The 142859-nt window shown below is 46.9% G+C and overlaps 3 protein-coding genes across 4 annotated transcripts; 1 reads left to right on the top strand and 2 right to left on the bottom strand.

The window, feature by feature from the left end:
- Positions 1-5614: 5614 nt before the first annotated feature.
- On the bottom strand, positions 5615-8696 carry ZNF697 (zinc finger protein 697). Its single transcript, XM_047084736.1, has 2 exons — positions 8420-8696; positions 5615-7039 (listed from the first exon to the last, which is right to left on the bottom strand). Exons 1-2 carry the CDS (start codon positions 8661-8663, stop codon positions 5628-5630), a joined length of 1656 nt encoding a protein of 551 aa, XP_046940692.1. The 5' UTR covers positions 8664-8696; the 3' UTR covers positions 5615-5627.
- Positions 8697-78777: 70081 nt separating this feature from the next.
- On the top strand, positions 78778-111527 carry PHGDH (phosphoglycerate dehydrogenase). Its single transcript, XM_047083803.1, has 12 exons — positions 78778-79030; positions 86075-86226; positions 87955-88020; positions 93421-93475; positions 93574-93672; positions 101628-101760; positions 102259-102407; positions 103821-103973; positions 107790-107922; positions 108878-109008; positions 110073-110310; positions 111224-111527. The coding sequence occupies exons 1-12, from the start codon at positions 78893-78895 to the stop codon at positions 111376-111378; spliced, it is 1602 nt and encodes a 533-aa protein (XP_046939759.1). The 5' UTR covers positions 78778-78892; the 3' UTR covers positions 111379-111527.
- Positions 111528-117514: 5987 nt separating this feature from the next.
- On the bottom strand, positions 117515-134022 carry HMGCS2 (3-hydroxy-3-methylglutaryl-CoA synthase 2). 2 transcript variants are annotated; one of them, XM_047085776.1, is made up of 9 exons: positions 133919-134022; positions 129161-129615; positions 125563-125688; positions 124811-124975; positions 123207-123372; positions 121211-121381; positions 119805-119911; positions 119086-119211; positions 117515-117621 (listed from the first exon to the last, which is right to left on the bottom strand). In XM_047085776.1, the coding sequence occupies exons 1-9, from the start codon at positions 134020-134022 to the stop codon at positions 117515-117517; spliced, it is 1527 nt and encodes a 508-aa protein (XP_046941732.1). The 2 variants fall into 2 exon arrangements, with proteins under 2 accessions (XP_046941732.1, XP_046941733.1); XM_047085777.1 differs by lacking the exon at positions 125563-125688.
- Between the last annotated feature and the right edge of the window lie 8837 nt (positions 134023-142859).

The following is a 142859-nucleotide window of genomic DNA, read 5'->3' as shown; positions in this document are numbered from 1 at the left end:
GCCCTCGTGGGTCAGGGAAGGCATCTCAGGGGAGCATCTTCTGTGAATAAATGACTACCCTCGTTTCCAGCAACTGGTGAAGTCTGGAACCGTTCAGCCCTTTCGCTGGGCATGACACCCCTTCAAATATCTGCACGGGAAGGCCAGCTGGAGCCCTGCCAATAAACGGATACACTTCTTAAATCTTTCCTAAGCACAGGGAAGCTTGGTACATGAAACACCTTGCAACCCAGTTCTTTGGTTTCCAGAGCTGAGCATCTGCAGCTGCTGCAATGCAGGTGGATACAGACAAGTCTGTGAACAGTCGCCTGGACCCCAGTGGGGCGGTTGGAAATTGAAAACCGCTGGAGTGTGCTTCGTATGAGCAGAGCTGACCTTGAAAGCACAGGCGGCCAGCAGGGGACTGTAATCTGCAGACACTTGAGGCTCCAACCAGGAAAAAGAAGAGCCCAGCACTAGTCTGTTCAAGCTGGAGACCCGATGGGTGAGCTCCTCCCCTTTCTCTCCAGGAGCAAAATTCAGAAAACCGCTGGATTGCCAAGGGCAGCTCAGAAAAGGAGTAATGAATGGAATTTTGCTTTGTTAAGTGAGCTGAGGCGGAATGAAGGTCAGAAAGAAGGGAAGGCAGGCAGTCTATGACAGGCAAAGACAAAGGAAGGCCAGCAGCTGCCTGTGATGCCTATCTGGCACTACCTGATGAAGGGTGAATGTGGGCACTCCCCTGGCCCTTACTTATTATCTATTTGGGGAAGGTGCGTGTGAAAGGCAGGCCTAGCAGGAATGACAGGCAGCAAAGCCAGCAGCATCTGACAATGCCCTATGCCTCTATACCCCTTGGCAGAGGAGAGATGGGAGGCTTACCAGTTTTACTTACTGTAACCGCCAAGAAAGAAAGGAGATGCCTAAATGGTCCTACAGATTGCTCAATCCTGGATGCACATTAAAGTTGCCTAGGGAGCCTTTATAAAATTACAGGTCCTTGGACTTCACTCCAGACCAATCAATCAATCAATCAATCTCTGGACCAGTTTTTTTGGTTTTTTTTTGTTTTTTTTTTCGGGGGGGGGGGCGGGAAGGAGGTTGTTTGTTTTTAAAGCTCTCCAGGTAATTCTACTGTGTAGTTAAGGTTAAATTCAGAAAATCCTGATCTTAAACTAATTAAGCCTAAAGAATTCCAAATTGACCAGATAACATTTTCTCCACCTGGACCTCGGACTGAGCCCTGCTCTAACAGCAAGTTCAGGCTGAACATCCTTTCGTGGCATAGCCCAGAAGGCCAGGTTCACTGCTATGTCCCCACAGAGCACCAGACAAATACTTCAAATACTCGTTCCTAGGAACCAGGAGCTAGACTGGTTGCTTCAAGCCAGTACAGTCAGGCCTAGGGAGGAATGTTGCAATCTCAGAAGGGAGAGCCCCCTCCACAACTAGGACCCGGCGTTCACTGGACCTGCCAGGCAAAGAAGGACCGGCAGACACACAAGGAGGTAGTTGTGATCATTACAAGAAAATAAGGTATTTTTCATGCTTCCTCTTTTCTAGTTCTTGTGAATCCTTTTCTTACAAACAGCTGTCTCATTGTTTCCATGAGGTTGGGCAGAAACCAGCTAAAAAAGATTTTAAGTAGGAGTCCAGTCTAGCTGATAAGTTCCATTCTGAATTATCAGTAGCCATTAAGTTACATTTCTGAGAGCTGAGGGAAAGAAAATACTTTCTTAGGTGATTCAGGAATATATTCTTTTAATAGATTAGAGGTGAGACCTAAGGCTGCCTCCCCTCCCCACCCCGACTTTCCCCTGCCCGCTGCCTAAATGCCCCAGATTGGTTCATACAAGGAATGAACACACAAATCTTTGGATATCGATACCAGTGGCATTGCATTAACATCCTCCCAACACCCCAAAGTCCCATTAGTACAGAAGTGCCCCGCTGAATTATTGGTTAAAATGGGCAGAGTATTTAGACAGCAGCCAGTTCCAGGATGATCTAGGATCCACCTGAACATTCTAATAACACAGGAGTCAGCAAAGTTTGTTTGTAAAGATCCAGAGAGTAAATATTTTAGGACTGTGGGCAACGCAGCCTCTGTGACAAAGACTCAACCTTGCTGTTGTAGAGCAAAAGCAGCCACAGACAATCTGTAATCAAGGTTGTATGGATATGACTGTCACCCAAAAATTTTTACTTGCAAAAAGAGGCAGCCTAGGTTTGGTAGTTTGCTGACCCCTGTTCTACCAACATAGCTTCCATATACTGATCTGAGTGACATTCAATGGATGACAAAGAAGAAAAGAATGACATGGGGAAAGACTGATATGGATTTAATGACAAATACTCCATATTGGTGGCTGAACACCAGAATGCTGTCCAAGGAACCATCATTAAATAAAACAACCTGAAAATAAGGCAGTTCTCACATATACAAGCACACACACAAAAACTGTTATTTTCAGGATCATTAAATTATTCACTATTTTAACAAACAGCTGTAAAATAACATTACAGTGAAGGAAAATGTGCACAAACTTCAGAAACACAGTTCAGATTGTCTATGAACACAAGTTCTTAATCTGTACTTTTCACATATGTACAAGGCTCTTGATCCTGAAGAGACCACACGGCTCAAGGGGTTAACTTTTCATCTTCTCTTTCCAACTCAGAACTCAAGATTTCGTCAAGCCATTTAACCTATTTAAACTGCTCCTGGCTTCGCCAAGTAAAGAGCAGCCTGTACTTGACCAAACTCCCCAGGAAACAAATGATACACTTGCCTCCGCATCACTAATGAGTTGATGGAAGGAATCTTCAAAGTAACACTTTTAAGGGTGAACCACAGTTAACAAGCGCTGGCTGAAGAAAAACAATTCTCAAACTAAATACGAGAAACAATCTCCTGACTGCATTTCGAGTCACCTAATGCAGCTCTGTTCCCTGAAGAATTGTAAGAGTGGAATCACATTTTAAATGCACCATGAGAGTGGGGGTGTTGGTGGCTGGACTGTTTTCTTCTGCTAAGGGATTTGCTCACAAAAGGGATACAGAAGGAGTAGCTGACTCTCTTATCCATGGTACCCAAGAGAGGTGGATGAAATCCAAAGATTTCCACTGCCACTAAGTTATTTTATATTAGCTTCAGTCTCCTTTCCCTGTTGACCTCTTTCTTGAAAGCCATCCATACATAACCTAGCTAATATAGATGACTGTGTAGTGGCAGCAAAACACCAAATAACCCATAAGGTGGAGGATCAATCCCCGAATAATCAAAAGTTAGATGAGATTTCATAGGCACGAACTTGAGAGAACTTAAAACGTCTGGAAGAGGTAGATGTACATGAAAAAAAAAAAACCAAAACAAAAACCACACACACAAAGGAATAAGATTACCTACAAATTGGCTATATTCTTTTCAGAGGAGTCCTACACACTTAGTATTCAGAGTAAAGAGTCAGAATAAATAATGCACATTTACTTTGCTCATAGTGCTGTCGAGTACTAAAAGAAAATAAAGAATTAGTGTCTTCCAAAATTATCTATCTTTTGAAAATCTGTATTATTTGCATTTGTAAGTGACAATAAACTGATTAAGAGGGCAAGATCGACAGGCATTACATTAAGCCCAGAAGTCTCAAGACTTTTTTAAGAAAGTGTTTTCATAAGGACAGAAACATGCTTTCCTACAGTCCCCAAAGAGGTTCTTGGCTAAAACACAACTGATCAAGTATAAAATACCAGCATCCACAGAAACTTTGCTAAAACCATAAAAACAATCTTGCAATTTTTCTTCTTCTCCTTCAAGTGTGTCCAACAGCTTGTGAAGATGCTTCCATGAAAGGTACAGGACAACTCACGATCACTGGTGAGGAAAACAACACTGCTTTCCACAACTCTAACTTCTAGAGGCTAAACCAGGGGTGGGATTTTCAGCACAGGTAACCGAAATCTGTTGAACAGTCATCTAACTACAGCCCTACTAGAAATACAACAAACCTAAGACACCCTAATTGCGTGACAAAGACCAGCTTTGTCAACAAGGACATCTTTGGCCCTTCTAGACTAGCCTTAAGTTTTCCATAAAGCAGAAGAATTTTCAGTGTCTTTATTACATAAATCATGACAGGTTGTCTTCTAGCAGCTAGGCTGGAGAGCACAAAAGGTCAGGCCGTACCTATCCCCACGGTCATCAGCCTCTCTTCAGAACAGCCTGCTGTACTCTTGTCCCCAGGCCTTCCCTACGATCATAATACTGATCTACCTCACAAAGATGTGAGAAACAACTAACAATCATTAAAAAGCATAAAGCACTTTACAAATATAAAAGTGCTGTTTTGGCATTCATATAACAACCAGAAAACATTCATTGCTTGTGCTATTTGGCAATGTTGCATTTACACCTCTCCCTGCTTGTGCCCTCCTGGTGTAAAGCCTTAAGCTTTCTACTGTGCCTCCCTGTGTAACAAAAAGAAATTTCTACTCAGACCAAAAGCCCATATCAAAATGGATAGAGGTGGCTGTTCTATTCCCTCCTCCATTACTACCAAGGTGGGAGGGGTGCACTGGATACAGAGTGAAGGCAAATGAGACAAGCCTTGCACCCCAACATGTGACCATTTGCTTTCCCGGATTTCTCACGTAAGGCTAGCAGAACTCTGAGCTGGTTGACTTCTGTAGCAGGTCACTGGTCTGAAACAAGCATCATGTTGACCTGGGAAAGGGAAAGTCACACACAGCCAGGACTGTTTCATTTTCCTGCACTTAGAATCTCACAAGTGAGACCTCAAATACCCGGCTCGGCACACACCGGACTTCCACATGGACCACCTTGACCTAGCATGGAGCTAGACTATTTTAAAGGAAGTAATAAAGAGCCAGGGGCAGGACCAAGCTTACCCAGGTCATCTTAAAACCAGTTACGAACGCATTTCTAAACCTCAGTGTTGCGTTTGAAAACAGAGTGTGTAGCTTTCCTGCCCAGTTTCCCCTGGATGCCTCAAAATAGCAGCTAACTGTGGCTCAGAGAAAAGAAGGGAAGAATATATAAAATATCCTCCCCCATAGGATCGACAAGGTTTCGTCTACTTTTCATGGGACTACAGCTGATGGGGGGACAGGGTTCCAACACTGACTTAACGCCCGGTGAGACCAGGATAGAATTATTCATACCTTCCTTTTATTTTATCCCATAATCCTCACTCTAACCACGCCCTCTCCCGATTTTCACAGGCCATCACCACCCTACCTACCCTATTGCCTGCCATCCTGTTCACTCCCCCACCCCGCCCCCCCTTCTTCAAGGTCCTCAAAGCGCCTGCTCCCCCCACCCCGCCCCCGTGCTCTTCACCCCCTACTGCGTGCACCTGAAGAAGTCTTCCCGCTCAAGCACATCTCCCCCAAGCGTGCCCTCCTGGGGGAGGAGGCAGGCAAAATATAACACCCCCAAACAACGCTTAGTCAATCCTCCCCTTCAAGACCCCCTAACACCAAAAGACTCCCCCCGTCACTCTCCGATTGCCCCTCCCGCCCCTTCCCATTTCTTTCTACATGGCCTATCCCCAGAACATCTATTCCCCTGCATGCTCCCCCCACCCCACCCCACCCCACCCCCAGGGCAGCCTCCCTGCGGCCCAGCCCTAACACAGGTGCAGCTTCTGGTGTTGCGCGAGGTGCGTTTTGTAGCGGAAGCCCTTGCCGCAGCCCGCACACTTGTGCGGCTTGTTGCCGGTGTGGATGCGGCGGTGGCGGATCAGGTGCGAGCTCTGGATGAAGCTCTTGCCGCACTCGATGCACGTGTAGGGCTTCTCGCCCGTGTGCGTGCGCTGGTGCTGCGTGAGCGTCGAGAAGTCGCTGAATCGCTTCTCGCACTGGCCGCAGCGGAAGGGCTTCTCGCCCGTGTGCACGCGCAGGTGGTTCACCAGGTGCGAGTTGCGCCCGAAGCCCTTGCCGCACTCGCGGCAGACGTAGGGCCGCTCGCCCGAGTGCGTGCGCTTGTGCGTGAAGAGGTGCGAGCTGACGCTGAAGGTCTCGCCGCATTCGGAGCACATGTAGGGCTTCTCGCCCGTGTGCACGCGCTGGTGCTTCACCAGGTCCGAGCGCCAGCTGAAGCGCTTGCCGCACTCGCCGCAGCCGTGCGGCTTCTCGCCCGTGTGGATGCGCTGGTGGTTGGCCAGGTGCGAGCGGCGCACGAAGCCCTTGCCGCACTCGCCGCAGGCGAAGGGCCGCAGCGCCGCCGCCCCCGCGCCGTTGGCCGCCGCGTGCGCGCGCCGGTGGCTCAGCAGGTGCGAGCTGAGGCTGAAGGCCTCGCCGCACTCGGGGCAGGGGTAGGGCTTCTCGCCCGTGTGCAGGCGCCGGTGCTTGAGCAGGTCGGCGCGCCAGCTGAAGCTCTTGCCGCAGTCGGCGCACAGGTTGGGCCGCTCGCCCGTGTGCAGGCGCAGGTGATTGGTCAGGTAGGTGTTGCGGCTGAAGCCCTTGCCGCACTCCCCGCAGCGGAAGGGCTTCTCGCGCGGGGGCCGGGCCAGCGCGGGCCCCGCCCCAAAGCCCCCCGCCACGCCCACGCCCACCATCCCCACTACCGCGCCGCACTCGCCCGCGAAGCCGAAGGGCTCCAGGCTGGCAGCGGCGGCGGCCTCGGCCAGGCGGTGGATGCGCTGGTGCTGCAGGAAGGCGGCGCCGGGGCTGAAGCTCTCCCCGCAGTCGGGGCAGATGGTGGGCGCGTCCATGATGCTGGCCATCAGGCTGTCGAGCTCCCCGAGGTCCATGGCCATGGGATGGTGGAGCCGGCGGAAGCGGCGGTGGGCAGGCTTGTCGCTCCGGTGCCGACTCCCCAGGGAGAGGTGCCGCCGCCAGGGAAGCATGGGAGGGGGCGGCTGCTCCTCTTCGTCTAGCGGGTTCTCCCCAGCGCTCTCCTCCTCCTCCTCTTCCCGGGGGCTGCGGGAAATGCTGTCCGACTCAGACAGTCCCGGGAACATCGCCATCTCAGCTACACCAGATGGGTAATCTTCTTCCTCGCGGAGAGCAGCCCCTTCTTCCTCACTCAGCAGCCCCTCTGCAACAGAAAAGGTGGCAGTGGGGGGTGACCATACTTGGCGCTCAAAGGTAAACCTAGAGGAGACCAGCCTCTTAGAGTATGGGCCACGGAGTAATCCCCTTCCCCAGGTACTCTCAAGCCTGTCTCTCCAGGGCCCCCACGATTCCAGGCTCTTTCCCACCTGGTACCTCCTGGGGAAGGCCTACCTGAGAGTGGGCTCTGAAACCTGGGAAAGGCTCACTCACCTGTTCCCTTGGGGGGCCAGTTCTTCCAGCAGCTGCCTCTGGGCCCAGGCCCCACCCACGGTACACATCTGAAGGCCTGACAGTCGGCTTGAAATGGTCAAGTCTGAGCAGGTGGGGCTCTGTGGGATCTAGGGACAGACTGGCTCACTCTAGCAGCCCCCAATGCGTTTCCAGGCCCTGGCCTCCAAAGACAAGACCAGTCCAGCCAACCACAAGAAAAGACCACCTGTCCTAACCAGGTAATGGGCTGATTTTTATAATTTGTTGGGGTGGAACAACAACCAACCCCAACTTAAGGGCTTTACTATGTAGGCCAGGCAGGGAGAGTGAGCGCAGGGCCTAGAGCTTAGAGACTGACTCAAAACGCACACCTGTCCGTCTCTGGTGGCCATCTCTAAGCAGAGGGCACTCCGGAAGCTTACTAGGATATGAAAAGACCACGTGCTTGTGCACACTGCAGGGGAGGGCAGTAGGAAGTCCAGGATGTGTCACAGGGGAAGGAATGTAACTCCACAGTCTTGGCCATAAGGTATTTGAGTTCACTTCTGTCCCCCAGGCACGCACAGGGCAGTATGAAGCAACGAATGCCCAAAGGTGGAACCAAGGAGGTGGATGGAGGGCCAGCACTTACTCTTTCCAGGTCAGGAGTAGCAAGGGACTTAGCAGAGGCCTTGAGCCCTCTGGGCATTATCCACATGCACCTGGGTAGTCACTTACCACTGAGTTTACTTATCTGCAAACAAAGATGATGACTGTAACTGTAAACACCTGGATGCTTTGTTTGCTCAGTGCTGTGCTAAGTTTTTATGCACAACTCATCTGAACTCTCCCAACACCCTGATGAGGTAGGTTCTGATCCGAGCTGTGTTCCCTCTTGTGTGGTTCCAGGTGTTCATTTATAGCAGTGTTCTGCATACTGTAAAGTGCCGCGTCAGTGAGTTACCCTCTTCACCCGTGTTAACCAGTTACATCCCACTTCAGGCTGGACTCAAGAAGAGGCTGTTCCTCAGGCTTTCAGTGGCACCGAATCTGTTTAATGGTGTCCACTAAAGGACTCTCCCGCAACGAATGCCACCCCTGGTTCTAACTCTAGAAGAGCTAGAAGTGATGGTGAGTGGGACAACTTCCAAGGAAATGCCAGCTTCGTCCTCACCTGGGCAGATGTCAGACACCAGTTCCCTCTCCTCTGGGTCCCTTCCAAGAGCTGCGTCCTGTGGGTTGGAGCCCATCTTTGGCTCTGGGTGGTCTTGTCTCTTGAGTGCATCCTGTGGATTAGAGCCCATTCCCGTTTCTTCTGGGTCCCGTTCCCTGTCTTCAGAGTTCTCAAAATCAGAGCCCATCCCCTCGTCTTCTGAGTCCTGGGCTTCACACACACCCTGTTTATCTTCTTGTTCCATCCGGGAAGAACAGGACAAGGGACGGGACCAGGGACCCCTGTTCCAGACAAAACACAGATAAAGGTCACGTCAGTCTGGCCTCCTGCCCTCACCGTATCTGGGTTGGATTTCCATGAAAATCAGTGGCACAGTCCAAGAAAACGTGTAGAGTTCCATGCCCCAGATGGCAAATCTCTGCTCCACCTCTCATTTTAAGACGCACAGAACTGAGTGCAAAGGAGGCTGGTCTGGGTGGTGTAGGAACAGTGGCACTCTGAGGCTAACATGCCGACTCCCGCTGGATACAGGTTAATCTGCTTCCATATCTGAAGTGGATTATTCTATCAACATGGCTTTTTAGCCTTCATGGTGGCTGCACCCAGTTTTCAGCTGAGAAAACATAAAGCTCAAAAAGAAGGCCCTGTTAGCCTTAGACTAACTTCTAAGCAGGAAAACCTCATTAAACCAATGAGGACCTACCGCTCTCCTAAGAGCAGTGAGTCAAGATAATTCAAGCTGCAGCAGGTCAGCTAGGGGTGGAGGCAGATGCAGGGACCCTCTATATTAGAAGCCATCTCTATAGCCTCATTACATCTTTTGCCTTATATAATATACTTTAATTGTAGAAAGCCCTTAACAGGAACATGACCCTCACATAGTTGGTAACCCCTCTACAGAACAGGCCAACATGTGAACTGCAGGAAGAAAATGACATCGGATTCCTAAACCTTTTGTTAGACATCAGGTTTAAAGGCCCCTTGCCAAGACTGAGCAGTTGAGCCAAAACTAATGGGCTCCTGCCATCCATCACTCCTACAGCTCAGCTCAAGGCAGCAAAGATCTTGAACTGAGACTCTGAAGTGTCCAGCTCTTTCCATGCCTCAGCAGCATCTGAACTAGCAAGATGCTCTTTCCTTGGCTGGGAGCTTTTCCTGCCTCTATTGAGAGGACTTCCCCAAGGCAACCCTGGTTCTGTAGGCTCTTGCCAGCCTTACTCCAAGGCCCAAGGCAAGTCAGTTCACCTGTCTTAGTGTCTTAGTGTCCTCATCAGTGCAAGGAGGACAATGCTACTTAGCCTTTCTCCCAGGGAGGATGTCCAAAGGAAACATTAACAAAAGTGCTTTGGAAAACACTGTAGAGAGGAATTGATAACTCTTGAGTTTTTTACAAATTGATCCTCATGGGAATATACCTGTCATTTCTATTTTTAGTATGAAATACACAGATTATTTCTCTTGAAGTCCTGATGCCGTTTCCAGCATACCTCAGACACAGGGGCACCACCATAATTTTGGCAGATTTGCTGCCCTAAGTAGCAAATTCTATCCTTTCTCAAAGGTGAGGATATACTCCCTAGATTAGAGTGAAAACTCACGCCTGTCCCTTAAACATCATAAGAAAATGGCTTTGTCTGAGGATGTTCAGTCAGCAGTGTCCAGGAATGTTGCTGAGCTCCTTTAGAATATATACAGTTCAAAATGCAGGTTCTGGGACGCCTGGGTGGCTCAGTTGAGCATCTGACTCTTGATTTCAGCCCCCAGGGTTATGGGATCGAGCCCCACATCAGGCTCCCTGCTGAGCTGAAGCTTAGCATTTCACCTCTAAGCCCTTTTAAAAAGGACACAAGACCTTCTGAGTACCTCAGAGCAAACACAGAATGAGAGTACTTTCTGATTTGCGATTTCTCAGGAACCAAGAGATAATTCATACCAGAGATACTAAGCAAAGAAACATAGTTTGTATAGATTTAAGCGGGAGAAAGGAAAAGAGGCAGAGGCTGAGTTCCCCAGATGGGGCTGAAATATAGAAGTTCACAGCTGCCACACTCAGAATGAAGAAAGTTCTGAGCTCCCGAAGGGAACATGCCCAGATCCTCATTTGCACCAGGACAGGGAAGATTAGGTATGCTCTAAAAAGGGTGGGAAGCTCCTGGCACCTAGGGCGACACCACTCATGGTGCAACATCTACTCAGATTTATTTGCAAGTGCATGAATGTTAGAGCAGACCTGGAAATCTGCATGGATTCAGTTCCATTCATGCCCTCACATCATGGGGTCCCAGGCAGCCATCAAATAACAGAGAAGGCTATTTAGAAGTAAGGAAAAGCAGTCATGATATATTGGTAGGTGAAAACTAGCTGCTCTTTAAAAAAAAAACTCATTTTTTATTAGTATATGCATACTAGTATATGTATATCTACACACACATATACAGGTTCAGAGGGGAAAACCAGAACATTATTTATTGAGCTGCTAATCAGCGATCTCTTGGCCACTTGTAAGGGTTGTGCATCATTTAATCTTAACCCAATGATGAAGGGTATGATCTTCAACTCCGGAGACAAAGATACAGACACAGAAACTGTGACTAGCTCAAGGTCATATAAGTCATCAGGGGCACCACAGAGATTTGAGCCCCTCAGTAGAGAATTCCAGGGCCCATCTTCTTAGCCAGAAGCCTAGTGTGTCACTTGGGGTCACTCTTCCTTTTTGTGAACATCTGTATTTTCTACAATAAAGATACATTTTTTTTTATCAGCAAAAAAGCCAACTTTGTCTCTAATGTGACAAAATACATTAAAGGAAAGACTACAATTATTTTAAAAACCACAAAAAGACAAGGACAGAAGTTGTGTCTGTCTCCATCTAGAGAGGACTTCATCTTTAGACCCGTTATCTAAACACTGCGGTATAACTGAAGTGTCCGTCAATAGTGCTGTAAGCACTTTTTGTTCCAACTCCTTTCCCATTCATTCTCAAAATAAAAGCTAGCAACGTGTTTTCTTGGGCAAGGCCAAGGGGTGGATAACGAATGGGTAGCAGGGCCCCGTGACAGATGTGCGGCTAGACTGCCCGAGGTTCAAATCCTCTCCTCTCTGTCCACTACTCTGCTAGTGCAAGTTACTTAACCTTGCTCATCCTCAGATTCTGCACCCGTAAGAACAAGCATGGTACCGCCTGGCCTGTTAGATTTGTGCCTTATATCCTATAAGATTTGTAAAAGCCGTAGGCATAGAGATGTAATAAATGGTATAGTCTTACAAGCAGAGCTTCCTTTGGCCTGGCAACTAAAGGCTCTATTAATGAACAGCCCACCCTATGGACACGACCACCAGGGAGGGGCTAGTTGCTTGGGGGAGCAGGGGTGAGGGAAGAAGATTCAGTTCCATATTGGTTTGGGGATGTTAAGAAGGGATCCTGTATTCAGAGTGTATAAGCAAGCTGAATGAGGTGCATGGCTCAGTAAACCCTGACTTCCACTGTGTGTAAGGGACAGCCTCCTCCCAGGCAGAAGAGTTAGAAGTTTAAGGGTAGGGTGGGGTGGGGGGAACCAAACAGGCAATGGTGGGAGCAGTCAGGCAGACAAGATTAATTCTGCATCTATTTCTAATCATTGCACTAGCAGCAATGGGGAAGAGCCCAGGTTTTTGGCCAGCACAGCCACTGTGCTGTGTGACTTTAAGTATCTGCCCCCTCTGGAGCCAGGCTGGGTCTGAATGTACCTGAGTCCTCTTCTGGCTTGCCATACGGTACACGGGAGAGTTAATCCAACAAGGCACCCCTGTCAGCTTCGTTAGACATTTTCAGCTGCAGCCTGTTTCCTCACCTAGCACAGCAAGTGGTTAACTCCCCAAATGCCCACCCCCTCCCCCCACACCTTTCTCTTGGGTGCAGATCACTTCAGGATGGAATCAGTCAACTTGGCCAAGGCTGCTCAAATCCTAGCTTTTAGAACTTGCAATATTTTCATGTCCTCTACTCCTACCCCAGACCTCCCCACTCAAAAAAGGGTAATGTTCGTTATCCTATAAAATCACTACGAAAATGCTCACGTGCCTTCCACACAAACTCGACCCCATTTCAAAGACTGATCACATCAATTTGAGGATAATGCTACAGAGTAGAAGTAAATGGGATAAAGGATGTTGGGAAGGAAGGAAAGGAGGGAAAGGAGGGAAAGAGCTGGGGGAAGAGGAGGTGAGGCCAGTAGCACATACAGAAATTAGAATTTACCCGGAGTTTACTGGCACATTTTCCCAGAGGCCCCCTCTGGGGCTCTATGCAAACCTAGCCCTCTCCAAAAGCAAGAGGCCCACCACTTCATAGAGTTGAGGGAACTTCCCGGGAGCAGGGGGTGGGGGCACAGACAAGCACACCCCTCTCCCTCACCTTCCTGAAAGATCAAGCACTGGCTGTCTTTCTCCAGGGCATCTGGCACGGATGGCACAGGGTCATGCCACCGCTGGCCAGGGCAGGTGGGGTGGAGCGGAGCGAGGTGCTCCCAGGCACCTGTGGTGAGACGTCTCCTGATGGGCGATGCAGCTCATTTGACTCCAATAATCCCATGATCCCGTGAGGCAGACATGGAGGGTCACCCACCCTGTTCTATGCGTCAAGAATGCCGAGGCTCAGTAGATGAGCTCCAGGTGACGCAGCTCCTAGGTGGAGTAAGGACTCGGACTGGCCCCCTGCCTTGGGGGGACCCCAACGGGGGGGTGGGGAGGAGTGCTGGCAGGTGCTGAGCCCTGAGCCCCAGGAACCTGGGGGAGTGCGCGCGGCCCCCCAGGGGCCCTGGGCAGGCGTAGGGGGCTGGCCTGCGCACAGACCTCCCCCTCCCAGGTCCAGCGGGTGGGGGAGTCATGTGCCACGGCCATTGCCAGGTGGCCAGGAGCCAGGGCAGCGGGGCTGTCATGTCAGGGGAAGGAAGCGGCTGGGCGGAGGGCCAGGAGCGGCTCCCACTCCGCCTCCTCCAGGCTGCAGCGCCTTTCCTGTCCCCCAGTCCTCTAGAGGGTGCCTTCCTTACCTCCCTGCGGGCTGGCCGGCCTCCCCACCTCCCCCGCGGCGGTCCGAGGCCTCCAGCCTTCACTTCCCACGCCCCCTGCACACCACTCGCTCCCTGGGGAGGGTTTCCATAGCAGAGGCAGGGCCAAGACACCCCGACAGGGGGAGAATACTGGAAAAACAATCTGAAGTCTGCGGTCCAAAAGGCTGAACTCATGACCATAACTGGGGCCTAACCAGGGATTCCAGGGGGTTAATCATTTGTCAGTCCTCAGCACCAACTGAGTAAACAGTCAACTAGCACCAGCCTCTCAGGGGATATGGCCAGCAGGGTCCTGCCGCCTTGCGGGAGAGCCTGCGGTCAGCAAGAAGGCAAGGGCAAAGAAACCCACCCCACCACATTTGCACAGATGCCTCCGGTGATCCGGGACAAGGTGTCCATATCCAAAGGGTGCAGCTGACTTCCCCAGTCACACACCCAGACTGCCCAACCCAAAACGCCAACCCTCCTGAGTGGCAGGCTGCCACATGAGGTGAACATTCATTTCCCACAGAAAGCCAGAAGATGACTGCAGCTAAGTACCAAGTACTGTCCAGACAGGAGAAGCTAAAATAATACGGTTTCCTCCTTGTGGTTACTGCTTTTTTTTTTTTTTTTTTCTTTTTTAACCTGGAGGGGGAAGCCCGGGTTGAAAAAAAGAGAAAGGCTTAAACCAAGGCCACAGAGAAATCAATTCACAACCCCAGTGGTCAGAGCTAGTCTGAGACGCCTTCCAATCTCTTTAGTCAAGAATAGCATGAATGTCCTTGGGGTCAGGCATTTCCTGTCTGTTGGTTGTGCTGGGGCCCCTCAGTTTGGCCAGAGGGGCCTCAGCTTGTCACAGCTGTCAAGCCTTCACCAACACCCTACTCCTGCTGCAAAAAATAAGGATGACTGCAACTCAGAGACAGATTCTAAGCGCCCTCAAAATTAGACCATCCGCCATCAGACGAGAAGTCGCAAAAGCTAGATTCTCAGGCAGGCATTTACTCGTCCATGGTTTACGTTTAACCGATTCGAATGTCCTACCTGATGCACAGAGTATCCCCTCTGTTCATATTTTTCCTCCACTCTGCTTGGCATTGTACCACGACCACTACCTGGTACACAGCCTCAGCCTCTTTTCTTATCTTGCACTTGGTAAGTCCTCAGAACTGTCTTCAGATACCTCGTCAACAGCTGGCTCAAATGCTCCACACCTGTATTTCATGGAATCCTAGAGCTGGAAACCCCTTAGCTCAAACTCCTTTACAGACAGGAAAGTGAGGCTCAGAAAGGGAAACAGACGAGGTCAAAAATCGAAAGTTTGCTAGAAGGGTTATGGCCAGGAGAATCTCAATTTTTTCTGATGGCCTCTCCAATGACCTTCCCATCTCTTTAATAGAAAACACCACTTCATATACAGCCAGCCAGATAAACCCAGGGCATATACTTACTTGTCCTCCCCCCACTCCACCACCCCCACCACACCATTTGTCAGCATTCTCCAGAGAAACAAAACCAACAGGATGTGTATATAGAAAGAGAGTTACTATAAGGGATTGACCCATTTTGGAGACTAGTAAGTCCAAAATCTACAGGGTGGGTCAGCACACTGGAGATCCAGAAAAGATGATGCTACAGTTCCAGTCCAAAGGCACATCTGCTGGAGAAGTCCTCCTTACTCAGGGAAATCTGTTCAGGCCTTCAGCTGATTGGATGAGGCCCATCCATATTATGGAGGGCAATCTGCTTTACTCAAAATCTACCCATTTAAAGGTATAAGCCTTCAGGTTTGTTTGTGTTTTTTTTAATGTTTATTTTATTTTTGAGAGAGAGGTAGAGAGAGTGAGCAGGGGAGGGGCATAGAGAGAATGAGGCACAGAATCTGCAGCAGGTTCCAGACTCTGAGCTGTCAGCACAGAGCCCGACATGGGGCTTGAACTCACAAACTGTGAGATCATGACCTGAGCCGAAATCAGATGCCTAACTAACTGAGCCACCCAGGTGCTTGAAATCTACCAATTTAAATGTTAATCTCATCCCAAAATTCTGTCACAGAAACACTCAGAATGTTAGATCAAGTATCTGTGTACCTATTGGTTCAGCCAAGTTGATGCATAAAATTAATCGTAACACACGACAGCTTTAAAAAAAAAAAGTCCACAATAATCCCATTGTAAGTCAAAATTCACCCATTAAAAACATGTTCTTTTTTATAAAAAATCATTCCTATATTCCTATATGCAGATAGTTGAACAGGGTCTCTGGGTGTAGGCACCATACAGGACAGCAGGGAAGAATCAAAATTAATCTTAACCGAAAAGCTACACAGACACACACATATGTTTACAGGCACACACTCCCACTGCAGAGAGAGACGCAATTTAATAATCTGTTTCGCTGAAGGATGAGGGAGAAAGCAGACTTAGAAGGCACGGTGGGCAAATGTGGGCTGCGGAAATTGTTAACAAACAGCTTTGTTCTGGAGAGCTGATGCTGGAATCCTGGTTAAGGTTACCAGATGGGGCCAGGTGACTCCAGGAAGTCTCCCCCCCCCCCCCCCCGCAGATGATTCTGTGATCCTATTTCCACTGGAATGAACAGTCCTCAAGAGAATGCAGACAGCGAGAGAGGAACACTGGGACCAAGGGGTTTGATGTATACATTCAATCACCCCGGTTTCCCACTTACAGATTCAACAGGAAAAACTGCTCTCCCCATTCTCTGCCCAAAATAACTGTTCGGCGTTGCCGATGAAGACGGGCTGGCATGTTCCAGCCCCATTCGTTTCAGCAGTGGGCAAGTGACACCACTGCATACAATTTGCCAAGGTGTCTTCCAACAGAGAAAGCAAGAAGAAAAATGTAGAGACACCTCCTGATGCTTCAATTTTCCTGCCTAATTAAACTGCAAACTCTAGAGCTGCACGGTCTTCAGCACAGAGTGAGATGTTACATAGGCTGAAAAACATGTTTTTAAAAATCACATACTGGGGCGCCTGAGAGGCTCAGTCAGTTAAGCATCCGACTTCGGCTCAGGTCACGATCTCGCGGTCCGTGAGTTCGAGTCCCGCGTCAGGCTCTGTGCTGACTGCTCAGAGCCTGGAGCCTGTTTCACATCCTGTATCTCCCTCTCTCTCTGACCCTCCCCCATTCATGCTCTGTCTCTCTCTGTCTCAAAAATAAATAAACATTAAAAAAATTAAAAAAAAAATCACATACTTGCATGACTCCTATTTCCTTAAAAATAACATTATCAGGGGCGCCTGGGTGGCTCAGTTGGTTGGGCATCCGACTTTGGCTCAGGTCATGATCTCGCGGTTCGTGAGTTCCAGCCCCGCATCAGACTCTGTGCTGACAGCTCGAAGCCTGGAGCCTGCTTGGGATTCTGTGTCTCCCTCTCTCTCTGCCCCTCCCCCACTTGCGCTCTGTTCTCTTTCTCTCAAAAACAAATAAACATTAAAAAAATAAGAATAACATTATCAGCAAAGCCCAGATCATAGGAACTATGGGAGACATATGATCCAGTTTCTTTACCAACAATGACAAAAATAGCAAGAATGATACACAGGAAGGAAACCTCCAAGTCAAAAGACTTGAGATGTCTCAACCAACACCAGTGTTCAGACCTTACTTGAATCCCAAGTCAACTAAGGTACAGAAACAAATTATAACACAACTGGGAACTCATGAATGCTGATTAGATATTTGATAGTAAGAAACTTACTCGTTTTTTTTTTTTTTTTAAGGTGCTGGTATTGGGAATAAATTTACAAAGAGCTCTTACAGCTTTAATATATTCATAATGGAGTATTTACAGGTGAAATGGTATGTCTGGAATTTGCTTCACTTGAAATGAAATGTCCAGGACACAGGGGAGTGGGCAGAGACGCAGAAAAAATAAGACGCCCTTTCGGTGATCACAGCTGACTGCTGAAGCAGAGCGGTATATGTGGTTTTATCACACCGCTCTGCTTACTTTGTGTCTGCCAGGAAAGCTACTAATAAAAAGTTGTAAAATGGAAAACATACGTTTTGTTTCTGAAATTTAAGGCTGATTATATTCATTCAAACGCTGAACCGACTGTAATAAAAAAATCAGTGACTTCCACAAACGGATTAGCCTGCTTTTACGAAGTATGCCAAATCAGGACTGATTACGATGCTCAATATTGAATAGAGCCCCCGAGAATTGGGGAGAGAGGCAGTAGGGGAGAGACGAAAGGAACTTAACTTTGATGCTTTGGGCTTTTTTTTTTCTTCTTATGATAGAATAGCTGTTCTATACAAAATAGCATCAGAAAACTGTTTCCACTTTCATCACCTTTTATATTTCCAAGGAACTCAAAAAACAATCTTGCCGTAGCTGGTGCTTATTGTTAGTCCAGCCACTTTACAGCCAAGACCAAGGGGAGACAAACCTGACAGGGGACACGGTCCTGACAACTCGGCCAGAGGAATGCTTCATCCCCGGAAAAGCCAAAATGACAAAATGACACGAGCATCCAACAGACTGAGTACATTGGTAACTGGTCGTCCCCAGAACGATCTTCTGAGGGGATGAAAAAGGTCAGGGTGCGTGTCGGTGAAAAGGAAGCTAATACACTCGTGACGTATGAAAATGTGATCTCCAGGAGATGAACTCTGGCAGGGACAGAATTACTTTACTAGCCCAAGCTGAGAACTGTTACATTTAGAGAGTGTCCTTCTCGGAGAAATGCCATGCAAATTTACTCACACCGTATCACAAAGAGAGCAGCTAGATGGTATTACGTTCCCACTTCAGGCTGGAAACCAAAAGCTCACAGACATTGTCCGTTTTAGCGAAGGGGACACAGAACTGGTCACAGGACACAGCTGTCATCCAGGAAGTGGTGCATTTGTCTCAACAAGGAGACTGTAGCATCCAAGCTCATTCACGGCTTCAACACCACAGTCCCCAAGCCAGTCGTGAGGCTCAGGGTTTCCTAATGTCCCCTTTACCTTCGGCCCCTAGCATTTCCTGCAGAGAACAGCATCCTATACAAGCTTGGAAGCAGAATAATGGTATTTTTCTTGGGCGTGGGTTCTTAGCCTGAGAGCCTTCGGAGTCCATGACCTCCCTGCAGTCTTATGTGAATGTGTCTGTAGAAACTTTCTTCTGCTGAGAAGGCCCATGGCTTTCCCTTGGACTCTGAAAGAATTTATGGCAAACAAAACCAAACCCTGTTATAAACCACTACTACGGAGGACCCATGATACATTGCCTATCACAGTGTTTCAGAAGTCCACAGTGGTCTGGGGGAAGAGGTGTAAGAGCCCACTGCACCCCCACACGCCACGGGATGTTTTGGTGGGTTGGTGGAGAAGAGAAGGTGCTGACAGCAGATCCCAAATCAGGCGGCAGCACAGACACAAACGTCAGCTGATGACAGAGCAGAACGAGGCACCCGGCAAGAGGGGAATCTGCTGGTCTCGTCCAGCACCATTTTACAGAAGCATAAGCCTTGGGACTCAGAAAGGTTAAGTGAATTACCCATGAGTGTACCAGTTAAGGGCAGACACGAGCTTCAATCACTGACATCGCAACTTTTGTTCTAATCCCCCTTCTACTCTACCCCACGCAGCCGACAGTGCTTGGCTGAAACACTCACGCTGATGATCTGGGCCTCCCTGGATCTCACTTAGCTTGCCTGCTTCTCACTTCCTAATCACTTGTGTTACCCGGCAGGTGCACTAAGAGGGACTTAAGTTGCTCCTCAAGACTCCAACACACTGCCTCTCTGGGATGTAGCTAATTTATACAAGTTTGACCCTGGGTTTATAGCTCCCATCAACTGCTTACTTGGGCAGTGAGTCAAAGCACATTAATCAAGCCATTACCTACCCAGGACGCAAAATGCTTTGTTAGCTAATCCTCCTTTTCTCCAAGGAAAAAGAACTAAAAATCTGGCCAAAGTCGCCAACTCATTCCTAACAAATCTTCAAAGTGCTCCAGAGTCATCCTGCCTGCAGATAATAACTTGGAAATACCCAGGTGAAAAAAAAGGATTCTAGGAGGAACACAAAACTCCGCAGTATAAGGAATCCTGGCTCACACTTCATGGCGAGTAAAAAAGTGTTCCAGGCACGCTCATCCGACATGACCCATCACCACCAATACGGTTTCTCAGATTCACCCACCTTCCTCTTACATCTTCTTGCTCCTGCTGTAATAGCTTGGCATGCTCTGTGTGGGAGGCGATGCAGAAACAGACCAACCACAAGCTAAATTTTGCCGAAGAGACAATATCCACAGATGACGAGCCAGTAGCACGATTTTTTTTGGCTGAAAATGTCTTTAAAGGATCCCTCCTTTTACTGATGAGGAAAATGAGGACTAGGGAAAATAAGTGGCTTGTTTGAATTCACAAAGGTGGGGAGCTGGTGGTAGAAATGGGACCGCCCTCCAGGTTATGGGATTCCTTTCAAGCTCCATGTGCCCTGCAGTGCACTCCCCAGCCGGCTCAGTCGTATTTGCGGGGTGACTGCTCTGGCTTTACCGACACAGCACATCACGGATGCTACCTTCCTCCTATTTTTCCTGTTCTCTTCCAGACTCCTGCTAATTGCTTCTTTTCTATTTTGATTTTAATTATTTTTCCCTTAGACAGTGTTCTTCAAACTTATCTTCGTGCGATGCTTAAAAAGGGTCTCTGATTTAACTGTTTTTCTTAGAGAAAACAGACATCTTGTTGGCTAGGAAAGAAAGCAATCATTTGAGTTAGCTTTGGGTTAATGGAGTGTTATGGTAAACAATTAATAATTCCAAGTCCTTGGTACAGCATCTGAAAGAAAAGTCATCATGAGAGAGAGAGAGAGAGAGAGAGAGAGAGAGAGCAGGAGAGGGGCAGAGAGAGGGAGATGCAGAATCCAAAGCAGGCTCCAAGCTCTGAGCTGTCAGCACAGAGCCTGACTCAGGGCTCGAACTCACGGACCGCGAGATCATGACCTGAGCCGAAGTCGGACGCTCAACTGACTGAGCCACCCAGGCACCCGTCACTCCATTCTAACAAGAATTTTAAAAGATATTTTTCTACCAAATTATGAAACTCTAAGAAGGGGCACTTTTTCTTCACATTACTGTTTTTTAAATGCCCCAAACCAACGATCAAACTATATTACATTCCCTTCTGCAGTGCCTCCTGGGAAAAGGAGGGGTCCGTGCCAGTAAGACCTGATAAAGTACTTCATCACCACACACATCAGTTCCCCAGGGAACCACAGGCTTCCCAGGTGTGAGCCATCCCAGCAGATAGTATTAATGGCTAACATTTAGAGAGTCAGGCTCACATCAGTACCAGCTATAATTTCTGAGCTTCCAAATCCAGTGGTCTCTTCTCCTATGATCTTGCCATTGTGCAAATTAATAAAAGGAAACCTCACTAAAGTGGAGTCTGGATGGTAGAAGGAGAGGCTAAGAGAAATGGCCTTTACTACTCAAGTCAATTAAAGCAAGAACCTCCAATCACAGACCCCAATAGGAAAAGATGTACATGACATCTCCTGCAAGAAATCAACTACCCTGCAACTCAGCCAATGGGGAGGTCAGCAGCCCAGACTTGGGCTTGTCTCCACTGGATTTGCATTAAAAACAACCTCTTTCCACTTCCTCCTTCTTCTCCATAAAATAATGTTCCTCTCCTTTGCTTGCTGGACACGCCTATGCTTTTGCCAAAGCTTGCATGTCTCAAGTTACAGTTCTGTTTTTCCCAAATAAACCCATTTTACTGGTAAAGTAACTGACCTTTATGTTTAAGGTTAACACCATCAACACCGCAAAGTGCTTGTATATGTAACAGGGATTCAGTAAATGACTGCAGAAATCCTGCTGAGACACGTCCCGTGGAAATTCTCTCCTTCCCGAGTTTCATATTACACTGTCCCAGTCCTCCTGAGCACTTACCACCTTGGCTTCTCTTTACTTTTTTAATTTTTTTAAGTTTATTTATTTTGAGAGAGAGAGCAGGGGAGGGGCAGAGAAAGGGAGAGAAGGATCGCAAGCAGGCTCTGGCTGTCAGTACAGAGCCCAACCCTGGACTCTATCTCACCAACCATAAGATCAAGCAGGACCTGAGCTGAGGTCAAGAGTCGGGCGCTTAACCGACTGAGCCACCCAGGTGCCCCACCTTGTCTCCTCTTCTGAACTCCTCAAACAAGTCAGCCTTCAAGGTTCTTGTCTACACTTTCTTCTCTCTCATCTCTCAATCATCTAGCCCCTTTCCCTAATTTTAGAGAAACACCTCTGCCCAGAGACCTCAGTATTTGAACCTCTTACCCCAACCCCTGATGTGCACTCCAGGTCCACGTTTCTAATGATGCACCAAGCATCACACCAAGGAGCATTAATACCACTGCCCTGAACATCACACGGGACACAGGACAGGAGGCATCAACAGACCTGGTTTCTAACTGCGGTTTGCCTCTTACATAGTGTATCCCCCAGGACAGTTACTTACCTCCTTGAGACAGAGTTTCCTCATCTTTGCAATGAGAAAAACAAGTGACCTTGAAAGGCTGTTGTGAAGACTAAATGAGTTTCCACCAAAAAACAGTAGCTCTTCTCCCAAATCTTTGTTACAAATCAGTTCCTCACAGTACCCATTTCTGTCCATGCCTCTCTGTTCTTACTCATCAGGCTCAAAACCCTGGAGTCTGACCCTTCCTCACCCCTTTCAATCAAATCAGTTTCGGAGCCCTTCCTTTTATTTCTTTCCTCTTTTTTTTCTGTGGCCGAGATCACTGCAATAGACACTCTTACCAGTTACACGCACCTACATACCACCTGCTGGATTGATCTTAAAACATAGTTACCACTCCATTTGGAGCTCAGAACCCTGACAGACTCTGCCATAGTCTTCAGAGAAGCATAAACTCCAAGTCTTCAACAATGTAGCCTAAGATTCTCTTACCCCTCCCTGACCTCTAATCGGCTAACCCCAGGCAAAACCCTGATGCTTTAAGCCTCCCAGAAGGCACCCTGTGTTTTTCCTCTGTTGCCATGCTATTCCTCAAGAAACAGCACGATGCATTTCCTGGTAGGAAGTAATAAAAGCTCAGATGCTGTAGCCACGCCACCTGTATGAATCCAGCCTCTAGCTCTAGAACCTTAAACAAGTTGCTCTATCTCTTGGAGCCTTGGCTTCATCATCTACAAAATGGGTACAACAAGTATATGTACCCTATAGGATTATTGTTAAATGCTCAGAGAGAATTACTATTGTTTCACTTTGTATGACTCTTTAAGGTACTTTTCCTTATCTTATTCTGTCTCCTGTTAGTTTTTAAAATACTGTAGGTTTTAAAACTACAATAATTTGTATCGTATTCGTTTTCTCTCCCTCCCTACCAGCTCCCAACTGCCAGCTCCTACAGGGAACACATTGATTTACTCACTTTGGTTGTCCACGTCCCCCCCCCCCAATAATGAGCCCTCAAATTATTTCTTAAAGTGCATAAAATTAGGTGTCCTTATTTCTCTCCCTCAGTCCCAAAAGGAAGGACTAACAAGACCAGGAAATCTAGTGATGTGGCCAAGATCACATCAGGTAAGGCAGAGCCATGGAAACTACCTAGCTCTCCGAACAGGATCCAATAACCTGTCAGCACCAAGAGCCAAGCCTGCTTAATTATCCTGCTAAATAAGTAGACATGATAGAAAGTGGCGATTAGCTTCAGAAGTTAGACAGAATGTTCTAGAAAAAGAACCCTCATCCCTTGGCCAAATGCCAGCACCCCTGTTTGCATCCGATTGTCCTGTTGGAGTCCTCCCCTCCGCTCTAAGTTTTTAACACTCAGTTCAGCTCTGCAAAGGACAGAGGTGGCACACAGCTGTGTCTGTGTTCATGGTGGGAAATGCTACTAGACTCTTGCCAATGTGACGGGACAGCTGCTTCTCTGCTCACCCCTGGAGGAAAAGCAGGACCAGAATGAACAGAAGTTAAATGATGAATGAAAAAGACTAACGATCATCCGTTAGAAGTTGCTTGGTTGGGGAGGGGGTCAGCGGGGAGGCTCATCAGGAAACACAATCAAATACGGGGGAAAACGTCTATTTAACATTGTAAGTGTCTGTTCAGACCAAAGCTTCTTCTGTGGCCGTTTTCAGGGGGTTTGTGTTTTTTCATTTTCTACTACAGTCTTGTTATCTCTCTCACCTACATACAATCATCAGCCTAGAAACCCCTTTTCCTCAAGAGTCCAGAATTAAGCTATGGACAAACAGAGGCTCTTCAAGAAGTGTGTAAAAAGGTCCATGCTCTACAGGAAGTAGGTGACCAGAAATATTTACCAAACTACCAGTTCGATCAATACATAAAAGTACCTAGTTGGGAGCAGGGAAGAAATAAAGGGAGTTCTTATAGCAACTGCTTCTGAGCTAGTCCAGGCTGAGGTCACAGTCTAGTAAAATTCAATTGACATTCACCTTATTTAAAAAAAAAAAAAAAAAAAAAAGTGAGGGAACATTTCTGCAGGTTTATTTTGCATGAGATTTCTCACTTCTGGGGTAAGCTGGGTTTGCATTAAAATAGATATGGCACACGTACACTCACCAAAAGGAGAAAAACAAGAAAAGTTCATGTATATAAAAATATATCAAGAGAATGAGAAGGCAAGCCACAGACTGGGAGCAAATATTTGCAAAAGACACATCACATATAGGCCTGTTATCCAAAACATACAAAGAACCCTTAAAACTTAACAACAAGAAAATGAACTACTTGATTTAAAAATGGGCAAAAGGGGCACCTGGGTGGCTCAGTCCATTAAGTGTCCAACTTCAGCTCAGGTCATGATCTTGCGATTCCTGAGTTCGAGCCTCGCATTGGGGTTGGCGCTGACAATACAGAGCCTGCTTGGGATTTTCTCTCTCTCTCTCTCTCTCTCTCTCTCTCTCTCTCTCTGTTCCTCCCCCATTTGAGCTTTCTCTCTCCAAATAAATAAATAAAAACTTTTAAAAATTCTTTTAAAAAATTTAAAATAAATAAAATAAAAATGGGCAACAGTTCTAAACAGACACCTCACCAAAGATCTATAGATGGCAAATAAGCCTATGAACAGGTGTTCAACATGATATGTCACCAGGGATCTACAGTTTAAAACAACAACACACTACTACACATTTATTAGAATGGCAAAAAATTCAGAACACTGACAACATCAAATGATGGTGATGATGCAGAGGAACAAGAACTCTCTCTTAGCACTGATAAGAACGCGAAATGGTACAGCCACTTGGGAAGAGAGATGGGCAGCTTTTTATAAAACTGAGCCTTTCATACCACACAGTCCAACATTCTCACTCCTTGGTGTTTATGCAAATGAGTTGAAAACTTAACATCCACACATAAAACCCTGCATATGGAGGTTTACAGCAGCTTTAATCATAATCACCAAAACTTGGAAACAACCAAGGTATCCTTCAACAGATGGATAAACTGTGGCACGTCCAGAAAACAGAATATTATTCAGAGCTAATAAGAAATGAGCTATCAAGTCATGAAAAGCCGTGGGGGGAACTAAGTGCCCATTACTAAGTGAAAGAAGTCAATCTGAAAAGGCTACATACTCTATAACATTCTTGAAAAAGCGAACTATGGAGACGGTGAAAAGACCAGTGTTTGCCGGGAGTTAGAGGGGAGAAAGGGATGAACAGGCAGACACGGGGGACGTTCTAGGGCAGTGAAACTATTCAGCATGATGTTAAAATGGTGGATACGTGTCATTATACATTTGCCAAAACTCCTGGAATGTACAACACCAAGAGCAAATGCTAACGTGTACTGTGGACTTTGGGTGATAATGATGTGTCAATACAGGTTCGTGGATTTTTAACAAACATACTGCTCTGGTATGTGATGCTGATAATAGGGAGGCTGTGCATATGTAGGGGCTGGAGGCCACTCTGGAACTCTCTACCTTGTGCCCAACCTTGCTGTGAACATAAAACCGCTCTAAAAAATAAAGGCCATCTTGTGAAAAACAATCTATATTTCCTCTGCTTATATAACATTTAAGCATGGACACTTTGCTACATCACACAGTAGGAAATTGGCAATGCCATCATATTAGGAAAGAATCAAAATGAAATACTTTAAAAGATAACACATTCATTCACTCAACAAATCATCACTGAACACTTACCATGTACATCACAGAACCATTGTACTGGGTTCTGCTTTGTGGAGGTTACGTTCTAATGAAATAATCACTGCTTTCAAAACCACCTACTACTACCAGAAATTATTGTCAACACCTGCCTGAGAGATTATTTTAAAAAGAGAAAAAAGGGGCGCCTGGGTAGCTCAGTCAGTTAAACGCCCAACTGTTGACTTGAGCTGAGGTCATGATCTCATGGTACGTGAGTTCGAGCCCCGCATCAGGCTCTGCACTGACAGTGTGGAGCCTGCTTGGGATTCTCTGGCTCCCTCTTTCTCTGCTTGCTCTCTCTCTCTCAAAATAAATTTAAAAAAATAAAAAAGACTAGAAAAAAGAGTGATTCTTTGAAATACACAAAGGTTCCTAGGTGTTGGGCGGGGTGGGGGCAGGCGGGAGGGCGGGGGGGGGGGGTGGTCAACAACTGGAAATGGGTTATTCCAATAGTGCTTTGCCTTAGTGTTTCAAGCACCAAAGATATGCTAACCACATGAATGTGCACAGCACTGAGATAAAAGTGACACATTTCTGATTAATAAAAACCAGAAAGAATGGCTCCTGTTTTCTAACTCATGGTAAGATTCTAATAAAGTTCTCAGGAGACAATATATACCTAAAATGCCTCTCTGAAACAGGTAGGATCTTTCCCCCTAACTACACGTAGTTTAGCAACTTACAGCACGTACAGGATGCATACTTTACCCTTTGCAGGAAGGGAAACTTGAAGACTTACATGTGGCCCAGCCACACACCTCGCTGGAAAACTTGCTGGCCTACAGATGCGCAGTGAATGACTGCGGAACGAAGGCAGGCATCCCAAGAACTATACTAGTTGCCTTAAAATGATTCATATGCTTAAAAACACCCCACAGCACACTGTGTTTATACCCAGCCTTCCAAAGTGCTGCACAGCCTTGAGGTCAGGGAAAAAGGAGGCACAGTGGGTCTCGGGGATGAATGCGATCTTGTGGTGAGTAAAAGCCTTTTCCACCCGAAGAGGAGAGGCCGCTGATCTTTTTTACCATCCCCATCAATACAGGACGCAATAAAGTCCAAATCCATACCCCACACAAGTGATGCTGCTCTCAGAGGTAAAAACAAACAAACGCTCTTCCTTCCTCACCCCAGCCTTACCTTCCCCGGCCCAAACATATCTGTAGGAGCAGGGAAACTTCTGATTTTCTCAGATGTGCAATAAAAAGGCCCTTCCTATAAGATTACAGGAGAAGGTGGGCATGACATCAAGGGGGGAGGTACTGAAGCAATGGCCCCGCCCATGCTACCCCATTATCCATAAAACACCATAATCATTTATCAGTGATGTCAGTCAAGCTCATGAAACTCAGCAATACAGGGGTCGGCTCTGGCATATTTCCAGGTGTTTATTTCTTGCGGCAGTCATGTGAAAGGGATGAAAATTAACCAAGAACATGATCCCAGTGACCTCTCTTCCAAACTGTCAACATGCAAATAATGTTTCATGCCTGCATTTTTGCATTTTCAGTCATTACCAATTTATGGTCCACTCAGCTCAGTTCCTGAAGGGCCACCCCACGCTGGGTTGTGTTCTGGACACATGGTTCCTGCCATGCGCAGGGAATACGCAAATATTCCCTCCACTATGGGGCTTATTCAGGTTTGCTTTCATTAGGAAGACGCTGACCTTCAGGTATTTCAGACAATGCAGAAAATTAGAGGAGAGGCTGAGTGTAACCTGGAGTGTCAAGAAAGGCTGCTTGGAAGGGGTAAGACTTGGCCCGGAGGGAGGAATAGAAAGAATTCAGATAGGCTGGGAGAGAGGGGAAAAGGATTCGAGGCACCGTTCTGTGCTACAGAGTCTTATTAGGGATTCTGAACCTGAGCTTTCCAGCTGATGGCCCTGGGAGTTTAAGGGCATAAGAATAATGAATTTATGAAAAACCAGTACCTCTCAGAATGAGATCCACTAGCATGAACTTAAAACCCAGTGTTGCTGGCAGGAAATTTGGGAAGTGAAGGAAGAAAGAAGAGAGATCTGGCAGTTTTCTCCCAGAGTGAGGAAAGATCCACCCTTTCTGACCAGGGTTGGGAGTCAGAGAGCCAAATTCCAGTCTACCTCCAGATCGGAATCTGGGACTTGAAGCAAGTTACTTTAACTTCCCTCTGAGCTCCCATTTCCTCCGTTTTTGAATGGAAATCATAATAGGTAAGTCATCAGACGGAGGCAATGCATGGAAATTATCTAGTGCGATAGTTGCTACACAGGTGTTCAATAACTGTAACTGTTGCTGTGATCAAGGGAAAAACAAGCATGAAAAGCTGTCCAGTTAGAGCTAAGTGAGGGGCGACAAAATTGCAGTGTCTTGGAGGAAAATCTGAGAGCCTGATCTGCCTTGTAACTTGTATATACTACGTTTTAATCCTGGCAGACAGCTTGGGCTGTAAAAACCAAAGCAACATGGGGCGCCTGGGTGGCTCAGTGGGTTAAGCGTCCGACTTCGGTTCAGGTCATGATCTCGCGGTTTGTGGGTTCAAACCCTGTGTCAGGTTCTGTGCTGACAGCTCAGAGCCTGGAGCCTGCTTCAGTTTCTGTGTCTCCCTCTTCCTCTGCTCCTCCCCCACTCACACTCTGTCTCTCTCTCTCTCTCAAAAATAAATAAACATTAAAAAGTTAGAAAAAAAAAAAATCAAAGCAACATGACAGACGTCAGTGGCTTCACTCCAAACAGCAGGAGAGCCTCTGCGGTGCTGCTTTCTAGAAAGCACATCTCACCCTCACAAAACTGAGAGGGAACAGTTACCTCCTTCCATCCAGGAGCCAGCCAAAAAGTCACTGATTATTCACCTGGGATTAATCCATTCTGCACCCTATCTGTAAGAGTCTGAAAACGTAGGCTGGCAAAGAACCTACTCAACAAACTTCTAATGAATGTCTTTGTACTAGACTTGGTGATAGATCCTTCTAGGGCCTCTTAATCCAGGAGCAAAAGGAAAAGTTCCAGACTGTTATGCACCAGATGCTTTAGGTTCACAATTGCAATGAATCCTCACAGGTCTATGAGAAAGGCTTCATCCCCTTTTTTTGTAGAAAAGAGATAAATTAAGACATATGCATTCTTGGGACCCCTGGGTGGCTCAGCCAGTTAAGCGACTGGCTCTTGATTTCAGCTCAGGTCATAATCTCCTGGTTCTGAGATCGAGTCCCAAACTGGACTCTGCAGAGCCTGCTTCAGATGCTCTGTCTCCCTCTTTCTGTTTCTCCCCCTCCCCCACTTTCTCCCTCTCTCTTTCTCTCAAATACATAGATGTTTAAAACAAAGACATATGCATTCTTTCACTCACTCCTCATTTACTCATGCTTTTCAAATAAACACCTGTTTTGCACTGCTAGGTAAAGCACAGGGTAGAGTGACCACTGCCCTCAAGGGGGTTACAGTTTGATGGGGAGAAATATGAACATCCAGCTATCACAAGACAGACCAGAGGTGTGAGTCATCCAAAAGATACAAAGTACCACGGGGATGAGATGAATTCTGGCTGGGAAGTCTGGGAAGACTTCCAGAAGGGTGCTCCATCCGTTGGGCTAGGATTTGCAGAAAATAATCAGAGGCAGTGCCGGGATGCCTAACAAGCATGGAGTTTAATCCGGTGGAGACACACTGGTGGAAGGATATCTGTGGCATCTGGGAACCGGCACTGTTTGCTGCAAGAATGGGTAGGTAATTTGGGGTGCTCTGGATCCAGTGGAGGATCAAGGTGAGCGGGCACAGCACTGTGAAGGGTTTTGAATGCCAAACTAAGGACATACCTTTATTGCTCACATTACCACTACATAGTATGTGGTGCTAAGAAACCTGATAAGGGGGGTTTTAAAAAAAAAAAGGCACAAAAGAAGGAAAAGAAGCAGCATCTTAGATACAAAGAAAAGCCCACAAAGGCGCCAGGGTGGCTCAGTCGGTTAAGCCTCGGACTCTTAGCTCAGGTCTTGATCTCAGAGTTGTGAGTTCAAGCCCGGCACTGGGCTCCACACTGGGTGTGAAGCCTATGTTTGGAAAAAAAAAAAAAAAAAAAAAGCCCACATAACACTGGCATAGCTTCAGGCTCCAGACCTCTTAAATGGCACTGCAGTTTTGTGAGGGTTTTTTCCCCACTCTACATGAGCTGGGAGTATCTTTGTCTTAATTTATCATCTTTATACTCAACTTTTACCCTTCCTCCTTCCCTTAAATGGATGCTAGAAATTAGGCAAACATGTAGATTTTGAGGAAATCCAAAGCTTTCTGGGGGGAGGGAGAGGAAATGTGGTGCAACTTTATCAGCCTTAGTCACACAGCCTCCAGTGAGGTCAGCCTTCCCACCCCACTGCAGCTGCATCAGCCGCTTTGCCTCAGTCTGATTTGTCTCCATTCCCCTCCTCAATCCCAGTGGTTTTTGAAGGCCATCAACGTTTTACTTTGTGCGTAAGGCAAAGGGTGGCCTGGCTTCCCATTTATGACTTTGGTTCACTCTGGCGCCACCTTATTCTGCTGGGGGCCCAGCTGAACTTCTGACATCAAATTCTCCGCCAACAACAGCCTCTACCGCCAACACACACATACATGTGCACATGCACACATACACACACACACTGCCAAAATGTTCCAACTCGAAATCGTCTTCCAAACGAACATACCTTTCCGCTTTATCCGCCATCCCCGTGCCCTCAGCCTGGACAACTGGGTTTTTCCCAGCTCCATTCTTCCCTTCAGACGGTTCACCTCTCCTACAGACACCAGCGTGAAGAGTCTGTTCCCCCTACAAACCCTCTATAAACAGTGCTGTGCTCTGTGCCTCGACACATCTTTCTCACCAGGAGCCTTGGCTGCTCCTGTCTCACCACCAAGTGGCATTTTTACAGGTTCATTTGGCTCTTAAAATACATTCCACGTTAACTAATATCCATATGTTGGTTTGTTAAGAGAGGAGGGAACCATTTGGATACAGAATTTACAAAAAAAAAAAAAAAAAAAGACGGGAAGGGGGGAAAAGGAGAAACCGAGGTCCCTTAGGCAAGTGAGCTCCGATACAGCAGTAGCACTTGGGCCGCGTTTCAAAGTTGCCCACCTCATCCATCACTATGGATGGATGACTATTAACTTGCTCCCCGAAGACTATTAACTTGCTAGCCACCATTCAACCGCCTTCACCACACCCGCAGTCCCCCGGGGACGAGGATAACGCCAGAGGGGATGCAGCGTACCCGCGTCACCCCACAGGTAAAGGACGCATAGGCCCGCTGTAAAGGCAGGGAGGCACACACGACCAAATTGAATCCAACCCGGGGCTCTTGTAGTAAGGGGTGGGTGATTCATTACTGGGGGGGAGGGGGACAGTTAGGAAAAAGGAAAATCGTGGAAAGTCCCAGAGGAAGTGGTAACCCGATTCTGGAAGCCTGGCCGTAATGTGCACTGGCCGTTAGGTACACCCAGCGCCCCCTCCACCTCCTACTCGCCCTGTCCTCCCAACACGCGCCTCACCCCATGCCTCCACTCACACCATTATCCTCGGGTGAGCGCGTCAGCTTCGCCCCGCTACCCGCCCACGGGCACACATGGACATCGGGGGTTGGGAAGCCCACCCGAGCTAAACGGCGACCCTCCGGGGCGGCGAGCTGCTGCCCATCTCCCCACCCACTCATCCTTATTGTGCCATCTGCCCAGTCTGATGGCAGCCCAAGCCGCTGATGCGAGAGGGAAGAGGAGGAACGCGTTTCGCAAGGACCCAAGTTGACCCGCTGCCCCTCCTTGGAGTGCCCCACCCCCACCCCTCCGTCCTCGAGTGGGGCTGGGGGCGCAGACAGACAAGGGGAGGGAAGCACACTCGGTCCCTGTCCGCAGCTGCACACAAAGCCCTTCACCTTCTCCTTGCCTTCCAAGCTCCTCCCCGGGCTTCGTTTTTCCGAGGGTCTCGGATGCCCCCTTCGGTGGTCGGCGGGACGGTCCCACCAGCTCTCGCAGCGCTGCCTCCTCCCTCGCGTCTCGGCCGCCTCCTCCCCGCCCCTCGCCACAGATCCCGGAGCTAGCTCAGCTTGGGCTCGGGGGCGGGGGGGGGGGTGGGGAACAGAGCCTCCCCCCACCCCGCCACGCGCGCGGGGCCTCTGCGCCCCGGGGGAGCGGACAGCGGTCCGGTGCGGGCGGCACAACTTCGCCCAGCCGCTCCGCCACCCGCTCACCGGCGCACAGCCCATCCCCGCGGCGACCGGCTCGGGTCCCGGTCAGCCCCATCCCCAGGCGGCCGTGAGCCCAGCCGCGGCCACGCTCCTACCTGCGCGGCGAGGAGCGAGGGCAGCGCGCGCCCCGTCCGGAGCCCCGCGCGCGGCGCGTCTGCCCTTGTGCTGCGGCAGCGGCGGCCGCAGGCTTGGCTGGCAGACTGGCCGCCCGCCCGGCTGACTCCTCACTGGGGCTTCCTGTAGGGCTGGACAAAGGACATTTCCTGGGAGGAGCAGGGGAATGTTCCCAGCATGCCTCGATTTGTAGTTCCCGGGGACTTCCTGCCACCACGGCGGCGGGCGCCCTGGAGGCTACCCCGGCCGGAGGGGGACCCCGCACGCGAGCGCCGGCGCTCGCTCCTTCCAGCGGCGCTCCGGGACAGGGAGCGGCGGGGCTGTCGCTCCCTGAGCCCCGCCCCGCCCTGCGCCCCGCGCCCCGCCCCGCCCGACCCCGCGGGGCGCCCGTCCGCGCGCCCGGGTCCGCGCTCGCCGCCAAGCCTGCGGTCCCCTAAGCGGTGGTCCGCCGCCTAGCCGTCGCGGTACACGCGGGAGCGCTCTGCGGCGGGAGCGGCCTTTTCTTCGGAGACGAGGAAGTTTCGGGTGGGTTCACTGCGGGTTGACTTGTGTTTGCAACAGATTTTCTTTTTCCCTTTCCTTGTGTCTTTTAAACCACTGGAATCCTGCTGGGAGCGGATTAAAAGAACTTGACTGCTCACCAGGAATGCAGGTTCCTTAAAATCTTGGCGCTTCATCCCTCGGACCGTGAGAGCTGATTGTTTCCAGATCCTGACCCGGTGACTTTGCTCCCTCCGACGTTGGCGTTGTCCCGGGCATCTTTTCAAGAAAAGTAATTAAGTTAAGCGATTGAAAACAAATTATGTGAATTAGCCCCAAGACAAGTAAAAACCCCGTGTGTTGCTGGAATTTCTACTCGTTCACCTTTAGGAGTCAGTATCCTGGGTCCTACAAACAGACGCAGTGCCCACTATGGCCGTCTGTGGAGGGGGCTTCGGGACGGAGAACTCCACTTGCAGCCTATTCAGAGTCTACAACATCCTCCATAAAGTCCTGTCCAGTTCTGGAACTGTATATCCGGGACCTCGTGGGAAAAATCAAGGAAGGGCCACTTGGAGACTAAATGATGAAAAGTTGTGTTCTCTCTTCAGGGGAGTGAGAAGCATGGGATGAACCGAGCTAGGAAAGGAAGAGTTCTAGCATGCTCTGAAGTGTGTTTGAAAGGTAATCAGAAGGTCATAATCACCCTGTGTATCCGCTTGGCCTTTCACATTTCAAATGCACACGAATTACAACAACTGCACCGGGGTCTCCGTGTACTTTTAAGAAAAGTGCATTCGCTTTTCTTTTCTGCTGTCGTTCTCTTTCTCTCGGAACACTTGACCACAGGGATAAGATGGGCTGAATCCATTTCAGGTGTAGAAATTGTGACAAGTGTGCAGATAGGATCACCTACCTCCCCAAGGTTCCTGCTGCATTCACTGCAATCCTCGCATTTGCCAGACCCTACAAATTACAGCTTCCTAAAGGTTTGCAATCTGGTAACATCCCCCTGAAATTGCCCCCTCCACTACCACCAAGGGGAAAAACAGATAATTGATCATCATTTGGCAAATCCAGCGACCCCTCATAGTGTTCAACTTGAAAAGATGAAACTTCCCTGTGGCATTTAACGTTGCTGCTACGCCCTCGGTGAAGCTATTTTCTGCCTTCCTTCTAATATAGCACACTCTCCTCATTCTCCTCCTACATTTCTAAGTTAGCTCAAGATCCCTAAAATTTCGCTCCTCTCCATCCCATATCAAACCTGCCCTTCTCTTTTGTTGCCAACCCAGGTTAATTAGTTGCTTCAAAAGAGATCTGTGTAATGCTCCCTGCACCATACCTACAATAGACGTATGTTAACATTCAGCCGTAAGATATTGACTAACTGCAAACTCTGTCTTAACTCTCGGGAAGTTCATACTCCAGTTGACATCACACAGACAATTACCATCTAGTATTCTAGTGCTATGACAAAGCCGTAACACCGAGGTTTTGTTCTCAGAGAGTGGTGCTCTTTCCATAAACTCTCTTGTTCCAGCAAGATCAGGAGTGGGACAGCAGTGGCCAGAGGAGGGAACAAGAGAGGCCAGGAAATGCAAATAGTACCTAGGGACTCTCAGTGTGTGAAATCTGGTTATAAAGAAGTGGTAGCTGGGAAGGGAGAAGGGTCTAAGGGGAAGGCAGTTTCTGTTTGTGGGCTTTGTTTAGTTTTTAAGATGAGAGCTCCTTGGGGATGTTTAAATGCTGATGGGAAAGGACTAGGAGAGAAGGCAGAGGGTGAAGACAGGAGGGAGAAAGGATAAGAGATCAGGCATTCAACAAATACTTGCTGAATTAACTAATTCCTGTTACATATCATTGCTGAAGATGTTGAGATGGAAATTAATAAATTGCACATTCCCAGCTAAGATCAGCAAAGTCTGAGACCAGGCAGAAATGACATTCCTTTCTCCCTCGTCATGCATCCTCCCCCGCCCTTCTAGTCCTCTGGGGAGGTAATAGGGAGTGAGGGGAGGGAAACCAGGGCTCCCCACTGCTACAGGCTGGATGTCAAGTTTTCCGACTCCACAACGGGTTCCAAAGGCATGCAGCAACTTCAGAAAAGTCTAAACTTTTAAGTGTGTGGATTTAATTTTTTAATTAAGCAAATATTTTACCCTTGCCTTCCCCCACCCTTCACTTTAAGATAGAATAGTTAACTATTCTCAGCCTCACCTTTCAAAGGGGGAATTGAACCAGGAGACATTTGCCTACACGTTTTAAGCTTTCAAGTATAAGGTGGACATCTGTTGTTTTCTTACCCTCACAAGCATCCATTCCCTATCCACCCCCCGCCTTCTTTTTTTTTTTTTTTTTTTTGGTAACAGCACCTTTGGGGAAATAATCCCCTTTTCATCTTAATCCTTATGGTTTAGAGAAGGGCAGAGCCCATCTCCTCCTGCACTCCAGTGATGGGTACATAATCAACACCTACCAGCTAATCTGCTCCATTGCTGTATAGAGGATAAGCTACTAGAGGATGCAGAGCTGAGAAAGAGGGAGGGGTGGTGTTCGAGAGAGACAGAGACAGAGACAGAGACAGAGAGAACGCATGCACAAGCAAATCCTTGTGATACTGTTTGATCATGCCTGAAGCCAAGATAACCCTAGATTTTCTTTTTGTTAGATGAGCCAAAACATTCCCTTTTGGGCTTAAGCTATTTTGAGTGAAGTTCTATCTCTTGCAGCCAAGAGAGGTCTATACCATTGAGTGCGGAGTGTTGCAGTGCAGATCGTTAAATGTGCACCTGGCTAAATTGAGGAAGGGTGAGACGTGAAAGGACCCTCGGTACCAGACTGGGGAATTGGAAATCCTTGTGATACGGTAGCCAAAACGCTGAATGCAAAGGTCTCCAGCCCTCAGCATTTCAAGGGTGGGCTTGTAGAGGTCTTGATTGACAAATGACAGCATTTTAGAATGTTTGCAGTGTTTATAAATATTCTGAAGAACCAGATATGCTAGTGTTGAAACTGGCCTCAGTGGAAGCAGGGAGGAAGAAATGAGAGCCTGGGTAAAGACGTTCTTTCTGACTCTAGCCGGCAAACCCAAATGGTCAAGAGTCAGCTATATCGAGCCATGCCAGGTTGGAAACATGAAATTCTCTGCCCTTTCCAGGGTAACAGCAAAGGCAGGAGGGCAAAAAACTCAGATCATGGTAAAAAGACTGTACAGGGTCCGCATCAAACTCTTCCTGCTGTTCCCTCCCTGCCTGAGGAAGAAAAGGCTTAACCTCATTTTAAGTAGGGTGACTGTATAATTTATCATCCAAAATGGGACAGTTTGGAATGTGGTGAGGGGTGCTATTAATAATTACAGCTGAATGACAGCTCTAAAGCAGGTCACCCCCATTAAAAGAGCTCACCGCTAGGATACGGCCTTGTATCGAGAGGCCAACCTGTCAGTCGTCTTCAATCCCAGTTAATTGTTTCCAATCGCCCCTAGGCAAAGGTCAAGTTGGCCTGGAAAGTGAATCAACCCTAAGGTGTTTCCTTAAAAGACAGACAGCTCCAGGCCAGGGTTCAGAGTGTAGATGAGCTCCACACTGCTGAGGGACACCAGCAAGTCGGCGGCCAAAGCGGTTCAGTCCTGAGAAGGGAAACCGTCCTCAGTTGCCATCACAGTTGTGGTCATGGATGAAAATCATGAGAATCTTTCTGGGAGAGTTAAAGTGGCGATAGCTACGTTGTTTCAAGAACTCCATTCCTTTCCTGGCAGGTAATCCTTGCTACTTCTAATTAGCAGAATTGAATGCATCCTGTAGGACAATCTCCCTGCTTACTATTTTCCCCTTGCCTTTGTTTTCCGGTAGAAGTTAGCCTGTTTTTCCTTCTGCCACTTTACAGCGACTGTGTGGGGAATCATCAAATTTGTAGTTTCACCATGAGCTATGAGAAAGAATAGAAATCACTTAAAGGTCAGGGACCAGGAGCCAGACCTAAAGTCAAGTTCTCTCCCTCTGGAGTGTGGGCGAGTACATTTTCATGCGTGTGCATAACAATTACATGCTATTAGGTGGGGACATTTTAAAAATCATGTGTATGGAAGAAGAGAAGCCAAGGCATGGCTATTATTTTTTGATGGCTCAGCTTGCATTTCCACTTATAACAATGCCCTCATTTGACTTCTGAGAAGCTCTCCCTCCCTCAACTTTAGTCTTGCCTGGAAGAGCCTTTCACCTTCCCCACCTCTACCTCTTTGTCTTGCGGCTCCCGGTGGGGGTGGGGGGGTGGGTAGGTCTGTAACCCAGCGGGCCCAGCAGTGCTCCCACATCTCATAGACCAGTGATGGGTTCAGGATGGGCAACTGAGCCTGAAGCTAAGGTAGAAGAAGCCCTCTTTCTCCATTGGAGCCGCTAATTGAAAAGACCACATAAATCTGAAACTGTTGGAGGCTGGAAGCTATAGCCTGAATGTGGCATCAAAACAGAGAAAAGAGCGGAGTGGAGGGAAAGACAGAGAAAGTAAAAGAAGTTTATCTGAATTCTTAAATCCAGCCATTCCTAACCTATCCCACTTGTCAGTCATATGAACGATTAAATAGCCCCAACCATCCCTGTGTTTGTTTATTTATCTAATTGAATTGGACGTCTACCTCTTCAACAGACATAGTTGTAACTAAACGCGGAGATTTTGCATGCTTTACAGTGTGGATGCTGGTGTTTTTCAAGAAAGAGGGAGGTGAGCAGCAGACAAGAATGTACTCACCTGGACAGCACGTCAGTGATGTGTGTTCTTTTTCTCAGGAGGTGCCTGTAGTTGCCCCAGCCGCCTCTCTGATCCCATCATCCAGGCTGGTTAGGACTGAGTGTGGGAAACTAACCACCTCCTAGGGTTGAAATGACCCGGAACGTTAAGGATCCATCAATGCCTGACTTGGGCAAGATCAGCCATGTTCTCATCTTTGTATTGGTACTTTTGCTGAAAAATCAATTAACTGAAAAAAAAAGATTTTCAACTCTTACACTTCTTGTGGGACCTGGTTTATTTACTAATAGGTCACATGCAGCTTAGTTTTTTGTTCTTAGATTTTTGTTTTGTTTGCGGGTGGCCTTTTGCTGCTTCTTGTCAAGTTTAAAAACTTGTATTCCCTCATCGGGGCTGATCTCCCTTCTCTTCTCGGAACCAGCTTTCCACCTTCAGTCCCAATCTCTTTGTGGATGGATACTTCCCACACTAAACCTAACTGCCACCTCCTTGTGGAGACCTTCTCAGAGCCTTCCATCTACAGTGGACTCCGCTTCTTTCTCTCAGTCCTTTGTTTTCCTTCATGTTTGAACGACTTTAATAAACATTGTTCTGTGTTTTGTTTCTCTCCTACAGCTAGAGTGGAAACTCTGTGAGTACAGAGTCTGTGTCTGTCTGATTCACAGTTTTGTCCCAAGAGACTAGCACAGCACTCAGCTTTTACAGCAAGAGCTCAAAAGGTGCTTGGTGAATGCATCCAATAAAGAAATATGTTTTAAGCATCTGTGAGGAGCGTTTAATGTTCACTTGTGGGCAACTTCTCTTAGATACTTTTTCTTTTTTAGTAAACTTTCTATTAAAGTATAATGTGTAAAAATGAATATCTCATTAAAGAGTAAAGTATTCAAGTGTTGAAGACTGTCTTATTTCCTGGAGGAGAATTTGGGGATGGGAAAAGTGAGAGTGTTTAAAGGATTAAGGGAAGTAGAGGGAGGAGAAGGGGGATGCTTTTGTGGGGATTAACTTGGCTGAGGGCTAGCTCTAAAATGGTCTGCCTCCTACAAGCGTTTCCCCTAGCACGAGCACAAGACTTTGTTTCCTTGCTGGGCTCCAAATAGCCTGGAAGCTCTTACCCCTCAAGGGTGGGGAGAGGAGGAAAATAAGTTGTGAGTCACAGGAAAAATTAGGTTAACATAGACCAAGGTATAGATTTCGGTCACTTCTGTACTCCAGAAAAATTAGGGAGGGGGGGAGAGGAGAGGGGGGAAGGGGGTGGGGGGGGCGGGGTCCAGGAGGGTCCCGCAGAGTGACACAGGCCAGAAAATTAATTAGTTGTGGGCCCGGGTCCTGAATGACAGTATGAGCTACATGAAAGAGTGTGGACAGGACACAGCACTGGGGGGATGAGACAGACTGGATAAAAGAGAACATCTGAAAGGGTAGACATTGAAAAGAAAATGGCTCAGTCCTTATAGGTTGAATGAAAATGTGGGGGGGACGGGGGGAGGGGGCGCCTGGGTGGCTCAGTTGGTTAAGCGTCTGACTTCGGCTCAGGTCATGATCTCGCGGTTCGTGAGTTCGAGCCCCGCGACGGGCTCTGTGCTGACAGCTCAGAGCCTGGAGCCTGCTCCGGATTCTATGTCTCCCTCTCTCTCTGACCCTCCCTGCTCATGCTTTGTCTCTCTCTGTCTCAAAAATAAATAAAACATTAAAAAATAATAATAATAATTAAAAAAAAAACAAAGATGTGGGGTTAAACCGCTTTATTTTTTCATGTCTACACTCAACATCAGTGATCACTTCCGTCGCCATCTCATTTTCCTGTAATTTACCACCAGTTACAGCTTTTACAAAAGTGTTAGTAAAACTTTTCCCTGTTCTGAATATGATTGCATTAAACCTTCAGTCCACTTGACAAGTACCCCCCCACCCACACATCACCTTTTCTCTTTGATCCTTGTGGCTTCATTACTAGGTCTAACATCTGTGATCAAGCAAGAGGGTCCCCCAATACGGCTTTAATGAAACAGAAAAGAAAAATCCATTTATTCAACAAATATTGACAGAGCATTACTAGTGCTAGGATACCACAGTAAACAAAACATGGTTCCTACTCTGAAGTTTATGGGCTTGAGCTGACCAAACAGATAATAATATTTAACACTAGAATCAGCAAGCATTATATGACACTGTGTGACAAGCCTTGTTCTTCCATATAGGAATCCGTCAATCATTTAATTATCTGGACAACCCCCATCTCACCCTGCTACTGGGCTTAGAGCCCCAGCAGCACAGCTCCTGTGTCTGTGACTTATCCCATTCACTTTAACAGCCTAATGACAATCTAGCGTGATAAATGACATGATACAGACACACTGCATTAGAGAAATGTTCACCTAATCCAGTTGTAGGGGTCAGGAACCATTTTCTGGAAAAGCTTCAAGCCGAGCTTGACAGGGAGCAGTAGGAGTTAGCCAGGTGACAGAGGAAAGGAGGGATGTGATTCTGGGTCAAAGATATCCTAAGCACAAAGATGCAGAGCCCAGAAAGAACTTGGCACCCATTGCAGAATATCCTGGAAGGCCGAAAGAGGCCAGGATGAGGGAATGAAGGTGGGGGTGGGGAGGAATAAACGTTAAGTCAGCCATTTTTGATTTCAGCATTTAGTGGTAGAAGAAAGCACATAGACAAGGCAATGGTTCCAGAAACTCCTGAGTTTAAATATTATATCCCTTTCAAGACATGATGACTTTTTTTCCAAGCCAAAATTGGAATCATTTTTGGGATTTGTGGATTCATTTAATGTCTTAGAAAAGTATTTCTTTTTTTTTTAATGTTTATTTATTTTTTGAGAGAGACAGAAACAGAGCACGAGCAGGGGAGGGGCAGAGAGAGAGGGAGACAGAGAATCGGAAGCAGGCTCTAGGTTCGGAGCTGTCAGCCCAGAGCCTGACACGGGGATCTCACTAGCCGTGAGATCATGACCTCAGCCAACGTCAGATGCTTAACTGACTGAGCCAGCCAGGCGCCCCAGGAAAGTATTTCTTATTAACTACATGAAGTTACATATTTAACCATTTATCTTTGTTGAAAGAAATAGAATTGCATTAAAATAACTATAAAACAAACCCTACAAATCAGTTACTACTACAATTGAACTGTCATTCTTAAATTCAACATGTATTTATTGACCACCTACTATTATTTCAGGCCTACTATATGACACCAGAGGACACCTCAGTGAAGAAAACGTGTCCATGAGCTTGCACTATGTACATTTCAGCAAATCTTGAGTATCTTAGAAGCCTGAAACCATGGTTTTCCATATTTGTAGAATATACGAAGTCTTTTTGGTCCAAACATCTCATCTCACAGATGAAGAAACTAAAGAGGGTAAGCGATTTGCCCACATTCATACAACTCCCTGCAGTGCGGTACTGGGGATGTGACCTAGACTCACACCCTTCCAGGACATTGCTCTTTCCAATAGTATTCCAGTCACTTATGTATTCTGAACCATGGGTTCAAGAGGAGTGTTAGACAAGCCAAGAAGTACTGTGGGTCTGGATTCTCCTGGAGTATTTCTTGAGCAATCTAGCATTCTCCCCCTCTCACGAGATAACAGCCTAGAAAAAGCCAACATTGTCCAACGTACAAAAATGTTTTCACATTCATTACCTCATCCAAGCTTCAAGTGACCCTATGAGGTAGACGCTATAGATACTATCTCCATGCAGGTGAGGAAACTGAGCTTTGCAGTTTCCATGACATGAGCGTGGTGACAAAATAAGGACCAGGAGAGGAGGGTCAGCTGCCCCAGGCCACAATCCATGGAGCCACTGAAACACCCCAGGAATTCATCAGAGATTCAGTGCCATTTACATCAGATTTCCACCAACACTCTCAACACAAGTGAGGAAATGTAAATTGTTTCTATTCTCACTCAAGAAGTAAGTGTCCTTGGATAAAAATAAAAAAAACACAGACTCCTAGGTCTGTGGATTTAGCTTAGTTGAGATTTTTCTGTGATACATACATGCACGTTTCTTGGTGTAATTGGAGTCTGGTCCCAATCCCAAGAAGACCTGAAGCTGGCAGCCGAATTCTGAAACCAGTGTAAGACAAAGCACAGAGAATAAGAGATCTTTTCAAATATAATTTTTAATCCCTTCATGTTCCCATGGACGCATGTAGTGGGAAATGAAAACTGAAGAGAGAACAGATTGTAGCAATGTGCCGTTTTATGGGTATTGAGGCCAATAAGTAAACAACAGAAAGGACACGTAAAAAATATACTCATTATACAAGAGAAGTGTGAGTACATTGCTGTTAAGGAATTAGAACAACAAGGTATTTAGATTAAATATTAAAAGCCACTTTTCACATACCATGAGTGGTCTTGCTACTCTCCCAGTGATTTAAGAAAAATATTTTCTTAGGAAACATATCTTGAACAAGATTTGCAGCTATCTCCAAGTAAGTTATCTCTGCCTTTGTGAGTGTGAATGACTAATGCTTTCCAGTTACGGGTGCTGGAAAAACTGTCGAACAAAAGATAATTCCAAATAAGTAAAATACTCTGCGATAGCACATAAAATAAATCCCTTTCTTTGATCATAAAGAGAGATTTGATTTTTCTTTTTTTTTTAATTTTTTTTAAAAGTTTATTTTGAGAGAGAGCGAACAAGCGGGGAGGGGCAGAGAGAGACGGAGAGAAAGAGAATCCCAAGTAGACACTGAACTGCCGGTGCAGAGCCTAACGTGGTGCTCGAACTCACGAACCATGAGATAATGACCTGATGATCATGAAATCAAGAGTCGGATGCTTAACCGACTGAGCCACCCAGGAGCCCTGGGATTTGATTTTTCTTAATGGAACTGATCATCACCAGCAGTCCTTATTAAAGAATATGAGTTTGAAGGGAAGCCAAATGATCCCGGGGCCACATCTATCTGCCCTCCAGGCCTCAATTTGTTGACTGAGGCTCAGTTCTTTTACCCTACAGTCTGTTTTTCACTCCAAATTTTTTGCTCCTTCCACTATCCTATTTCCCACCCCGAACGCCTAGAGTCCTGGTAGATTGCACCACAGAACATTCGAACTCTATTTTATTCCGATTTTTTAAGAACGAAGTATAACCAACATAAAATGTTGTATTAGTTTCAGGTGCACAACATGTTGATGCAACAGTTCTGTACATTGCTTGATGCTCACCGTGACAAATGTAGTCACCACCTGTCACCATACGTTATCACAAATTATTGACTATATTCCTTGTGCTGGACTTTTTATCCCCCGCTACCTGTTTATTTTAGAACTCAAAGTTCATACTTCTTAATTCTCTTCACCTTTTTCACCCATCCCCCCACCCACTTCCCCTCTGGCAACAACCAGTTTGTTCTCTGTATTTTAGAGTTTGTTTGGTTTTTTGTTTGTTTCGTGTTTTTTCTTTCTTTTAATGTTTATTTATTTTTGAGAGAGAGAGAGAGAGAGAGAGCGTGAGCAGGGGAGGGGCAGAGAGAGAGGGAGACACAGAATCTGAAGCAGGCTCCAGGCTCTTAGCTGTCAGCACAGGCCTGATGCGGGGCTCGAACTCACGAACTGTGAGATCATGACCTGAGCCAACTCAGATGCTTAACCGACTGAGCCACCCAGATGCCCCCGATTTGTTTCGTTTTTTAGATTCCACATAAAGATGAAATCATATGGTATTTTTCTTTCTCTTACTGACCTCTTTTGCTTAGCATAATCCCCTCTATCTCCATCCGTGTTGCACGTTATTGTAAATGGCAAGACCTCATTCTTGTTATGGCCGAGTAACATTCCATCCGTATGCATACACCACATCTTCTTATCCATTCATCTATTGATGGACTGCATTCTATTTTATACTGTTTACCCTGGTTCATGAGATGTTTTGTGCAAATTGTTGGTTCTGTCTCCCCAACTAGACTCAGAGCTTGGGGGCAGGAATGTTGTCTCACGTTTATCTTCATCTACCTCTCCCACTGAATGCCCTTGCTTCACTGTGCACAGAGTAGGTTCAGAACCTCCTGTAGGGGTGCAACCCCCCCCCCTTTCTCTTCTATCAACTCAGAGGAAGTACTCAGCAGCCACACTGTCATGGCCTGGAGCAGGTGCAGAGTTCAGATTCTCTCAGAGTGGAGCTAAGGCTGAGCCTGCCCCTGGCCTTGTGAGCTCTCCTCCAAACTCCACTAAGCCTCTTCCTGGTCTTGCTTCCCAAAGTAGACGTTCCCTGGTCCTATAGTTAGTAGTCCAGCTGCAGTTAGTTCCTGGGTTCGCTTCCTGATTACCCTCAGCCAGTCTCGTCTGGTCCAGGACTTAATCCACACTCTCTCTCTTACTTTGCCAACTTTGTTTCCCTCTACTACTCCAGGATTCTCGTACAGACTTCTGTTTCTTCTGGCTGCTCCCAGAGGCACTTAATCCATTACCAATGGACTCTTTAATCGTTGCTTTAATCATTAACACTTACAATCATTTATAGAGATTACCCACACCAGCCCATGAAATGGGAATTCTGTCCCAGTATGGCTGTATCTTAGGTGCTTTGATTGTACCCACATACTCTCCTGACTGGAACATGATCTGTAACTCTAAAGATAAAATACTGCACATTTTTTTTTCCCCTGTGAGGTTTTACTCATGGTCATTTGCTTTGGCTGCTGAATATAAACAAACCAGTTTAACAGCTTTAAAAGGTCAGCTGAAAAAGGAACCAGTCAACCTGCGTACCCATTAAAAATAAACAGAGGAGTTATGGAGAGTTATTACATCTTATGTCAAGACTTTTTTTTTTTTTAGAGGGTGAGTGGAATCCAGCAACAGGCGGGAGGTGGACGGTTAATCGGGACTGCGTCCTTAGATACATCTATTGGGATATTTGGGTTGACTCCATGTAAAGATGCTGGAAGATCAGAACAAGGGTTTGTCCCAGGCTGGAGGCTCCAGTTCAAGATCATGTGAAGGGTTTTTGAAGGCATGGAAACCAGGGGAATAACTATTCTAAGAATTCAGACAGCTACATATAGAATGCAGTTTTAACTAGAAGCCAGGGGTAAAATCTCACAGTCACCACAAAACACCAGATGTATCCAAGGACCATATTGAAAAATTGTCTGACTGGGGCACCTGGGTGGCTCAGTCGGTTGAGCATCCGACTTCGACTCAGGTCACGATCTCACCATTCATGGGTTCGAGTCCCATGTCGGGCTCTGCGCTGAGTGTGCGGAGCCTGCTTGGGATTCTCTCCCTCTCCCTCTCCCTCTCTGCCCTTCCCCCACTTGCATGCTCTCTCTCAAAATGCATAAATAAACTTAAAAAAAAAAAAGAAAAGAAAAATTGACCAAGTAGAGAGGGAAAGACACAGGAGCTCTGAAGCCAGAGTTGGTGGATCGGGCTGGATTAAATGCCCATGGTTAATGCCAGTAGCTTCTCCATCTGTATATTGCTTACATCAACTGCATTTTTGCATCCTACAGTACAGTCATTGTTTAAATCTGAAAACTCAGTATGTTCTGGACTGATAAACAGCAGAGGAAGTGTAAGGAAGAAAGGAATAGGTGGGCGGGACTAACCTGCAGCCCCAAGGTACCAACGGAGCAAAAATGAGTGACCGATTCTCTTGGAGGGGGCAGAGGAAGAAACAGATTGTTACCAAAGACAGTCTCCCGCCCAGGAGACCCTGAGGCATTACACTAGCAGACTAGGACACATGACTATTTCTCAACTCTGTCTCCAGTTTGACCTCGCCTCTGCTGTAAATGGTGTTTGGAGAGAAGGGGTGAGGTGACATATATGTTTTTCTGCTTCCGGTGTCTCTGTCAAAAGACAATGCTGTGGGCAGGGTCTTCATCATCTGCTTTCTTGGTAACCCCTCCGATCACGGTGGCTACTTTGTGGTGGTGTTGGATGACCCGGTCAGGAAGGATGGTTAATGCATAGAAGTAGGCTAGGCGGACAGGGGCCAGTCGGTCCTAAATGTTTACATCTGATACCCACCTAGGGACAGAGCTTTGGAGAAATGATGGGTGGTGATTATTAAGAGCTTCCTTGGGGCGCCCAGGTGGCTCAGTTGGTTAAGCGTCCAACTTCGGCTCAGGTCATGATCTCACGATTCGTGGGTTCGAGCCCCGTGTCGGGTTCTATGCTGACAACTCAGAGCCTGGAGCCTGCTTCAGATTCTGTGTCTCCCTCTCTCTCTGCCTCTCCCCTGCTCATGCTCTGTCTCTGTCTCAAAAAAAAAAAAAATGAATAAACATTAAAAAAAAAGGAGCTTCCTGTGTGCCAGAGACGGTGCTAAGAGCTCTAAATGTATCTCCTCATTTACTCCCCCCAACAAACCAATTAGGCGTGACTACTTTTTCTATTGTAAATATGAGGACACTGATGCTCAGAGAGGCTCAGTAATTTGCCCAAGGTCACAGAGCTGGTAAGTAAAAGAGTCAGATCTCAAACCCAGGTCTGACTCCAGATCTCGGGCTGCTAATGACTGTGCCGTCCTAGGAAAGGCACCTGAAGGGAAATCTAATAATGCAGTCCTAGATTTGAAAAATAAGGGAAAGATGCTTATTTCTTTGCACTCTTTCCCCCAGTTTTCTTCATTTGATCACATTTTACATCCTGTTTCCAGATGCCAGTATTGTGCTTTCAGTTGCGTGCTGAGTTGTGGAAGGGTAAGCAGTCTGTTTCCATGGAAGAATGCTCATCCGTCAAATGGACCTGCCATTACACGGTTTTCACGTAGATGACAGTCCACCAGAGTGTGGAGGGGGGAAGGTGAGGGGAGGGGGTATGCACAGTCCTCATGCTCAGGAAGTTTACAAACTCCTGTGAAGATAAAATGTTCATATCTAAAAGATCATCCAAGGCCACCTATGATAAATGCTAGATCAACAGGAAGGAGAACCACTCTCCAGGATGGAGGAGGGAGAGATCACGTCTGGATGGGCGCTCAGGGCAGAATTTCTGGAGGCCGGATCTGAAGAGAGAGGGAGGGTATTTACCTGGGGGCAGTGGCATCAAAAAAACGGGGGCATGGAGTGAGGAAGCGAAAGGTGTGTTTGGGAGCAGGGAAAGCACCAGTTCCGGTCTGGCTCCGCTCAGCAGGGTAGGAACAGGAGTGAGGCGGGAGAGGCAAGCTGAAATTAGATTGTACAGATTCTTGAAAACAATGCAAAGCAGTTTGATCTCATTGTAATACATAAGATTCCCCATGATAAAACACCAAGCCTATGTGGCACTTGATAAACTGGAGGCTGTTGTACACTTAGGGCAGAAAGAGCCAGGGATTTGGAAAGAAAGGTGCCTCTGAGTCAAAGTCTAGCTGTGCCATTCATTAGCAGTATGACTTTGGCTAGTTACTTAATTTTTCTGAGTTTCCATTTATTCATCAGCAAAATGCAAGTAATTCCCGTGGCACGTGATTGTAGTGCAGCAGTCGGCAAACCCTTTCTGTTATGAGCCAGATTGTGAATAGTTTAGACAATCAACGCCATATGGTCACTGCTCTCATACAGTGAAGACACATAGCAATACGTAAACAAATGATTGTGGCCGTGATCCAATAAGATTTTACGTACAAAAACAGTCAGCCAACCAAATTTGACTTGTGGGTCATAGTTTGCTAGCCCCTTATGGAGGATTAAGTGACATAATATCTGTAAAACATCCAGAACAAGATAGACTTTAAAGAACCGTTCCCACATCTGTCAATTACTTTTGCCGCCCGCCAAAGCGTCTTGTACCCCCATTGCCACACTCTGATGTAGTTGATATATATGCATACTATTTTTCATCTTGGTTTTTCTGCAGCTTGTTTTTCTGCAGCGCTGACCATATTTTCCCATAAAAATGGACTTCGAAACTAATAAATTATGTAGGGTATTATTTGCGAAGAGTGTAAAGAAAAGGGATCTTTCTGGTCATAATCACACATATAGCCATGTCCCAACATCTAGGCTGAGGACAGGAAGCAGTACCCTCCCTTTTCTTGCCATGGAGCTGCATAGAGAATATGGAATGAACGGGTGCCCCCTGATGGAGATTTAGAGAACTCAGTGGATTCTGTTTGACTTTTCCAACTGGGATTAACCAGCATGAAAATACCTTGTAAGCAGTCTACTCTTTACAAGTCCCCTCACATATGACCTTATTGATCAGCAACTGTGTTGTGGGATGATTTTGCTCCAGGAAATTGAAACAGAGGTGGTTAGGGATTGGGCTAAGGTCACACTTCATGAGGGGAAACAGTAGAGAGAGAGGTTAGGTGCTCGGGGTAGACACAGAAGAGGCTTAGCAGGGTACATAGTGGGAGATTTGCGCCCCCCCCCCCAACAACAGTTGTACCGATTGCTAACACCATACCAAATTGAACTACATTAAGAAACCATCAGTTCACCTCACTGAAACCTATTTCACTGCAAGAGTTCTAATTGAGCTTGATATGCTATAGGCAGAGCAGTCTTCCGACTGATAAGCCAAACTACACAAAAGAACCTAATGGTTCTTTACCCAAGTTATCAGTTGGAGTCAAGAGACACTCATTTGCAGCTGGCTCATTATCCCCTTCCTTCCTTGACGATAAGTCACTTCCTTAGTTGCTGAGTGAGGTTTGTTCACTATGGGACAAAGTCCCTGCATTGCAGAGTATATATGGTCACTCTCAAGTCCCCAGGTAGTCACCCGGGAAAGAACTAGAAGCATGAGAGGCAAGAAGCAAACAGGACCATGTTAAAGGAAGAGAACTCAGATTTTGTTCCAGACAGTAAAATCTCAATAAATTGCACATGTGATTCATCTTTGAACTTGGAATAATAGGATTTGCAGGGTAAATGAAGAGCAGACTCAAGATTGTGATGGGAAATGTTTAACTTAACAAAACAGGTCTGAAAAAAGAAAAGAAAAAAAAAGATATCTGAAGCAAGTTGAAGTACAAATCCCAAGAGCCTTACTTGTTCCTTAGAGTAGTGGTTCTCAAATTCGGCTCCTACTTTTTCCCATAAACAGGGAGGTTTTTTCAACTGACTTTGAACCAAATGGTGTCATTTCCCCGGAAAAAAATTAAGTTAATGGGAAACTTCTCAATTCTATCCATAATTGTATATCTTTCACTAACACCAAAAATCTAGTTATCAGCACGAAAGTACTCCAGTAGCAAACATTTAATAGAACAGTATTTTATGTTTTTTTGTGGGGAGGGATGGTGTTGTTTTTGTTTTTGGTGAAGAGTACCGTGACTTCAGACTGTTCCTCACCTGGATGTGTTTGATTCTTCAGCTTTGTCTAACGACAATGAGTCTCCTAGTTGAATTCACTTTAGCCAATTCAGCCTCTTGTTTACTTCACTCTGCAGCTGATGAAATGAGAATTTTCTCTGCTTGGTTGATACCCATTGTAAAGATTTGGGCTTTCCACTTGATCCCAGGATTTTTCCAGATGGATCTCCAGGAAGCTCAGGCTCTCCATAACCAACATCCAATTTCCCCTCTTTGATGATGATCTGTGGCTCGGTTTCTGATCATTTGGCTCACTTTCTCTATAAGTCTTGCCTTTATGCACGTGACCTGGTCTGGAAAGCCAGCAAACTCTCCAGCTCCAGATTCCTCAAGAATTGGCGAGACATGTTTCATGCAGGCCAGGAAGAATTGGGTCTGCCAGATTTAGGACAGACTCTTCAATTGACTGTGGGCCCAAGGGTTTTTAATTCTCGGTTTCTCAATTTTCTTGTCAAGGTCTAGCCAGTAGGTTTGCATCTAGAGATAAACAACAGTGTCCTCTAAAGGACTTGTGTGTGCTCTGGGTAGATAAGCTATTTATTTATTTATTTATTTAATTTTATTTTGAGAAATACAGAGACAGTGCGAGTAGGGGAGGGGCAGAGAGAGAAGAAGAAGAGAGAGAGAATCCCAAGCAAGTTCTGCACTGACAGCACGAAGCCCGATGCAGAGCTCGAACCCATGAAGTTGTGAGATCATGACCTGAGCCAAAACTGAGTCAGATGCTTAACTGACTAAGCCATCCAGGCACCAGAAGCAGGATCAACTTCTTAACTGCTGTAGATAATCAGGGGCAAATTAAAACAGATGTCCAGCTGTGTCTAGTGGGGCCCATTCTGGGTCCCAAAAGCCAGGTTTATAGGGTCACCAATCATCCCGGTTTGCTTGGGACTGGGGAGGCTTTGGGGACTTGGGACTTCCAGTGTTAAAACTGGGAAAATCTTGGGCACGTTAGGATGAGTTGGTTACCCTCCTGGTTGGAAGGAAGTAGATCCTTGTCTGTAATTGGGGTTCAGAAACATACAAGCTATCTAGTGAACGAGAGAACCCTCAGGGAGGCAGAATGGTAGGGGCTCTGGCCCATAGAGAGCAAATGACCTCGAATAAAGAAGTGTTTCTAGAAATTTCTAACATGGGTTCTGAGCAATAGCATATGGGACACCCATTCCAGGCATAATGTAGAACAGTTTTCTACCCCTTGTCCCAGTCACCCATCATTGCCAGGGTACCTGTGAGTCCTGAGAGCTGTGGCAGAAATACTAGGGTTGTGTCTCCAAGGGCTCACAGAGGGCAGCTGTGGGGGATCTTCCTCAAGGAACTGAATGCGTGGATGACCTGGCCAGAGAGAAGAGAGCACAGAAGACTGGAAGAGAGAGAACAAGATGTCCAGAGAAGGACAGCAGTGGCAAGACCAGGACCCAGAAGTGATCAAAGTGACAGTGGACAACAGAGGAGAGGGGCAGCAGGGACTCTGACTATATATGGGGTGATGCTCTCGCTTCTGGAAATCTCAGAGGGATAAGCTGTCCATTGAAGTCCATTCCACAGCTCAGAGAATTTTCCCAAACAGAACACATCTGCACAGCCAGAATCCGGATTAGGAAACAAAACGTTATTACCGTCCCAGAAGCCCACCTTGTGCCCCCTCCTGTCACTGCCCCCCTCCTGAGGGTAACCACTGTCCTCACTTCTAACACCATACATTAATTTTGTCTGTTCTTGAATTTTATGTAAATGGAATGCCTATAACTCTTTTGTTTTGCCTTCTTTCTCACTCAATAGTGTGTTTATCGGGTTCATCCGTGTTGTTATGTGGAGGTTGTGGCTTATTTATTGTCATTGCTGTATAGGATTTCGTTACAAATATACTACTGTTTATTTATCCATTCTACTTCTGCCGGGCGTTTGTGTTATTTCCAGTTGAAGGCTCTCTTATGAATAGTGTTGCCACAGTCTTTCTACTACGTGCGTTTTGGTAAATATATGATGCATTCCTGCAGAGTATTCACCTAAGAGTGGCTGCTAGGGCATGGAGGTATGCTCAGCCTTTGAAGATACCGCCCAGTTTTCCAAGGTGGTCATGCAATTGACACGCTCCCAAACGATGTTTGAGACTTCCAATTGCTTTGTATCTTTCACAGCACGGTTTTTGTTTTTGTTTCATTTTGGCCATTCTGGTGGGTGTGAAGTATACATAAAACTGTTAGTTTCATATTCACATCTGGCAGATTCCCTGGACTACACCTCCCCGTTATTAACATTTTTCCTGAGGGGCACCAGGGTGGCTCAGTCAGTTAAGCATCCGACTTTGGCTCGGGTCATGATCTCGAGGTCTGTGAGTTCGAGCCCCGCATCGGGCTCTGTGCTGACAGCTTGGAGCCTCTTCAGATTCTGTGTTTCCCCCCGTCTCTGCCCCTCCCGTGCTCATGCTCTGTGTCTCTTTGTCTCTAAATAATAAATAAATGTTAAAAAAAATTTAAAAAAGAAAATTTTTCTTGAATTTGGCCAAATGGAGTCCTCAATATAAAGATCCAAATGATTCTCTCTTTCTGAGATTCTCTCTTTCTGAGGATGCTGGTAAAAGATTTGGCTTATAGAGAAAGCATTTCCTTGTTTTTGAGGCTTTAGGCTCTTTCACTTTCTGAATGCGATAGCAAAACTAAAAGCGAACAAAACCAAAGGCAGATGTAAGGGTGGCTTTGTTGTAAGATGTGAAGAAGAACTTTTCCTTTCCTTCCTGAACTGGGTTTTAATTTTTATTATTTGAAAAATTTTTAATGTTTATTTATTCTTGAGAGAGAGACAGAGACAGAGAGATAGAGCACAAGCAGGGGAAGGGCAGAGAGGGGGAGACACAGAATCCGAAGCAGCCTCCAGGCTCAGAGTGTCAGCACAGAGCCAGAACCGAACTCATGAACCGCGAGATCATGACCTGAGCCGAAGTTGGACACTTAACTGACTGAGCCATCCAGGCGCCCCTGAACTGGTTTTTTAAGAAGACATCTGCAGTAAGTCTCCATACTAACACTTTTACTAGAGTGCACATCATCTCTTCACATGTTTGGCTACTATGGCGTAACATATGGACCTTTCATTTAGCCGACACATCTCACAACAGAGAAGATTATTTCTGGAGACCTGCAACCATTAGAAGTTGGAGAACCGCAAGGCTTTCCTTGTAATTGATCTTGAAAGGGAAGGCTGTTTTGTCAAAGACCATTTCTCTGGGGACAGCTGTGTTAATTTAAGTGGAAAGCATCTTTTAGGACCAAATTACAGAAAACAAAGCAAATCTGGAGTGGCATGGGGATTTCATGAGTCTCTGCTCTAGAGATAAATATATAAAGTGTGCATGTTTGGCTTTCTCTGTTTGTTACCACCTTTGGCCTAGGGAGTTTGAATTCTGCCAAACTGCTTTTGCCTTTACATTAATTATTGACTTAGCTGTCTCCAAAGTATTAGTGTACTTGGGCTGGTATATTAGAGCATTGACAAGATTGAGAGGAGATGCGGCCTAAAAATAATGTGGTTTTTTTTTTTTAAATAAACCGAAACCATATTTCTGCATTTGTGCAGAATGGGCTTCACTCTTCCAGCTAGTGACAGGGACAGGTGAGAAACTGCAAGCAAAAACAAGTGTTAGTGAGGAGGTGGAGAAAAAGGAACCCTCTTGCACTGCTGGGGGTGCAAACTGGTGCAGCCACTCTGGAAAACAGTGTGGAGGGTCCTCAAAAAGTTAAAAAGAGAATACTCTGCAATCCAGCAATGGCACTACTAGGTATTTACCGAAAAAAACCAAAAACCAAAAAACAAAAACCCTAATTCAAAGGCATATATGGACCCTGATGTTTGTAGCAGCATTATCTACAATAGCCAAATTATGGAAGCAGCCCAAGCATCCTTGGATAGATGAATGGATAAAGAGGGTGTGGTGTGTATATGTATGTATGCGTGTGTGTGTATATACACACACACATATGTATATGTATATATATACATATGTATGCGTATATATACATATATATATACACACACACACGCATTCAAGTGAATATTATTCAGTCATAGAAAGAATGAAATCTTGCCATTTGCAACAACATAGATGGAACTAGAGAGTGTAATGCTAAGCTAAATAAGTCAGGCAGAGAAAAATAAATACCATATGATTTCACTCACATGTAGAATTTAAGAAACGAAATGGGGGCGCCTGGGTGGCTCAGTTGGTTAAGCTTCCAACTTCGGCTCAGGTCATGGTCTCGCAGTTCATGAGTTCAAGCCCCGCATCGGGCTCTGTGCTGACAGCTCAGAGCCTGGAGACTGCTTCGGATCTTGTCTCCCTCTCTCTCTGCCCTTCTCCTGCTCATGCTCTGTGTCTCTCTTTCTGTCACTCAAAAATAAATGAACGTTAAAAAAAAAAGAAAGAAACAAAGTAAAAGAGGAAAGGGGAAAAGAGAGAGAGAGAAAAACCAAGAAGCCGACTAGTAACTATAGAGAAAAAAACATTGATTACCAGAGGGAAGGGGTGGGGGTGGGGGAAATAGGTGATGGGGATTAGATTAAGGAGGGCACTCACAGGGTGATGTATGGAAGTGTTGAATCACTATATTATACACCTGAAACTAATATAATATTGTATGTTAACTATCCTGGAATTAAAATCAGTGAAAAAGAAACCGTAAGCAAAACCCATGACCATGTTAGTGAGGAAGCACATGAAATTGAAATGAAACGAGATGAAATGAAATAATGAAATGAAATGAAATGAAATGAAATGAAATGAAATGGAAAAGAGGTTACCTGAAAAACATTTAAGAATTATGTTGTTACTACGATTTTCCTCACAATCACTTAGGTATCACAAAGTCTGACGGGGAAGGGTGGGTTTGGCTGTGGGGAGCCAACTAGGGACACGGTTACCCAGCGGTTATCTGAGAGATGGCTTCTTCCCAGCTGTTAATGTCCTAGATGGTGTACGACAGACCCCAATCAGACTACACGCCTCTGGAGGGCAGGGACTAGTTATTCCCTCAGAAAAATTCATTAAGCATCTGTCTGATGCTGGGGAGGGGGGGCAAGACGACGTTTCCCCTTGGCTGAGCTTCCTGGTATCACGCGTGGAAACCCTTGGCTAGTCCCGCTCTCAAACTCCTGACAACTCTCCTCCTCCTCTGGAGACACTCTGTATGTTTTGCTGAGACCTCACGATGCCCATCATTTATTCGGGCTAGCGCCTGTCACTTGACTGAGTGTGTTTTTCCTCACAGACCCTTCTCCCAGCACCTGGAGCAGGTCCCCCACCCCTGCTTCCAACTAGTGGTTCTACTGGTGTTCTAGGCCCTTCCAGACTTCCCCATCCAACTTTCCCTGGGCTATGTCGCTTCACTCACAAGTGTGTTCATTCCACAAATGTTTTAAGCTTCCACTTTGTGCCAGATGCTGAAGATGCCAACTGTTTACAGTCATTACATTGCGAAGGGAAACACAGACCTGTGGACAAATACGTATAAGAAAATCTTACAGGGGGCGCCTGGGTGACTCAGTCCGTGGAGCGTCTGACTCTTGGTTTCGGCTTAGGTCATGAACCCAGGGTCGTGGGGTTGAGCCTCATGTTGGGCTCCGCACTGAGCTTGGAGCCTGCTTGAGATTCCCTCTCTTTCCCTCTGCCCCTGCCCCCCACCCCGCTCATGCTCTCGCTCTCTCTCAAATTAAACAAAAAAAAAACAAATAAGTGAAAATGTTATAGATACCTTGAATGGACGTGTGTATGGCATTCAGTGGGGCACCAAGGGCTAGCTGATAAGTACTCCATGAGGTTAGGGGTAGGCAGGTAAGACTTCCAAGGGTAAATGTTAGATGAAGTAGCTTGAATCAGACCTCTGCTCCTCCAACAGCTCTCGACATTCTGTCCTGACCATGTTGCACTGCTGGTCAGAGCTCTGGCAGTGGTGGACAGAAGAGAGGGCAAATACATACTACTAAAAGGTGCATCAGCCTAGTGTCCAAGGGAATACTTGGTCGTGGCGTATGATTATTTTTACATGTTGCTAGTATTTCATTGAGGGTGTTCGTGTCTAGATTCATAAAGGATGTTGGTCCGCAGTTTTTGATGTCTTTGATTTCATCAGGGTAACACCCCATAGAAGGATTTGGAAGCACTCCTACCTCTTCCTTTTCTTTGGAAGAATTGTAAATAATCGGTCTCAATTCCTTCATCAAATGTTTCCCAGAATGACGTGAAAAGCTCAGAACATATTCTTTGAGCCTGAAAGGGACAAACTAATGGTTTGTCAGAAAAAAAAAAAAAATGTTCTTTTTAATAGAAAGAAGACCAGCCCAAATTGAGAGGAAAAGTGTTCGAGTGTTTGGGAGAACTTTTCATTGTCTGACAAGACAGAACACCATAAAAATTTACAGTCCAATCCATTTTATGAATTGTCATATGAAAATCCTCACCCAAAGTACCAATGAATCAAATGTGACACCACCACTAATGGAAAAATCATGATGACAAAGCAGTTTCATATCAAGGAGGCAAGGACAAAGTGCTATTAAAAAGTCTATTCAAATAAATAATAGGTCAAGACAAAAATCATACGAACTCAGTTCATGCTAAAACAGCATTTGATAAAATATCCATTCTTGATAAAGGCTGTACAAAAGTCATTCATAGATGGCATGATAACAAGAGGGATAATGGTAGCGATGTCTCAATTTAGGTCCAAAGATTACAACAAATGTACCGCTTTGGTGTGGGATGTTGATGGGGGCCAGGCTGTGCATGTGTGGGAGCAGGGGCTATATGGGAACTCTTTGTGCTTTCTGCTCAATTTTGCTGTGAATCTAAAACTTCCCTAAAAAAAAATAAAATGTTATTTCAAAAAGGAATGGCTCACAGAAAAATGCTTCTTTAAAAATGATTTAAAAAACATAACTTCAGACCAAAAGCCAACATTGTATTCAAGGTGAATTCCTGAAAGTCATTCCATTGTAATATCTACTATCTCTTGTACTATTACCGTCATTTGAAAGATCCTAGCTAATACATGAAGACAGGACACAAAAATAAATCCCCTTTAGAAAGGAGAACACGGAGAATTACTATTTACAAAGGATAACATCCACTAAAGAACTCAAAGAAATAAACTAAAAAAAAAAAAAAAGAAAAAGGGTAAAATGAGTAAGAACAGAAAGCACAATGGCCAAACGCAAGGCAAATATAATTCAATAGTTTCTTTCGATAACAATACCCATATCAGGTGAGCGCATGTTACTTATGTAGCAGACACTGTGGAAGTGCTTTTCATGCACAATCTGATTTAATCTTTTAAAACCCTGCAGCCATTAATGAATGAAATTCCACAGCAACTTTTATGAGGTAGGTACTATCATTACCTTCATTTTATAGAAGAGGGAGCCTGGACTTAGGAGGCAAATAAACTTGCCCAAGGTCACAAAGCTAGTATGAAGCACAGGTAGAATCAACTAAGTCCCACTCTATTATTATTGCTATTATTGTTATAGTTATTCTTATTATCAAAGAATATAGTAGATCCAGGTATTCTGAAATGGAAAGGTTGACTAAGATGTGTTCTTTAAGTGTTTTTTGTGTGTGTGTGTGTGTTTTTTTTAAGCAAGTTGCAGGAAATCAGTTATCGTGGGAAGCCATTTTGCAATGCGTGGATACAGTTTTGGTTGTCAGAACTGGGTGGCGGTGGTGGGGTTACTACCGGCAGCCAGTGGTTAGAGACCAGGGATGCTGCTAAATGCACTACAAGGCACACAGCAGTCCTCCAAACAAAAAATAGTGCCAAGGGTAAGAAACCCTGTTCTAGAGGAATATGTGCCAAACTCTTAACAGTATCTTTAAGACTTGAATTATATGTAGAGGAATTAGACCCTTTCTAAGTCATTAATTTCTCTTTGCATTTCTTTTAATGAGCTTATTATAATCAGAAAAAAAACCCAACGTTTTGAAAAGCTATAAGTGGTTGGAACAGACACATTAAAAAAAAAAACAACCAATATATTTAATCAAATTAAACAGCAGATGAGCAGATGGGGACCAAGACCAGAGCAGCTATGAGAGGAGAGACTGGGCTTGTTCCTAAAGGACACCGCGGAGCTGGTTAATGAACTCAGGTGACAATCAGCCTTCCTATCCAAAGGTGTTTCCTGCCCCCTGCCGGGGCAGTTCTTTGCTGGTCTCACTGGGAAAGGGCTCCGCCTTCAGATTAGCGTGGGCAGGGCAGGGGCCGGCCGTGTGGGAGCTGGTGCTCCTCCCGGTCCCAACATCACACCCAGAGTCCTGGGGGTTGGGGAACGTTGGAGGCTTGATGGGACATAAGAGTACCGTGAAATGGAAGTCATGGTGCCACGTTCTTCCACAGGGTAAATTTTGCCCCGCCCTCGCCATGCCCGGGGTGGTTTTGTTACACTGGGCTCTCTTGAGCGCCATCTGGTGGACAGATTTCTATTACCAAGTCGGACGTGCTTTGGTGTTCCCCACAAAGATTTCAGTCACGTTAGCTTCTTGTCTGCGTTTTCAGTTCCTTCCGCAGTAGCGCTAAGACTGGTCTTCAATTCCTCAGCACCGTGTGCAATTGACAGAGTGCAGGCAGCCAGAAATTGTTGAAAGAATAAATATTGATCCATGAGGAGCTGGGAGTGGATTTGGAGTCAAGCCTGAAACTGTAATGGAAGAAGCTGAAAAGCAGGAATAAGGGACTCTGGTTGTAAAGGGTGAGTGCAATGCCTGCCACTAAGGGAAAAAACAAAACAAAACAAAACAAAACAAAACAAAACAAACAAACAAAAAAAAACAGCTCCAGGCCAGAGAGCATCTGAGATCCCAGACAGCCTCCTGGGCACACACAGGAATCTGGGAGTCCTGTACTCCGGGCGATTTCTGACAGAGTGGACGCGGGCCCCCACTGTGATGAGAAGCCACGAGGGGCGCAAGTTCTCCCTGTGTGATTTCACTCGCCCCTGCCATTTCAGCTCTGCCCTCACAATTCCCCAGTAACACAACTGTCAGCCTCCAGACAGTGGGCCCCAGGGGAGTGCAGGCACTTCCCCTTCTAGAAGGGACAGCTGCCAATGAGGGGGCCCCAAGGGAACACAGGGCTGGATGCTGCAATGTTTCCAGACTTCTCAAAAGAAAAAGAAATCTTGATTATCATGTGAAATCCCTGAATTTTCCAATATTGGCTCAAGTTACTTTTGAAACACTCAGCGGGCCCAAAACCCAGTGTGTTTTTGGCCAGTAGTTAGTGACCCAGCAACTAGAAGATCTCTCTGCTTCTTTTCACTCTTCTGCCTCTGGCCTCCACCCACATCTATGCATGGCTAGTTTTTAAATGAGGTCAATTGATAATCCTGGCTCAGTGTGAACCTCAAGGTCGGGAGTGCTCTGTCTTTGAAGTTTCAGGACAATGAGCTTCTCTTTAAGGAAAAAAAAAAAAAAACAAGGTGTTTCTCTTTAGGTAAAATATCTTTCAGAGCAACCCAGGCCTGCCCCCTAATTCGACCCCACCCAAACCCAGCTGTCTCCTCTGTTTCTTTCTGCTACAGATCTCTGCAGCATGTTGTGTTTTGTGCATCTGAACTAGATCAAGCCTCTGCATTCTGACCTTTTCCCCTAGGGTGCGGTCTTTGGAACTTTCTGCTTTCATTAACTTAGAAGCCTATGATGCTGTCAAATTAGTCAAGTTAATTTCAATCAAGCACCATGTGCTAAAGCTAGTGAATCACTTTGCCGATTGGTCTTTAAAAAGAGCAGGGTTGCATGTAGACCCCACGACACACACACACACACGCACGTACAATTATATACGTATAATTATATATGTATATTATATTCCATATGCAAGGCTATATTACATAGAATGCACATATATAATTGTCTATGTGTTTCACTCAAACTACATGTTTTCACTTTATTCATGGCTTGAGAGTTCTAGAGAACTCAGTGTGGAAAGAAAAAGTTAATGAAAATGTCTGACCCTTTCACTCAGCATTGCTGGTAGTTGTGGGAAAGTTTCCAGAGTTGTCAGTCACAAGTTCCTATGAGAATCTGACCTAAACAACTTAGCCTTCCCTCAAGAAAACACTCCTAGGCATACTGTCATACTATTTCCCAATGCTTGCTCATAGATGCCTAGGAATACATGGACCCCAGGTTACGAATCCCTGCTATGCGAACGAGGAGTAAGGCCACTGCACAGAGCCTATAGATTTAATTTAATTTGAAGGTAGCCTGTCAACTATAAACTCCCAAAATACATCAATCACACCTTCCAACAGAATTGAACCAAGATTCGAGACACACTTTATACTGTCTTATTAACTCAGGGCCTGTACCATACAAAATTTCCTGTGTCGTTATAGCCTATTAAGGTCATATCTGACCACTAAGCATTCGTACTTCTGACTTTTTGCTTGGGTCCTGTCTCCTCCATTTATCTGTATCTCTCTTCCTTCAGCTGGATTAGGGCTGGGTTAGGGTCAGAACTGGGGGTCTGTTAGCATCGATGAGGGGCTCACCAGAAGGCTAAGACCCCCCAAACTTGACTGTTCTACCATGTTGGGATAGGCTTCAGTAATAGGTACCATGAGGCTGTCCTGGGAGTCGTATCAGGAAAGTAACTGGGGGCGGGGGGGCTGGGGGGGAGGGCAATGCAGCACCTCAAAGAAGCCTGACAGGATATCAAGTGGCATCAGGAAACTAGCCAGGGAACTGAGGGTCAGGCCAGGACTATAATCTCTAGGATTGGGAAAAGTTAGACGGGAACGAGCATTCCAAGCTAGGAGCCAAGACAGGAAATTAGACACAGGGAAATAAAACAGACCCCTAGTCACCAGTGTTATGGTAGAAGTGGCAATTTTGAGAAAGCACATATAGTAAAACCTTGGTTTGTGAGCATAGTTCATTCCAGGAACACGCCTGTAATCCAAAGCACTTGTATATCAAAGCGAATTTCCCCATAAGAAATCATGAAAACTCAGATGATTTTTCTGCAACCCAAAAATATTCATGTAAAAATCATTACAGTACTGTAACATAATACAAACTAATAAAGAAAATGCAAAATATAAAGAAAAAAAAAACTAACCTGCACTTAGCTTTGAAAACCTTCGTGGCTGGTGTGAGGGAGACCAGAGAGAAGAGGGTTATTGTGTAGGGCGACTTTCACTATCACTAATGGAATCACTGCTGTCTATTGGCACAATGGAATCTTTTTCTTTTCGTGCAACTTTAGCAAGGAACCTGTCCAACGACAGTTGCTTTTGCCTCCTTTTGAGGACTTCACGGAAATGTGATATCGCATTGATGATCACCCACAATCCGCAGCGAGCGATAGAGAGAGAGAGAGAGAGAGAGAGAAAACCATTGGCTCAGTTGTGATCACCTGACGCTAAGCATCACCTACGACTCGTATTGCAAGACATCTCTTGTTTATCAAGTTAAAATTTATTAGAAATGTTTACTCATCTTGTGGAACACTCGCAGAACAATCCAAGGTTTTTCTGTACTCCGCAAACAAAAGTGTAAGTTCCCAAGAGGACTAGCAGTAGGTTGACTTGATTCTAAGTCAGTGAGCCTTGGTTCTATAGTACCTTACATTCTTCCTACGTATCAGTCATCTCTGAGTCAGGGATGTAATTGAGTCTGCAAGTGGGAACCAAATGGATCTACTAAGGCGTCTCAGAGATTTTGAGGGGATAGAGAGCCAGGCAAAACCCAAACCATGTCACTGGCATGCCCATCGTTGGTAATATTTATATATATCAGGTAATATATATATATATATATATATCAGGTAATATGCATATATATATCAGGTAATATACATATATATATCAGGATGGGAAGTCAGTACTGAACATATTCTAGACCAGAAAGTCTGTAGTGTGGGGAAGTTTTTTTGTTTTGTTTTATGCATTTGTTTGTTTTCCACAAAGCTAGCAGAAAGATAGTAGTGTTTTGGATGTGAGTATAAACTTTGGAGGTAGACTCCCTGAGTTTAAATCTCAACTCTGCTATGAGGTTAGCTGCAAGACGTGGGCACGTGTTAAAATCTCTATATTCCTCATAGAGAGGTTAATATAATCTCCAATCTGTGATAGAAGATAGTATTAGTACCCACCTCATGGCATTGTTATGAGTAACGAATGAATGATTGCATATAAAAGTGCCGATGACAATGTCTGGCACATAATAAACACTGTATGTATTGAAATATAAATAAAGAAACTGAAAACATTTATGACTCAGGCCACCTCAATATGAATCCTGAATCCCAAATGAAATCTCTTGGACAAGAAGGTACTCAAGAAATGGTCTATAATGGTGACAGTGCTGGGGTGGCATGCGGTAATAGCCACAGGACTCCGGGAACCTATTGAGATTTGTCCCTAATATATTTGGGTCTTGGTTTCTGGAATCTGAAGTGTCTGCCTAAGAATGAAGATGAAGTGTCAATACACCAAAGGGAAGAAGCAATTGGGAAAATTCACAAGGTAATGGAATAAAATATTGTTTGTCTCACACAATACAAACCCAAGGGAATACCCTTTTTAAGGGGGTAAAAAAGAAACGCTTGACTAATCCAAATATTACTTAATCCCAGTTTGCATTTCTCAAGGTCAAGAACCATGTTCAATTCTTGTTTTTATCCCCTGTTCGTGGTAGAGGTCCTGTACTATGTAAGAGTTCAAGATGTGTCTGTTGAATGAAGTATGTAACACGAAGCCGAGGTGTTTGATACTTACTTTGTGTCTAGGATTTAAGAAGTTTGCAAGACTGGGGCCCCTGGTGACTCAGTCGGTTGAACGTCTGACTCTTGATTTCAGCTCAGGTCAGGCTCTTATGGTTGGGATGGAGCCCTGAGTTGGGCTCGGAGCTGTCAGCATGGAGCGTGCTTGAGATTGTCTGTCTCCCTCTCTCTCTGCCCTTCCCCCGCTGGTACACACACACACACACACACACACACACACACACACACACATCATGTGCTCTCAATAAATAAATAAATAAACCTAAAAATTTTTAAAAATAATAAAAAAAAGTTTGGGAGACTGAGCGTTAGTTAACCATGGGTGGAGTAGGGATTGCCTTGGAGGAAGAGGGATAACTTCTAAGAGGAGAGTGGAAGAAGAGAGGAAGAAAGAAAGAATAAGAAAAAGGAAAAAAGAGTCAAGAAGGAAAAAATTCTGATTTATTTTTATTTTTATGTACTTTATTTTATTTTATTTTTTAAAATATATGAAATTTATTGTCAAATCGGTTTCCATACAACACCCAGTGCTCATGAAAAGATTCTGATTTAATGATTCTGTGTTAAACAGCATGTTATTAAACAGAGTAGCACTGGTTCTGTATTCGTCTAGTCAGGGACCTCCAGAGAAACAGAACCAATTGGATATATATGTGTGTGTGTGTGTGTGTGTGTGTGTGTGTGTGTGTGTGTAGAGAGATGTATTATGATGAATTGGCTGATGAGATTGGGGAGACTTACAAGTCCAAAATCAGCAGTGTGGGCAGGTAGACTGGAGACGCAGGACAATCTATGCTAGTTCCAGTGCAAAAGCTAGCAGGAGAGCCCGTGGTGGAGGTAAAATCTACAGGCAGTCTGCTACAGGATTCCCTTTTGCTGGGGGAGACTGGTCTCTTCGTTCAATAGAACAGGCTGATTATATGAGGTTCGCTCACATTCTGGTGGGCAGTCTGAGCAGTCAAGATTCACCAGTTTAATTGTTAACCTCATCCCCAAACACCCTCCAGGGCGACACATCTATTATAAGCTCTTGGTCCCCTTAGAAACCAGAGATAACCTATGGCTCTCATACCCTTATTTTGAAAGAGAAATAACACATTTAATACATTTCTGTTATCCTTTTCTTTTTTAAGAAAGTTTTTAATGTTTATTTATTTACTTATTTATTTTCAATGTTTATTTATTTTTGAGAGAGAGACAGAGTGTGAGCAGGGGAGGGGCAGAGAGAGAGAGAGAGACAGAGAATCCAAGGCAGGCTCCAGGCTCTGAGCTGTCAGCACAGAGCCCGATGCAGGGCTCGAACTCATAAACCCCGAGATCATGACCTGAGCCGAAGTCAGATGTTCAACTGACTGAGCCACGCAGGCGCCCTAAATGTTTATTTATTTTTGAAGAGACACAGAGTGTGAGCAGGGAAGGGGCAGAGAGAGAGAGAGATACAGAGAATCCAAAGCAGGCTCTGGGCTCTGAGTCCGATGGGGGGCTTGAACCCAGAAACTGTGAGATCATGATCTGAGATGAAGTCAGATGCTCAACCCACTGAGCCACCCAGGTGCCCCTCTGCTATTCTGTTCTAACACATACTTCACAAGTGTACCAGTATACTCGTAGTGGAAAAGTTTGGACATCGTTTGGGGTGAGTTCTTGCGTGAAAAGCACCTGCGATCGTGAAAACAAGGAAAGCACCGAAGGAAATAGCACAGCGACAATGTGGAAGGAAGGGGAGACCCTGGATGGCCTCGTGGAGCACAGCACTGACCCATGGACTGCTCAACTGGGGGACCATCACGTATGAGAGAAACTTCATTTGTTGAAGTACTATGTTTTGAGGCCTTTGCTACAGCTTAGCCTTTCCTGATAACATAAACACTGGTACCTGGAGACGGGTGCTGTCATGAAGAGACCTTAAATACGTAGCATCAGCTTAGCAGTGGGGGTACACAGCGAGCGCGGTTGTCCCGGCCCAGAAAGTTGGTAAGCCTCATGGCAGGCAGCCCACTCTCCCTTCTTCTCCCCGCGGGATGCGCTAACCTGTCAGCTGTATGCCACAGTACACATCGCTAACAGCAAATCCTTTTGATACCTAATTGTTTCCATATATCCGTTTTCTCAGGAATATTTGCTTACCTGAGCTGTTTATCTCCGTCATCTAACACAGTGCCAGGCCCAGAAATACAGGTTGGGTGAATAAATAAATACATGCTCAAAGAATGCATGCATGCATGCATGCATGCATGAAAGAATGATGAAGAAATTCTCTGCTGCAGCTTGGACTGCGTAGGATTGGTAAAGCACACGGAATCTCCAGGTGCCTGGACAGCCCTTCATTCCTACTAAGCTATGAGACTTGTGTTAGTGACCAATCAAGGTGAGCCCTGGTCAGCCAGGGCCTCAGAACTGACTGGAAATGCCAGATAATAAATTCTAAGCTTTGCTGACTCACAATGTTGCTGCTGGCCCGGGGAAATCTCCCTTTGTTTGCTGCACAAGATCCCTTTCTGTTAGAAAGGACCATGATTAAACTCCAGGAGAAAGTAATCTTGCTATGAGATGATAAACAGAAAGCAAAAAATTAAAATAAAAAAATTTTTTTGTTAAGTCCCAAATATCCTTTGTACTAGATCTGTTCGTTTTAGAATATACACTGGTCAGGGGCGCCTGGGTGGCTCAGTCGGTTGGGTGAGTTCGAGCCCCACGTTGGGCTCTGTGCTGACAGCTCGGAGCCTGGAGCCTGCTTTGGATTCTGTCTCCTTCTCTCTCTGCCCCTCCCCCACTCATAGTCTCCCTCTCTCTCTCTCTCTCTCTCAAAAATAAACATTTAAAACTTTTTAAAAAAAGAATATATGCTGGCCCGAGATCTTGATGTCTTCTTCTTTCTGTTCTTCTGATGTCTATGCTATGAGAACAGAAGGAATAATTTATTGAGAAATTATAGGAGAGGGGCCCCCCGGGTGGCTCAGTCGGTTGAGTGTCTGACTCTTGATTTCAGCTTAGGTCATGATCCCAAGGTCGTGGGTTTGAGCCCTATGTCGGGCTCCACACTTAGCGTGGAGCCTGCTTTAAGATTGTCTCTCTCTCTCCCTCTGCCCCTCTCCCCTGCTCGTGCTTTCTCTAAAATAAAATAAAATAAAATAAAATAAAATAAAATAAAATAAAATAAAATAAAATAAAATAAAATAAGAAATTATAGGACAAATAACTGGAGGATGGAAATGTGTATCATTGTAGGTTCTATGAAGACAATAGTAACATGAACAGAATAAAAAAAAGGATAAATTATGTATAATCTTACTGTTTCACTATGCTTTAATTTATATGTTCTGTGTCACACTATTCATATGTTTGCTTATTTTTTTTTTACAAAGATGTAACAAAGAACGTACATACTCACAAACACAAACATACACAGACAAATCTTCTGTGTCTACAGGGGAGTCCAACCTGAGGGTGAACATCAGGCCACACTGGGAATAAGATTCCACCCCATTTCATTCAGCAATGGTTCTAATCCTCAACCCCCCTCCTCACTAGTTCTGGAGTTCTCAGGAGGGAATCCTCCCAGCTATCTTGCACCCAGCTCCAATTCTCCTCCAGTTCTCAGCATCTCCCTTGGTAACGTCTCCCGCTGCTGCTGCTGCTGCTGCTGCTGCTGCTGCAGAAAGTTCTGGAACCTCAGGAGAGGGGCTGACTCCTCCCTTTTCATTCTGCCTCCAGCCGCCAAGGAGGGCCGGTTCAATGCATGATTTAGCTTGTTTCTGCTCCATGGACAAACCCACTGCGCTTGTTTTCACACCTACGGTTTTCTGATCATCCCCTTTTCTTTTTGCCAACTCTGCCCGAGCTGAGCTTACCTGAGTCGTGTCTCTTCTCTTTATGATGGAGTTTTACTTAATAGGTTCTCAGTCCCATGTGCATAGGTATATGCCATGTAGGTCCCTTCAGACGGGACTAAATAGGTTTAAAGCCTTGGATGAACATAATTTGGTGTCTGGGCTTCCTGATACAATAACATTGATAAAATCCCGGGTTTTGCCTTTTTTCACTTTAGTATTTTGGGAGTATATCCAGATTACTACATAGTTCTTGAAGTAATTATGTAAGTGGTTATATAATAAGTATTATATAAGATGAATATACCATAATTTATCTAATTGTTCCCATGTTTTGGACATTTGGGTTATTACTGTTTTTTTCTTCAGTTTAAATAAGGTGAATTGTGTTAGAAGTAAGCGATGAATCATGGGAATCTACCCCCAAAACCTAGAGCACACTGTACATACTGTATGTTAGCCAACTTGACAATAAATTATATTAAAAATAAATAAATGAATAAATAAGGTGAATTCAGCAAGAAAATTTAAATGGTCTTGACTGTGTTTTGCTTTGGAGATCTACTAGTTAGGGAAATTCTAGCTTCTGTAACACCCCAAATTTCAGAGGCGTAACACTGCCACCATTTATTTCTCACTCATAGAACCATCCAGTGTGGGATTCTTGGTCAGCAGCGGCGGGTAGGGGAGGGACTGCCTCACTTATTCACTAAAGGACCCGGGTGATGGGCTTTACCATTGTCAGCACATGGCTTCCCAAGCCTGTCTGACCTCAGCTAGCAAATAAGTCGGAAAGAGAGGCTCATGTGAAGGTGTCATAAAATCAAATTCACCCATTTTAATGATACAGTTTGATGAGCTTTTGGTAATTGTGTACCGATGTATAACCACTGTGACAATAAAAGTATAGACATTTCCAACACCCAAAAAAGTTCCTGGTGCCCCTTTATATCTGGTCCCTTCTCCCAACCCTTAGCCCCAGGTGACTTTCTGCCAGTAAAAATAAATTTTGCCTGTTCTTCAATTCCACTTAAATGGAATACAATATGTATTATTTTGTGGCATGCTTCCTTTGTTCAGCACACTCCATGTTGATGATTGTGTTAGCAGATCATTTCTTTCTACTGCTGAGCAGTATTTCATTGTATGGACACACCGTGACTCGCTAATCCATTCGCCAGTTGATGGACATCAGAATGAGTTCCAGTTTTTAGTTATTATGAATAATGTTGCTCTGATTTGCATATATGTCTTTGTGTGTACACATATTTTCACTTCTGTGTAAATACCTCGGGGAGGGATCACTGGGTCATAGGGGAAGGGTATGTTTATAAAATATGGTTATACTGTTTACTAAAATGGTGGCGCCATCTTGTATTCTCAACAGTAAGTCCTGAGATTTCTAGCTGCCCCATGTCCTCACCAATACTTGGAACTGTGAGTGTTTCCAACTTTAGCCATTCTAGCGGGTGTGTAGTAGAATCTTGGTTTTCGTTTGCATGGCCCTAGCAACTACTGGCTGAGCGTCTTTTCATCTGCCTTTTGACTATCTGGATGTTTTATTTTGTGAACTACCAGTTCAAATCTTTTGCCCATTAAAAAAAATTGGGTTGTCTCCTTATTTTTGAGTTGTAGGAATTGTTTATATATTTTGGATATAAGCAAAGAGTGTACTCTTCATTATCCAGTCCTTTCTAATATCTTTAGATAGCTGCTTTTTGCCTTATGTTCAGACTTGATCCTTGTTTTCACAGAGGGGGACGTTCTGTAGCATCTTCCTCTCTCATTACAAGAGGTGGAACCATGAAGGATGTTGGTTTTAAGGGCCAGGACTGGAATGGACGCTCATCGATTCTGCTTGCTTTCTGTTGCTAGACTTCAGTCATGGGACAACACCTAAATCCAATAGGGCTGGAAAATTTTGGTCTGTGTACCTATAGAATTGTGTGCCCTGGAGAACAGGATTGATGATCAGCTAGCAGTATCTGCTGCAGGGGACTGAGGAGGAACATGTAGTAGCAGGAGTTCTAGCCTGGGAGCATGGTAAGATTATTTCTAGATCCCTCCAACAATAAATCATTGCATGATACTTACCGTTTACTAGACACTGGGCTATAATAACAGAGACATTATTGGGCCCTTACCAAGGGCCAGACATGTATAGACTTTATAAATGTTTCTTAATTGTTGAATGGACCTAACTTCCTAAGGTGGGCTGAGGAAGACCGTCTACACCTTTCACTGCTACTGCTGTCTGATGGTATATCTAATGATGCCTCCCAATCTCACCATCCCCAGCGGAAGCAGGGTTTATGAGCGATGAGGCTGCTTGCCAAGCCCTCCTGTTCCCCCTGAGGGAAAGGATCACTGGAGAAACAGAGCATTATTAATATCCCCCCCACACTTCAACAAGCCAGTTTTTCCACTCTCTGGAATTAATTATTTGTAGGCTTCTGTTGACCCTCAGGGGTTTGGGTAATAGTCCGATTTATAGGCTGTCTCTTAGGTCTCTGCTATGCATCGCTATCAAACTCAGGACTGCACCTAACCCTCCATTCTAGAGGATTCACAGACCTGTATCTGATGTTGCAGAGAACTTCCTGCCTCCCTACATGGTTTTGCCAGATTTACTTATAATAGCCCTTTGAGTTTTCAAATGGATTAGAAATGCTGCCTGTTATCATCTCTCTGTCCAGAGGCTCTAGACACAAAATATGTATAATAATAATAACAGGCACCTGGTAGATGCTGCTGCCCACAAACTGCTTCCATTTTAGTCTATCCAGCCCACCCCCTTCACATGAGTCATTTGGATGACAGTGGTAGAGCTCCCTCACTTATTCACAGGCTTCATTTCTCTTTTTCCTCACCCTAGGCTCTTGTCACGAGGTTGCCACATGGAAGTGGTCCAGAGATATTCAGCAGCGGTAGCCAATAAGAGAAGTAAAAGGACCAGACAAGACAAACAGGATCTAAGGCTCCACAGTTGTTCATAACTGAATGCTGTCCACACATCCATACCTAGCACCCCTTTTACGTATTCCAGATAAAACCCCACCGTCTAATCAACTCTCCATCCCTTTACGACTTCCCTATTTCTTTTTGGATAATATGCACCCTCCTTGACTGCAGGGCTATTCCCTACCTGGCCAGTATCCATCCACCTGCCTCATTTCACATCACCACCTCCTCATATCCTACGCTCTGATATTATTGATCGATTTGCAGTTTCCAGAACATGCCATTGTTTCTCACCCACTGGAACTTTTAGGTATCCCATTTCCTCTGTACAAAGTGTGATACAGTTACTGGATTGCTCCTGTAGGCTTTCGATATTCAGCTCAGTGTCCCCGGTGCTGGGACTTCCTCAGCCCGGTGCCGTAACTGTGCCGCAGCTGATCTGGTTTCTACTAGCGCATCTGAGACCACCTTTACCAGAGCACTTTCCACATTGCTCTGTATTAGTGTCGCTGATTTGTGTGACTGCATGAGCCACTCACAGTGAGCTCCAAAAGATGCAGATTCTCTCTTATTTGCATAGCTCGTGGCATATTTTCATTGAACCATAAATACACCGAGGAATAAGTGAATATTTACACAATATGCTTCACTCTTTGGTTTGTTTGACTTGTATTTGAGGTGATTCTTATAACTTTGTACAGATGGGCAAGTCAAGAAGAGACACTGGAGTAAAGGCCAATCAAAAAAAATGGCTATAAGGAAAACACGTTCAATGAAAATGGTTGTAGAATAACAGAAAATGAACAGTCACCTTTGAACATATTTGCCTTTTTTCTTATCAAGTAGGTAGCCTTCAAACACCCCCAGAACAGTAGTGGCTCTTTTTTCTCATCACTGAGCAGTAAAAACAAGTAACAGTTGTTAAGGATGCTTATTTTCAAAACACATTCACTTTATTTTTTCAGGACACGTGCACAGGTGCACAACAACTGTTTTCAGACGCAGACAATGAGCTACAGAGAAGTGATTTATCAAAGATCCGATAGCCACTATATGGCCAACCTGAATGTCTATCAACTTTAATTATTGGATTGCCAGTTATACCTTCTCTGCCTATCTCATGTCCTAAGAGTCTCTGTTTGCCTTCTGGAGAATACAGAAACACAAGTGCTTATGTGTATATATTATACACGGTCTAATAACTTGTTATATAGATGGCTGGAGAAAATTGCTAATGAGGATATAATCATGGACTTGACTCTAGAATTTGCCAGTTAGCTTGTCTGTTTTTCCTCCCTATCAACAGCCTGAGTCCTGTGCCAATCTCTAAATTAAAAACCCCTCTGCGACGTGAAAGGTTTTTCCATAACCTCCTTTTCCAAGTTGATCTCCTTTCTTCTCCAACAAAAGGCATCCACTACAGGCAGACCAATGTCCCCTACTCTCCCTGCCTTCACCTTCACGAATCGCTAATACGCATTGCTGCTTCCACACCTGTGCTGAGAACCCTTTGGAAAGGTTCACTCTTCTTTACTGCCTATCCTATCCTATCCTATCCTATCCTATCCCTTTTTAAAGGCCCAGCCCACCCATTCCATGAAATATTCCAGAAATACTAGCCCACCTCTGAGCAAACCACCAAACATATGGGCCATTCCATTTTCTTGGTACTTAATAATAACGATAATAATAACATAATGCCTTACTAGTTTTCATATCCTCAACATTTCCCATAACTCATAAGGAAGCCCTCAATAAATGCTTGTCAAAGGAAAGACTAGTGTTATGATTTTGTTTAAGTCTTCAAATGGCAGACTCCATTTGAACTATCACTGAGAACTGTTTTAGGACCATCGCAGGTCCTGGGCCCTGAGCCTGGAGTGCCTAATGGATGAAGAGACCTTGCTCCTGATTTCAAAGTAGACCCATGATACCAGTATCCAAATGTGCAGTTTTGATGGTGGAGCTCCACTCTCCGTTCAGATGCCGAGCTTGCCCTGCCCTTCTCTAAATTTAGCCCCCTTTTCCCCCCATGTCAGATTCCTCAAATAGAATACAAACTTCTTTCGGAACAGAGCTTGTATTTCATTTACGCCTGCATTTCTTCAGATTGCCAACCCTGCATAGCACTTTGTAATAGGTGTGTAATCACTTTGAATTTATAACTCATCTCCTCCTCTATATTTGTGTTCTGGAATCTCCTGTGCACTGTGCTAAAGAAGTATGGACCATTGGGCTTGATAGACGTTGAGGAAGCCTGACCTTGGAGCTCGTGTTTGTAGGGGGGGAAATGCTAAGGTGTTAGAGAGTGCTACAGACTGAATGTTTATGGCCTCCTAAAATCCATATATAGAAGCCCCAGTCCCCAAAGTGATGTCATTTGGAGATGAGGCCTTTGAGGGGGATAATTTGATTTTAATGATGTCATGGAGACAGAGCGTTCATGCTTGGATCAGTATGCTTACAAGGGGTTAAGGGGATCAGAGCTCTCTCTCTTTGCCAGGGGAGGACTAGCAAGGAAGTAGCCGTCTGTAAACCAGGAATAGGACTTTCACCAAGAACCCAGCCATACTGACAGCCTGATCTTGGACTTTCACCTTCCAGCACTGTAAGAAATAAATATTGTGTCAGCCACCCAGTCCGGAGTATTTTGCTATAGCAGCCCAGGTTGACTATGGCATTTACAGGAAAGCAGCTCTGTCCTCCCCGGGTCTCTGATTCATTTTGGTAATGACAGGAGACGAAATGGGATGAAGCTTGCTGTCTGGTGCCTACTCAGAGATGCCCATTTTGTCTTCGGTGCCCACGCCTACCTTCATGGCAATCATTAAAGGAGTGACAGTGCCTGGGTGCCCTCCCTACCCGGTCCCTAAGACCCTTGAATGATCAAACCGCACCTTCTCTAGAAATTGGTCACTGTGCTTGCATCTTCAAAGGCGCATCGGAGGACTGCACCTGAAGCCGCAGAAGATTCTTTGATTTAGATGTAGCTTCCATGTTCTTATACTACACTAATGTGGAGAGGCTGAATTCTCTGGTTCTTGCCCCCTCGTCTACACTACTGTCTGCGCTTGCCTCCTTCCGCTCCTCTGCTGGTGCTCCAGGGACGGCATCTCTGCCAGTGATGCAGCCAAAGGTCCCCGAGGCATTAGAGAGATGCTTGGCATGCCCTGCTCTCCAATGGCTCACAATCCAACCCTTGAACTGGTTGGGGATGGACAGCACCTTGTCCTTCATTTCCTGTCTCTTTCATCTCTGCCCTCAGGCGTCTTTTATCAACCAGCCATCCTGGAAATAGATGCTCAAGGAGGAGTATGGAGGAGAAGGGGAGAGAGTCCTCCCACCCCATCCATCCTGTCTCATTTTAGGCTTAACTAAGTAAGGGCTACCCAGGATTTTTGTTTCTTTGTTTGTTTTAGTGTAAATTCCTTGGCTAATAAGAGGCAAGGTAGGGAGGGGTCCATTAATGTTCCTTTTACCCTTCTTGTCTTCTCAAATTTCTTTTCGCTTCGCCGCTGCCTAATCTCTCTGTCTGGATGAAAATTTGTTCTTTTCATTTAGTGTGATTTCCAAGTGTATTAGATTTCTACTGCTGCTTAACAAATCATCACAAAATCGGTGGCTTAAAGGGACGCACATTTATTCTCTTGGAGTTCTGGAGTTCCAAAGACAGAAATCAGTTTCACAGGCCTAAGGTCAAGGTGTCAGCAGGGCTGGTCGCTCCCAGAAGCTCTTAGGGCAGAACCCGGGTCCCTGCCTTTTCCAGTTTCTAGAGGCTACCTGTACTTCTGGCTTGTGGCCCTCCCCCATTTTCAAAGCACATCATTCCAGCCTCTGATTCCTTCCACATGGCCTCTCTCTCCTTTGGCTCCCCCTTGCATCCCTCTGTGAGGACCCTCATGATTAAATCATACCACCCAGACAGTCCAGGATCGTCTCACCACCACAAATTCTGTAGCATATTCACATCTGCAAAGCCTCTTTTGCCACAGAAGCTAGTCCCAGGTTGTGGGCATATGTCTGGAGAGCCATAATTCTGCCTCTCAGACCAAGATTCACATTTCTCAGTAAATACCAATACCTTGGACAATTTCTCAGGCAACATAGAATCCTGATTTCTGCCTGTCCTCAATAGTCACAACACATTCAAGGGGCGCCTTGTAGAGGCTGCTTTTAGGCAACAGGCTTGAGCCATGGAAACTTGAGCAAGGCCAAAAGGCCCATAGCAACCACCCCACTGAGCTGAATACAAATAGGCTCATTAAGCGACCCATTTTGAAATAGCCATAGGCCCTAACTGACCAGTTACAACCAGGCACAGTTCCTAAGATAACCAAAGAAAGGGAACTTCCATAGGTCCCTATACTCCCTCACTCCGCCCTATAACTGTGACTCTTCATCACCACCTGGTCTCTCTTTGCAATCCTGCCCACCCCTCCCTTGCAGTGTATTCAGAAAACTTCTATCTCTTTTGTTCTACCTTGGGTGAACACTGCCTGCACCACCAGCCTCCTACCCCAATTGGGACATCCTACATTTGGTGGCCCCCCATCCAATCAGAGTGCTCCATATACCTGTCCATAGAGCATGCAACTCTTGATCTTGGAGTCATGAGTTTGAGCCCCACGTTGGATGTAGAGTTTACTTTAAAAAAAAAAATAGCTATAACATGAAAGCCTGTCGTATTGTTTCTAAGTTGAGTGTAATGTTTTAGAGAAGGAAGGACTTTTGATTTTATTTTGAAAGATGCAAGGACAGCACAATTGGAAGTTTGACTAGAGAGGTGCCTGTGTGGCTCTGTTGGTTAAGTGTCTGACTCTTGGTTTCCGCTCAGGTCACCATCTCACAGTTTGTGAGTTCAAGCCCCAGGTTGGGCTCCAAGCTGAGAGCGTGGAGCCTGCTTGGGATCCTTTCTCTCTCTCTCTCTCTCTCTCTCTCTCTCTCTCTGCCTCTCCCCTGCTTGTGCTTTCTCTCTCTCTCTCTCAATAACTAAATAAACTTCAAACAGAAGTTTGACTAGAGATTTAAGGAAATGCTGTAACCATAACTTTACAACCTATTGTCATGTAACTTTCGGTAAGTCATTTTACCTCTCTAAATTGTAAAGCTGGGATAAATATGTGTATCAAATCTATCATTTATAAAACACAAATAATAGTGGCACCTATTCCTTAGAATTATTGTGAGGCTTTACTGCATTACACTTAGCTAGCGCTTTTAAAATGATCAATTAATTTTGTATGATTATTATGATAATTTTGCATTTGTTACCATGTCTAATCCGTGGAAATATGGGATTCTAACAAAAGGGGATCCTAGGAGGCCCACGAAGAAGCCTTAAAAGGTGCATGAGTTCCCCAAACTGCACAGTTTTGTAGCTTCTTTCAGATTCTTCTAGAGTTCAGTGACCTAAAGGGGTTTTGGGAGCCTGTAGTTGAAGGTAAGGAGAGGAGAGCCTGAGACCTCAGAGGGAAGCTAGTAGTGATCAGAGTTTCAGAGACTACTAGTAGCCTACCTCACAAGAGACAAGAGTAAAAATTTGCATCCTCCTACTGGGGAGGAAAATTTTTCCTCTATTATTCTAGATTCTTTTGACTGATCTAGTCATCGAATTAACACAAGACAGATTAAGAGGACAAAAACAAATTTAAACACATAAGTACCAAAGCCCCATTAGACTATAAGACCCAAGGTCAAACCAGGCAATAGAAGATTATATGCCATCCTGAGCTAAGGACTAGGATAGAGGCCTGGGCTTCCAAGGGCAAGAGGGTAATTTAAAGTACTATAAGGAGAGCAAATGGCTAGTAATTAGATGTAAGCCTTGCCATGTGGATAGGACTTTCAAATAAAAAGTTGTCTTTGGTAATAGCTCTTTTTCTGGGCCAAGCCTACTTCTTTTAGTTAAGGACTTGGCAATGGGATCTGGTGAAAAACAGATCTCAGTGACCCCTTACCCCATCAGGGTATCTGGAAAATAAAATAGTTATTCAGAAGAATGGCAAAGGAAGGATGTTGCACAATCAGAAGGGATATTTTCTTTTCAATTAAAAAAAAATGTTTATTTAGTTTTGAGAGGGAGCAAGACAGAGCACGAGCAGGGAAGGGGCAGAGAGAGGGGGAGACACAGAATCCAAAGCAGGCTCCAGGATCCGAGCTGTCAGCACAGAGCCCAACGCGGGGCTCGAACCCACCAGCTGTGAGATCATGACCTGAGCCGAAGTCAGACGCTTGACCAACTGAGCCACCCAGGTGCCCCCAGAGGGATATATATATTTTTTTAATGTTTATTTATTTTTGAGACAGAGAGAGACAGAGAATGAATGGGGGAGGGTCAAGAGAGGGAGACACAGAATCTGAAACAGGCTCCAGGCTCTGAGCTGTCAGCACAGAGCCCGACGCGGGGCTTGAACTCACAGACTGCGAGATCATGACCTGAGCGGAAGTCGGACGCCCAACCGACTGAGCCACCCAGGCGCCCCTAGAGGGATATTTTTATACAGACTGTGACAAAATCTGGTGAATTCTCTCTGTACCACATTGAAGTACACCTTGCTACTGGCCACGGCACTCCTGTACATTCAGTCTTCCTCTCTTTCTTCTGGAACAGCACTGGGTAAACACCAACACACAGCTTGGATCATCTTTTTGAACATGCAGACCAACCTTTCTATTAATATATTCTTCAAGCAGAAAAATTATAATACAATTGATCATATTAAGAGGGTCTTCTTTTTCTTTTCAACATTTAGTGGTAGTTGGATGAAACAGTATTCTTCTCTTAATTTGACCTGGTGGCTCCCAAAACTCCTTTTTCAGACACTTACCTTCTTTCAGGATGAGTTACTTTCCCTGGTGGTTAACTTCACCCATTATTCATTGGTTCTTACCAGTTTCACTGTCAGAGATTTGCCTTTTCAAGTCCTGACTGTACCTTACCGAGTGATTCCAGGTGCCAAACAAGAACCCACCTCTCTGCCAGTCATAATCATCATGGTATTCATTGTCATCATCATCATAATGATAATCAAAACAATACCTAAAGAGGAGCTTTTTGGGGGTTCAGTATAGAATGATCATTTTAAAGCCAAGATAATACGTTCCCCGCCTTACACCTTCAATCGTCTCCCATCCTACTTAGAATAAAATCTGAACTCCCTAGCGTGGTGGACTGGTCAGCTGTTGGGGTTGCCAGTCTACCCTCCACTCCTTCTCTTGTCTTAACACCGTGAAGTTTCCTCATACTCTTAGTGTCTATTCCAGATGGGACTAATCCTTTCCTCAGATCTGAAGTGGGTGCTTTCTTCGGGACTGACCAGTCAGCATATTCATTCCCTTGGCCACAGTGTTAGGTTCATGGATGCGTGACCCCAGTTGGCCCAATGAGGATCAGGTATGAAAATATTGCCGCAATTCTTAGAAGATGAATACAACCTTCTGGGGTTACTAAACTTCTTAGAATATACGACTGAATTTTATATTCTCCACTAGCTGGTGACATTCTTGCCACATCTTGCCTTTCTGGAAATGAAACGAATCCAGAGAAAACAGAGACAGGAGGGAGACGGGTTGCCAATGACACTGATTTGAGCCCATTCCTGCCCACGTTTGATCGTTTTGGACACCTTGAGCCAACTGAAATCGAGTTTTTATTATTTGCATCCATAAAAGTCCAGACTGTTCACATGGCCTGAGTGGTCTGTCCCCCGTCAACCTCTCCACCTCACGTTGTGCCATGTTCCCCCTTATTATATGACCGGTGCTGTTTCCTACCCAAGTGACCTTGTTCTTAGTTTCTCTCGAATGTTCCTCCAGATGTTCCCCACTCTCTTCTTCCCCCTTCAGATCTCAGCTGAAGTGCTGCTTTCTCAGAGATTTTCCTGACCATTCACCACAGGCCACACACTCCAACACTAGACTGTGATTCCTCTCAGGGCATGGACCATGTGTGACATGCTCAACATTGTTATCCCAGTGCATGGTCATGTGTCTGGCACACAGTACGGGCTACAGGAATATCCGGGGGCAAATTCCTTAAATGTGCCAGACTTAAATGTGCCCTCTGCCCAGAATTCTCTTTCCTCCATTCTTCGCAAATTAACTTCTTATTTCAGTGTCACTTCGACTATCATCTTCTTGGCAAGGCCTTCCCTGGCTCTAAAGTCTAAAATAGATCCCCTCCCTCCCCCCTACCCCCTCCATCCTCTCTAGCACGTTACTCGGTTTTGTATTCTTCATCATGCTTTCGCAGCCTGAGATTGTCTTGTTCCATTCTTCGTTTATGTGGTTATTTTCTGGCCCCAAACAGAATATAAGCTCCGTGAGACAGGGACCATGTTTGTCTTGTTTGAACCTTCATTCCCAGCACCCTCAGCCATGTCTGGCATGTTATAGGCTCTCAATAAATATGTATTGGCTGCCTGATTGAATGAATGAATAAATGAATGAACGAATGAAAGCCAAGCACTACAGATTGCACTCATTTGAGTGCTTCGCGTTAGTTAATCCTCATGACAACCTTGTGAATAAGCACTGTCCTATGAGCCCCATATTGCGGAGAAGAACTAAGTCTAAGAGAAGTCTAAGAGAAGTCTAAGTCTAAGAGAAGCAATGTCACCTGCCCAAGGTCACGTTATCAGTAATTTCAGAAGCTGGAACTCAAATTCAGATGTGCCTATTTTGCAGATGACAGTTCATCATCTCCTGCTCAAATTGTCTGTTTTTATTACTCATAATGTGACTTTGGCGATCACAGCTGGGCTCCAAGTAGAAAAATAAGATTCCTACCTCTCCCCCTCTACTCTCCCCCTTTAACCTCATCCTCTATAGGCAGAGGTGCCGGACAGCTGTGGCTCCTGCACCCTTAGGTGCATGGGGTTGGTTGGGCTTGCCCTTGGAGGGCTCACCACACGCCAGGAAGCAGGGAGGGCACATTATTTGTGGGCTTCATCTCCAAAAGAGACAGCTAAGCAGAGGCTGGCCTGGGCCGGCACTAGGACCTTTCCCCTAAACTCACTAAGCAGACTGTGACTCTTCTCAAGGGGCTTGGGGGCTCAGGGAGGGGACGGAGTGGGGGGTCTGGAGAGAATTGCAGAACTATTTTCCTAGAAGGCCAAAGTTCCTGGGGCACCTGGGTGGCTCAGTCGGTTGGGTGTCTAACTTCGGCTCAGGTCATGATCTCACGGTCCACGAGGTTGAGCCCGGCTTCTGGCTCTGTGCTGACAGCTCAGAGCCTGGAGCCTCCTTAGGATTCTGTGTCTCCCTCTCTCTCTGACCCTCCCCCGTTCATGCTCTGTCTCTCTCTGTTTCAAAAATAAATAAACATTAGAAAATAAAAAATTAAAAAAATTAAAAAAAAAAAAAGGAAGGCCAGAGTTCCTGCTTTATGGATGGAAGCAATAACATGGGGTCGGGGGAGACTGGTCACTGATCGTAAAAGAAAAATCCTCAACTTGCAGTCGATGTTGGAGGGTGGATGTTGGATGGTGAAGGATGGGAGTGGGGTGGGTGCAGAGAGATATTATCTACATTCTCGGTGTCAGGGCTCCGCTCAGCTAAGGTAATGGTATCACACGGCAGAAAATCACTCCGCACTCCTGCCCTGCTTTGGAGAGCAGTTCAAACTCCTCCTCAGGGCAAAGACCCTCCTGAGCAACCCTGACCCCTCCTTAGTTTGGCCTCCTGCACCCCTAAGCACACACCCTGAGCCTTTGTAAATGTCACTTCTTTTCTACCTGGTTATTTCCTATTCAGCCCTCACGATTAGGCAATTGACTAGGAGCAGCTTGAAGGCAGATAATGTCTTACTTATTTCCTTATCCTCAGGCCTGGCAGAATAGTTGACTTCAGAGAGCAGTAGTGTCAGCTGAAAGGCAACCTGGCTGGAAAGCCTTCCTGGTGCCCCTAGGCTGTGCTGGATGGTTTTCAGGACCAGGGCACACAACAGCTAATGTCTGGACAGGTTAACAGAACTGAATTCTAATTCACCTGGGAGCATGCCTGATGCTGCTTTTGATTCTAGATGGCCTTAAATAATCCAAAACGGATTTTCCCAATATTTCTGTAAAGAGGGGCATGGAATAGTATATTTGTTGTGGGGTTTAAACATAAAGGAGTTAAGAGATGGAAAGTGCCTCCTTGGTCAGCATAGAAGTTAGACCAGACTGACATCTCACATTCTTTTTGTCTTTTTCATAATCAGAGAAGAAGTGGGGGAAGAGGAAAATTGGGAGCTCTAACAAAAATTCTGCCCGCTCTAAATGCATCTTGTCCTTGTTCTCTTTCATACTCGTAATTCTCATTACGTCATCCATCTGTAATTAAGCACTGCTTTGTGAGGTCTCAGAAAGTTTCCTATTGCTTCTCACTTTTTAGCTTTCCGTGCCTGCCTTTGGTACCCTCGGTGTTAGCCCACCACAGGATGTCTTTGCCCCTTCAACATCCAGCGCGGTGCCTTGCACATTTCAATGAATTCTTGTTAAGGAATTATTGAATATGTTCTGAGACAGAAAGAAGTGAACATGAAACATTTCTCTCACTGTGAGAACAAATATTTCTGTTTCAGATACGAATCAGCTAGTCAGCGCAAATTGTGCTTCTATATGCTCACCAGGTGTAGGGAAGGGCTTTGGCTGAGATTGAGAAATTCACCGCGGGAGCATAATAAAGGGGGCGGGGAACTAAAGGCTCAGAGCCTCGAGGAGGAGGCGGAGTCACCCAGAGTTTGAGTATTTTTGTCCAATCAGAAGGAGGCCATATAAGCTGAAGGGGGAGATAAAAGGGGCGCGGGAGCTCGTGAATCCTGCCCAGTTACACCAGCCTGCCAGCAGTAACCGCAGCTCCTAGACTTAGGTGCTCCTGCCCCGCGCGAGCGGCCCGATTCCGAGGCAGACTCCAGCAATGGCCTTTGCAAATCTGCGGAAAGTGCTCATCAGTGACAGCCTGGACCCTTGCTGCCGGAAGATCCTGCAAGATGGAGGGCTGCAGGTGGTGGAGAAGCAGAACCTGAGCAAAGAGGAGCTGATAGCCGAGCTGCAGGTAAGGCGAGCGGGAGAAAGACGGGGGCTCTGTGGCATCCTCTGCCGAGACGGGCCGGGGCCAGCGCGCCCCACCCCCCACTCCCCGTCCCCGGTACCAGTCAGTCCTGGGGCCTTCTGAGATTGGAAACTGGGGGAGGGAGGAGAAGGAGAAGAAACAGCCGCGAGCTGCAGGATGCAAACTTTGCGTTCAGTTTGCAACCGCGTGTTTTGCGCTGGCTCGCTTCCCGCCGGCATTGCAAAGTGCAGGCTGCCCGGACTGGTCCTGCGGGCTGCCCGAAGGATGCCAGCGCGGCTCCCCTGAGCCTTCGCGCGCTGTGGCCCTGGCAGCCCTGCGCCGCCCCCTACCCGGGCGCCGGGGCACTGGGGGAAGGGGCGCCAAAGTAGCTTCGCCGCGGGGAGCCCAGGGACCGGGGATCCTTCCCGGGCCAGGTCCTGGCTCGCCCGGCAAGTACAGCCTTCCTTGGGGGGTGGCCGGGTCGTTGGCGGAGTCCCAGCCAGTCTCGTGGCCGCCGGAGAGGCTGCAGGGAAGGCGGCCCGGCTGGGGCAGCAAACGCCGTACCCGCCTTTCGTCTGATGCAAGACTGCCGCGAGTTTTCCCCGCCCCTCGGCCTCCAGAAAGCTCTCGGAGGGAAGGGGGGCGGGCGGGGGGCGCCAGAGGTCCCCGGGCCGCCCCCGCAGCTGCCGCCACGGCGCCCGGGCTCCAGGCTTTAAAGCCCATGCCCGCCTGCCTTATGGTTGGCCTTATCGCTGGTCACGAATGACCAGCCTGGGTTCGAATCCGATCCCAAACGCCCCCAGGACATTTCTGTTTCTTAGCAAATCTTTCTCAGACATGTATCAGTTTGCCGTGCTGCACAGTTAGCGCAATCTGCTTCAAGTGTTCCTCTGCCTTGGTCCGGTGAGGTTTGGTGACCTCGTGCAACCTTAGGGCACTTACTTTGTGAGCTCTTCACTAGTTCCGCGCCCACCCCCCCGTCCGCGCCCCACTGTATTCTCTCCCACCCCCCAACTCCCACAGCCCCTCAGTGCCGCCTCCTACCAACCTCGCTCAACCCCGGCGCACATCCACCCCCTCCATTTTCTCCTCGGAGGGCCCCTTGAAGCAAACCACAGAGGCGGCAGCAGTTGCTTTCGCTGTGCCGGAACCACATGTCCTGGAAGCTGCCTGTGCTCCCTGTCTGCCCTCGTATCTGTGTGTCCCTCCCCGTCCGCCCCGGCCCTGCACCGCCACGGTGGTGTATCTGGGTATCCAGACCCCGTCCTGTTCTTAGAGAAGTGTCTGCCTGGTCCCTGCCTTAAAGAGGTGTGTGGACTAGTTAGGGAGCCTGGCCATCACTCCTGAGAGTATTGGCCAGATGACACAGTACTTGAGTGCCAAGTGAGACCACCCGGCAACCTAGCTTCTGCCTGTTCTGCTGCTGCAAAAGTGGAGACAAGGGGGCTGATGGGTCTGAATGGGGGTGGAGGACAGGGGCTCAGGACCTGATCCAAGGTAGGGCCGGATGGGAGGCAGGCACCTCAGCTTGTTGCCTTCTCTTTTGTATGGGTGCTGTCAGTGGCCTTGACTCTGCAGTGGCCAGAAGGTAGTGCTGTGGCCTCTAGACCAGCTTCTCACCCTCCCCTCCGCCCGAACACCAGGTTGGGAAGAGTGGCCTCCCCTGGGGCTTTGCAGCTTTCCTGTGGAAATTAGAAATCCTAATTTCTAGGATTTCCAGGGAGGGACAGGGTGCAGGATACAGGCAGAACTGAGCAGAATCCAGGCCTCACCAGTACTGGAGGGGTTCCATGAAGTTGAGAAGTTGGCTGGGTGGGTTGCTGGAGTCTGGAGCTACAACTTGGAAGGACATCTTAAAGGCACTGACAGATCCTGGCAAGAGAGGAGGGGTGTTTTGTCAGCTACTGGCTGGCATCTGTCTTGCTGGGCTGTTGGAGCCCCCCAAGCCTTCGTGACTGTCTTTGTAAAACATTCACTTCAGAACATCAATTAGTCGACCTAGGCAGCCCCCTGGAGGGGCCTCGTATCCACAGTGTCTTTTTTACTCTGGGTGGAGAGGGATCTATGTTAGTGCCTCCTGCCCTCTCCCATTTAAATCTTCTTAACGCGGAGGGAAGCTGGAGCGCATTGCCGGCCCAGGCCTGGCCTCTGTACCCACTCCTCGCTGTTCAGGGCGGGCACAGTTTGCTCTCACTGGCTCCGTGGTCAGAAAGTACAATGACCCCTGAGAATGGTGCTTTTCAGACTCAAAGCAGTTCCCCGCATGCTGTGGGTAGCCGGTAGCTGGTTTTGTGGGTCATGATTAGCATTTTTAAAAAAACAAAGTAAGTAGCAGGGAGCAGGGCAGATAGGCTGAGTATTATGTCATGAAATTTGTTTCAATGCTGTGGGCACTTGTAGTGCCTATGTGGTTAGTGAGCATAAAATCACAACTTAAATAGATGTTTCTTCCTGTAAGTCTTAGTCAAAACAGTTTGGAAAACACTGTCTTGGAATAATAAACTTAGTGATACATAGATTTTTCTTCTGCTGTATTGAATAGCAGTGCCGGTCAGAAACCACTAAACCACATGCTAGTAGTAACGCATTTAACTTACTGAGCACATTTACATCTTTATCTCAGAATTTTAAGAAAGATAAGGGGAAAAACTTCCATGCAAGATTCCATCCTTTGAAAGGCTCCGTTAAAATAGCAAGTTCCTAGCCTTTGCACAGGGATGTAATTTGCAACAGTTAAGGTAGCCATGTACTTAATCAGGATGGCACACATTGTGCTAAACAGCATCTCCCTGCATTCTCTGTAGCTGGGGAACATGACCTGGAGAGTTCCGCTTCCCTCGAGATTTAAGTCAGAGGCACCAGCAATGCTAGCTAGCATCACCCTCAAGGCCAAGCCTGTCCTCTTTGGGAAAGGAAGCAAGTTTGAACTTGAGAAACATGAACAGCTTTCCACTGCTGAGTTAGCATGGTTTTGTCCGGAACAGCTATAAATCCAGCAGAACACTGGCTGTTTTCCAGCTCTAAGGCAGCTGCAGAGAGCATTAGATGGCAGACAGAGTGGGTGCAGCATCGAGAGGTGACAAAATGGACTGCAGGACACCGGAGAAGAAAGTTGTAGTCACAGCAAACTGCATGGAGGACGTGGGTGGATTGACATGGGGCTGCGGTTTGCCTAAGTAGAGGAGCCGGCAGCTTGGACCCAGGTCTTGGAGGGTTGACCTGTAACCCGAGGAGGGGATGGTACCTAGAAGTGCAGGTGTTTTGAGGGGTCACCAGGAAGCTCTCAAGAAATATGTGCTGATTGGGGCGCCTAGGTAGTGCAGTTGGTTAAGCATCCAACTCTGGCTCAGGTCATGATCTCCTCATGGCTTGTGAGTTCGAGCCCTGCATCGAGCTCTGTGCTGACAGCCCATAGCCTGGAGCCTGCTTCTGATTCTGTATCTCCCTCTCTGTCTGCCGTCCCCGGCTCATGCTCTCTCTCTCTCTCTCTCTCTCTCTCTCTCTCTCAAAAATAAATAAACATTAAAAAGAAGAAAGATTTTTAAGAAGCCTTTGTTATTTTTGGTGTTGAGTCTTTGTTCTGCTATACATGGTGCAAAGAGTTTTTCCGCACGTTAACGCATCACTTTCCTTTAACTTTGTTTAGGGGATTTTTTCCATAAGAAATTTACATTTAAAAGATGGTAGAGCCTAAGCCTCTTGATCTTGATCTCTGGGGTCCTGGGGTTTAGAGCTTACTTTAAAAAAAAAAAAAGGAAGGATGAAAGAAAGGAAGAAATTTACATTTGAAAAGTTATCAAATTTGTCAGTGTTTTCTTTTATGGTTTCTGGGATTTGGGCCTTGCTTGTGAAGTTTCCCCATCCTGAGATCATAAAAATATCCCCTTACATTTTCTTCTAATGCTTATCCGCTTTTATTTATTTATTTATTTATTTATTTATTTATTTTTAATGTTTACTTATTTTTGAGTGGGGGGTGGGGAGGGACAGAGAGAGAGGGAGACACAGAATCCAAAGCAGGCTCCAGGCTCTGAACCGTCAGCACAGAGCCCGATGCCAGGCTGGGACTCCTGAACCGTGAGATCATGACTTCAGCTGGAGTCGAACTCTTAACCGACTGAGCCACCTAGGCGCCCCCTAATGCTTATCTTTAAAAAAATTCTTTAATTCTTCTGGATTTTTAAAAATCTATAGTGAGATAGAAATTTATTTATTTTTTCTAAATTTACCTCATACCATTTATCACATAGCTCTTACTATCCCCATCAGTTTGAATACTACCTTTATCATTTTCTCAATTCCCAGACAGACACAGATCTGTTTGTCTATTCCAGGCACACATGGCTCTGTTTGCCAGGTACCCATTTGGTTCTGTTGAGCAATTTGTCAGTTTCTGAACATTTTCGTCCTGGTTCTCTCCTAACTTATCCTTTCTTTCTTTTTTTTTTTTTTAATTTTTTTTTAAAGTTTATTAGTTTATTTTCAAGAGAGAGAGGAAAGAGAGAATCCCAAGCAGGCTCCATACTGTCAGCACAGAGCCCAATCGTGACTCAAACTCACAGACTGTGAGATCATGACCTGAGCGGAAACCAAAGGTTGGACGCTTAATCAACTGAGCCACCTAGGCACCCCTTGACTTATTCTTATGCTCACAGAACTCTTGAATGCTGTTGTATAGGTCTTCTGCCTCCTTATCACAGACAGGAGAAGGAATTTCCAGTGGTGGGTTTTTAAAAAAAATTTTTTTAATGTTTATTTATTTTTGAGAGAGACAAAAGTGTGAGCTGGAGAGGTGCAGAGAGGGAGACACAGAATCTGAATGAAGCAGGCTCCAGGCTCTGAGCTGCCAGCCAGCACAGAGCTCTATGTGGGGCTCGAACTCACGGGACCGCGAGATCATGACCTGAGCTGAAGTCGGACGCTCAACCGACTGAGCCACACAAGCACCCCTACAGTGGTGCATTTTTGATCATGTGACATGTTTGAATTATTTAGGGACGGAAGGTGGTGGTGGGGAGAATGGTGAGGGTAGGTTTCCATGGCCTCTCAAATCACTGAATTCATTTATTCAATGGAGTATTCTAGCTATCAAAATAATAAGGTATTTTAAAAAGTAAGTTATCAGCTATTAAAATAACCTGCTTTAGAGATGTAACATATAGATGAAGAGACCAAATTGCAGGTCAGTCCGAGAACACCTGACTGTAAAACAGATGATACAAAAATAGGAAGAGGGAGTGATGTTAAATCCAGGGCTGTTGGCAAAGGTTTCATGGAAGAGAAGTTCGCTGTACCTGGAAAAGTTGGTAGTGGGTGGCCAGGCATGGGGATCCTTTGCTTTGGAGCCAAGAGCAGTGGACTTGAATGTGGAACAGTCAGCAGTGTCTCCATGTGCCCAGGCATTGGCTCATGTCCAACGAGGCTGCTTTATAGGGAGGAATTTCAAGCACCCTCGAGATTCTCCCTGGCGTTGGCCAGTGTTGGCAGTGAGCCCAGATGGGGTGGTTCCTGTTCGGTTCCTCTAACTTTTCCGTGTGCATGTGCCTTGTACGTTCTGAGGTCACAGCATACATGCGTAATGGTGAGTTTTGGCATGTCTGTCACTGTGAGCTCCTTGAGGGGTGGGACTATGACTTACTCCTCTTGTGTTGACGGAGTCTAGCATAATGCCGGCTACATACCTACCAGGCACCCCATAGGTGGAAGGAAGGCATGAAAAGGGCAGGAAGAGGGGACACGGGCATCCTGAATTTTGTCAGGCTTCTGTTTCTCATCTGTGAAATGCAGTTGGACCAGAGGCTGGTCACGTGTTCCTTGGAGGCTCACATTTTGAGGTTCTGTTTCAGAACTGTGGACGTGAAAGGGCTCTCTGTGGTCAGGCACAGCCCCCCCACCAGGGAGCATGCATGAGGCATAAGCACCTCCCGAGGAATAATTTCACAACTTTTGCTGAGCAGTCATTCCAGTGCTTAGAAGACCCCCGTGCAGAGCCTGGGGAGCCGGATACAGTGGCCTTTCTCTGTCCTCCCAGTGTGTGTGGTGGGCAGGGAAGGGAGAAGGTTCTCATGGCTTCCAGGTGAGAGCTCTGCCGGGGGAAATGGCGGAGCGGCTTACATCAGTGGGGTCAGATCAGACGTGGGGCGTCTGCTCCGTCCCTCTTACTTTACAGGTGAAGACCAGGGGTGGGGGAGGTGACTTAGCACCGTGACCCGCCTTAACTTTGGCAGACCTGGAACTGGAACCCCAGCCTCCCAATCCCCAGCTTCCTGCTTTTGCAACAGCACTTGCCTCCTCAGCAGCCCCGGATAGCCAGTTTGGGGCAGAGCGGGCCCCCGTGCACCTGGCCCATTTCCTGAGGACTCTCACTGAGTGTTTGGGCAACAGTATCCTTATTCAGAGAACATATCACAGGATTCTGGAAGAGCCCAAGAAAGCTTGTCTTGAGGTCTAACTTAGCACAAGTAAAGCGGCTTCAATGCATCCAGAAAGTATGCATATTTTTTAGACTAAAAAGGCCTGTGTTTCTCAACAGCTATAGACTGGTAGAACTGTTCTCCCTCCGTCCTCTTACTTTGCTCTCTATTTTAGGAAATGTCTTTCTTTCAACAGTTTGTCTTTTCCTCACTTTTTAGTCGCTCAGCCAGCCAGCACTTACTGAGTGCCTCGCATGTGCCAGTCATAGGGGCTTACAAAGTAGAACTTGGTCCCACCTCTCCATTCAGCAGCAGTGTCCGACGGAAGAGGTCATGTCTGTTGAGCGGGGCAGTGTCCGATGGAGGTCATGTCCGTTGAGTGGGGCCAGAGAGCCTGCCAGGTGCGATACCTATCCTAGCTCATTTTTTCATGCACTGGAGGAGGCCAGATCTCAAATTCTGAGCTCTTAGGGGAGGGAGCTGGCACTTGACTCCAGGCCTGACTAACGGCGGACCCTTCCTTACTCTGAATATATCCAAAGTCAGCTGGCAGGCAAGAACTCCCACTTTGGGCAAAGAGGTGCTAGGAGGTCTGGAAGACCGACTGTGGACCCAGATGTTTCTTCTGTCTCAGGATTGTGAAGGCCTCATCGTCCGCTCAGCCACCAAGGTGACTGCTGATGTCATCAACGCAGCAGAGAGGCTCCAGGTGGTGGGCAGGGCCGGCACGGGTGTGGACAACGTCGACCTGGAGGCTGCCACCAGGAAGGGCGTTCTGGTCATGAAGTAAGTTGAGGAGCCCGGGAGGGCGTGTGGAGGCTCACCACGAGAGGGGAGGGGAAAACTTCAAGAAGGCCAGGGCAGAGTAGGAGGCTTTCAGGAGGATGGCTGGTCCAGGCTGAGCCCAGATAGGTGGTCCGTGCTCGCAGCATAGCGGTGCCCCAGGTTTTTGACCAGGAGGCTCTCTTTGTAATCGCAAATCACTTCCCAAGCCCACCCCACAGATGTTTGAGCAGCAGCCTGGTTCAGGAAATGGAAGAATGTTAGTGCCTCTGTCTGCGTTCCCTACTCCAGCATTGCCCCTTCCCCTCCACTGCGTCTAGGGTCAGGTTTTCCTGGGCTCTGCTTGGCCGAGCACAGCCTTTGCTTGTTGAGTGACTATATTCTTTCCCTTCCTCACCTCCCATCACCCTTCTGCAGGCAGGAGCCCAGCTGCCCTTTCACACTCCAGGGCCAAGAGGGAAAGGGTCCCGATAGAGCTGTTTTTGCAGAAACTCAGAGCAGAGGTCACGACTGCGTGCCAGGGCTAGGCCACACTTGCCTCTGGCTCCCGTCTGGCACTTAGACGGTGTGGCAATGTTATTCTAGCCCACTTCTTTGTTCTCCAGGCTCTTCCCTTCCCTTGGGACGCTGTGTCCTCAAAATCTTGCCCTCCCTTCCCTCCGATTCCTCCTATAGCGGAGGGGTTAATTGGTCATAGCCCATCCTATGTTCTTGCCCTGGACACAGAGGCAGTGCCCCCAGTCCTGCCCCTCCTCTAGCATCCCAGTCTAGCCTTTTCGCTAGGTGGAAAGACAGGCTCTGAGAATCCTTTTATCTTGACTTTTTTTTTTTTTTTGGTCGGATCTCTTAATTTTTTTCCTCCTTGTAACTTTCATTTCCAGAGATGGAAAGATCCAATAAAGGAAAAAGGAGGCTAAACATGTGTGTTACACTTGATCTTAGCCAGAAGGCCAAGAAGCAGTGAATATGTGTTTTAATAAACTATTCCAAAAACAAAAAACAAAAAACAAACAAAAAAAAACCTCACAAAAAAAAACAAAGAGACTTTGAGAAAAGAAAAATACCTGTGTGAGTTTCAGCTCTATTCTCCTGTCTGTGAAATGGGCAGAGTCAGCATTGCTGTGTGTGTGAAGGTGTGAGGAAGCTTTCTCACTTCAGAACTTGTTGAGAGATAGGAGGAGAAGTCAGTCAGGTGGAGGTAAAAATACTAGCTTTGTGATTGATAGAAGCCAGGCTGGGCAACTTGATGAAGGTGTGTGGCCAGTGGGCTGACCTGAATCTGACGGACTTGCTCACCCATCTCGGGCGCAGCCCCGGTAAGACAGATGACACAGAACAGCGGGAATCTGGGCTTTCTGTAGGCAAGTAGTTCCTGAAAGGAGGGAGAGCAAAGAAAAGGACTGAGTCACATCTATATCTCCCCATCGAGTGAGACACTTCTCTGCCTGCGGAGAAGCGAGTTTGAGTCAAGAGGCCAGCTGTGTTTCTCTAATGGACGTCCCTCTGCATGAAAACATAGAGTCAGGGCAAGGGGGTTGTCTTCTAGCCTTGGGATTAGGGGAGGGGTCCATCGGAGAACCCAGGGGGGAGGCATGGGGCTGGAGGTTGTAAGAGTGGGTGAGGTGAGAGGGCAGGAGAGCCAGCACACCGCACTCAAGGCTTTCCGTCGGGACAGGAGTGGGGATATGGGGTCTGGACCTACTGAAGTCCCCTCTCTCCTTTGCTCTTCAGCACCCCCAATGGGAACAGCCTCAGTGCTGCGGAGCTCACCTGCGGGATGATCATGTGCCTGGCCAGGTAAGTCCCTGACTCCTGAGCGGAGCCAGTCTCTCTGGTGTATCAGTTGTTATGACCTCCCCAAACAAAGTGACCCGGAAACGCTTGGCAACACGCAGACTGCTAACAATGCGTCAAGGCCATTAGTCCTTTACGGAACAGTCCTTCGTCATTTCCTGCTGTCTACACCACCCTCTGGCTTTTCGAACTCTAAGCCTCAAAAATAAGGTTTCTGCTCCCTGGAATATCCTTCCCGATCATCTCTTTTTTTCCCCCAAGTCATTCGATTACTTTATTTTTATCACACTCATTATTAAAAATTCAACTAGGGGCGCTTGGGTGGCTCAGTCAGGTAAGCCTCCAACTTTGGCTCAGGTCATGATCTCATGGTTTGGGGGTTCGAGCCCCGCATCGGGCTATGTGCTGACAGCTCAGAGCCTGGAGCCTGCTTCAGATTCTGTGTCTCCCTCTCTCTCTGCCCCACCCCCACTCACACACACTTTCTCTCTCTCTCTCTCTCTTTCAAAAATAAATAAACATTAAACAAAAAATTTTTTTTTTAATTTAACTTCACATAGATGTAAAATAGAAGAAATGCTCAACATTTTTATTTACTTGGGAACATTTTTGAGTGAACTAATGCCAAAATGTAACAGCCTCCACGCCTCAGGGACTTCTCATACACCACAGGTTCCCAAACTTTGTTGCACGTTGATATCATCTGAGATGATAATACTAATGCCTGGCTTGCACTCCCAAAATTCTGATTTAATTGGCATGGGTGAGACTTGGCATAGGGATTTTTTAAATAAACTTTTTTTTTTTTAAGTTTATTTCTCTATTTTGAGAGAGAGAGAGGTGTAGGGGCAGAGAGAGGGAGAGAGAATCCCAAGCAAGCTCCATGCTGTCATGACCTGAGACTTGATCCCATGACCCGTGTGATCATGACCTGAGCCGAAATCAAGAGTCAGAATGCTTAACCAACTGAACCACCCAGGTGCCCCAATAAACTTTTTATTTGCGGAGTTTTAGATACACAGAAAAGTTGTAAAGATAGTAGAGTTCCCATATACTTCATACTCAGCCCCCCCCCATTATTAATATCTTACATTAGTATGGTGGATTAGTCATAACCAATTTGCCAATATTGAAATATTGATACATCTTTTTTAATGATAAGGCTGAGATTTAAATTTTTTTTAATATTTTTTTAATGTTTTTATTTATTTTTGAGACAGAGAGAGAGCATGAGCAGGGGAGGGGCAGAGAGAGAGGGAGACACAGAATCTGAAGCAGGCTCCAGGCTCTGAGCTGTCAGCACAGAGCCCGACACGGGGCTCGAACTCACGGACTGTGAGATCATGACCTGAGCTAAAGTCGGACGCTTAACCGACTGAGCCACCCAGGCGCCCCTAAAAATTCTTTTCGTGTTTATTTATTTTTGAGGGAGAGCACAGGGGAGAGGCAGAGAGAGAGAGAGAGACAGAATCTGAAACACACTGCAGGCTCCGAGCTGTCAGTACAGGGCCTGACACGGGGCTCGAACTCATGAACCCCGAGATCATGATCTGAGGCAGAGTCAAACGCTTAACTGACTGAGCCACCCAGGTGCCTCTGATACACAATTTTTAACTAGTCTTCTCCATCATCTTTCTCTGGATAACTCTTATTCTCAAGACGAAGCAGGAGTGTCAATTCATCTAGGAAGCTCTCTCTGGATCTCCCAGCTAGGCTGTGTCCCTCACTGATTCCCCTGGCCTTCAGGACTTCACTCTGTCACTGTCCCTACAACTCTTTATTGTAACAGAATGGAGCAAAGCCGCTCTGGGATCCCTGTACCTACCTGTGGATTCTTAACACAGGAGAACTCAAATGGTCACATGTCTTGCTCTTCCAGCAGGAATTCTGGGAGTGCAGGCCTCTTCAGTAGAGGGGACAGCCTAGGAACTCATAGATATGGTGCACATAATGTGTTCAGTAGTAAAATGATGGTATTGAGCACTGCTGTTGAATAGGCATTTCTGTGGCCAGTGGGGAGGGCAAGAAGCCAGTGGACAGGTCAGAAAGTTCACTGGGTCCCTTCTCACACCCTTAGATCCTTAAACCAGGGGGACCTAGGCAGACAGGGCTGTTTACTCCTCTACTCGGGCCTGAGGCTTCTAGGGCTGAGAAATTAACTCTCTCTCCCTCTCAAACCTGTTCTCCCTCCTGGGACAGGGTCTGGAGGAGTGACCTTTGTCCTAACTCTTCCCCTACCGGAGCTCTTAGGTATTCACTGATACTCATGGCCAGTGAAGAGGAAAGACTGGAGAAAAGAGTCTGGATGGGGTCCCTGAGCTGGCCGTCTACAGCTTCCAGAACCTTGGGGCTCGATGTATTTCCCCCTGGATAACTGTAGTAGCCCGATGTCCTGGTTTCCCTCGTGCAGTTAAATTCAGCAGTGTTTTTGTTTTTTGAGTGAGGGACTTCTCTATCAGCTTTCTATCTAATTAATTCTCTTACTCTTCTCTGGAGGTAGAAAGAAAGGCTTGGGAGCCAGGAATAATTTTTCTCCTGTTCCAGGACCCAACTAAAGTAGAAGGATTTCAAGGAAGTGAAATTTCCAACCTCTCATCCAACAACCTCACTCATCAAAGATACGTCAAAACTAAGAAATGAGCACCCTGTGGGATGCCTGGGTGGCTCAGTCGGTTGAGCGTCCAACTTCGGCTCTGGTGATGATCTCCCATTTTGTGAGTTTGAGCCTGGCATTGGGCTCACTGCTGTCAGCACAGAGCCTGCTTCGGATCTTCTGTCCCCCTTTCTCTCTGCCTTTCTGAAATGAAGAAAAAAGGGAAGGGAAGGGAAGGGGGAAAGAAAGAAAAGAAAAGAAGAAAGAAAGAAAGAAAGGGAAGGAAGGAAAGAAAGAAAGGAATGAAAGAAAAAGAAATGAAAGGAAGGAAAGAAAGAAAGGAAAGGAAGGAAAGAAAAGAAAGGAAAGAGAAAGAAAGGGAAGGAAGGAAAGAAAGAAAGAAGGAAAGAAAGAAAAGGAAAGAAAGGAAGGAAGGGAAGAAAGAAAGGAAGGAAAGGAAGGAAGGAAGGAAAGGAAGGAAGGAAGGAAGGAAGGGAAGGAAGGAAGGAAGGAAGGAAGGAAGGAAGGAAGGAAGGAAGGAAGACGGCTAGTCTCTCATACCTTCTTGTGTGTCTGGTCAGACTGCTTTTCCAGCAGGGTAGCGACAGCACAGTGGGAACCGTGGATGTGAGGTTGAGAGCGTTGGGCAGTGTGGGTGGAGAGAGGGCCTGAATGGGCCTCACAGTGGGGGACTTTGAACAGATGGCTGGAGTTCCTGAGGTGCAGGAGAACAGTGACACAGAAAGAGAGGGGAATGCAATCTCTCCCCCGCTTTAGCTTCTCCTTTTGTGAGTCAGGAGGCTACCATTTGGTTCTCGGGAGACCCCTCGCCCCCATCACGGTCCTCCCCAGACTGGTCCTGTGAGGACCCCGAAGTGTTAAAGCCTGAGGAGGACTCGTGGGCGCGTGGAGGGGCTTGGGAGTGTCTTGTGCCCCACGGTGCCACATGCACCTGTCTTAGATGGTACTGTGGGCTCAGGAGGGCAGAGAGGAGGAAATAGCAGGGCTCAGGAGTAGCAGTGAGCCAGACCTGAGAGGAGGTCGTGGGCTCTGTCTCACTAGGTTAGAGCATGTTATCAGGCTAGCTTTGCTGAGAAGCAAGCCCTTCCTCAAGGCAAGTCATTGTCCTTGGGACATTCCTGAAATGAGGACCCACTACTGAGGCCTGATGGGTCTGATCGGAGCTTCTCCCCGTGAAGCCTGTTACTTGAGCTTTGTGAGCTTACCCGTGACGTCACGGGGGCACAGATGCCCCCCTCAACCTGCCCTCAGATGGAAGTGTGTCGGCCATGTGTAGACCACGAAGTGTATTTTTTATAAGAATTCAGTGAGATGGAGATACATGAACAGCATGTTGGAATCTCTCTGTTTACACACTAGTGCTTGTGTGCGTGCGCACATGCACACACACACACACCGCCCTGAGTTTTGTGACTGGCGGGAAAGACTGCATTTAAATACTTTGGAGTTTAACTGTGAGGGCGATGTCCTCCTTGGCTTTGAGTCAATTCAGCTACTTCCAATGGGTGATGCCTGCTCAGGGTGTTTAGTCCCCGCCTTGTCTCTCTCCACGCAGATGTTGTGAGCATTACAGGTGCTAAGATGTGTCTAAGCATTTTTTTTAATTTATTTTTTTATTTTGAGAGAGAGAGAGAGAGCACTCTTGCATGGCAGCGGTGGCGGCGGGGGGGGGGGGAGGGACAGAAAGAGAAGGAGAGAGAGAATCCCAAGCAGGCTCCGTGCTGTTAGCTTGGAGCCTGATGTAGGGCTCGAACCCACAAATCGTGAGATCATGACCTGAGCCAAAACCAAGAGTCAGATGCTTAACCAACTGAGCCACCCAGGTGCCCCTTGTCTATGCATTTCTTATGGAGTGTCTAAAATAGAGAAGGTACTCCTTAAACATTTTTTAAATTTTTATTTATTTTTGAGAGAGAGACAGAGTGTGAGTGGGGAAGGGGCAGAGAGAGAGGGAGACACAGAATCCGAAGCAAGGCTCCAGGCACTGGGTTGTCCTCATAAAGCCTGACGTTGGGCACGAACTCATGAACTGTGAGATCATGACCTGAGCCGAAGTGGGATGTTTAACTGAGCCACCCAGCACCCTGCTCCTTAAACATTTTAAACATTGTTTCCTGTCTCCCTTTTTCACTTCCAGAGAAGCCCGGATGACATAATCTTACCCTCTCACCTCTGACTCTGCCGTAACTTCCTTTGTCCCCTCCAGAAAACAGGTGGAGACTCAGACCTTTGTTTTAACCAATAGGAGGAAATAGGCTGGGTGTTGGGGTAGGAGTTGGTATGCACCGTGGCACCCACCCATCCTAGGGTAGCCTGAGACTGCTGCGGCTTAAGAAACTGTAAGGAAGAATTAAATAACCAGCTATCTGTTGATACAGTAGAAGATGCAGGTGGCAGCCTTTGATGGAAAAACAAAATGAAAATCCTTGAACTTCCTTAATGAACCTGATGTCTTCAGAGTCGCTCAATACCCCATTCGTTATCCCTGGGAACCCTGGAGGATTGGCTCTGACTTCTTACATGCCTAGAGTCACTTGGTGGTTGAGGTGGAATCAGAACCTTGACCCGGAGTCCTGGCTGGAGACAGAAATCCCAGGGCTCCCCTGTCAGGCCTCGCTGGGTGGTTTCCCTCTGCTCCACTCCCTTGACCCCCCTCGGTGTCTCTGTACCTGAGCTCCAGACCCAGACTGAGCCCGGCCCCCAGGGGAATGACTGTCAGAGGCGGCCGGTCAGACCTCAAGCCCTGCCTCCTGCGTGGGCCCCGGCTGAGCCTGTGTCTGTCCTTGCAGGCAGATTCCCCAGGCCACGGCTTCCATGAAGGACGGCAAATGGGAACGGAAGAAGGTGAGCAGCCGGTCTTGCCCCGCCCCGCCTGGCTCGGTGCCTGGGGTCCACTCTGCCACTCACTTTGGCTTCCTTGCCTTTTGCTTGTTTGCTTGCAGTTCATGGGAACAGAGCTAAATGGAAAGATCCTGGGAATTCTTGGCCTGGGCAGGATCGGAAGAGAGGTGGCCACCCGAATGCAGTCCTTTGGGATGAAGGTAAGAGGCTGGCGAACCCCTTGGACGTGGGGCTCTCTGTAGCAGTTTCGGGAAAGGCAGCCTTGCTCGAGAGAAGGTAAAGGTTTTTTCCTAGGAGGCTCTGACCCTCTGGTAGAGCCCTTGACTAAGTAGGCAGTGTAGCCGGGGAGGGGAGGAACATTGGCCTGCCATTCTGGATACCTGACCTCAAAATCTGGGAATAACTTGGTGCAGGCCACTCAGCTCTAGGGGGAGTAATTGCCCTGAGTCCCCTGGAGCAGAGGGGTCTAGTGTCCTGCCCTTTTCCTCCCCTGCCACGAGGGCTCATTGTTTTGCCGTGTCTGTTCCCTGGGATAATTTAGAAAAACAGGAGCAAATTTGGAGCCTTCTAGCAAAGCAGCTGTCCATCCACTGGCTGGCTCCACTCCGTAGTGCAGAAGAGACAGCAACGTGCTTCCGTGTATGCCGTGATACGATGTTAAAGCCTGCGGTGGCTGAGGCACGACATATTTCTCAGAACTCTTCCCTGATCCCCGTCTCCCTCCAGGACCTGCTTTATCCCACTCTGGGAACTCAGTGGTTCCGGCTGAGCGAGGGGCTGTCATTAAGAGCAGTGCCACCCCCTGAGGCCGGTCCGGGAGGCCTCGAAAAGGGGGAGGCCGCTGAGCCACACATAGGAGAGCACCTGCAGGGGCCAGGGACCAGGCAGCTCGGAGTGCTAGCTGACATCTCCTTTTTCACCGGGGCTGTCAGGGGGGATTGTGTGTTCAAACTGCAGCCAGGAAGGCTTTTGTTAAATATAAAGGAAAACAGTTTTGACAAGCAGATCATTTCTAGAAAAATTTTCATAGACCTGCTATGGCATTCTCCCTTTCTCCCCTTCTTCCTCCCTTTCTTGTGTCCTTCCCCCCGCCTCCCCACTTCACAGAGTTAGAAGGAACCTTATAGATTAACCCTTACTTTTATACTGATGTCTGGAGTTTGTATGTATTTGCTAAGACCTCCCGCAAATGGAAGGTAGACAAGAACCCAGGTGGGCGCCGGATCATACCGCATTGAACATCTTCCTCTCCCTCCTGCCCCTCTTCCCCACCACATTTATTTATGCCAGCCAGACATCTTCCCTAAGCCGCGGCACGTTTTTCGAGATCCCTGGCCCAGCAGGATCCACTGGTCATGAGAACAAACCAAAGCCATCCCTTTGGTGCAGGGGCAGCGAGGTGCCATGCACCGAAAGGTGTGCTTTCTCCTCCTCTCTTTTGTGAGGGATTAACGTAAGGGCTCTGCTCTAAAAGCAGGGGTCAGGGCTTCACGTAGGTGCTTCACTTGGGGGTTCTTCTGTCCGGATGTCTCTGGAGGGTCACTGTCGGCTGTCTTGCTTTGGGACATGATCCTTGGAAACCCCTGAAACATCCCTTGGAATGGTCATTCCCCCCACCCCTCCACCCTTGCCAGCAGCCCTGGTCATTTCGGAGTGGCCCAGGTGGCCTTTGTTTATACTCTTGGCTCACTTTGACGGAGCTTCCTAACATATTCCCGAGCCCAGGTGAGTTTTGCCGCAGGGCAGACAGATTACTGACCCGCTTGGTCCAGATCTGCTAGGTTGATGTGAGCGGCTGCAAAGGGCAACATTTTCCAAAGGGCGAGGAGGGAGGATCATTGAACAAATTGTGAAAGGGATGGGTTTATCGGCATCCAGGCAGGAAACAATGATCAGTGTTTACTAGACGCAAATTGTTTTCCATTGGCCTCGTTCTGCCTTTGGAAACCAGCAGTAAACTGATGGATGGTGGGAATCCCCAGATGTCTTGTACCTGGGGGGTTTAAGATTTTATTTTAGTTAGATAATAGGTGAATGCCTTCTCACAAAAACTGACTTTTAGATCCTTATCTCCTTGGGTACAACCCCAATCCTGGTCTCACAGGTAATATCACTTTAGCGCGTGTCACCTTGGACTTTTTTCTGTGCGTTACACGGAATGCATACAGTTCTTTGCCTACAGAGGGATTCTGTGCCCTTTGAGAATAGACTGTTATACATGCTGCCAACATAAAAATGTATGTCTTGTAATAAATACATTTACCATATTTTTAAACTATTGCGTGGAATTCTGTTGTGTAGACAAATAGCCTTTTATTTAGCCACTTCCTCAAGGATAGACATTTAGATGGTTTGGAAATGCGGACGTCAGTAAGACGTTGGTGAGGTCTTTCATGATACCCTTGGGATTAAGATGGAAAACGTGAGCTTGGTGCTAAGGCTTTAGTAACTGGTTGAGCATAGCCCTGTCTCCATCTGGAGGGAGATGGTCCAAGATGGTGAAGGGCTCTCTGCCTTCTCCACCGTTTTCATCAATGGCCTGGATGACAGGAAGCAGGGAGAGGTGGTTAATTCTCAAGGGTGTGGAATGAGATCCTAAAAAACATAAGAAGGCTAGAATGCTAGTTGGGCATCCTAACAGGAAGTCTAGCTAGAATACCTACCAGTGCCCTACACATGGTCCCCCAAAGCAACTGAACATATATTAGATGTAGAGGTGTTGTTAAAAAGCTTTTGTAGCGGGGGAGACCTTTGGTTGACAGAAATACAGTGTACAGTTAAAAGAGGCATGGCTGATAGGAAGGTCATGTGATGTTTGGCAGCATTAAAAGAAGCATGGCTTCCAGAACAAGGAAGGTGACATTTCTCATGTTCTGTACCAGTCAGACTCTGAAGTATTGTGAACCCAAGCTCTGCGAGACTGAAAGTTCTGGAGATGGAAGGTGATGGTGTGAGGTTCCTGTCTATACTTCCTAAGTAAGGGTTGAAGGCACTCGGGTCACTGAGCCCCATCGTGACTTGGGAGGCATCCTGGGAGGCTGCCCAATAGCTAACGGGCAGTCTGTAGAAGAGTATTGCTCTCTAAGCAGTGGATCCACGGAGGACCAAGAGGTACAAGCCCGAGGGAACAGAGCTACAGCCAGAGCTGGCCCCAGATGGAAGGGAGAGAGCCAAGTCTCCCACTACTGCAGATACACCTGTGAGACTGGTTGAGTACTTGGCCGGCACGTGTGGACGAAGTGTATGCATTGGCAGGTGTAGAAGCAGACGGCCTTTAAAACTCTGGTATCTCCAGGCACCCCTTACCCATGGGCTACAAGTTTCTTTATCTGTGGAGTGGTCCTTAGCAGGGAGTTCACTGTGCGGTCGTTGGAAATAGAATAAAACTATTAAGGGCTGTGGTTTGTTACAGTAACTTGGGCAAACACTGTGATTGAAGACAGAGTGGACCAGGAGGCGGAGGAGACTCCGAGGAGCCCTGGTTGGGCGGCTCAGGCAACGCGGCTGAGCATGTGCAGATTATCTTTATCACCCCCTCCCCTCGGGTCTTACCCCGGGCTTTAATCTGTCACCCAGGCTGTTAATCACTAATGAGGCTGTTAATGGGTGACTAACATCCAGCCCCTTCCACAGTATCATGATTTTTTTTTTTTAATTTTTTTTTTTTTTCAACGTTTATTTATTTTTGGGACAGAGAGAGACAGAGCATGAACGGGGGAGGGGCAGAGAGAGAGGGAGACACAGAATCGGAAGCAGGCTCCAGGCTCTGAGCCGTCAGCCCAGAGCCCGACGCGGGGCTCGAACTCACGGACCGCGAGATCGTGACCTGGCTGAAGTCGGACGCTTAACCGACTGCGCCACCCAGGCGCCCCCACAGTATCATGATTTAAGAGTTGACCTCTTCATGTCACAGGAGGGTTGGCAGAGGCCCTTTTGTGCTCAGATGTGGGGGCTGCCCCCCTTTCTTTCCTGTCCTTTCTTTGTCACTATCTGGTCACTCAGGGAAGGGGGGATATGCTGGACCTTAGCTCTGCTAGGGGGCTTCCCAGAAGCACCTGGTTGAGTGTGTGTTGGGGGAGAGCCCTTCTATGCTGTCGTTCCCAACGAGCACAGGCCTGGAAGGAACCTTCCCAGGCCCGCTGAGAGCAGCTGCTGACTGGCTCTGGGCCTCATGGCACAGATGTGTGTTTCGGGATAATTCTGGCAGCCGGTAGCCTGCTGGTGGTCTGGGTCATCTGAGTCAGGCTCCATGGCATTCTTTCTGCCTGAAGATTTTTCCCAACCTCGTGCCGAATCACAGGTTGTACGCTTCGGAGACATTCACGCTGGCGTGTCCCCTAGAATGTGTGATCAGACCCAAGCCCGCCAGGAGCTGAGCCTTGCACTCTCTTACCAAGGTTTTTTCCTGAGGAGCAGACAAGCATCTCTTGACAGTTACTGTGCGGCCAGTGTCGTGATGAATCTGAAGTTGGCCCAGAGGGGTGGACGTTGAACCCAAGGCGCCAGCTCTCACTGATTTCTTTCAGACCCAGCTAATATTTACTGAGGTCTGCCTGGTCAGATACTGTGCTCACGGTGACCCCTCGGGGTCAATATTATCATCCCAGTTTTACAGATAAGGAAACTGAGGCCCAGGAAGGCTGTATGATAATGTTCCAGATAATAGGACTAGTAAATGGTGGAGTCCAGCTGAAACTCCAGGTTTCCTGACTTCCAGTCTGGTGCCCTTTGTTGTGCACCAGCACGGTCTTCGGCCCCGATCTGCACCGGCTGCATGGTGCATGATCCATGCCGTGTCTCTGTGCTCCTCCTTTCTCAGGACAAAGCCTCCCGAGGCAGGCAGCTCCTATCTCAGTCTGGTAACTGCAGTTCCTGCTGCCCTAGAGTACTGATTTTCAAGTTCTTCCCAGAGCCTCAAGTTCCAGAAAGGTGCCTTAGGGACACAGGGAGGGGGACCCTCGGGAGACAGTAGGTGGTAGGGCTCTGGGCCTTCACCTCTTGCAGCCTTGGTCAGTTTTTATATTGGGTTTCTGGTAAGATTCCATTGTCCAAAGGGGAGAGAGTTCTAATCCTAAGGCAAAAGAATTGGCTGTGGGGTAGAAAGGGGGTATGACGGGGAGGCGCCTTTCCTTTGAAGGCCCCCTTGCTCTCTGGCATCCACTGCTAAGCCAGAGGGCCCAGAGTAGGCGTAGGCAGCCTCTCCTGCCTTCTGTGTCACCAGCGGGGAGGTGGCTCTGCATGAAAAGCTAGGCTTCCGCTGCTGCCCAGCAACAGGAGGCTGGTGAGGCCGGGGTTCAGGCGTGGAGCCCCTCTGCGGGTGTCCCTAAGGCTCCCCTAGGAATAGTCATCGGATGGTATGTACCTGGAATTGTTCCAACTTCTGTGCATCAGGACATCTGACCCTTTCCAGGACCCGTCAGGACCCTACTCAGACATTGGTCTCCTGGGCTCAGTGTCACTCTTCCTACTCCGCCCTCCTCCCCTAATGGTCTCCTGATGTGAGAACCCCAACTCCTGGCTGAGTTCAGCTCCTGTCTGCCCTGAGGATCTCGAGTGAAAAATGCAAACGGGTTTTCTCAGCCGAATTCTTCCCTGCAGTTGTCTACAGCTGAACAAGAGAAAGAAAGCTGAGTCAGGGCCCGTTGACCACTGTGGAAGATGCCCATCTCCTCCTTCCCCATCTCCCCCTTTAGCTATAGCCCCCTCCTGTGGGGACACGGAGCCAGGCTCGGCCCGCGGGACCCTTCCTCCCAGCATGCCCCCGCTGCTTCTTGGCTCCTGAGAGCCCAGGAGCCCTAGCGTTGTGTGAACTTGCCTCCATGAGGCTTGGCTTTGTGACCTCTGCTGGTGTTCCCGACCTGTCCCGACTCACATGAACAAAGTACATCTGGATTAGACATGAACAGGGCCATTGTTCCAGACAGCCTCTGAGCCGGCAGACAAAGAGGACTTGTAAGGACATGGGCAGAGATCCTCTCTCCTCCCCCAGACACCTCATTGTCCCCACGAAACGAATAGGTTCTATCTGAAGGGAATGACCATTTGGGCTGGGGTGTCATGACCTTGTGACCTACAGCCTCTCCCCCCAAACCTCCACCTTGGCTTTCCTGGTTCCACGAGGCTGATGATGAAAAACGTGATCTGAAATCTGTACCTTATTCATAACCAACCATTTTCAGTTCCTTCTCTGGAAGGGCTGAATTTTATATAGAAAGCTTCTTTGCTGTGATTTTCTAAGATAACTTTTATGTTTCCCCCAAAGAATTGGTGATCATTGGGGAAACAGTACAAAGCACAGGAAAACATACAGGAGCAAAAAATTCCACCACACAGAGGTGACCACCGTTAAAGTGTTCGAGTATTATGCGTTCTGTTCTGTTTGTTTTTGTTTAATCCTGGGCCATCTCTGAACATTGTAGGGTTCACCTGTAACGTTTCCGGGTTAAGGGAACTTTTTTTTTTCAAGGAATATTGAATTATTGAATGTTGGAGCAGGGGAGGACTTTGAAATCATCCACCTAATTCGTCTACTTAGGACTGAGGACCCAGGTCCAGGCCTCCTGGTTCAGTGTCCGCCCCTTGGCTTCTGCCGGTGTGCCCAGGTCAATTGGCTGTCCTGCCTTCTTGAGGACATTGATGCCTTTGAGGTTTTTATGGCTGCTACACCTCTTTCCCCCAGTCAATGCTGCTGATGTGGACCAAGCTGAAGGAGAGAGTTCCGGGTCGACCTCCTGGGTAGACCCGAAAGAAAGTGGATTAAGTCTTTGCTGTTCAAAGAGGTGTGATGCTTCATGGCTGGTTGCGGGTTCTTCCCAGCTTCTTGTGCTGGCTTGGTAACCTTCAGAGCGTTGCCCTTGCTGAGACATGTGCGACTGGCACCCAACACTGGTCCTGATGCAGGAGAGAAGTGTCTATTTCCTCCACCCCTGTCTTCTCAGGAGGGGCTGTGAGCCTCCCTACCTGATGTAGAAGGATGGGCACTGTGGGCACAGGCCCCAAAATCCAAACACTGGTTCTTGTCCCCACGCCACCATTTGCCCCCTGTGTGACCATGACTAAATCATTTCACCTCGCTGCCTTACTTTCCTCATCTGTAAAATGGGGGAAATCATCGTGCCTAATCCATTGGATATGAGTTGGAAGCACGTGACATAGTAAATGCGAAAGGAGTGTTCGCCATTATGAGAGATGACTACTCCTCCTTTCTTCTTTCTTCTGAGCTTTGTCTTCTCCAACTGTCCTTCCCTCACTGGTATCTGATGGCCTTTGGTAAATATCATGAGGCTGATGGAGTCTGTACCCCCGGAGTTTCCTGCCTGCCCCCTGTCTCCCAGGAGTCGGCCTCCCTTCCTTCTCAGCAGCCTCAGAGAGGTCACTCCGCCTGGGAAATCCCCTCCTCCCTGTCAGCCCAGAACGTTCTTCTGGGTCCCTCCCCATCCACGGTTCCTTTATGTCTCCCTTTCTCCCCTCTTGACATCCTTGTTCCGCACCCCCATCAAACCTGTCTTGTTGAAAGGATCCGTCTCTCATCCTTTAGACCTCTGTGTGATTAGTCACCAAGTCGTGCCTTCCAAGACAAGATGCATTTTAAGAAACTTCAAGAAGGAACCAAACTTTCCTCGCTGATGTGTCTACACCACTCCCCAGTGTCCATTCTTGGTCTCCTTGATCACACTGCCCCCACCCCCTGCTTCCTCACTCTGCTGAAGTTGTCAGTGACCCTGCCTGCGCTCTGACCCCGTGGGTCCTGGGCCACGGCCAGCCTGTCCTCTCTTGCCTGGTTGTACCCCACGAGTGCATCACTGCTCCCCAAGTGGTCGTCCTGCCTCTCCAAGGCTCCCTGCTTGCCATGAGTTTCTGAGCTCCACCTTCCCCCCGCACCCCCCCCAACACTGCTTTTGCATCTGTTGATGGTTAAGGGCCTGGGCCTCCCTTTGCACTCGGGGCCTGCTCCTCCTAATGTGTGAGCCCCACTTTCTCCAGCTCTAAAATAGAATAGTGCCAGCCTTTACTGTATTAGTGTGAGAGGTAAACCGGCGTTTGGAAAGGTTTAGCAATAGTGGCTCACTAAATGGCCACCGTTATTAATAATACCAATACTAAAATTAATAGTGACATCAGCTCCTCTCTCTGTCTCTCTCTCGCTTCTGACCAGACTATAGGGTACGACCCCATCATTTCGCCGGAAGTCTCGGCCTCCTTTGGTGTTGAGCAGCTGCCCCTGGAGGAGATCTGGCCTCTCTGTGATTTTATCACTGTGCACACACCTCTCCTGCCCTCCACCACGGGTACGTGTGTCCCTGCTGATGTGTTGGCCTCAGAAGCCACAGACCGGATCAGGGTGGGCCCTCCGTCTGGCCCTTCTGCAGACGCTGGTGACCAGGTTCCTCGGGCGTGGTGTACGGTGATGCTTTGTTAGCCGGCCCTGCATCACATGGAGCAGGGGTGAGCTAGCTGAAAATGCACGGTATGAACTGGGTCAACATGTCCGACCAGTGATCTCACAGTGTTTTCCTGGGGCCACTGCTGGCCTTTCTGGTTCTGGGGTCTGCTCAATGCACAAATACCTCAGGCAGTACTCGGATGTTTCTAAACTGAGTTAGGCCTAAGTCTGGAACAGAGACTTTTGCCCCAGAGCGTCCGAGAAGGGAGAGGTGAGACCAGAGAAGCTGTCGCCCTGCTGGAAGGAGGCCAGCGGGGAAGGAGCTGGTGGGCAAGGGGGGGCCTGGTACTGGTGCCCAGATGCCAAGCACCGGCGCTGCAGTAAATCTCCTCCCTCCTCGCAGGCTTGCTGAATGACAGCACCTTTGCCCAGTGCAAGAAGGGGGTGCGTGTGGTGAACTGCGCTCGGGGAGGGATCGTGGACGAGGGCGCCCTGCTCCGGGCCCTGCAGTCGGGTCAGTGTGCTGGTGCTGCACTGGACGTGTTTACGGAGGTGAGTGCCTGGCAGAGGACAGGAGCGGTGAGCAGAGGGGCCCCGGGCAGAGAGCCCGGCAGGCACAGAAGCCTTTGGCTTAGGTCTCTAGCACCTGTGGTAAACGGGACAAATCGTGTTGCCACAGATCACGCCCTTGTGATCTGAGGAGCCCTTGCAGAGCTTACTACAGAGACAGCCATGTTGTTTTTTGCAAAACTCAGATGTTAAATAGGACCCAATTCCTGGTCGCAGGCGCCCTCCACTGCTGCCATGTGGATAACTTCTGGGGAGACGGTGCCACAAATGAGTTCTGAGGTTGAGGACTTGGGGCAGAGAGAGGTCACTTGGGGCAGGGTGCAATGTATTGGTGCAGGTCTCGATGAAATGAATCCCATTGCCAAGAAGACGTTCCACCCAGTGTCCGTTGGCTTATCCTCTCTTCAGGGAAGGAAACGAAGCCCGAGAATAATGGCCAGAAGTGTCCCCCTGGTCCCAAGCATGGGCTGCTCTTTCTCTCTCTCCATGGGAGAGCTGGAATGACGGATAGGGCATTTCCACTCAGATGCTGTTGGCCTCTCTCAAAAGCCCTGCCACCAGCATCAGAGATCCGGGAGAAAGAGCAAGGATTTTGGATTAGGCAGCTGGGGGTTGCTGGTTACTTGCGGTGGGGCCTTGGCGGGTCCCCAGCCCTCTCTGAGCCCTGGAGCACTCACTGTGTCTTCCCTGCCCAGGGACACAGTTCCTTGGGTTGGTACTCCTTGTCATCTTAACCAGACGGTAAGCTTCTCGAAGGCAGACTCACGCCTGGCCATCCCCCAGCCCAGCACCTTCCTCTTGCTGTCTTTGGCCTCCTCATGGCACTTGCTAATATGTGGACAGCACTCACAGGCCCAAGCGGCCAGACAAGAGACCTGAGTGATGTTCCCAAAGGCAGTGCGTTGTGCTCAGTGAGCCGAAGGGTGGGAGGGACACTGAAGGGTGGGCAGAGGGGCTCGGGTGGACCGCCGGTTGTGGTGACAGCCAGGATGTGACACCTGTGCAGAGAGCCTACTGTGTGAAGAGCTGACAGTCCGTGCTGCACGGATTCAGGGGAAAAACCAGTAACAGCAACACTGGCTGACAGCCTCCTGAGTTACTGGCACATAATCTGCACAGCAGTGTTACCGGATGGCTGGTATTAGCCCATTTTATAGATGATGAAACCAAGGCTCAGAGAAGTAGGCGGAGATTTACCCGAAGGCGCATAAACGGTGGAGCTGAGATGCAAATCCCATCCATCCTTCTGTCCACTCTGCCGTGGTGGGACATTAATGAGGAAGCCGGGCCTGGAGACCAGTGACCTGGCAAGACTGAAGTAGAAGGCGTCGTCACCCCTGCCCTTCTCTCCGGTTTCCCTGGGCAGCCAACCAAGAGGTGTCTCTTTCTGGGTAGGAGCCACCGAGGGACCGTGCCTTGGTGGACCACGAGAGCGTCATCAGCTGCCCCCACCTGGGTGCCAGCACCAAGGAGGCCCAGAGCCGCTGCGGGGAGGAGATTGCCATCCAGTTTGTGGACATGGTGAAGGGGAAGTCCCTGGCGGGGGTGGTAAGTATGGCCAAGTGGGGCTGGAGCCCAGGGTTCAGGGGGAGGAGCAGGAGCGGGGCATCTGGTTTTGGGGAGTGGTGATAGCTCCTGTGAGCAGTAGTGTGCCGATCTGATTCTGCTCTGGGAGCAGAAGATAAGGAGTCCCCTGAGCCAGGCCTGTGGGTGGGGTGGCAGGAGCCGCCCTGTCCCAGCCTTGGTAGCTACAGCCAGGCCGTGGGGAGCCGGCTCGGCACTGCTATATTGTAGCCTTGCTGCTGAGATTGCTGCTCTTCCCAGGGTCTGGGCTCCGGAGAAACGCTCCTTTGTTCCCCACAAGCCTCAGGAATGAAGGAGTGTGGCCTGGGTGATGCTGGATGGTGCTGGATGCCGTGGGGAGTGGCAGCTGGGGGACCGGCCGGTGGAGAAGCTTGTCAGGGTCCTCTCTCACCTCCGAGGCCTGAGTGCTCCTTGTCCCATGTCCACCTTAGAACCCTGGGCGGGGCGAGTCCCCAGTCCCAGAATGAACCCCCCCAAGCCCCCTCTGTTTCCCCAAATCATGGCCTGGTGTCCCTACTTCCTCTCTTAGCTCATACTCAGCCCTTCCTGGCACATTTTGCCTCCAAGCTTAACTTAACTTACTTCCAGTCCTGTCTCAATCATTCAGTCTTTGGATGTCCCTTAAGCTCCAGTGGGTACCAGAATCTGTCCTAACCCTCTGGGGACACCGATGACTAAGGAAGGCATAGCTCTCTTTCAGGGGGGCTTGCCACCCCTTCACAAAGACTTGCTTGACCTTTCCAGTCCAGTTTCAACCCATTGGCAATGGACCATATTCTCCCTTGTTAAGATCTCATGAGTTTATATCTTTAAGTTCTGAATCACTACTCCAGAAGGGAGCCAAGGTTGGTCCCCCACCTTCCTGGCTGACCCTCAGCCTGGGGATTTTCACAGCCGAGGACGGAACCATAGCAGGAGAGACACAGGATGCTTTGTTCAGCCCGCCAGCCCTGGTTTGATAGCCCAGCTTTCTGGGCCACCCTGCCGTCTACACCCTGAGGGAGTAAGGGAGCCAGCTGCTCCCCTGAAGGACCGACCCCATCCCCCGCCCCCAGGGCCAGCCTGGTGGTCAGCGACCACACTTGGCCAGCCCATCTGTGTGCCTCTCCCCTATGTATTCTGCGTCACTTGGCTCCCCAGAGTGGGGGGCACTTTCTCCCTTTGCACATCTAGTTTCTGAGCAGGTCCCCCCAGGTGATGCGCTGGGACCTGGGCTGAGGCCTGGGCAGTGGCCAGTATCCACCAACTGGGGCTGGGCTTTTCCCTTTGTAGCCCTTTGCCAGGCATGCGTCTGCCCACCTGTCACAGCCCTTGGGAGTTCCCATGGTGTCATTAGGTCATGGTGGCATTCCAGGCCTTTTCATGCTGGGGGCTCCTTACCACCAGCTCCATCAAATGGAACCACAAGCTATTCCCATCTTATATCAGAGGTAAACTCTCTTGGTCAAAGTAAACTTGGGCAAAAATTTTTTTTTAATTATTTTTAATGTTTGTTTATTTTTTTTTTTTTTAATTTTTTTTTTTCAACGTTTATTTATTTTTGGGACAGAGAGAGACAGAGCATGAACGGGGGAGGGGCAGAGAGAGAGGGAGACACAGAACCGGAAACAGGCTCCAGGCTCTGAGCCATCAGCCCAGAGCCTGACGCGGGGCTCGAACTCACGGACCGCGAGATCGTGACCTGGCTGAAGTCGGACGCTTAACCGACTGCGCCACCCAGGCGCCCAATGTTTGTTTATTTTTGAGAGAGACAGAGTGCAAGGCTGGAAGGGACCGAAAGAGAAAAAGACACAGAATCCGAAGCAGGCTCCAGGCTCTGAGCTGTCAGCACAGAGCCCGATGTGGGGCTCAAACCCACAAACTGTGAGATCGTGACCTGAGCCAAAGTCTGAGGCTTAACCAAATGAATCACCCGGGTGCCCCTACACTTGGGAAAATTTAAGTCTCACGCAAAGCGGCTGGCTGTCCTGCGGTAGGCTTTTGGAAAGAAAGACATTTGTGTCACATGGGAAATCTCTCCCCGTGCGTCCACTTCAGTTTCGTTCTGTCCTAACCTTAGACACAGACTAACAGTAGGGTCAGGCGCCTGACTCTTGGAGCCCTCCCGCTTGTTCTGTGACCCTGCAAGGAGCACCCCCGGGTTGGGTTCCGCAGAGGCTGCCCAGAGGACACTTTCCTCCACGTCCTGCAAGCTCAGCCCAGCCCACTGGCGGGTGGCACTTCCACTCTGCTCCTGGCCACTGGGCCTGCCTCGTCCCACCTCCTGGTTCACTGCTGCTCTTTTCTGTGTCCCCTTGGAGAGGAGCAGGGAGACCCCGCCACAGGAGCCCTCAAGCCAGGATGCCGCCCGCGCAGAAGGGTCTGGTGGGAAGCTCTGCCCCCCTGGCTATTTCCAACATCAGCAGCCTGTTTGATTTGGGTCAAACCCCAGGTTTCAAATTAAATCCTTCTTCAATTCTTTGGTTCTCTTTACACGTTGAGTCACCAAAGTGGCCAATGCTTAATTTCAGAGCCAGACCATCTTTTTTCTTTTTTCTTTTCTTTTCTTTTCTTTTCTTTTCTTTTCTTTTCTTTTCTTTTCTTTTCTTCTTTTAAGTTTATTTATTTATTTTGAGAGAGAGTGCACATGCAGGGAAAGGACAGAGAGAGAGGGAGAGAGAGCATCCCAAGCAGGCTCTGTGTTGTCAGCACAAAGCCCTACACAGGGCTCAAACTCACAAACCATGAGATCAGGACCTGAGCTGAAATTAAGAGTCAAATGCTTATCCAACTGAGCCACCCAGGTGCCTCACCCTTTTTTTTGGGTAGAGTTTATTTACAGAGCCAGACCATCTTGAGCCACAAAATGGAATCAAAATTCTGACCCAGGACAAGCTGGCTTTGTTACCAAGTTCCTGGTTGGGGGTCCAGACCTACCCTAGACTTCTACCTTTAAAAAAATTTTTTTTTAACATTTATTTATTTTTGATAGAGAGAGAGAGACAGAGCACAGCAGGGGAGGGGCAGAGAGAGAGGGAGACACAGAATCTGAAGCAGGCTCCAGGCTCTGAGCTGTCAGCACAGAGCCAGGCATGGGGCTCGAACTCATGAACCATGAGATCATGACCTGAGCCGAAGTCAGATGCTTAACCGCCTGAGCCACCCAGGTGCCCCTAGACTTCTACCTTTAGAAGGACACATGGCTTTTGCCCCCTTTAGCTGCCCAGGTTGCCTTGTGCTGGGCCAACGTTTGAAAGGTGATAGGAGCATCAAGAGTATGTGAATTCAACTTCACAAATTGTGATATTTGGTCAAAGTGATTAATGACCATGTACACACTCACTTTTTTAATTGAGGTATAAAGTAAACAGGAAGGCATCCTGGAACGACCTACCACTCTAGGTCCACGTGATCTGTGACTTGCCATACAGCTTACGTCAAAGACCCACCTTCCTACTGTGCCGTCCGGACCCTTCCCCAGCACAGGAAAGACCAGTCTCCCACGGCGGGGGGGTGAGGCTGGCACTGTTCAGGGACGGAGACATTCCTTTATCCCCCTTCTGGAGATTTGGAATGGTCTTAGCCTTTTGTGTGCTTTTCTGGCTCTACAGCAATCCCCAGCAAGTTATTGTCTTGTTGGTGGCTGATGGAAGTTGCCTTCCCTCCCAGCCCCTCAGGCACACGAAGCAAGGATGGGTCTGTGCCTTGTGCTGTCTACGTGGAGCTGTGGTTGGTAGCTGAGGTGGGCAGACGTTTGCCCCTCCTTTTCCTGACCTTAGCTCTGCTCCCCTTTCTGTGCAGGTGAACGCCCAGGCCCTTACCAGTGCCTTCTCTCCGCACACCAAGCCTTGGATTGGTCTGGCAGAAGCTCTGGGGGCACTGATGCGAGCCTGGGCTGGATCCCCCAAAGGGACCGTCCAGGTGGTAACACAGGGTGAGCTGGGGACACTGCAGAGGGAGGGGAAGAGGGTTGTGTGTGCAGCAGTTCAGCGACAGTGAGGGACTGGGAAGCAACTTGACCTGGTCTTGTGACCCCATGTCCCACGTTATGTCCGCATATGGCTCACTTGCTACCCAGTGGGGACAGGGGAGGGGCGCAGAAAAATCACTGGGAAATACATGTGATTTTCACAAGTCACGTTTGTATAGTATTTTTAAGATGTAGGTGTTCTGGGTGCCAGAGAAACCTCCACAAGAGACAGAGTTTCACATGAGAGGCCACAGGATTGGTGGAGGGAGTCCCAGATTAAGCGACAGGACCTTTGATTCTGGGTTTGGCCCTGTCGCTTACCTGCTGTGTGACTTTCCTTTCTCTGAGCCTTGGGTTCTTGAAAAGTGAGAGTTGGGGTGGGCGTGCTAGATGAGGCGGTGGGACAGTTCGGGCTCTGTGACATAGTAAGTTGGGTCCTCGGGCAAGCCGATGGTCCTGGGGAGCAGTTGATCAGCTGGGGAGTGGGCATGAGGACAGTACTTGAGGTCTGCCCTCAGGCTCCAGCCACTTTTGCAGTGGGTCCAGCTTGTGCGGATGTGGTGAGAGATGGGGGAGGAGTCTAGCTCCCCAAACCCTGCCGAGGCTTGCCCCCCACCATGGCCTGCTATGCATCTGCTCACTTGGGGAGAGCTCGGGGGTGGTTAGACCCTGAGCACTGCCAGTAATAGGCAAGGTCAGAGCCAGGGGATCCCCGGAGAAAACAATGCGGGGAACTGGGTGGCAGTTACTGGCTCTCTGCCCTCCAGAGGGAGGCAGAACTGCCCCGGGCAGGGTGGGGGGTCGGGGGGACAGGGCATCGAGGAGGCCAAGACCCAAAGCTAGGCGCCAGTGGTCTCCGGCCCGCGGCTCCTGTGTTGTTCACCAAACAGTGATCTTATGATAACTTCTCCGTCCCCAGGAACCTCCCTGAAGAATGCTGGGAACTGCCTGAGCCCCGCGGTAATTGTTGGCCTCCTCAAAGACACTTCCAATCAGGCGGATGTGAACTTGGTGAACGCCAAGCTGCTGGTGAAAGAGGCTGGCCTCAATGTGTGTGCCCCTCGCCCCCCCTTTCCTTTCCCTCTGGGCCCTGCCCTTCTCTCCCTACCTTTCCAGAATATGCTTATAGCCCCGCTCATTGAGTGGGAGCCCCGAGTGTAGGCCCCGTCGTTGACACTGACCGTCTGTGATAGGCAGCCATCGTTTCTCTGTCCGCCTGCCTCTGAGTGTTGCTGAGTGAACCCAGCCCTCCTGATAGTGCTTTGTGTATAAGTGCCCCATGAGAATGGGAGGCCAGAGCAGCACCCCTATTTTACAGCTGAGGAAGACGAGGGGCCAGGCTGCATCTGGCCGGAGGCTGGGAGGTAGACCAGCAGTCTCTGACTCCTCTTACCATAGCACCGAGTTTCTTTCTTTCTTTTTTTTCTTTTTTTTTTTTTTTTACATTTGTTTATTTTCAAGAGACAGAGTGTGAGTGGGGGAGGGGCAGAGAGAGAGGGAGACACAGAATCCCAAGCAGGCTCCAGGCTCCAAGCTGTCACCACAGAGCCTGATGCGGGGCTCAAACCCACCAACTGTGAGATCATGACATGGGCCGAAGTCGGACGCTTAACCGACTGAGCCACCCAGGCGTCCCCATAGCACCCAGTTTCTTGATTAGCTTGCAAATTCTGGAAGCTTCCTACATGGCCCTCATGCCTCCCCTTTGGTGTCTTCCCCTCTGCTTCCCTTTGTAGAGCACAGCCTGCGTTTCTCAGCCAGCGGGAACTCCCATGGCTCCCCTCTTCTTCTCCTCCTCCACTAGGCCAGGGAGTCTGTGCAGGAAGTGGTGGGCAGGGCAGGCCGCCCCCTTTCTCCTCCTTCCCAAAGGCTCCCAGCCTTTGCCCGTACCTGGCAGATCTCTCCTTGCCCTCCCTTGACGGAGGCCTTTGACTGTCCCAGGAAGCTAATGCTCAGGGACACCTGACTGGGCCGATTGGCCCTCTCCTCCGGCCCTGAATCGCTGAGCGTGTTGACCGGCCTGGAGCGCTACAGATCAGCAGTGAGGTGGACACAGAGGGGGGATGCAATGCAGCCGGCAGGCATAACAGAGCCCCCTTGCCTTCTCCCCGCAGGTGACCACCTCCCACAACCCTGCTGGGCCAGGGGAGCAGTGCTGTGGGGAAAGCCTGTTGACCGTGGCCCTGGCAGGTGCCCCCTACCAGACTGTGGGCTTGGTCCAGGGCACCACGCCAGTGCTGCAGGCGCTCAACGGAGCTGTCTTCAGGCCAGAGGTGCCTCTCCGCAGGGGTCTGCCCCTGCTCATCTTCCGGGCTCAGCCGGCTAATCCTGCGATGCTGCCCACCATGATTGGTGAGGAGGGGTTCGTAGGGCTGGCCTGTGCCCTTGAAGCAGGGGCGAGTGTGTGTGTGGCACGGGACTGGGGTGGGAGGGGCGGTGGTCTCCCCTGGCATTGGGCTCTATGGACCTTTGCCTCCTGTAGCCCCTCTCTGCCCCTCAGGGCATTTCTGGATCTGCAGCACACAGTGGGGGGGGGGGGGTCTGTCTTGCCAGTTCCCAGAACATTTGGGAAGTGGATACAGAGTTCAGAGAGAAAGTGCCTTATCTCAGGTCACAGAACTGTGGGCCGGCGGTAGGACCCCAGAGCCCCTACTGACTGGCCTGCTCACCATATTAAGCACACAGCATGGACGTGCCTGGAGAGCTGGGTCCCAGGCCTCTGGGCCCAGGAACTCTGAGCCTTTGAGTGTGGCTCTCCTGCCTGCGGGCCGGACAGCAACCAAGCCTGTGTAGACATCTGCTCCGGCAGTCGTGAGCATCTTGGACCTGCCCCAGGCCTCTGGCACCGGGACACTGGGAGTTTTGGAGCCGTTCCAGGTTTGGCTGAGTGCATCCACAGACCTCAAAGGGCCTAATTTCACCATCCTTGCCAGCTGACCAGAGGCACTTTCCCCTGCTTTTCTCCTTTGCTGTTGGTCCAGATAAAACCGACAACAAGCAAGTCAGGAGAAGGCTCGAAATCTGTGCCTGGATCTTCCCTTCTCTGCCTTGCCTGATGGTCAGGGTGTTCCTAAAGAGTCTCTGGATAGCGAGGGAAGCTGGGCAGGTGCCCTGGTGAACTGTCCCTTAGCTCTTTGATTCTGAGACTATCACCCCCCATTGCAACTTTGATCACAGGAATCCAGGACTTCCAATCCTGCTCCCTGCCTCTTGCTTCTTCCCCCATGCCCCGTGCCAACCAGGAGTTTGTCTGTCTACTTCCCAGGCCTTCTGGCAGAGGCAGGAGTGCAGCTGCTGTCTTACCAGACCTCGATGGTGTCAAATGGGGAGACCTGGCACGTCATGGGCCTCTCCTCTCTGCTGCCCAGCCTGGACGTGTGGAAGCAACATGTGACTGAGGCTTTCCAGTTCCAGTTCTGAGCCCTAGGGGCTTTTCTGAAGAAAACCTGCCCACCGTGACCAACAAAGAGAGGAGATCCACATCTCTCGGGCCGATACTGCTTACTCTGCAGACCTCAGCTGACCTCTGTAGAGCAGTGAGAACCACCCAATAAAAAGCCTACCCCAGATCGCCAATGCACTGCTGTTATTACCCTGAAGAGCCACCAGAGGGCACCCGCAGGCAGCCGTGGGCAAGGTTCGGCTGCAGGAGGGTAGTGGGTGTGGCGGGAGATTGGCGTGAGCAAAGTGCATGCCTGGGTGTGTGCTCAGAAGAGGGATCCCTCTCTTGTCTGTCTGTCAGGTTATTCAAGCGCATTTTTTGCAGGTAGAAAACTCGGTATTTCAGAATCCTGTGGTATTTCAGATCCCTTCCATCTGGGAGTATACGTGCACGTGAAAAAACAGAATTCCTCAAACGGGCACGTTATGCACGCAGGCTAGGTGATTTGCCTAGGAGGAAGCTTAAAACCCAGACCGTTCCCAAAGAAGTCACCATTCAGTGGGAGGGACAGCACACAGAGGCCACTGGGTGTGCTGAGGTGTGTATGAATTCATGTTGAGTCCAGAAGAGACATGATTTGAGCTGAGGGTGATATCCCTGAGGTGTTCAGAAGGTTTCATAAGGGGAAAAAAGTAAGTTAAGGTATGAGGCATGAGAATACTTGCGATTTCACAAAGCCAGCTCAGAACGGGTTGGACAGTGTATTACTTGACTTTAAAAAAGAAAAAAAAAAAAGATGGTTTTCACGAAACATGACAGAATGGCACTCTCTGACCCTAAGGGCTTTACCTTTTGATGGTTCCTCCCTTTTAGGAGGAGATGACCTATACCTACCTTGGGCCCAATAGCATCTGTTTTTGAGGCTCCCATCTGGACTGAGAAGGCCTGGCCCAGGGCTGCTGGTGGGCATTCGCGGGAGCGACCCCCCACTATGGCCTCTTGAGTGCTGTGATTGAGTGAAAGGCCCAGGGGAACGACCGGGGATGGTGCCTGTGCTGTGTCTGCAGTGCTCCGAGAAAAGGGTGGGCCTTCAAGGAATGTCTAATTCTCCTAAACCTTTGTTTTCTCATCAGGAGGAGGGATGGGTGGCTCAGAACCCCAGTGAGGATTAAAGCGATTAACATGGGGTTTCTGGGAAGTGCACTTGGTAAATACGAGTTTCTTCATCCCTTCCTTTGAGAGTAGACGGCAGGTCTCCCTCAGTCTCTTTCACAGAATCCCATGCACCAACGAGGACTTCCCTTGAGGCCACCGATCCTAGAAAAACAGGCTGAAACTGATCAAGTTCCAAAGTGCGTTGAAATTCGAACTCAACATTCAGTCTCGGTGTTTTTCTTCAAAACTCTCTGGACACACCGTACTTGGTGCTCAAAGGTGGTCAGAACAACTTCTGGGAACTCTAACTACTGGAAGCATCTCTAAGTGGCTTTCTAGCCTTGGTGGCCTGAAAAGGCATGGGACAATTTCCTTGCATCGTCTTGTCCCACGACCATCCACATAACTTCCAGATCCATAAAAGCAAGACTTGCAAACCCAGCTGGCGCCACACAGAGGATGCTGTTTATTCCTCGGTGTCCCTCTGTGGTTTGTGGCGTCTCTGTACACCTCACTTTGGAGAGCAATGTCATTCTGGTGTATCTTGGCCTGGAAGGAGAGGCGTGCCTTCAGCTCTCTCATGGAAGCAGTGGGCCGGCCAGTCTTCACGTCTGTGTTGATGCGTGTGCATCATGTGATGCATTCCTGCTCGAGGCACCTGTAACGTGGCTCGGTGCCCTTACCTGGTGATCCTTTCATCCTCTTTCCTGCTCCAGGTCACCCAGGGCAATTTTTTTTTTTCCTACACAGGGAAATTCTTTACCCGCCAGCCCTCTGTGGACAAATAAACCAATGATAGTAGCAGACTTTAGGGTGAACGTGGGACAGGGCAACTGAAAATCCTTCCCTCCTGTGCTGACCTTCCATAGGTGGGGAGGGCTCTTTTCACAGCCAGCAGGTGTCAGTTTCAAGGAAGTGCTCCCAGAGCCATGAGAGGAAGGCCCAGTGCTCTCAGTGAAGGAGGGGACTTGCATGGGGCCAGGAACCTCTGTGCAGTAGATGCAATGACCAATGACATCCTGGGTGCCCTGGGTTGAACCAGGGCTGATAATTGGCTGGTGTGCCAAGGGCACAGGCAGCATCTATTCAACTGGTCGGCATCCTGATATCCTCATTGTTAAATCTTTTTATGATCACGCCCACATTGTGTTCACATGACTCCTGAGTGGAGGCAGGCACCAGCATCGGGTGATATGGAAGGTTCTGGTTGCTCAGGCCAGCAGAGGCAGTTTCAGCACCAAGACCCCACAGTGAGCTCCGTTTGGATAGAAGGCAAGGAAGGCCCAGAAACTCTGATCTCAAGAACTCCGGTGAGTAGGGTTTTTTCCCCATGCCTACAGACGCCACTCCAGAGACCTTAGGAAAGGCATATGTTGTCCCGCCAGGATTGCCAACTAGACTAAGGGCCCCCAAACAGCTTGCCGAGGGGGAGCAGGCAGCAGGGTTCAGCAAAGGGGGGCTGCTGAGCCGTAGCCCCAGCTGGTGTGACCGGAGGAGTTCAGCACACGCTCGGAGAAGGCTGGGAAGTCAGCGGATGCTGTGTTAGCTGCTCAAATCGGGGTTTATCTCAGATTTTCTGGTGCCTCTTGTGACAGGAACAGCCTTGGGCACACAGTGAAGTGGGCTGGCTCAGCATCTCATTCCCACAGGCCCCGTGCCCCGCTATCCCTAGCACCTCCCCTGCCAGCCGGCCCTGCTCCCCAACAACGGAAACCATCTTCTCTGCCTCATAGCACCCCTTTCTCACCGGAACAGCTGAGGATGCTTTCTAAAAGGCCCTTTGTCCTTCGTCCCCGTCTCGCACCTCTCTCAGCTCAATCCCACCTCTTTGAACCACTGCTATTTTATGAGGACCCTAGAAAAAGGAGTGCCCTAACCCAAGGGGGTACAAACCATCTTGTGATGGAAAAATTCCCTGGTAGCTACCAAAATTCTTTTTTTTTTTTTGGCTGGAGGAGTAAAAAGCATGCTATATTAACCTCTGCCCTGTGTTTATTGCCCCAGATAACATAGGCAAGGCCTGAACAAGGAGCTTTGGTTGCCCTTGAAGTCATTTCTAGCCTGTTCTGCGTGGTGGCATCATTAGATCAGGGAAGGAAGCTGGCGCAGAAGCTATTTCCCCTAAGCCTCTCAGAGAGTGGAACTGGACGGAGAGAGGGAGGGTGTGAGGTGTGTGCTTAGCAGTTTTACAGCTGGAGGGGGGAGCGGTGTGGTGAGGAGACTGGGGGCCGCGGAGCCCAAAGGTCCAGCAGGCTTCTGTGCATGTTGGCTGGTGCAGGTTTTGTGCTGGTTTCTGAGAACTATAAGCGAGTTCCTCCCTCTAACTTTTGCATTGTGTTATATGGGCTTATATAGGGGCACCTGGGGGGCTCAGTCGGTTGAGCATCCAACTTAAGCTCCGGTCATGATCTTGCGGTTCATGGGTTTGCGCCCCATGTCAGGCTCTGTGCTGACAGCTCAGGGCCTGGAGTCGGCTTCGAATTCTGTGTCTCCTTCTCTCTCTGCCCCTCTCCTACTCACACTCTGTCTCTCAAAGATAAATAAATGTAAAAAAATAAATAAATAAAAAAGTTCCCGGTATAAAATTTAGAAATTGACAGAAAAACTTAAGAAAGGAATGAAGCTATAACAGCACAGAAATTTAATAATGATACCAACAGCCACAAAGCTGTGATAAGCAAAGTTATCTGGATGATTTCACAGTTCTGGAGGGCAGCGATTGTGAGCTAGGCCTTCTTTCCAACCCCTCCTCCCCAGAAGACCGCTGCAGTACCATAAGCCCTTGACAATGATTGTGGCAGAGAAAGGCATAAAGAGCGCTAAGGATGGCCCCTCACCCTCCAGGGGCAGTGCTTCTGGGGGCTACTGTGTCGGATCCAATCCATTTCCATCTAAGAGTGGGCTTTTAAAAATATGATCCGTGGGCAGAAATTCTGCTGGTGTAGATTTCTCAGGAACCACTCCATGGATCTGTAGAATTTAAAGAAAGAAAAGAACCACATCAATGCGACTCTCATCCTGGGCATCCCTCCCTTGCTCCTGGTACCTGTTTCTTGTCTGAGGTGAGGCTATGCAGAGGGGCTCTCCTACCTGGTCCTGAGGTCTGGGGAGCTCCGCTGCCCACCCAGACCCGAGCCTAGGTGCCTGAGCTTCCCCTGTGCCCCGTGCCACGGGAGCCAAGGGACACATTCTGCCTGATGCAAGAGCGGGATGGTTGGGGTGCCTGGGTGGTTCAGCTGTGCTGACAGCTCAGAGCCTGGACCCTGCTTCGGATTCTGGGTCTCCCTCTCTTTCTGCCCCTCTCCCACTTGCACTCTGTCTCTGTCTCTCTCTCAAAAATAAATACACGTTAAAAAAAAATAATAATAAAAAAAAGAGCAGGCTGGCAAGGCTGGATGGTGACGAGACGGAGCTCCCCAGAGCACCACACTGACATAAAATCTAACTCAGCTAAAATTTCATTGTGGTAGGTTCCTCGCTTGTACGAGTTATCAGCATGAGAGAGACGACAACAGGAGCCCCAGCTTTCCTCTTCAGAGGCATCATGTTTATGGATCGTGATGGGAAGGGAGCCTAATTCGGAAACTCTCCTTTGAAAGTCCCAAATTTTTCTGTCTCTCTCCTTTTTTTTTTTTAATTAATTAATTAATTTTTTTGAGAGAGAACAAGAGTGAGTGGGGGAGAGGCAGAGAGAGAGGGAGACAGAGAGAATCCCAAGCAGGCTCCACACCATCAATGCAGAGCCTGATGCGGGGCTCGAACTCATGAACCGTGAGATTGTGACCCGAGCCGAGGTCGCACGCTTAGCCGACTGGGCCCCCCAGGCGCCCCCCTCTCTCTCTTTCTGATGCCTGAACTAGCTTGACACATGCAGCTGTCTCCTCTTTGCCATTGACTTGCCCGTAAGAATCAGACTGCAAACAAGCAAGCCAGCAACCAGTGACCCCAAGGCAGTGCCAAAGTCTGTGACCCTGCTCGCTGAGCTCGTGGGTCCACCACACCCTGCTGGCCTGGCCTGGCAGGCCCCTTGTCCACCTCGCCTGGCACTTCACATCCCCACAGGGGAGGCCAGGCTGTGTGAACCGAGGACATCTGCATCCTGTGGTCTTGCTGCTTTATCCGCATATCTCCTTTCCCCGCGGGCTTCCTCTTCTTCCCTTGCTCCACACCTTGTCCTTCGCAAACCTTTTTACCCTTCTTCCTTCATCTACCAAAGGAGGGAAACCATACACGTGCACACACAGGAAGTGTTTGGGGATTGCATTTATTGAGATTTATGGGTCGTTGCAGAAATTGCTTCTCCCTCCTCCATTCTCCATTTTACCAACTTGCAAGATAAACCGAAGGCAGATGTCTGAGTCCATGAGCTATAAGATTCTAAATCAGAATTCTTGATTTTCCTTTTAAAAACACCCAGAGAAGTCTCCCATGCCCCCTTCTCAGGCAGTCCTCTGGCAGGAACCCTTCTGTCCTCCCCCCTCCATCCCCTGCTGAGTTTCCACACCTCACCCCTTCCTCCCCAGGAAGGACTACATGGTGAGGCTCCCGTCCACCCAAGCTTCTGGCTCCAGCAGAATCCCCAGCACCCTGTTTCTTCATGGATCTGCCCCCAACACACCAGCGAGTACCTTTCCTGAAGCCACTCATCTTTGTTACTGGTCTGTCCCCGCTGGAAGAACAAGTCCCACAGGCTCAGGTTCACAGCCTGCTTCCCCTCATAGATGCTAACTTGGTTTCTGCCAAGCTTCTAGGAGACCTTCCCCTGGTGAGCAGATTGGGTAAACCAGTTGCCCCCCCCCTTTTTTTTTGACATTCCCAAGTTTCAAGCACGGCCCTTCCCCAGCTCTAGTCTTTCCAAGGCAAAGAGCCCCAACAGTTTGACGTGGTCCTCGTGGTACAAACTCCCCACCTCTGATCACCTTGGAGCTACGGATCCAGTCTGGCCTGGTGACACTATCGGAACTGCATCTGAAGAGGAAAAGCTCTGTGCCACCAGCCCTGCAGAATCACTCACCACCTTTAGACCGGTCGCCGGGCGTACTTGCGACGATGTAGCTCATCCACTTGCTCCAGGTACCAGGTGCCTGGGAACAGGCTGCTTATGTCACCAGGTGGTGAGAAATTCACTGTGGAGGGAGCAGAAGCAATGCTTAGGGAAGGCTGCATGGGGGTGGGGAAGAGACAATAGTCTGGGGATGCCTTCATGGTGAAGCTGTCCTGGCTGTGCTGCAAGGGTCTGTGAGGCCACCTGTTACCTCCCCCCCCGACAGAGCCCCGGACCAGCCCAAGAACCAGAAGCAGCCATCTTGAATCTAGTATTTGGCTTGCCTATTAGAACTTTTCCTCAAGGAGTATGACCTTTCCCTACAGTAAGCTCACCCTTCCTCTATTGAAGTCCTCATCATGTCCTTTTGTCAATGCTATCTGGCTTGAGGTATGTGTGCCTTTGAGCTTCCTGGCTTCTAACAGACACTTCCTTCCTAGCCCTAAATTCTCTGGATCTGATGCTTTGTAGTATTTCTGTTCTTTGTCTGTCAGCATTCATCTTGGGTCCTGTTTTTATTTTGCTTTTCTTCTTTATTCTAACATGTCCCCTGTTGCAGACATGCAGACTACTAGGTCTAAAGTTTTCCAGAACGTTCCCATTTCTGTGAATTCTGTGTCCTTTTCATATCACACTACAAGCCATGTGTCCCAAGTCTTTGAGAAAATATGTTTTGTTCTGGTACTGTTTTTAAAACCACTGCCTGAGTGGCTAGTCGGTTAAGCATCTGACTTCGGCTCAGGTCATGATCTCATGGCTCATGAGTTCAAGCCCATATTGGGCTCTGTGCTGACAGCTCAGAGCCTGGAGCCTGCCTGGGTCTCCCTCGCTCACTGCCCCTCCCCCGCTCGTGCTCTGACTCTCTCTCTCTCAAAAATAAATAAACATTAAAAAAATTTTTTAAACCACCATCTGGTCTTTTGAGTTGTAACTTTAGCTTTTGTCTTTTTTTCCTTTGTTGCTTTTTTTGGGGGGGGGGGGCAATACTTTTTTTTAATGTTTCTTAGGGAAAGGGGGCAGGTAGGCAGAGATAGTAATATCTGTTGATAGCTTATTTATATACATTAATTCATTTAATCAATTGGCAATCCTGCAAAGCTGGTAATGACTTTAGAATGAGACAACTGAGTAAGATTTCAATAGTTTCCCCAAAGAGAAAGAGCTGATGTTTGTCACAGGTCAGTTTAGATTGGAATATCCAGCTCCAAAGTCTGGGTTCTTTCACCTGTTACACAGATAGCAGTTTTCAAGACCACGCATCTAGTACCCTTGGGACTACACTGTCCTGTATCCTGTTTTGAGTGGGTAGCTACAGTCTATCCTGGGAAGTTACATGCTGCCTCCCCCCTCTTCTCTACTCTGCCAAATGCTTCCCCACTCAATTCTTGCACCCTTAGACATAACAGATTTTCTCCCCATCATATCATAGGCATATTTGCGCTGGCCCGCTGTAGTCCAGACTTCCGATGAATCCCCAGCTCTCTGCCCCTGGCATGGAATCTGAGAACAAAAATCTCTCTCTTTCTCTTCCTGCCCTTTTTCTTACCCTTATGGTAGAATTGTTCTCTTTGGTCCATTATTTCTGTGAACTCCTCGGGAGACATACGCTTCCGGGAGGCGAGGCGTTTTGGCAGGTTTGAGACACTGGACACCAGCTTCTCCAGGGGGGATCCTGGGAGACAATGGCCAGACTGTTAAATCTACTTCACGGTCATTATCACTGCTGCTGACCATGAGTCCGATAGACAGTGAGGTTCTGTGAAAGTTCAGACCCTGAAGGAAAGTGTTGTGTGTGGCAAGAAATGATAAAGGTCAGCAAACATAATGTTAGCAAAACATACAAGCAAACACATTCATCCAGTCAAGGTATGTCCCACATAGTGCTTACGTGTGCACCCCTGATCACATCTGACGTAAAATAATCAGCAAATATTTATTGGATATCTCAGACCCACCAACTTCCCTTTAACCGGTTGTGACAAATGACCATTGATTACTTCTTGCCTCGTCCATTTGCTGGAACGACCTGACTTGTTCCCCCGTTTTCGCCTTTGTTTCTCTTCAGTCTAGTCCAAGTAAGAGCCAGGCAAATGCTTCAACTACATAAGTTAGACAAACTTACTCCATTGCTTAAATCCCTTTAGGGAGTTCCTTGGCTTTTAATCGCAACATCCTTCTGTCAAGATAGGAGCCTCAGTAGGGATGAGGCAGAGCGTGGTTTCTTTTACCAGATGAATCTTACCAGAAGTGCCTGATAGAACTCACCTGGAGAAGCATCCTGGGACACTCGAAATGAAAAAAAACTCGCTGCCAAGCCAGAGCCGTAAGAGAAGGCCCCAATCCTGGAGCCAGCCAAGTCTTGGGCAGAGTGCCTGCAGGGAAAGAAATCAAAACCCCAGAAATGTATTGGCATTATACTCTGCACTTCAAATAAGCCACCAACCTATCGGCCCCATCTAGTCAACCTCTTGCAAGTAGAAATGGGCTCCAGGCTCTCTACGCAAATAGGGACTTTTGGAAGACCCTGGGGATAGGCCCAGAGAGAAGAAAATCTGCCGGGAGGAGAGCAACTAAAATCCAAGCTACCGAAGGCACAATGAGCATAACGGAATTTGGGGGTATGAAAGGGGCTCCTTCTCACCTATGAGGACAAGATGAATTCAGTGAACTCGGAAGTTTGGAGGTCAGACCAATTCAAGGCTTCCATGTTTGCTGGTAATGTTTCACCACGTGTAACTTTTTTATCATCCCCTCATCAGTAATAATTTGATTGAGTTCATATATATATATATATATATATATACACATTTATATATATCCTATGTTATATGCAGGTACTATAGTACAGGTATCGCCTTATAAAACCCACAAAATAGAATAGCAACAGAAATACCAAATAACATCTGAGCAATTGCTGAACACTACTGTTTCAATTCTTAAAAAAAAATCTTTTTTAATGTTTATTTATTTTTGAGAGAGAGAGTACAAGCGGGGGAGGGGCAGAGAGAGAGGGAGACACAAAATCCGAAGCCGGCTCCAGGCTCTGAGCTGTCAGCACAGAGCCCGACATGGGGTTCGAACTCATGGACCATGAGATCATGACCTGAGCCAAAGTCAGAAGCTTAACCGACTCAGCCACCGAGGTGCCCTTAATTCTTCTAGACATTTAACACTCATCAAACCCCAAAAAGGTAGGTATTATTAGTGTACACATTTTATAGATGGGGAAAGTGAGGCACACAGAGGTTAAGTATTTTTCCAAGGTCAAAGCTGATAAGTGGTATTTGAACCTAGGTTGCAGGTTCTACAGCTTGACTCTTAACCACCAGTTAAGTGCTCTCTAACTCAGTGGAGTGCTGTGTACTCTCTTCCTAAGTACAGAGATTTCAAATGGATGGATAAAAACATGCACAAAAGTGCTCCTGTATACTTGCTGCATCCGGGCAGGTCTTGCACATCCCTTGACATCATACAACATCACGTTGGAGACCATTGTTTAATACCGATAGTAAAGCTGCCTATACATATACTTTTGAAACAAGTTTCTTTCATTCTCTCTCCTTCTTTCTTTCCTTCCTTACAAATTTCTGAACTAGAAGAGGAACCAAACTTGGTTGACCCCTCTGACCGTGGGTTGGGAGGGAGATGGTGGGACCAGACATAGTACTCACTGGGACAGAAGGGAGGCCAAGCACCCATACAGCGATGAGGTGTATGTATTCCCGTTGTGCGTGGAGAGGTAAAGGGAGGCCTTGGTTTTCTTGTTGAACATGTCCAGAGAGGCCTTTTGAAGTGCCTTATCCAGGTCCTTGTTGGTGTAGGTGTCTTCCAGCTTTAGCCCCCTGGGAGGCGGCCAGAAAAACAGGCCAGGTGAGACAGCATAAGAGGGGAGGGAAGTAACAGCTTCTGGAAAGAAGACTTTGGGGCACGTGTTTTTATTATAAAATACTAGGAAATACAGACAAGCACAAAGAAAAACGATGTCACTAAGAGTCCTACCATTCAGAGAGAGCACTTAGGTCATACTGTTCTTGCGGAATACATCCTGCTTTCATATAGTTAAGTGGAAAATAAAATCATGCTATGCATTCTACTCATCATGCTTCCCTGGTTAATTTTCCCCATGACATTAAATCGTCTTCCATAACATTATTTTTAAAGGCTGCAGAACGAGTCATGGTACAACATGCCCTACCTTAACTACTCTCCCCACGCCTGTCCCCCAGTGAAAACACTACAACAAAGAGCTACCTATTCCCTTAAACATGTGGATTTACTGAACCAAAAGGTGTGCACCTCTTCAAGGCCTTTGCTTTGTGTTTTCCTATTTCTCCCCAATGTCCTTGTGTCAGTTGACACGTCCATGGTTGCCTGTCTTCCCGGAGCCTTGTCACTTCTGGGTGTTCAAATTTTAAAACAGCTATGTAAGGAAAATGGTAACTCGCTTAGATTTGTTGCCACTGAGTGCACATGTTGAAAAATAGGATTATGTGCATTTCTTCTTTGAGGAAATTTCTGGTCCATATCTTTTTCTCCATTTTCTATCAGGGTGTTTATCTTATTGTTGATGAGGCTTTCATATATTAAAGACAGTAAACTATTACCTTTGGTGTATATTAGAATTTTGTTTTTCATGGGACAGAAACACTACTTCTAAGACATGGATCTAAGACATGGGTCTTAGAAGCAGTGTTTGTGCTAATTTTGATATTTTAGTTAGTGGTGAGGTTAGTAGGGGCAGTAGGTTAGCAGTAGGGGCAAGTGTTGGTAGAATACACAAAAACCTGAAAAAAAAACAGCTACCAAGAATAAAAGGGAATATTTTCTTCCCAGTGGGAACTGTATATTGAAGAGTCTTCTTTTCTAAATGTCTTGGAGTGATGCCTCAATAAATAGTACTCTTCTAAGGGGGTGAACTAGACTATCTCCATTTCATAGGTGGAGGATATTGAGGCAACAAGTGAGACATTAAACCAAAGGCAAGTGAGAATGAGGCCTGACGCTCCTGAAGTTGCCATCCCATACTGTGATTATCTGCTTCTAGGTGTTTCTGTAAGATCCTCAAGGCAGGGACCAGGGAGTCACATTCATTTTGGTGTCCTTAGAGTTTAGTATGATGCCTGATGCATAGCTGATGTTCATAAAATGTTTTTTTGACTTGGGACACCTGGGTGGCTCCGTCGGTTAAGTTTTGGACTTCGGCTAGGGTCATGATCTCACGGTTTGTGGGTTCGAGCCCCGGTTCAGGCTCCATGCTGACAGCTCAGAGCCTGGAGCTGCTTCAGATTCTGTGTCTCTCTCTCTCTCTGCCCCTTGCCCGCTCATGTTCTGTCTCCCTTTCTCTCAAAAATAAATAAACATTAGAAATTTTTTTAAAAAATGTTTCTTGACTAAATGATTTAGCCACACTCCCTTTCCCCTTTTTTTTCTTATTCTCTGAAGCTTCTTATAGCCACTTGATCTCGAGGTGCTGGCAAACGCCCTGTGCTCCCTGAGATAAAAGGAGGAGGGCGCTATGCAGACCATTACCCAATAACTCGTGGACTGTGTGTCATTTGTATTGTGTTGGAGGATTGCCCCTATTCCTCCCATGGCTGCCTAGACGTGCAGAAACCTCCTCCTTCCTCAGCCCTCATGAACCTCTAGGTTCCCCCAAAGAGGACTCACCTGAAGTCCTCCAGCCCCTTATACAGGCTGGTCTTCACGTTGCTGCTGGCTGACAGGAAGTCATTGAACATCAGGCGAGCCAGAGATTTCTGGACCATCTTGCAGAAGGGTGCGTGAAAGATCATAAACTGTAAGTCATCGAGAGTGAAAGGCCGATCGATGCCAGCTGGAAGAGGAAATGTGAAAGCAAGGATGTGCCATGGCAGATGAGCCATTTAGACCTGTGTCCCGCGACCTAAGTGTGCTGAGGGACTCACAGCCTCCAGCAACCCACATGGGTTTGTTCATTCACTTAATGAGCATTCTGATAAGCACTTACTTATAAAGAAAGAAGTGAGAGAAACAAATATTTTCTTCCTCTCTACTGTTGCCAACCTTTCTGACAGATAATTCCTCCAAATCAAACTACTGTTGCATTACTTTCTCTATTTTTCAGAGGAGGAAACAGAGTCTCTAAAATATGAAGCTAGGGCATGTGTCCAAGATTACCCATCTTGAAAATGGCTGACTTTGGATTTAGGTTCTGATGTCTCTGACTCTACACCCCAGACTGTCTCTCTCACTCCGAGGAGGAGGCCAATGTGCCCTCTGCCCTTAGGAGTGTTTATAATTTAGTGCTGAGAGTCAAAGCAGCATCAATCAAATTTCGTAGGAGGTTAAGGAGCAAAATTAGAATGCCAAAAGGATTCCGAGCTGGTGAGAGTAATTAGCCAAGAGCGATTTTATAGTGGACGGGAGGTAGAGAGGTCCAGGTGGACTGCTTAACCCGTGGGGTCAGTGGCAGCTGGCATTCCTCTCAGCATGGTGGAAAGGGTCAAGAAGTGGCTCCTTAGGCCACCCCTAGAGCATCCGTGCTCTGACACTTCTGTACATGCTTTTTCCTACACTGATGCTTGTCTGGGCAGGAGTACGCAGTTAAGAACCCTTGTATTTTCTTTAAAGTAGATTGCTCTGTATTTTTAAGCTGAAGTTTGTTTCTTTTCTGATTACAAAAGTGGTACATGTTTTCTTAGCAGGAAAAGTCAGAAACTAAAGGTGAAAATAAAATTAACTTGTAACACTACCATCCAAAGACAAATCACTAATACGTTAGTGTACCAAAAATAGAGGTCAGATTTTTCAACACTAATATGTTAGTGTACCAAAAATAGAGGTCAGATTTTTCAACATCAACCAGACTTTAAGAGGTAGCAAACTACAAATCATGAGTCAAATCACTCCTGGCTTCAACAGAAACAAATCCTAGCCCCAGTAGGAGGTGGTTATTCTGACTCACCACAGTACCTCCCCAGGTGGCTGACACCCACTGGTTTCCTACTGGTGGCTTTGGTTCTGAATTGCTTCCTTTCTTTCATTTAACTTCATACTTGAATTTGGATGGCTTCCAGATGGACTTAAGCATAGACCCATGGAAGGGTGTCAAAGGAAGGGTACTTTCACTCTCGATGACTTACAGGGTGTCAAAGGGTGTCAGAGGAATTACATGAAGCAATTCTCTTGAGATCATTTTTGGAGGAGAGAAGAAACCTTGTCTTAAGCTTTTAGGACAAACCCTTGGCCCCATGGAAATAGAGTCCCCATTTTCTACCCTCTGAGCCCCATACCTTGCTTCCACTGGTTCTGGATTTTTTGACGGTATAATGTGTAACATCTGTCCAAGGCCTGTAGGTAGCACTGGATGGAGAGCTTCCCATCCACCATTGGGTACTCTGTAGCCCCATCTGGTTTGTAGAAGTCGTATACGTTCTCCATGTGGGTTCCCCTAAGCCCTGGCAAAGCACACAGAGGGATTCAGGACTGTACAATGCAGTCCCCACAGAGCAGAGAGGATAGGGGAACCATGTGCCAATAATTTCTTGGTCTTCCTCTGTCTCATGCTCAAGCCTGAACCCACTCAACATCCCTCACACATTCAAAGGAAGTGGAACAGATTGTTGCTCTTATAGCATGAGATGTATATTTCCCTTTCCATACCTATACAGGCTTAAAGTCTGGAATAGATGCCAAAAGTCTCAAGGGAGAACCTTTCTCCTCATACCCAATTATCTTCTTTCATATTCAGTTGCCAGTGTAGCTCCTTAAAGGTCCTCATCTACAGCATCAATGCCACTCGTTCCATGCATCATTATCCCCATGTGTGATTGTGCAGAAGAGGAAAGCTCACCGATCCCTCTTTTCCCTTCCTCCCTGCCCTTTGCTCCCCAGTACATACAGCCTTTTGAAGGCAAGCAATGTCATCCTCAAATCCATACTTTAGCTCTGCATAGTGAGTATGCCAGTTTGGGATTGGGAGCTATGTATTTGACTATGCCATGCACAGTCTCTTTGTACCACATATCCACAGTTTATCACAGACCTCTCTCGAGGGCCAGAGGGGCCTTGGGTCCAACCAGCATGGCCATGGCTCCAGCCCCACCTGTGGGACGAGCGTTACCACTGGGATAGACTGCAATGTCTCCACAGACCACCATTGCATAGCGACCTGTAATGAGAGACAAGACATAATTATCACTACCAAATCTTGAGTAGATGGGGTGCTTTCTATGACCCAGGCACAATTTTAGGTAATGAAGATAGACCAGTGAACAAAAACAAATATCCCTGCTCTCACAATAAGCCTATATATCAGGTACAGTTATTCCCTCTTTATAGACAAAGAAATTGAGGCCCAAGGAACTTAAGTCACTTGGCCAAGGCACACAGCTAATAGATAGTGTGATAAGGATTTAGGGTCAGGATTCCAACACAAATTCATTGAAACCCAAGAACCTTCTTTTAAGAATTCGAACAACTCCCAACTCCATCCCCAACAACAAAAATATCGTTTTATATATAGTTTATATATAGTTTGGAAACTATAAAAAAAAGTATTTAGAAGCTGTTAAAGAAAAGATTAATAAATTTGGCTATCTAAAAATTCAAACTTTTTATCAGAAACAAGCTCAGACAGGGGTGCTTGGGTGGCTTAGTCGGTTGGGTGTCCGACTTCGGCTTAGGTCATGATCTCACGGTCCGTGAGTTTGAGCCCTGCGTCAGGCTCTGTGCTGACAGCTGAGCCTGGAGCCTGTTTCAGATTCTGTGTCTCTGTCTCTGCCGCCCGCCCCATGCTCTGTCTCTGTCTCTCTCAAAAATAAATAAACATAAAAAAAAAAAAAGAAACAAGCTCAAACTGGGGACATATTTACAATATTTAAAATCAACAAAAAGCTATTTTCTTTCATTTATAAAAGTCTCATAAAAAAAACAAGGTATGTAATAGGAGAATGGCCAATGAACATCCCAAAAAATATCGAAGTTCTCTTATAATGAAAAAAAAAGACAAATTCTTATTTTTCCCTATTAAGTTGACAAAGATTAGAAAGTTTGATAATATGTATTGTAAGAATGTACTTTTTAGTACATCTTGAAGAACAATTTGGCACATTCTATCGAACTTTTATTTATTTATTTTAAAAGTTTATTTATTTATTCTGAGATAGTATGTATGTGTGTGGGAGAGGGACAGAGAGGGAGAGAGAGAATCCCAAGCAGCCTCTGCTCTGTCAGCGCAGAGCCTGATACAGGGTTCAATCTCACTAACCGTGAGATCATGACCTGAGCTGAAATCAAGAGTCAGAGGTTAAACCGACTGAGCCACCCAGATGCCCCTCTATTAAACTTTCAAATCAACATATGAAGCAACTCCATTTCTAAGAACTTATTCTTACCACATTATCACAAGCTATTATACAATGTTCATTAAAACATTTTTTAAAGGGCACCTGGGTGGCTCAATCAATCGGTTAAGCAGCTGACTTTGATTTCAGCTCAGGTCATGATCCCAGGGTTGTGGGATTGAGCCCTCCATTGGGTTACACACTAAGCATAGAGCCTGCTTAAGATTCTCTCTCTCTCCCTCTGCCCCTCTCTCCCACTTGCAGGCTCTCTCTCTCTCTCTAATTAAAAAATAAAACATTTTTGTATAATTGTAAAAAATACACAGTCTAAAGATCTATCAATATGGGACCAATTAAATAAAGTTTGGCATATTCATCAATAGAATATTATAAGGCTTTTCAAAGATGAAGTAGACCTTATATATATTGATATAAAATGACCTCTAAGACATCATGGAGATGAGGAATAATATGTACAATGTTAAAAACTAAAACTGAATACTTATGTGTATGCTTGGAAGTACATAGAAAAATTCTGGAAGAATATATAGAAACCGTTAGCGTGAAATTCTGGAAAGTGATAATGGGGTGTCGAAAGGGAACTTTTTCTTCACTGTCCACTCTTTTGTGTATGTGTATATTTTTTAATTATAAATTTCAGTTACTTTCACTAAAGAAAAAAAAAGAGCAAAAATTGAAGTCTGCTGGACAATCTGAGGCTATATGACTTTTTCCTTCCCTCATACCCTACTGTCTCTCTGGAGTGATTCTGAAATTCCTGGTAAGTCCCAGAACCATCTCTGTCCATCTGAGGGACCCCAGGTGGAACGTTGGCCAGGTCAAAGCAGAAATCCCACCTACACTGATTTTGTCTAGTCTTGGTGGTTGCCATTAGGCTAAAGTTTAAATACGCTTTTGTTTTGATACAAAATGATTCACATCTCAATAGTTTTTTTTTCCTCCCTCTGACCAAGACATCATGTTAAAGAAGGATACCCTCCTGTGGAGTATGCTGCCACTCAGCAGAATCTACTCATTTGAAATGACATGCTTGAAGCTTATGATATTCCTGAACAAGGTTCTGAGTTTTGGTTAAAGGTTCTGAGTTTTGGTTGGTGAGTGTCCCTTGCCCTTCATTCCTATTCTCCAACTAAATGCTTGACTGGAAATATTGGTGATGACAGGAGTAGGGGTTGCTGGACAGGCAATAATATAAGCGCCAAGTAGGAGAAGCGTTGTAAGAACAGATTTGATGATGTAGGGGCTGGGACATCCCAAGTCAATGGAACCTTTGATGGTGAGGCTACACAGAACAGTCAGAATCAATACTGAATGGATGTGTGAATTGCACTGCCATGCTGTGTGATCAGAGGCAAAGAGTTCAACTCTTGTTGGCCTCTCTTTAAATAAAGAATATTTGATTAGATAAACTTTAAGTTCCCTGCCAACATTAAGACTTTACAATTAATGTTAATTATGGTTTCTGCAGTTTTAAACTCTAGTTTCCAACTTAGTAAATATACTAAGTGCCTTGACAGAAATGTTCTTTCACAGCTCTGTGGATCTCTTCTACAGTCTTTTTACCATCCCTGCAAGGCAGGTCACCAAATAAGAACTCTGAGGCTCAAAGTGGTTAAGGGACTTGTCAACAATGATCAACAGAGCTAGGTTTCAAACTCTCAACTTGTTCTGTTTCTCTTGGACATTTTCTTGCTATCACAAAAGGTGTTCATCCTCTAATACATCATTGAGGGAAAATATAAGTAAGAGACAGGATAATGTTCGTATGTTAAGCAAAAAACAATTTCCTAGTAACCAGGAAAGGGAGAAAGAGAAGAAATACTCTGTGTACTAGTGTATCCTGTGATTCTCTGGGTCTATTTCTACCAGGGTGTCTTCCCTTAACATCTAAACTTGTACAAATTTCTGTCTCTCAGAGGCTAAAGAGAAGCTTACAAGAAAGAGGAATATATTGGGTTTGGTTTGGCATCTCACCCCTGCCACACTCTATGTGTAAGATATTGGACCCTCCATTTTTTCACCGATAAACTAGGCATCAAAATCACTTCCTAGGCTGTTGGAAGTGAATGGCTATGTGAACATGCTGCCTAATTAACAGTATAAAGCTATACAAGTCTAAGCAGTTATCATCATTGTAGTTGTTGATGACAGCAGCAGCTGTATAAATGAGTTGTCCTTCATTCCCTGATGAAACCACTGGGGAAATGGAGAAAGAAAACTGAGGATCCAGCCTTGAACCCAGCTCCTGTCTTACACGAGGTTTCAGGCAGCACCTACCATCCCAGGAGCTGGACTCTACCCAGTTGGCAGCATTGAAGAGGGAGGCAGTGCCACCGTAGCAGGCATTGGTGGTATCTATGCCCTCAATGTCAGTGTTGCCTGAATCCTGGAAGAGCTCCATGAGCACTGTTTTGACAGCCTTGGACTTGTCGATGATGGTCTCAGTGCCCACTTCCAGCCTGCCCACAGAGTCCCACGGGAGCTGCGTGCGTTCCATCAGCTGCTGTACCACCGTCAGGCACAGGGAGTTGATGTCCTCCTGGACTGAGCAGAAGCCCATATGGGTTTGGCCCAAGCCCACTGTGTACCTCCCTGCTTCCACATTGTTATATTTCTCCAGGTCTGTTTGGTCCACATATTGGGCTGGGAAATAGACCTCCAAGGCAAGGATCCCCACATCCTCTGGCCAAGTATCTGTTTTGGCCAAGGGGACAGCAGGAACTGTAGAAAACCTGTAGTGGAGATAACAATCAAAATCTTACAAGTTGTCTCCAGCCAGTCTTCTCAAAATATAACACAGCAATTATTTCATCCATTTTTCCTGCATTTTGAAGCTATGTTGTCAAATGAATGCAAATTTGAGATGGTTATCTTTCTGTAACCATTTGACTCTCTTATCCTTATTAGATGTCCCTCTTTATCTTTGTGATATTTCTTCCATAAGGTCTACTTTTCCTGATGTTAAGAAAGCTGCCTTCTTTTTGTTTTTTTTTATTACTGTTTTCATGGTATATCTTTTGCTGTCCTTTTATACTTTTAACTTCTTAGGGTCTTTATATTCAAAACATATCTCTTCTAAACAGCACATAGTTAGGTCTTTTTTGTTTGTTTTTTAACAAGTCTTACAATATTGATGCTTTAGTTGGAGTAACTAGTCCAATTATATTTATTGTGATGACTAATATAGATGGGATTAAATTTATTATCTCACTATTTATTTCCATTTCTCTCATATGGACTTTGTTTCTTTATTTCTTCTTTCCTGTATTCTTTTGGATTAAGCAAGTATTTATTATTATTCCATTTTATCCCCTCTTTTCCATTTAGCAATGACCTCAGAGAGATTACAATATACATGCTTGGTTTATTGTACTCTAACTTAAATTAATCCTTCTACTTTCTGAACAGTGAAAAACCATACTTTAGTTTAACTTCATTTATCCTCTCCCTCCCTTTGAGCTATTATTGTGATATGGTTTACTTCTACACATGTTATAAACCCCATAGGATATAATTTTAAAAATCTCATTCATTTTTAAGGTGCCCCTCTCATTAACCTCCTTCCTCCTTCTTCTTTCTTTTTACTTCACAAGAACACACTTATTGTTTTTCTACTTTTTAAGGCACTTTGATGCTTGATTCCATCCTCTCTGCTTTTCTTGATTGGGCCTCCCAGTATTTACTGAGCACATCCCACACAATGTTCTTGATGCCCAGTAGTGAAGACGACATCCTTTGTGCCCACCAAGAGAGCACAGTCTAATGGAAGAGGCAGGCATTTTACAGCTAAATACATAGTGTAAGAAGCAAATGCTGTGAGAATATGGAAGACAGAGAGAATAATTCTAAATGGAACAGAGAGGAAATGGGGAAGGAGACAGTGGAAGAGGGAAGAGATAATCTGTTTCTTTCCTGGACCTACCCACCTTGCTTTAATCCTGACTGCTAATATCCCTGGTGAAATTCTGGAGTTTCTCCTTCCAGCTACAAGTACAGAGCTCACCAGGTCCACCTCCATCTGTTCACACACGAAAGTACCTGAAATCCGGTAAATTTAGTGATATTCTTCCTTTTACAGATGGTCAAATCATGGCATACATTGGTGAAGTGATGTGCTCAGAGTACCTTCATAGTTACTCATGTGTTAGAAATACCCTGTCCTTTCACCACCTTGGGTGTCACCAAGGCACTCACGAGGGCCACTAGGGTCCTTTGGCTCATATCTGGCTACAGAATTCCTGACCATGGTGAGGGGCAGAATGGCTCCACAGGCTTATACATTTAGCTGTATGCCGCCAGAACTGTAGCTCAGGTTGAGTGCATTTGTCAGTCATCTTGAGGATTCTGGGCTTCTGGTAAACCCCAGTTCTCCCATCAGAAAGGTCACTTTGAAGTGCTGTGAGGCAAAGTGGGTCACAGGATCACAAAACAGTGAGGCAAAGTATAAATGTTCATCCATTTCTGACAAGAGAGGTTTGGAATTTAGTTATCTACCCTATTTATTTGGTGTTCCTCCCAAATAATTGGAGTTTGTACTATCAAATATTTGTGGAGTATCTTCCCTAGTACATTGGAGCTAATGGTTAGCCAGCACTGGTCTTGTGCTTGGCTAGCTTTCCCCTCAGACTTGGTTTCATTCTGCCTTCTCTAAGCTCCCTTCCTCCCTCTCTTTCCAATTAGAAATCTCAGCTTTCAAGGAAAGGTTCCAAGAATCAGCCACTTGGTAGCTTTTGTAATGATCTTAGTAGGGAGCTGTTTCTGGAAATGGATTCCAGAGCCTTGAAGAAAAGTTAACATGTAGAGGCTTCCAGAAACATCAGACCACTGGAGTTAAGAGGGCCCTTTTAATCTTGCATTTTCTCTAGAGAGTAATCACTTTATTTCATTTAAAACTGGTTTTGTTCTGAGGAGGTTGCTTGGTTCAAGAATATGCATTAAGCTTTTATTTCTTTATTCCATCTCTCCTCCTTCTCTTGTGTTTCAAAATTCACTATTATATGTCAGGCACTGTGCTAGGGAGAGGCTATAGAGGTAGAAAGGAAAGGCAAAAAACAAGAGGAGGTCAAGATTCTTTTTTTTTTAATTTTTTAAAATGCTTTTATTTATCTTTGAGACAGAGAGAGACAGAGCATGAACAGGGGAGGGGCAGAGAGAGAGGGAGACACAGAATCCGAAGCAGGCTCCAGGCTCTGAGCTGTCAGCACAGAGCCCAACGCAGGGCTGAAACTCACAGACCGTGAGATCATGACCCGAGCTGAAGTCGGACAATTAACCGACTGAGCCACCCAGGCGCCCCATGGAGGAGGTCAAGATTCTTGAGGACTTCCTTGACCAGTGGGAGGAATAGACGAAAACATACATATATACATGCACACCCCGACGGAGAGTTAGAATGTGATAAGGGCCTCAAAAGAGATATAGGCAGAATCCCACAGGAGTTTGGAGGAAGCAGAGATTTCTTATGGGTAGAAGGCTCAGGAAACATTTTGTGGAAGAGGCTACATTGGAGATAAACCTTGATGGATGAGTGGAGCTTCTGCTGATGAAGAACTGGAGGTGGGGGGCGGTGGGACGGCAGTCACAGTGGAGGGTGACTGAACACAGTCCCCTCCTGTGGAGTGGAGAGTGGAGGGGATTAGGAACACAGCACAGGAGAAAAGCAGGTGGGGACCATCAAGTGGAAGGCACGATTCTTCCTTAACAGGCAGTGAAGCATAAGCTAAGATGGGAGCAGTTCTTGGGTTAGATTTTGAGCTGGTGTTGTGGAAGGGACAGAAATACAGAGAGACCCATAAAGAAGATTGTTTTTTTTTGTTTGGTTGTTGCTTTTTTTAAAGTAGGCTTCATGCCCAGTGCAGAGCCCGATGCAGGGCTTGAAGTCAAGACTCTGAGACCCAGACCTGGGCTGACTGAGACCAAGAGTTGGATGCTTAATGCTCATCCAGGCCACAGAAAATGGGATGAGCTATGAGTACATCAGAAAAAGGAAATGTGAACAAAGATCCCAAGTGTGAACCAAGGATGCCAGAAGGAGAGGCAGGTTGGTTGAGCTCTGAGGTTTGTCTCTTTCTGGGAAGCCCACTGTTGCTTATTAAAACAAGCACACCCAGGTCAATCCCTTCCTCACAAATACAAAAACAGGTTAAATGCTGAGCTGGGACATTAGACTTGTCTAAAAAGGGTGGGGGAGAATGTGGACAATGGCAGAGAATCAGTAAGAGAATAAGAAGCTTAAGGAGCATCAGCCCTTCTCTACACATTCGTACAGCCAGGTTCCCTGGGTCCCAGGCAAGGGAAGACACTAGATCATAGTCATTTTTCTAAGTATTCATGGAATGCAGTGTGGGAGGAATGGGCTAGTCCCACGGCGCAGTGGGTCCCGAGGTGCTAGCTGTAGTTATTTTACTACCAACGCTGGTAGGCTCCAAGCACATGGGCCAAAGCTGAGGAGTGTTTACAAATAAAAGGTATGCGTGTGTGCTTCTGTGCGCAACCCACTGCGCATGCGCGCACGCACACACACTTATCTTTACATCCCATTTCCCCTTCTCATGAAATCCGAGAGCAGTGAAACATGCTTCTGATCCCCAGTCCATTGGGAATCTTGCTGCAGTGATTGAGGCAGCGGGTGTGACTAACACTGCAGTTGGCACAGAATGCTGTGGGTCTTGGCAGGAGCTCAGGGTAAAGGTGGAAACAGTGGTGGAGAAGAGAATGATGGGGGGTCCCTGGTACTGATATTTCCACTGCTTTGTGCAGCTGGGGGAGTGAAAGATGTCATCATCTGTGAACAACAGGTATCAGAGGTTCGGGATCCGGGAGCTCTGCAGCTGAGGGACCACCTGTTTAGAGAGAAGGTAGCTGAGACCCTAAGGGGTTAACTTGCCTATCCAAGGCTGTGCACAAGCCTTGCCCGCTTTTCACTGGGATTCTACCGAGCTTTTCCTCAAGGCAGGCCCTCTGCCCATCTTTTACTGGTACCACGACCCTTCTCAAAGAGTGGCCTGCACAGTCCCTGGGAACAATGTGACTCACCTTTGGTGGGCTCCTGGGAGAAGGCTAGCAGGTGAGAGCGAGGCTTCCTGCATTGCTTTCTTCACTTGCAAGACCCGCTTCACTGAAGTCAACAGCCGTTGCATTTCCAGAGAAATAAGCAGAAAGCCAGCAATTCACAGTCCTGGGGAGAGTTACCCAGAGGTGCCCCATTAGGCTTTATAGAACTCTGAGATTCCTGCCTCTGGAAGCCCCACCCCTGCTTATCAAGGCTCATTTGGCTTCTAAAACTGGGCCAAAGTTCTCACTCAGAACATGGGGGAGTCGAAGGCAAACATCATCTCTCCAACTTGTATGTAGCTGCCCTGAGCCTGGGCATGTGTGGGGGTGGATGGCTCTGATCCCTCCTTTCTCAGCCTTATTTATAGCCAGCCACGTCATGGGGCTGTGATGGTCCTTTCCGCACATCCTGAGGTAACACCACCTGGCCTGTCTTGGACCCTGGCTTCTCATCTGAGCTATTCTTGCTTATTCCAGAATGCTCTCTGGAGCTAACTGGAGTTAGCAGTTATTATTTTAATATGTTATGCATAATGAGGGACATCTTTCAAAACCAAAAGGATGAATGTTCTAATAGTAGTTGGGAGTGGATGTTGGCACACAGGCAAAGGGCTGGGAGTAGAGAGGATGTGGACTCCGCTCTACCTCTCCTCTCTTTACCATCACTCTTGCACATGTATAGCTCTACACAATTTTCAAGTCAACTTCAAGAGGTGTTGCCATAGAAGTATGGGACCCCCAAAGGGGCTCCCCAGGAAAGGCCCACTTTACAGATGAGGCCAGTGATATTTAGTCAGATGACACGACTTTCCCCAAGACCTAAGTGACAGATTAGGGACTCAACTGTGCCTTTTGACTCCCGATTCTGGTCTTTCCACTCTACTCTTCTACTTCTCCATAAAAAGGCTCCTGCCATCTGACCTTCCAGTGAATTGTTCCCTCCACCCTTCTCTCATGGCACCAGTCTTTCCCTGTATTTTACAAAGGTCACGCATTCATTCATTGGTTCACTCAGTAAACTTCCCTAACTCGACTCTGTGGAAGGCATGGAGAAGAGCCAGAGTGGTTCTTGTTTTAGGGGAATCAGAGGTGACTTCATTTCCCTACAAACAGAGACCTTCCAGAAGTCTAAGTCTCCTGGGTCTTCCATCATGTTTAGATTCTTGCCTCCATACACCTTGGTGCATTACTCCCCTAACCCGATCTCCCCGCTCACTCTGTCACCCGTGCCCCAACACTCAGCCTTTGGCAAAGTTTTGTCATCAGTCAAAATTCTTTATTTCCAATTTCTCTTCTGAAAATGACCTTTGTTTCTTGCTCTGTCTCAACCTACAGCTTTCAAATGGTGGTTGGGCTCTTTGCCAGCCCGGTCATATCCACCCCCCTGCCTCCGTTACTCTAGGTACCACAGTGCTCAGAATAAGGCACATGTCCTCTTTGCTCTGCATTGATACTTCTGGAGAATTTTTCCTCTCCCTCCTCTCAAAAGCCCCACTTTCTTCAAGCCCACACCCTTCCTTCTTTTTTTTTTTTTTTTTTTAATTTTTTTTTTTTCAACGTTTTTTATTTATTTTTGGGACAGAGAGAGACACAGCATGAACGGGGGAGGGGCAGAGAGAGAGGGAGACACAGAATCGGAAACAGGCTCCAGGCTCTGAGCTGTCAGCCCAGAGCCTGACGCGGGGCTCGAACTCACGGAGCGCGAGATCGTGACCTGGCTGAAGTCGGACGCTTAACCGACTGCGCCACCCAGGCGCCCCAACACACCCTTCCTTCTTGAAGTCAACTGACAATCTTGCTCCACTCCCCTCGTTCATGATGATGGAACCACATGGATCACTGCCTGCCTGTCCACATCAATTCTCTCAACATTCATGAAGATGTCAGCCTAGGTAATCCACTCCAACTTTTCACTTAAGTTCCCACTTCTATGACATTGTCCTCCACATGCCTTTAGCCCTCCCGCTGTGCACTCATACTCCTGACCATATCAGTACAGTATCCATATTACGTCCTAAATTTTAATTTCATGGAGCTTAATTTCTAATAACCATATTAGAAACCGTATCTTCCCAGCTCACTTTTAAAGAACCCCCACATTCTTCTCCCACTGGGACCACCATTGGCTCCTCCATCTTTTTGCCATTTATCATACCTCTAAATCACCTCTTTTCTCTCTTTCTGCAGCTCAGATTACCTGTGGTGCATCACCATAAAGAGTCTCTTGCACACACCCCTTGCCATGTACTCTCTCTGTCAGACTGGCCAAGCAAACCATTGACTTTGGTGAAACCCATGCTTGGTCTAATCTATGCCTGTATCTGAGCAGCTAACTATGGCTGAAGAAAAACTCAATATTGTACTGACTCATTAGCTTTACATTTACAATCACACATCTCAGATGGGCTCCCAGCATGCCTCGCAATTCCACTACATTTTCTTAGTCCATTGGCTCCCCTGCTCCCAACAGAGCCAGTCACACTTCCTCTTCTGTATGCAACCCCTATCCTCCGCTCATTCTCAGCTGATTACTTTGACCCCTATCTCACTAAGAAAATAGAAACAATCAGAAGAGAACTACCTGACTTCCATCAGCAAAGTCAGCAATCTCCTGCCTTTATACTCAATACTCTGCCTTCCCACTGTTCCTATCTGGAGGGACAGTCCCTGCTCTGGCTTAAGGCTGAAGTATCCACTCATGCACTGATTGTATCACTTTTGGTCTATGTGAGGACTGTGGTCCTGCAGTTGTCCCCTCTCTTCCTCCCGATCAATTTCCCTTTCTTATACGTGTATAATCCCATCTTTGAAAACTCCATCTTGACCCTAAATGTCTTACTGAGTGTGCCACCAAATCTATGCTCTATTCTATAACAAAAGCCATTGTCTATTTTCAATGCTTCACATCCTTACTCTCATTTTACCTTTAATCAATCCATTTAAGCTTTTGTTCCCAGAATTCCACTGAAGTTCCTTTTGTCAAGGTCATCAATGACTTCATTATTGCCAAATCCAATGGTTGGTCCTGAACCTTCAGCTTATAGACTTCTCAGGAGCACACAGCAAGGCTTCTCACTCCCTCTTCCTCGAAATACTCTTTTCATTTGCCTTATAGGACCTGACGTCCCATGTTTTCCCTCCAAATCGCCACCCACTCCTCCTTGCTGCTCTTCCTCTAAATGTTGGAGTGATCCAGGTCACTTCTCTAAGAAAATATTTGGAGCTAAATAGGAACATTAGGCTCTAAGACCAAAATATACAAATATTCACATAGGATTATGGACACATAACAGACAATTGTAATAACATGGAGGACCAAAATCAGTCAATCTGGTATAAACTTTATTTGGTACACACAACAAAAAAAGCACTATTCTAAGCGTTGGACATACAGGTGGGTGGAATTATTTTCTGTTGGTTAAGGCAGCATGTGCTAAGAAATCACTGTGTACCAGGTACTATGATAGGTACTTTTGTGTATTGTCTTACTTAATTTTCACAACTGAGATTGACAATATTATTACATCTCATACACAGATGGGGAAACCGAGGTTTAGAAAAAATATATAACCACCTGTGGTTTTAGGCCTAGGAAGTGGCTGAAATGGGCTTTGAATCTATGCTGTCTGTCTAGACCTACACATAATCTGAGCCAGCCTTCCACCATTTTTGACCTGAAAGAGTGGCAATTCATGTGGTTCAACCAAATATTGAAGTTTTCCCTTTGGAATAAGGAAAACCTGTAAGTTGGGGAAGTACCAGGAGTATAGTAAAGGGCAAACAGGGGGAATTAGTAGCACCACCAAGGTGATAGCTTTCCGTCCTGAAGGGAATTTAGTTCACTTCGTCAAGTAATTGTCTGCAAGCACGATCAAATGATTGTTTTTTTCTATTCATCGCCCCAAGTTTTGAAGGAAATAGATGACAACATCTGGCTGTTGTGTTTAAGGAAGATGCATCTCAAATGCTTAAATGAATTCACGGTCTGTACTTCCTAAGTGAAAACATTTTTATTTTTGCTGTGAGATTTTCAGCTCCTGGGCTGCAGCTTTTCAGCTGAGTGTTGATTTGTCAAAAGTGTGCGTCATGATAGATAAATATTAAGACTCAGAGAAATTGATCATTATGGATTAAAATGTTTAGACATCCAGGGGGAAAGTCTTGCAAAAACAATGTTTGTTCTTTTAGTAATGCTGCCAAGAGTGATGGCTTAGGACAGCAAAATTATAAACAAGATTCCCAGGTAGATTTACCCACATCTAGTAGCCACATCTGCCTCTCTTACTGCAGAAACTCACAGTCCTCATTTCAACAAATGTGTGGAAAGTGCATGTATCCCAGGTCCTGGTGACTCATAAATTGAAGTAGACCCCCTCCCATGTAGACTTGCACTTTATATCTCAACCTAAAGGAAAGATGCTTTCAGGATTTTAGGCAAGTTATTTCTAGTCTAGACCTAGAGAAATGCTTTTGTGTTTTGGGAAATTAACCATGTTTATTTCACACTAATAGTGATGCAATACACCCGTATCTGTTAAACAAGCAGTTCTGAAGTGGTTTCATGTGTGATCTGTACTCACAAATGTTCTACAAAATTGATTTGGACATTGATACTTGGAGAGATGAAGTGACCTGGCTTGTGGGCATATCCTCAGTTTGATGGAAGGGTTAAGAATAGAATTCAGTGCTATACCTCCAATTCTAGGGCTCCCTCCCTGCAGCTACATGTGAGTTCTGTTGTCAAAGGGAGGAGCCGACAACAACAACAAGCTCTGTTGTCAAAGAAGGAGCTTGTGACTTTGTTACTGGTTAGCCAGTCTCTTATTTGCCAGGTGATTGGCCTTTTGCGATTGCTGGCAGTGAAGTTCAGACTTTGATTCCAAAGCTTCCAGAGCTTTGTGATGGAGGAGCGCTGGGGCTCAAAGTTAGTGGGGCATAGATTCCTATCTAATTAGGTGAGAGTAGGGGAAAGGGCATGGAGACTGATGAGGTTTCTCAGAAAAACACTGAGCGCTGGGGTTTTGTTGTTTGAGTTTTATCATTCCAGGAGTTACCTCGTTTTGTTGTATCATCAAGGGAGCAAACCTAGCAATATGGTGTGTCATTTCAAGTGAGGAAGATTCAGTGTTTGCGTGAGGGACACACAGTGCAGTGACGGTGCAGATGCCCATGATTCTCGATGAACAAATCCTAACATCATCTGGCATCACTCCTTTGGTGTTTGTGTCAAACCTCTATCTTCACAGACATTTAAGCAGCTTAAAATAAATGTTCTCACAGTCATTTTATGTTAATAACAATATGTCACAAAATAACCAATTAGTATAAGAAAGCTTTTCCTTTTTTGAGCTCTCAGAATGTTGATCATTATCAAGTATGCATTTGTCATAATTAGCATATTATATATTTATTTGCATGGCATTTTATGTCAAAACTTTTTCTGCTTGGCAACGTGGCAAAAACTGTCGTAGGTTGTTTGAATGCCTCTTCCCAAATCAACCCAGAAAGCACTACCAAAATGCGGGAAAGCAAGAATATGAAGAATAATTTTTTTTAAAGCTGTGAGCAATCCCTGAGGAGTCTGAAGGATGCCCGGATGGAGTGAGGGGTAGGGATGGGGGCAGGGATGAGGTTGGAAGCAGGCTGAAGCCTGGGGTGAAGGATGGCTGGAGGCAGCGATGGGAGGAGGGGCATCGCAAAAGCCCTGACCTGCTGCCCAGTTTGTGAAAAGAGGCAGATTGACCAGTCATGTTCTGATGATCATTCTAACAAACCTCCATTCTCAACCCCCCAAACTGGTGGCCCGACAATATGTTCTTCTGGTGCCATTGTTTCCTAGCGGTTTAAATGTGCAACTTGAGTCAAGGGAGTTTCCTGGTGAAGTGGCAGCAAACAGGGACGGCCACCAGTGGTTGTGTGGAGTCTGGGGCTCTCGCTGTGGGCTTATTCCCACCTCTCACTTGAAGTATGCTTTGAGGAACATGGACTGGGGCCAGGCGTTCAGGGCTTCCCCAACAGAGGAACCAGAGAGCAGCTGTTACCTCCAAGGTATCTGAACTCAAAATAAGACACTGAAGACTATAAAAAAAAGACAGCACACTGAATGAGGCATCATCTGAAACAGAATTTTTGATACAGACAGACCAAGAACTTAAAATAATCATACTGTGGGGGTTCCTGGGTGGCTCCGTCGGTTAAGCATCCGACTTCAGCTCTGGTCATGATCTCACGGTTCGTGGGTTCGAGCCCCCTGTCAGGCTCTGTGCTGACAGCTCGGAGCCTGGAGCCTGCTTCAGAGTCTGTGCCTCCCTCTCTGTACTCCTCCCCTGCTCACACTTTGTGTGTGCCTCTCTCTCAAAAATAAACAAACATCGGGGTGCCTGGGTAGCTCAGTCAGTTGAGCGAGCGTCTGACTTCGTTCGGCTCAGGTCGTGATCTCACGGCTCATGAGTTGGAGCTCCACGTTGGGCTCTGTGTTGACAGCTCAGAGCCTGGAGTCTGCTTCAGATTATGTGTCCCTCTCTCTCTCTCTGCCCCTCCCTCGCTCATGCTCTGTCTCTCTCTCAAGAATAAATAAAACATTAAATAAATAAATAAATAAATAAATAAACATTAAAAATTAAAAAAAAATCATCCTGTGTACTTAAGAAGGGGGGGGGAAGATTTTGTATTACAAGGAATTAATATAAGAAATTGTAGAGGAGGAAAATTGATTTTCCCTTTACCTGTCTAGGTTCTTGGCTGAGAGCCTTTGTAATAAAAGACAGATTAACAAGAGAAAGATAAGTTTAATAACAAGTATACCGCCTGTATACATGGGAGATACACAGACAAATTGAGTAAAACTCCTCAAAATGCTATATTCCAAAAGCCTATACATATATACATACTTAAAGGAGAAACATTAATTTAAGAGCAGGAACAAACAAGGATGACCAAGACAAGGTTTACCACACTGTACTAGAGATTCTGGCAAATGCTGTTAAAAAAAGAGAAAGAAATATTAGTTGAAAGGACTAAAGAGAAGATGTAAATAATTATTATTTGTAGATTAGTTAAAAAACTAAAATCAATGAAATATGTGAACTAAAAAATGATTCAACAAAGTTGGAGACAACATCAATTTAAAATATCCACAGGGCTTCTCTACATTAGCATTAACCAACTAGGAGCTATGATGGAAAAAAATACATCTAATTAACAACAGCAACACAAACAATATAAGGTCTAGAAATTAACTTAACCAAGACTCTACAGGACCTTTATGGGGAAAAAAAAAATTTTAGACTTGAATAAATAGCACAGAAGATCATTTGAAAAAATAGAGAAACATTCTATGCTCTTAGATGGCACAACTTAATGTTATAATGATATTTATTCTTCCCAAATTAATCCACAAATTCAATGCAACCCAATAAAAATTTCAGTTGGATTTTTTGGAAACTTGATATATTTTTCTGAATACGTAAAGATCCAGAAATAACCAAGTTAAGCTGGAAAAATAGAAATAATGAGGGAGACTTATTCCAGTTATACAAACCCTTGGTAATAAAATCAGTGTGGTTTTGGTGCAAGAAGAGACCCCTGGGGTAGAATAAAGGGCTCAGCTGTAGATTCATGTATACACGGACATTTTTATGACACATATTACATCACAAACCAATTAGGGGACGATAGATTAGTTAACAGAGGAGGTACTTTGTGGACAAAACCCAAACTGAACTCAGATCAGGAGTGGGAGATCACTTGGGTGTCTACCATTGGAGAAAGAATGGGTAAAATATGGTTGGAGATACAAAAGCGAGTGCAACAAAATGGTTAACAACAAATTAAGAATCAAGTGGCTGGGAAAGAGGGAACTTGGCAGCCTGTAACTTCGCTAATTCCCAGATCTAGAACATCAAAGCATAATCGTTATACCTGTGGCTCATCTTTGATTCTAACTTGATGAGGAAAAGGATTTTCTCTGTATTGGATTAGTCTGGCTTTTGGCTGACCTTCAAGCCCAGAATAAGAGGCAGAATAAATTTCCTCTTGTGCCCATTGGAAACTTTCTTCTTTTCTTTTTTGAAATCTGTATTTACTTACAGGGAGGTAGGAGCTAGAGGAAAAGTCAAGTATTAATGCCATTCAACAGAATAAACAGGCTTAGAAAAAATGAAATGCTTTGCTCAAGTGGTGGTGCTGAGGACTTTGGACTCCTACTTCTCTTAAAATTCTGGTGCCTGCAGTTTATGGTTAAATACAGGCATACCTCATTTTACTGTGCTTTGTTTTATTGCACTTTGTAGATATTGCATTTTTTATAAATTGAAGGTCTGTGGCAACCCTGTGCTGGGCAAGTCCATGGGCACCATTTTTCCAACAGCATTTGCTCACTTTGTGTCTGTATGTCACACTTTGGTAATTCTTGAACGATTTCAAGCTTGTTCATTAATATTATATTTGCTATGGTGATCTGTGATCAGTGATCTTTGATGTTACTACTGTTATTGTTTTGTGGGACCACAAACCATGCCTATCTAAGATGGAGAATGTAATCTATAAATGTATGTATTCTGATTGCTCCACTGACTGGCTGGCTCTTCCGCCATCTTTCTCCCTCTCCTCAGGCCTCCTGAGACACAACAACTTCGAAACTAGGAAATCAATAACCCCTCAATGCCTTCTAAGTGTTCAAGTGAAAGAAAGCATATCACATCTCTTCCTTTAAGTAGAAAGCTAGAATAATTCTGCTTAATGAGGAAGGCATGTTGAAAGCTGAGACAGGCTGGAAGCTAGGCCTCTTGTCCCAAGCAATTTAGCCAAAGGAAAGTTGCATTTGCAAGTTCTTGAAGGAAATGAAAAGTGCTACTCCAGTGAAACTCTGAATGATAGGAAAGAGAAACAGTCTTATTACTGATATGGGGAAAGTTCTCGTGGT

Source organism: Lynx rufus, unplaced genomic scaffold, assembly GCF_022079265.1.
Source record: "Lynx rufus isolate CCGP_SWC_20201006 ecotype Redwood Valley unplaced genomic scaffold, mLynRuf1.p SCAF_2, whole genome shotgun sequence".
In the NCBI taxonomy this organism is placed as follows: Eukaryota; Metazoa; Chordata; class Mammalia; order Carnivora; family Felidae; genus Lynx; species Lynx rufus.
Note: the sequence above shows the minus strand (reverse complement) of the source record. Positions and strands in the feature narration are given on the sequence as shown.

Excerpts from the sequence above, each read along its gene's own strand:
- PHGDH (XM_047083803.1), top strand. The coding sequence starts at position 78,893 with ATGGCCTTTGCAAATCTGCGGAAAGTGCTCATCAGTGACAGCCTGGAC. Across the intron at positions 93,673-101,627 it reads TGCAGTCCTTTGGGATGAAG|ACTATAGGGTACGACCCCAT; the intron begins GTAAGAGGCTGG and ends GCTTCTGACCAG. Across the intron at positions 107,923-108,877 it reads CGTCCAGGTGGTAACACAGG|GAACCTCCCTGAAGAATGCT; the intron begins GTGAGCTGGGGA and ends CTCCGTCCCCAG.
- HMGCS2 (XM_047085776.1), bottom strand. The coding sequence starts at position 134,022 with ATGCAACGGCTGTTGACTTCAGTGAAGCGGGTCTTGCAAGTGAAGAAA. Across the intron at positions 124,976-125,562 it reads CCCTCTGGCCCTCGAGAGAG|GGCTTAGGGGAACCCACATG; the intron begins GTCTGTGATAAA and ends GTGCTTTGCCAG. Across the intron at positions 117,622-119,085 it reads AGAACAATTCTACCATAAGG|TGAATTTCTCACCACCTGGT; the intron begins GTAAGAAAAAGG and ends CTCCCTCCACAG.
- ZNF697 (XM_047084736.1), bottom strand. The coding sequence starts at position 8,663 with ATGGAACAAGAAGATAAACAGGGTGTGTGTGAAGCCCAGGACTCAGAA. Across the intron at positions 7,040-8,419 it reads GGTGTCTGACATCTGCCCAG|AGGGGCTGCTGAGTGAGGAA; the intron begins GTGAGGACGAAG and ends TTTCTGTTGCAG.